Source organism: Callorhinchus milii, unplaced genomic scaffold (genome assembly GCF_018977255.1).
Source record: "Callorhinchus milii isolate IMCB2004 unplaced genomic scaffold, IMCB_Cmil_1.0 Scaffold21, whole genome shotgun sequence".
Taxonomy (NCBI): Eukaryota; Metazoa; Chordata; class Chondrichthyes; order Chimaeriformes; family Callorhinchidae; genus Callorhinchus; species Callorhinchus milii.
The window spans coordinates 7,508,219-7,652,397 of record NW_024704762.1 but is presented as its reverse complement, the minus strand read 5'-3'; the positions used below and the strand labels follow the sequence as shown (position 1 = coordinate 7,652,397).

The 144,179-nt window shown below is 46.7% G+C and overlaps 3 protein-coding genes across 6 annotated transcripts; all 3 read right to left on the bottom strand.

Annotated features, from left to right (window-relative positions):
- Positions 1-1,589: 1,589 nt before the first annotated feature.
- arhgef18b (rho/rac guanine nucleotide exchange factor (GEF) 18b) lies at positions 1,590-45,969 on the bottom strand. 3 transcript variants are annotated; one of them, XM_007898784.2, is made up of 33 exons: positions 45,860-45,969; positions 40,657-40,883; positions 35,253-35,389; positions 34,641-35,077; positions 32,684-32,864; positions 30,611-30,725; positions 29,835-29,892; positions 28,781-28,822; positions 28,468-28,503; positions 27,897-27,983; positions 27,083-27,185; positions 26,646-26,802; positions 14,378-14,442; positions 14,124-14,166; positions 13,625-13,760; positions 13,260-13,375; positions 12,599-12,739; positions 11,859-12,100; positions 11,517-11,642; positions 10,936-11,053; positions 10,197-10,451; positions 9,422-9,498; positions 8,850-9,028; positions 8,091-8,182; positions 7,392-7,571; positions 6,716-6,856; positions 6,122-6,255; positions 5,437-5,484; positions 4,772-4,819; positions 3,689-4,153; positions 2,599-2,998; positions 2,137-2,298; positions 1,590-1,804 (listed from the first exon to the last, which is right to left on the bottom strand). In XM_007898784.2, the coding sequence occupies exons 2-33, from the start codon at positions 40,730-40,732 to the stop codon at positions 1,665-1,667; spliced, it is 4,737 nt and encodes a 1,578-aa protein (XP_007896975.2). In that variant the 5' UTR covers positions 40,733-40,883; positions 45,860-45,969; the 3' UTR covers positions 1,590-1,664. The 3 variants fall into 3 exon arrangements, with proteins under 3 accessions (XP_007896975.2, XP_007896976.2, XP_007896977.2); XM_007898785.2 differs by lacking the exon at positions 28,468-28,503; XM_007898786.2 differs by lacking the exon at positions 40,657-40,883.
- Positions 45,970-52,796: 6,827 nt separating this feature from the next.
- LOC103181967 (insulin receptor) lies at positions 52,797-130,460 on the bottom strand. 2 transcript variants are annotated; one of them, XM_042342657.1, is made up of 22 exons: positions 130,267-130,460; positions 118,352-118,900; positions 78,522-78,843; positions 71,485-71,627; positions 70,267-70,411; positions 69,861-70,075; positions 68,001-68,127; positions 67,162-67,409; positions 66,332-66,499; positions 65,832-66,033; positions 64,941-64,976; positions 62,918-63,198; positions 62,319-62,458; positions 61,716-61,881; positions 61,282-61,378; positions 61,095-61,162; positions 60,447-60,676; positions 59,642-59,752; positions 58,892-59,051; positions 58,354-58,483; positions 57,863-57,997; positions 52,797-56,928 (listed from the first exon to the last, which is right to left on the bottom strand). In XM_042342657.1, the coding sequence occupies exons 1-22, from the start codon at positions 130,343-130,345 to the stop codon at positions 56,808-56,810; spliced, it is 3,873 nt and encodes a 1,290-aa protein (XP_042198591.1). In that variant the 5' UTR covers positions 130,346-130,460; the 3' UTR covers positions 52,797-56,807. The 2 variants fall into 2 exon arrangements, with proteins under 2 accessions (XP_042198591.1, XP_042198590.1); XM_042342656.1 differs by having other exon boundaries at positions 56,859-57,381.
- A 6,574-nt stretch (positions 130,461-137,034) lies between these two features.
- On the bottom strand, positions 137,035-143,261 carry use1 (unconventional SNARE in the ER 1 homolog (S. cerevisiae)). Its single transcript, XM_007898782.2, has 8 exons — positions 143,137-143,261; positions 141,631-141,680; positions 141,033-141,111; positions 140,684-140,836; positions 140,053-140,071; positions 139,744-139,774; positions 139,215-139,374; positions 137,035-138,341 (listed from the first exon to the last, which is right to left on the bottom strand). Exons 1-8 carry the CDS (start codon positions 143,236-143,238, stop codon positions 138,159-138,161), a joined length of 777 nt encoding a protein of 258 aa, XP_007896973.1. The 5' UTR covers positions 143,239-143,261; the 3' UTR covers positions 137,035-138,158.
- Positions 143,262-144,179: the final 918 nt, after the last annotated feature.

Genomic DNA, 144,179 nt, shown 5'->3' with positions numbered 1-144,179 from the left:
CTACAGAGTACAGGACAATGATACAACACTTAGTTTGGCTCGGAGTGGGTTAAATATTGGAGCTGTACAGAGAACGAGAGGGGCAGAAAGAAGGGAACAGAGGCTGGAGGAATGTCTTTCATATAGGATTATATACATATAGGATTGCCTCGGTGAGACGCCAGTCTGTGCAGCCAGAGAGAGATATAGACAGACATAGAAAGGACACAGAGACATACAGACCCATACACAACTAACACAGAGAGAGAGAGAGAGCACAGATAATGGATTCTCTACTTGAATCCCACAGATCAGAAAAATCATTAACTTTTCCTACAAAAGGACTCGCACGGAAAAGGGCTGAAGATGAACTGACATCACTTCTCTCGGACACAGTAGGAAGCCCTGAAACAAGACACCAACAGGGCAAGTAAAACGTTTACAGTGGAAGTCTCACTTTTCAGGTCACCCCACTAACTGTGGTCAACTTGGGAACATGGTCAGTTTATTATTGTTATTATTTTTTTGCAGTCATTTGCTTTTCAACATTATATTATTATTGCATTTTACAGTAACACAAAAACTCACTGGTGAGGTCAGACCACTGATGTGATCAAAATGCCTGTTGGTTTGCTGAGCTGATTGGTTAGTTTTCACTGTGGTTTTTCAGAACTCTTTCTCTCTCTCCGAACCCACAGCAATTTTACCCACTAATTGTGCCCTCACCGTGTGCACTACAGCACCATGACCTTCCCACCGCTATCCCCGAGTTCGGCCTTGCGATCGATCATCGCAAGCCATTTTGTAACATTAAGAGGAAAATCCGGGGCACTTTGGGTACAAATTTGAAAACTCCGCCACTCAAACACTGTTAAATATGTCATCCGGAAGGTAGGTCCCTTTCCCACACTGAGGGGGAGGGGGAAAAATCTCAAGACAGAATGCATTCCTTGGGATAATTATCACAAGAAATGTGTGGTCAGACAGCAGATTTCACCACTGAAAAATCATTCTGACAGGAATCCTTTCTGGGATTCCGGGAATGCAAAGGGACACTAACATACCTTAGGCTTTTCATCTCTCCCGGACTCTCACCCCCACCCCCAAAATACAGTATCAATGTCAAAAATAGAAATTCCAGCAAGGAATATGATTGGGACGTGGGTGGGGGTGAAAGAAAAAAAAATTAATAGAGGTTTCCTTCCCCTCGTACATTTCTTGACGTTCAAGACAACATCCCTGTGTGTGTGTGAGAGAGAATAAAGGACCCCTTCCCCAGATAATTACAACAGGTAGTGTGTACCTTTCCACACCCAGGTACGGGAGTGGAACTAAACACAAATCCCTTTCCTTTCACCGTGACTGAGAGCAGAGCCGGTGGTTTAAGCGGACATTCCGGATCCGAATCCGGGTCCGTGCAGGTGCAACCCGAGTTTACAACAAAAAGAAACACAAAGTTCTCCAGTGACGTTGGGTGCGGATTTCCCAAATTTCAAGTCCCTCCTGCACTCTCAAAGCCCCCTCCCTCTGCCATTAACTGTCAGATGGTCTCTTTTGTTAGACATAGCTCAGTGACTCTCTCCACCTTCTCCCTCCCTCGTGTTTGTTACGAGTATGTGTGTGTGTACGCGAGTCAGAGAGAGAGAAAGAGAAACAGAGAGATCGGCTCTTGATGGTCGCACTGCTCAGAAGAATATGACCTCGGAGTTGGGGTCGTCATGTGCGCTAGTCGGAGGCTGTGTCTGTGTGGAGCCCGTGCCCTGAGGCAGCATGGTTGGTCCTGGCTGCTGAGGCTCCTGCAGGCTGTCCGAAGGGAGAGGGGATTCTGCAAGAGAAAATGGATAGTTTGGTTAGTGCCCACCCTGTCATAGCAACATACACACACACACGCACGCACAAACAACAGGAGGCTATTTGCCCACTGACCTGTGCGGTGGTTGCTGCCACACTGGAATGCTCCACTCTAATTCCAATTTCCTTTGATATCTTGATACACATTTGGCTTCCTTCGATTGTAGTATTCTATCTCTCAGTAAAAAAATATCTTCTTCTTCCCCCCTCTCTTCCCCTCAAATATTTGTGTCTGGCAATTTATGTCTTGTTACTGCTCCCTCATTCCCTCCCTCACTCTGCCACTCACTCACTCTTTCTCGTTACCTTGATGGACGGGGAGGCTTTGGCTGCTGGGGATGAGCGGGCTGGATGACCTCCTGGCTCTCAGACCTCCCTCGTCCTTAGTGAACAGTTTGGAGGAGTGGCTGGTCCTCGCCTCACCCGAGCCTGCCCGGTACACACCCGTTTCTTTCATTCGGAAACTCTCTTCAAGAATGGAACAGAAAGAGAGAGACACAATGAGTGAGAGAGTCGAGTGAGTGGATTGAGAAAGAAGAGAGCAAGACAGAGAGAAAGAAGAAGAAAAAAAAGGCAGAGAAAATGTACACGAGAGATGAAGACCAAGCGAGACTGTACGTATGCGCTTTGTGTGTGTGTGTGTGTGTGCGCGAGTGGGTGACTGAGTGAATGTGTGAGTGGGTGAGAGAGTGAGTGGGTAGATGAGAGAATGAATGAGTGGGTGGGTGAGAGTGGGTGAGTGTGTGACAGTGACAGTGGCTGGGGCACCTGAGGCGGGCATGATGGAGACGGTGGGCAGCGTGGAGGTCGGCCGCTCCTTGCCCCGGCCGCTCTTGTCCTTGCCGCTCTTCATGGTGGCCAGCTTGGTGGGGATCTGTTGCTGGACGCCGCTCTGCTTGAGGATCTGGTTTGTGGTGCTGATCAGGTGGATGGGAACCTCTGTCTTCAGGGCCAGGGAGGAGCGGCCCTCTCCGGTGCGCACAAACTGGGAGCACGTGCTGTTCTCCCGCCGCAGCTGGGAGTCGGGGGGGTATTCGGGGGTCTCGAACCCAGCGCCGGGCAGACCCTGGTATTTCAGGCCGGGCTGGGCCGGGGGCTCACTGACCACTGGCATCGATGCCTCCATCCGGTCACTGTCCAGACTCTGGGAGTGAGTGAGGCCCGGTAGCTGAGGATCAACGAGAGAGAGAGAAAAAAGGTCAGAACAAGTGGAGAGGGCGGGAGGAGTGGAAGACAGGAGCGTACAGGAGACACAGAGAGAGAGAGGGGGAGGAGGAGAGAAGAGAGGTAATAATAATAATAATCCTTGCATTCGATATAGCGCTTTTCACGTCGGGAGGACGTCCCAAAGCGCTTCACAGAACACACTGTAAAGTGAATTGACTGTATATTTGTGGGCGAACGCGGCAGCCAATTGCGCACAGCAATGTCCCACAAACAGTCGTGGATTGAAAATGACCAATTTATTATTGTTTGTGGTTTTGGAGAGATTATTATTAGGCTCTGTGTGGAGTAAGGAACTTGCCCAAGGTTTCGCCCTCTGCCTGGGATTGAACTCAGGTCCCTCACTTGCAAAGCGAGTGCTATAACCACTGAACTGCAGGACTCCTGTACAAGAGGTAATGCTACAGGAGGTAATGAGAGAGAGAAAGAGAAATTGTAGCTGTGCTAAAGAGAACACAGACTGCAATAACCGGGACAGTGCGGGTCAATGTCGGGCCTCACGAGGAGGCATCCAGGCCCTAGATCTAATGCTTAGATTCGACCACTCTGCTCCAACAGAACAGCGGAACAGGTTTGAGGGGCTGAATGACCTACTCCTGTTCCTACGTGCCCACACCCGCCCGCCTCCACTCACCTGGCCAGGGTCGGAGGTCGACCCCAGGGAGCTCTGCTTCAGAAGTTTACGCTGCAGCTGGTCCAGCCTCTCCCGCTCCCTGTCCACGGCGCGCTGCGATTCCAGCAGCCTCTCCAGGTCCTGCTGGTAATCCATCCGCTGCCTATCCAGCTCCTGCCTGTCCTGCCCCAGCCGCTCCTTCTGCTGCTGGATGCTCTCCTCGCGTTCCTGCAGTCGGGCTTCCTGCGCGGAGAAGTCTCGGAGCTGCCTCTCGCGATCCCGCTCCCACCTGGCCTGCTCTTGCCGCACCTGGCTCTGGAGCTTGTGGATGCCGGCCAGCTCCTCCCGCTGCTTCTCGAAGCTCCTCTGCTTCTCCTGCTCCAGCAGCAGGTTCCCGCGGGAGCTCTGTAGGCGGTACTGCTTCTCCCGCTCCGTGTGAGCGCTCCGCTGCACCTCAATGTAGCTGTCCTGCTGGGCGACCAGCGTCTGGGGGAAGCGAGCGGAAACTGACTGCAACGTCCGGGGGAAATCACACCTCTTCCCGTTTACCCCTTCCACCACACCAATCCCCTCCCCATCCTATCACGTTTGGCCCACAAAATAGTGTCACTACACTCTACAGTGTATCCTGTGAAGCGCTTTGAGACGTCTCGAAGGCGTGATAAAGCGCTGTGTCAAATGCTGGATTATTATTATTATCATTCGGCAACGAGTGCAGTTGGGGGTATTTAATGAAAGAAGCGTTCTGGCACGCTACCCTACTCGAGGGGTGCTATATAAGCTTTTTTTCTTGGGGGGGTTGTGGTGGGGGGCAGTGTGGTATGACAGGCAGAAACCTGTCACCATGCTTAAGATTTTAATGTTAATCCAAGTTGTTGTTGATAGGGACATCCCACAACCCCCACTCCTCTCCAATTCTGTCCCGATTCCCACCCCCCCCACAACCCAGGCCTGCCCCCCTCCCACCCAGTTCGAGAGGCAGACTGCAGCTGGGCTTGGGGCTGGAGCGCGGTTACTGAGCTGCGGACAGACAGGAAACGGCAACAACAACTTGCATTGATATAAGTGCCATTCACACCGGCCAGTGCCCAGCAACGTGCTTACCCAGAGGCTGTACAGTAGGTGGGTCAGGGTCTGAACACTCTGTACCAGCTGTGGACACAAAAGCAGGAACATCAGACATGTTATTAAATAAAAGGGGTTGAGAATACAACACTGGCCAAACAGTCACTCCGCTAGTCCGCGACTGTGGGCAGAGATTTGCTTTCAGCCCGAGCGCAGAGACCAGACAAATCGTCTCTGTACTGGATAAAGTCTCATGGGAATCCTTTAACGTCCACCTGAACAGGCACAGACGGACTGGACTCTTCAGTTGAACGGCTCATCCAAAGCACATTCTTCTGAGAATGCAACAGGGTACTTCCCCCAACATCGGGCTCCAGCCTCAGTCTAGACAACTAGGTCAAAGTGTCTGGCCTTGAACCCACAACCGTCTGGCCCAAATGCGAGAGTGCTACCAGCCGAGATGAACGACCAGTACTTTTGCTGCGGTTTTCGGGGCAAATTTGGAACCACAAGGAACACTGAGCAAATTCAAGAGAGAAACGCTCTATCTAACTTAACCGAAGGATCTCGCTTATATCCACTTTACAGAAAAGCACATCTGTGTTGTATTCCAGGACTTTGTGCAACTTTTCAGAGTAAAACAGTGAACGGGGGGGGGGGGGAGGGTTTGAAAAAAAAAATCATTCGACACGAACGTTACATACCTCGGTGTCTGGCAGTAAACTGCTGCTGTAACCCCAGCTCAGCTCCCCCTGAAACATCAAGCATAACCCCTCAGACACCCACACATCCCTATTATACACAATAGCAGTGTTTCAACCCACCCCCACCCCACCAACCCCGATCACGCTTCGGAAATCACTTTGTTCTTAATTCTTAAAAGTTACCGCCTTTCCCTCTTTTCGATTTCATGATCCTCTCGCTGGTCTAGAAACCCCATCACAGCTTGGCCCATCCCTCCCTCCCTCTCATTCCACTACCCGCTGCCTCCACTCGGCTGGCTCTGGCTTTCTTCTTGTCTCTCGTTCACTCTGCCATCTGTGCCCGGGCTTTCAGCCACTGCGGGCCGAACCTTTGGCATTCTCTCCCCCCATCCCTCCACTTTGCCCCCTCCTTCCTCTCTTTTAGATCACGTCAGAAGACTTTACTCTTCGACCGTGTTTATGATTACCTCCTCCCTCCCCTGGCGTCAGGCTCCTGCGCTGTTAGGCGCTCCGAGATGCTGCCTAGTGTGACGGGTGCTATATAAACGCAAGCTGTTTTTTCCCTCTTCCTCCCCCCCCAACCTCTCCCAGTTATTTATAGAGCGACTTTCTTGGGGGGGTAGCTTCTCGGAGCTTTACGAAATGTAGAAGCTACACGACAGCGACTCGCTGACATGAGGATTACCGTACGCCCCGTCTCGCTCTCGCTCCAGGCCTCCTTTAGCTGTGGCTCGGAGCTGGCCCGGGAACCAGGCTTCTCTCTCAGCTTCAGCTCCCCGCCTGACAGTGGAATGTTTGTCTTCTTCTTTATGGAGCCATCTGGTGCGGGGAGGAGAAAAACAAATACACAAACACACACAATAAAACACAACAGGTGTCAAACTAATTATGAACCCAAGGCCGGGAATTCCTCATGATGTTTCTTAGCTTTAGGATAATCGTCTTTAAAACTGAAGGTCTTTTGAGAATTTATTTGGAAGCTTCCCCTACCCCACCCACCACCCCTTCCCCACCGCCAAACAGCACTGCAGGATCTTTAACATCCTGACCTGAATCACTGAACACGAAGCTCACACCAAAATCTATCAACCAGGTGGTCAGCACGTGTGAGTGGGAGCGTGAGCGTGCAGTAAGTGTGAGCCTGAGTGTGAGCGGGCGATGAGTACAAGTGTTAAGGTGCAATGAGCGCGAGTGTACTCTTGAGTGCAAGCCGGAGTGCGAGTGGGCAGTGAGTGCAAGTGTGAGCTGAGCGATGGTGGTCGAACGCAACGCCGCTCACTTTTCTTGGGGTTCGCTGAGCTGCTGTCGTAGCCCCCGAAGGTCTCAGCCCGGCGAGGGAGCCCCGTGGAGCACCCGCTGTCCTCCGCTCTCCAGCTCACCCCCTCCGGCAGAGATGCCACCAGAGTCTGCAAGGTTTCAACTGGAGAAAGGAGTAATCGGTCAGTCAGTCAGTGAGCATCAAGAGCGCAGTCAAAGAGGAAGGTGTTCAGTTGTGATCTAAAAGAGGGGAAGGAGGGGGCCAGGCGGAGGGATTGAGGGAGAGATTTCCAGAGCTTCGGGGCATAGTGGCTGAAAGCACGGCCGCCGATGTTGGGAGCGGAGGGGACGAGCAGGAGGACGGAGCCAGCCGAGCGGGTAGTGGTGTGGGGATATTTCAACCTCTCATTGGATGGACTGAGACCTCCCCCAGCCCCAGTAGCGTCCTGCACTGCAGTGCCAGCCTGGACTGTGAGCTCAGTGTCCCAACGTGGGGCTTGAACCCACACAACTTGGCTACTCAAGAGCCGAGCGAATTACTCACTGAGCCACAGGCTGACAGTAGTGTTAGCATTCAACTCGGGAAGTAATTTACCAGGAGAGAGACGCTCTGTGACAGTAGCAGCAGCAGTTTAGGAAACAATCAATCGCAACCGTTAATGAATTCACGGCCAGCTGCAGTCGTAGCTGTGACTCACTCTCTTTGACAGCGGCGCTCAGGATGGGTTCTCCCTGCTGACATTCCAAAGCGTCCGCCCGGAGCAGCAACCGAGACCGTCCCAGATCCTGGTACCCGTTCAGCTCGGCCATTTCACTGTAAATCTCCAGCTTCTCGTTCAGGCTGGTCTTGATCTGCTCATCCTTTGCATTCAGGCGCTCTGCGAGAGAGAGGGAGAGAGAGAGAGGAGGAAGGATTCAGAGGATGTTAAGCAGGTGCTCTCTCTCTCTCCCAAAGGTGTTGACTGAGTTGGGGAACCACCGGAAGCCTCAGTACTTTAGCCGAGTGGCTGTTTGTCATAGGTCAGCGCAAACAGACAGCCAGCCAGACAGGTATTAAGACTGTGAGGACAATGTTTAATATTCCTCTCCTCACCCGACATCAATCCCCTCCCCACCACACTCTCACACACACACACACACACACACACACAAACACAAAACCCCTGCTCCCAAACAAACAAACAAACTGTCCGACTCAACAACCTTCCTTACACAGGAATCGGTGGTAGGACAACCAGTATGTCTGTGTGTGTGTGTTTGGGGGGGGGGGAAAATAGTCCACTTCAGTTCCAAGTCAGACAAGGTTAATGACTCAGCTAAAAAGAATGATGATCTGGGAGTGAATGAATCGCTGTTTAATACAGAGTGCTGTACTGTGAGGGACCCTCCTCTCTCACCTTGAAACTCTTTTGATTTGGCTGCTCGAAACTCAGTCTGCCGTCTCTCCTCCTCCGGCTCACTGAGAGCGGCCACCTCCTCTAAGGGGTATCTGGGTGGATAGAGGGAGAATGAAGAGGAAGATAAGCAACTGCTGTCAAAATCCATCAGAGGATGGAGTGGGCCAGTCAATCACACTCATCCAGTCACATGCTAACCAGTCAAAGGCACAGCAACTGACCAGGTCTCACCGCCTTTGCGCAAAGCGTCTCGAAGTGCTTTACAAGTAACCGCTGTTAAGTGCAGTGATTTTATTTTATAGAGTGCTCCCGACCAAGCCAAACTGAGAGCTGAACTCACTTGTGAGAGTTTAGTAAGATCGACTTCAGACATCCTCTCTCTCACTCGTTCTCAAATCCCTTCGTGCCCTCACACCTCTCCGCCTACCCGCTTTCCTTACCCACCACTACCCCACCAGCTGTCTCCTATTCGGCCCTCGCCCCCTCCGCTCCACCATCGGCGGCCGTGCCTTTAGTCACTACGCCCCAAAGCTCTGGAACTCTCTCCCTCAACCCCTCCGCCTTGCCCCCTCCCTCCCCGCTTTCAAATCCCGACTAAAAGACCTTCCTTTGTGATCTTGCTTACAGTTCACCTCCCTCTCCCCGGTTTAGCTTCAGATTCCGCCACTGTCAAGTGCTCAGGGCGCTACCTCCACATGAAGCGTGCAAGTTGTTGTTATTGCTTAATTTATGGTGCCCAGGGGTTGGGCTAGGCATTACCTGTCTACTGCTTCCCGGATAATGGCCATCCAGGTATTCCGCTCCTCCTTGGAGTTTGTGTGGATTTCGTACATCTCAGGCCCCTCGTCGGAAGCGCTGATCAGAAACATTCCCTTCTCCTCGTTGGCTACTTTCCGGACGATCAACTTGTACAGCGAGATTCCCGCCGGCTTCTGGTCCTGAAACAGCAACAACAACAGCAGCATTTGATACAGTTTCGCCCACAAAATACAGTCAATTCACTTTACAGTGTATCCTGTGAAGCGCTTAGAGACCTTTCGAAGACGTGATAAGGCGCTATATCAAACACAGGGATTATTATTATCTTTTATTATCAAGAGGACACCTGCAGTTGATACAGCGCCTTATCACATCTTCGAGGCGTCTCAAAGCACTTCACAGAATATACCATAAAGTGAATTGACTGTATATGAGTGCCAGCCTAGACTATACGAGCTCAAAATCCCGATGTGGGGCTTGAACCCATAATCTTCTGACTCAAAGAGGAGATAGGGCTACCACCAAGAAGTGTCGCCACCTAGTGGTTAAACAGTAGATGGCTCCGCACTCACCACTGTAGCGAAGGAGTATTTCTGGTCCTTTTCTTGAAGTAAGACAATGACATCTGATAGAACGAGAGCCAGGATATCTGAGGAATTGATAGGAAATAAGAGGTTAAATAAAACGCCAGCCCTCAGGAACCCTCCGCTTCTTTTCATTTCTCTATTTCCTCAGCGCTATGTTTAACTCGATCGATGACAAGCTGTGCGGTTTTAGCCGGCTACAGACTCCAGCAGTTACCCCCAACGCACACTCTGGGGTCCCTACCCAAGCTCTCGCCAACCTGCGCCTGCCTGAAACTTTCCAGAATTAGGTAAGCAGGAATGCGTCCTTCCAGGGAGGGGGAGAGAGAGAGAGAGAGAGAGAGAAAACGTGCCTATTCTAATCCACATTCCACCTCTGGAATTTCCGTGTATAATAATAATCCTTGCATTTGATACAGCACCTTATCACGTCTTCGAGATGTCTCAAAGCGCTTCATGGAATACACTGTAAAGTGTCGTGAATGGAATATTTTGTGGGCGAAACCCTGCACCCAATTGCACGCAAAAAAGTGTCCCACAAACAGTCGTGGGTTGAAGTGACTAAATTATTATTATTATTTAGAGAGATTATTACCCCCGGAACAGTGTTTCACCAATCGACTAACAACCAGGTTCCTATTTACTGCTGGGTAAATAGAGACGTGCGGAGTAAGGAAACCTGCCCAATGTTTCGCAGACCCAGGTCCTCTCGCTTGAACTACAGGACTTCATGTGCAGACGCTATTGTATCAGGACCGTTTACCTTTGAGGCGCCCGGAGGCTGCTTTCCAGCACACGACGCCCTCGTGCAGGAGGCGGAGTTTGCCTCGCAACATGTCGTGACGCCGGAATATGGTGCCGTTCTTCAGTTTGGTGACGGACTTGATCTCCATCCTCCTCACGATCTCCTTCAGCCGCTGGCTCTTCTCGTACTCGTTCACCATCGTGTCCACGCAGGCCAGAGTCTCCTTTATCCTGCATAGCGCCAGCGTCAGCTCCGTGTGCTCCTCCGAGCCAGCTGTCCAGAGAGAGAGAGAGAAAAGAGAGGGAGTGAGACAGTGGGAGAGAGGAGAGAGAGTATGACATAGGGAGGAGGAGGGAGAGAAAGAGTGAGAGGGAGACAGAGGGGCAAAGAGAGAGAGAAAAAAAGACAGAGTGAGTGAGTGTGAGATAGAGGGGGAAAGAGTGAGAGAGGGAGGTTGGGGGAGAGGAGAGAGAGTGTGACACAGGAGAAAGAGAGGCAGACAGAGGGAGCGTGGGGTGGTGGGGGGGGTGTGTGGAGAGAGGAGAGGGAGGGGAAAAGAGAGTGAGAAAGAGGGGAGGTGGAAAAGAGAGCTTGCACCCGCAATCTTCTGATGCAGAGACAAGAGAGAGCAACAGACTGAGCCTGGCTGACAACAATATCGGGTTAGAGCAACCTCTTTAAGTGGGGCACGGTTGTGTGTGTTGGTGATGGCTGGGGTGTGCCAGGGGAGAGGGGGGTGGGGGAAGGGGAGAGGTACCTGTCGTGTTCAGGATGATACGCTCCACCAGGACGGGGTATTTGGTGATGCGCTGGGTGACCAGCAGCACACATTCCTGTACCCCCAGCCTCCGCACCACCGGGCAGTTACTCAGCTTCTGCAAACAGAAGTAACAACACGTTAGGATTAGTTCAGGGCCTTTCACGTCAGGATGACGACACCAGGACGGGAAAATAAGAACAACGGCACAGCACCTGCCCGGTTCAAAACATCTCCAATTCACAGCGAATTGCTGCAAGGTATGTCTATTTGTATTTATAGGCAAACAAGGCAACCAGTCCTTGAACCGGACAAGCGATTTATCCCTGGGATAGGGGGAAACTATTGACCAGGGCACCAGGGAAAAACTCCCTTCTCTTGTCCTACAGCGTAGCGGGATCTTTTAACAGACAGATAGCAACCAGAGTTGCCTGAAAGGGGATGGAGGGAGCCCTCAGCAGGTTAGGAATGTTATGCTGGAGTTCATCCTCTTCCTCCACACCCCAGGGTAACCTCAGTTATTCAGCCACAGTCGGCGTGTCTTCCCCCTTATTAGCCCTCCTCTCTCCACCATCACGTGCCTTTATGAGGGACTGGAANTTTTTGTTGCTCTGGAACTGCTCTTTGTAGTAGTTGGTGGCCTCGTTGTGGCGGCTGCAGAAGGTTCCATACTTGTCCCTCATTCTCTCGCCGCGCTCCCCTGAAAACTGAGAGCACACCAGCTATCAGCACAATGACCCTCGCGATCAATAAGGGTTGTCGTGCTGATTGCTGCACACGTACACAGGCACGCACATCCACATGGACCCACAGACCCACACGCAGACACACACGCAGACACACACACGGACACGCAGACACACACACGGACACGCAGACGGACACACCCAACCCAGACACAGACAGACATGACCTCTTCGTACCTGCTGCACCAGAAGGTCACCAATCCTGTGGATCAGGTAATTCCGGTCGCTCCCGTCTTCCAAGGAATCCCTGCGGCGCTCCCTGAGCTGGGAGAAGAACTCACTGTGGATTTTCAGGAGGTCGTCCAGACACGGGAAGATCCTGTCCACGTCCACCTGCAGCTCCTCCCGCAGCCCACGGCTGTACACCCCCACCATGATCTTCAGTGTCCTGATGTGGTGCATCTCCGTCTGCATCAGTTCTGCAATAACACAGAGACTCGGGCTCACAACCACAGACACCTCAACAGTCCCGCACACTGGGAACCAGTGTGGATATAATATTAAATTAATAATAATAATCTTTTTGATATAGCGCCTCATCACGTCTTCGAGACGTCCCAAAGCACTTCATAGGAATATACTATAAAGTGGTGACTGTATAATTTGCGGGTGAATACAGCAGCAAATAACCCACAACCAGTCATAATTGAGTGGTTTTTTTTTGGGGGGATGGGGGAGGAAGGGATTATTACCCCCGGAAAGAGATCCGCCATTCGACTAACAACTGGGTTCCTACTTACTGCTGGGTAAACAGAGGGGGTGTGTGTGGAGTAATGAAACTTGCCTAAGGTTTTGCAAACATGGAAGCGGTGTACATAGAAAGGTCATCAAGCAAACTGGTTGCAGCGTGAAGCAAAAAATGGTCAACTCCTGCGGGAGCCCCATCGTCAAGCCCACGAGGGAAGGATATTCCTTACCGTAAATAACGTCCTGCCGTTTGGTGGTTTCTTTGCTCTGGGTCTTGGCGTAGGCCGACTCCACAGCTAAGCTCCAGGACTCTGCCTCCATGTCCTGCCCGTCTGCCTCCAGCTCCCTCTTCAAAGGGGCAAACACCATGTCTGATCACAAGGCAGGGAGAGAAACAGCGTCAGTTTCAATTATTTCTCTTCTCCTCCCCTCTGCCCCCTCCCCAAGCACTGACCGAGCAGGTCAGGCTTTCACCCTATCTCCACGCCAATTTTTCCACCCTCGCGCCCCAATTTTGTCACAACAAAAATGACATTTGTATCGCACCTTTCTCGTCAGGAGGACGTCCCAAGGCGCTGAACAGTCAGGGATCTGCACCCGAGCCAGTGGTTGGGATCGGGGGGGGTGGAAGGCGGGGAGGGTAGGGGTAGGAGGGTGACAGAAGCCACGGTCGAAGAGGAGGGTATTGAGATGGATCTTGAAGGAGGCAAGGGAGGAGGCGAGGTGGAGGGAATGTGCGATGGAGTTCCAGAGGGTGGGCGGGGGGGGGCAGAGAGGCTGAAGGCCCGACCGCCAATGGTGGGTTCGACAACGGTTCGATTCTTAAACCCACGGCAGTAGTTTCGGCTGAGTTACTAGTTCAGGCCTTAAGAGTTCTCGGCAGCAACTCACCTTCCACGACGAGAGACTCCACAGATGGTTCCCGGGCTCCCAATGAGTCCTCGGGCCAGGGTTTGCTCCTCGGGACCCCATTCTCCACCTCCTGCTCCATCTCGGCCAGTGTCAGTCTGTGTCAGGGAACACACCGTGGATTAGCGAAGGGCGGAAAAGAGGGTCAGGAATGTTGAGGAGGGGTTAGAATACGGGTTGGGGGCGGAGGTGGGGGAGAAGGAGCAAAGGGTTCTGTGGACGAGAACGTGCGCAGGAACGCTGGGGTAGGAGGGTGACCGAAGGCACGGTCGAAGAGGAGGATCTTGAAACAGGCTCGAGGGGCTGAATGGCCCACCCCTGTTGCTACGTAGACTGTGAGCTCGTACCCGGAGACGCTGCTAGTGCTGCTCAGGGCTGGTTGGGAAGCTCCTCCGGGCAGGATTGTCATTCCGAGGCTCCGTACGGCTCCTGTGTTGCCGTCCGAGGACGGGTGGGCACTCCTCTGTGACTCCCTCAGAAAGGCTGGGATAGAGGGCACAGGATTAGCAGCTACTCTCTGCCTCACAGGTCTCTCTCTCCGCACGCACAGTATGTGTGTGTATGTGTAATAATAATCCTTACATTTGATATAGCGACTTATCACGTCTTCGAGACGTCTCAAAGCGCTTCACAGCGTGCGAGTGTTGTGTGCGCGAGTGCTTTGTGTGAGTCTCCACTCCCGGAGTCCGCATTTTCTCTTCCCCCACCCAAACCCAGGGATCTGTGGCCGCTATCTTTCCCCCCCCACCCCCTTCCCCTCCACCCTGGAGTCCACACGACACTAATAGGAAATCCTGCAACCCTTGCGATGATTCAACGCGCTGGAGGCAATGGAGCTGTGCTTACCGCTGGGGGGCCGCTGAGAGCTCGGGGAAGTCACTGGGTGCTTCTGTGGCAAAATGAGCAATAAACCGTTACACATTAACAGCAGCAGATTTGATCCTGAACACATAGGCTCGCGCGCACGCATACGGGCACACACACAGGCGCGCGCACGCGCACAGACAACAACAGCGTCTTTCACATCAGGAGGATGTCCCCCACAGGCACACAGACGGACAGACACAGGCAGACAGACACAGACAGACAGATGCACTAACCTTGTTCCTGCCAGGGCATTCAGTGAGCAGAGTCCTGCAATTTTTATGCACATTGACTGCACAATCTGCAAAGATACACCACACAGCCTTTTAGTGCAACCCGTCCTTCTCAACAAGATCCGCCCCAAACAGAATGGGCGTGAGGGGGAGGGGGAGGTGGAGGGGGGGGGAAGAGACGGGAGGAGCAAAGGCAATGGGGTCAGATGGTCTTTCCAAACGCAGATCAGAGGTCAAAACGACACAAAGCTACTAAATCCAGAGAGTTTCAAACAAACTAGGGATAAGCCACATCAAGAGTTATTTCTTCCAAAAACATGTTCGGGGGGTGGGGGAAAGGCTTTTTAACAGCCCCAGGGGTCACTTCCAGCTCGCAGGCCACAGTTCGCCCCCCCCTCTGGCTTATATGTTATAGTTGCTGTATTAAATGCAGTGATTTTGTTTAAAAAAAATCAGGGGCTGAAGTCCTGGTGGTACACCGCACCCAGGCTCGGAGATATGAGCCTGATACAGTGAGCTGGGCTGACACGAACTGTACTTACGAGGTTTAAGAGAAGGGAGGGGTGGTGGGAGGGATGGGAATGGAAGGAAAATGACCACAGTTACAAAGAATATTTAGAGCCTATTTAAGGTCACTCAATGTACAGCCGTCACTGAGAAAAAAAAAGTTACAGCTCGTAAAATTGCGGCTGGAAATAGCTTGAATTAATTCGAGGGCTGCCGAGTACTGGATGGCACCAGAAAAGAAACACAATAAAACTGGATGCGCAAATATTTGCCTTCGACAGTCACCATCATAACCTGATTCAATTCGCACACTTACTCACTCACTCCCACACACTCATAATAGCTGTTAATCTGCCGCCCCCACCCTTCCACCTCCCAGGATCGAAAGACTGAAAATTAACGGTGAACGGGTTGGTGGCAAAATACTTTTGCGTGGGTAAACTGAACTTTGGCTTCTACAGGCAGGGCGTTCTCCTGTTAAATACCTCCGAGCTTTGCTCAGAGGGTTTCCACGACACCAAACTCAAGCTGGTTTCAACAACTTCAACAACAATTTGCATTTATGTAGCGCACTTTACGCGGGGCAATGTCCCGGACCCCTGGGGAGAAGGATTCCAACCCCCACCCCCCTTTCTCTTTCGTTGTTCCGCTGATCACCGTCCCAAGTTATTCACACGCGCGCGAGGATGGAGAACTCGCTTCTTCCTCAAAATTCCCAGGAACTTTTTAAATTTACATTAAAAACCACAGCAACATCATGGCAGACAACGCAAGTCCCAACTTTTGCATATAATAATAATCCTTGCATTTGATATAGCGCTTTTCACGTCTTCTAGACGTCTCAAAGCACTATTATCAGGTGTGTGGAGTAAGGAAACTTGCCCAAGGTTTCGCCCTGCTGGAAATCGAACCCAGGTCTCTCGCTTGCAAAGCGAGTGCTCTAACCACTGAGCTGCAGGACTCCACATACGCCAAAAAAGCCAAATTTTGTTTTTAAAAATTAAATTCACATGAAAGCAATATTTCTCTATTAACTTTCACTGAAACAAACATATTTATTGGCGAAAATCTGTAAAATGGTCCTTTAACCCTAACTCAGTTCTGTTGGTTTTTCACTTGCTCCCAGGACGCTTTCATTAATTAGAATTTATTAATTATAATAATAAATCATTATAGATAGAATTATACATTATCTGAAAGCTACTGTTTCCATTACTTTGTGTGCCTTGATAAAAATGCAGCTTAAACAAAAATTGTATATTGTTATATTCAAATCAACATGTTTATATATGTAACTGAATTATATTTTCATTATCAATATAATTGTTTAATGATATAGTAAACACGATATACACTTAACAATATGACACAGATCTGACACCCGCTGCATCAAAAAGATTTCAAAGCATTTGACAGGCAACTAGAATTAAGTATAATGACCGTATATATATATTTTGTAGGCGAACACGACAGCCAATTTGAGCACAGCAACGACCCACAAACAGCCATGAATTGAGCAATTTTATCGGCCGGTAGAAATTCCCACCTCTTTTCAAATAGCGCCACAGGTTCATTAACCTTCTCCACCTGAACAGGCGGACGGGACTTTGTCTGTTTAACGCGTCACTGGAAAGAACGGCATCTCAAGACAATGCAGCCTCTCGCCAGATTGTAAGCCTAGGCTGTGAGCTTACTTAAAGTCCCAAAGACCTTGTGGCCCGTAGGCAAAGGGTGTTACTAACTGAGCCTTGCTAACATCTTCGCCCTGGAAACGTCAAGACTCCCAATCCCTGCGGCTAATTCCGACCCGGATTACATGCGAGCTCTTTATCCGGGCTCCATGTGGCCAGCACTGAACAGACGCTGGTGACGTTTCCCTTTGCGCTGTGTATTGTTCTCAGTCTGTAACCAGGCTGGGACTGCAGACGCATCTCCCGCCGGGGGTGCCAGCCTGGAGAAGTTGATTTAAATTAAGGATCAAGAGACCAGCACGTGATGGCACGTCTGTGTTTGGGACCTGCAGCTTCTCTCTGGACGGAGAGGAAGGGGACTGTACTCACCTGTCGGATCACTGTTTACACCACTGCAGCTGAGAGACGCCTGGAGTGGAACAGAACGGCCAGAGGAGGAGAAAGGAAGAAAGGAGGAGGGGGGGGAAGAGAGGGAAGGGGGCACAGAGCACATCGCTTGCAAGCGGCCGATTACAAACTGGCTGCAATCTCCCCAGATTCAAGGGGGACTCGTTTGGGTTGTGTGTATACGGTTGGGGGGCATTGTGCTCGTTACTTTAACACTGCAGCAAAACATCACAGAATCACAAACATTTGTAACCAGCAAATCCCAGATGGGTCCGTTTGACCCTCTGTAACGAACACCAATCTCAGGCCAGACTCCAGTTAATTCAGTGCTTATACGGCATTCCCAAGGGACTCGCCGGTTCCCGAATCCCGATGCGATTGATTCCCGCAACCTAGACACCACGGCTAGGCTGGCGAGTGAACTTACGTCTGAATGAGTTCCAGCATGTAATGAAAGAAATTCAGGAAATTGCAGGGCAAGGAACCATTTGCCGCCTGTAGGCAACTAGTCACAAGATTCAGTCCATTACCCAGAAATGTGTCCCTCCTCCTACCCTGAAGCCTGAGTAAACTGTGGGGAACGGCGCAGATATATTACTGGGAAAATTACCGACAGAGAATGCTGAAGTGACCCCAATTACGATGCTCGTTTCCCTTGAGAAATGCGAGTCCTGCAAACCATTCCCCTCCCACCACCTCATAACAATTCCCATGCAAAGAGGTCAGTGATTGAGGCTAGGTTTAATGGGCAGGATTGATTGATGGATGGGGTCTGGACAGAGACACAGGCGCAGTGAGAAAGGTCAAAATCTTTCAGCAGTCCTTCACGATCCTGTATTTATGAGATAAACACATAAAAGATCTCGGCGCTGAATTGATGCAAAACATCCCTCAGCTCCTGAAATTTCAGTCAAACTCACTGCAAGCATTGATCCTACAGAGCTTACAAATAAAAACTGTAAATCTAAAAAATAAATTGTATCTGACAGCACATCAAACTGCCTCAGAGTTACGTGAACTCTGTGCTTTCCATCCTCTTAACGAGTTACGACAACTTGCATTTATAAAGCGTTCCACATGCAGGGTAGCATCCCGGAGCACTTCAGTTACTTTAAAGTGTAGTGATTGTTAAGGAGTCTACAGCGGCTGATTGGCACCAGCAAAGCCTACCCCATCCCCCTACACCCACAGAGAAACATAAGCTCACAGACAAATTAAACATCGATTCTGCACGCTTCTGCTTGCAGCCGCAGTCCACAAATGAAGTCAACTTCGATAATACTGTGGTGGAGCAGAAAGGCAGCATTAGCGTTAATGGGGACGCTCATTGAATGAGGCAGTTGGCCTCAGTGTCAGTGCCATTGCACAATTTTGATCTGCACAATTTAGCTGCAAGTCAATTGCCGATCTCCCTTGTGGAACTGAAGCTGCTCCGAGCCAACGTCCAGTCGCATGTCGTTTATATTACGTCTTTCATTTGATGCAGCATCTCAACACTCTCGCGCGCCCTGGGGAGTCAGAAGGTTGTGGGTTCAAGCCTCTCGTCGGGACTTCAGACTCACAGTCTAGGCTGACACGCCAGTGTGGTGCTGCATTGTTGCAGGCACCGTCCTTCAGGTTAGACTTAAGTTAAACCAAGGTCCTGGCTGCAGGTGGACATTAAATTCTCCAAATAAAGGTACTGGCCTCTCGGGTATGTGAGAAGCCCCCAGGCCGTGTCTGTAAAGGGGTAAGGAGGCTGCATCACTGACCGCTTGCTGGGCCCTCAAAACATTTCCGCATAAATCCAGACGCGGGTGTGAAGGGCCTTGTCTGGGCATGTCCAACACAGATATTTTAGAGGAAGAAAGAGAGCGAGAGAGAGAGACACACACACACGTGTATATACATATATGTATATACATATAGCCTCTGGGTCAGAAGGTTGTGAATTTAAGTCACACTTCAGGCCTTGAAGCATATGGTTTAGGCAGAGGCTCCAGAGCAATCCCAGAGTTTGAGAGAGACACACACACACACACACACACACACACACACACAGAGCGAGCGAGAGCGCGCAAGGGTTCCACACCTCCACTAGTCCGGCTGAGATCAGCAGACTCTGGACTGGCTGGGTTTTGCACCAGAGACCTACGTGGCTCAGTTACTAACAGGATAAACTCAGCGAGCGAGCCAGCCAGAGGGAGGGATGGGAAACCTTTTTCTTTCCTCTCTCAGTGTTCAGGTGAGCCACACATCAGTGAGAGAGAGAGAGAGAGAGAGAGAGAGAGAGGGGTCGAAGAGACACAGACACACCCGAATAAAGAAAGATAAGTCTCTTTCCTCAGTTACTCAGTCTCATCTGAATAGCAACTCGAGCAATAATTCCCCCCCTTCCACCTTCTAACTATATTCTTCCTTACGACCTCTAACCCCCTCCCAAACCTTGACTAGTGTCCCTCCAACTCCGACCTGTAAACCCCGCACCCCCTCCCCCGTTCTCCCCCCAGATTCTGGCTGAGTAACTACGATCAACTGCAAAATTGTCTTACTGCAGAGATCCTGGATTTTATTCTGTCCCTAACGGCACCCCCCGCATTGCTCAGTGGGTTGCCATGGTTCCTGCTGTAATCGGTGACAGTCACTTCTCGGAAACCCAAGAATAAACCGCTGTGTGTGTGGAAATCCACATTAAGGTTAGGATTAATCTGAATGCAGAGCACATTTACTGCATAAGAACTCTTCCTGACAGGTGACCCTCCCCCCACCCCATAACAACACCGGCAAATCCAGTTTACAATAAATAAAGTCTGAGAGGTTACACCTTCAATACCATTGACACACAAATGCTTCTGGGGCTCTCTCCCTCTGTCTCTCCCTGCCCCTACATTCCTTCTATGCTTCTCTCTCCACATGCAGTCCTAGCACTTAGGGATATCCTAAGGATGTGAAAGGTGCTGTACAAATCAAATTTTTTGGTTGTTATGTGCATTCCCACTCCCTCCCCCTCTCACTCTGTCTCTCCGAGCCCTTATCCGATTCTCAATACAATTCTGCCAAACCGGATGTAAACATCATTAAGTTTGTCTAATGAAAAGCACAGCTTAAAAACAAACTGAAACTGAGCGATACACGAAAGCAATAATAAAACATTTATACTGTACAACACCTTTTGTGCTGAGGAATATCTCAGGTCACTTGACAAGAGTAGCAATGGACTCAGAGCCTGGGAAGGGGAAGACATGGATTGGACTGGGGAGCTTATCTTGAAAGATATTGACCAAGGGTTGAGTGGAGGAGACTATATTATATGTTTTACAGGTAGTTTTCACAGTGGGGAGAGAGAGAGAGACGACTGTAATGGAAAGAGAGAGAGAGAAACAGAAGAGATGGGGCGGGGAAACAGAGTCAACAAACCGGGAGGTGGGGGGTATAAAAAGAGACACATACTGGAGATGGAATGAGAGAACCTAAACAACAACAAATTGCATTTATAACTATCCACCGCAGCCTGAAAGCTTAGCTGGTAAGCAAGTGGGGACGTTCTGCATGTGGGTGGGGGGGGTGGGGGGGGGAATCTAGAAGAATTAGAAAGATGTTTATATATAAATCAATACCCGAGAAGGGGAAAGAAGAAACCAGCAAACAATTCTAGCGTTCTTATAGCAACTACTTTTATAGCAACTACTTTCTTTCACAGCTCTGAGTGCAACACTCTGTGGCCGGGGATACATTCCACAGCATAGTTTAACACTCCCCACCCCCACTCCCCACTCCCCTCTCTCTCTCTCTCCCCCTCCCCTCCCATTGTTCATTTCTCCTCCTGGAAAACAACCACCTGATAAACCAGAACAGAGAGAGGGAGAGAGATACAGAGAGAGACAGAGACAGAGGGACACACAGAGAGATAGAGAGACACAAAGAGAGATAGAGACACACAGAGAGACACACAGAGAGACAGAGAGACACACAGAGAGACAGCGAGACACACAGAGACAGAGAGACACACAGACAGACAGAGAGACACACAGAGACACAGACAGAGAGACACACAGAGAGACAGAGAGACACACAGAGAGACAGCGAGACACACAGAGACAGAGAGACACACAGACAGACAGAGAGACACACAGAGACACAGACAGAGAGACACACAGAGAGACAGAGAGAGACACAGAGAGAGAGAGAGACACACAGAGACAGAGAGACACACAGAGACACAGAGACACACAGAGAGACACACAGAGACACAGAGAGACACACAGACAGACAGAGAGACACACAGAGAGACAGACAGAGACACACACAGAGAGACACAGAGAGAGACAGAGAGAGACAGAGAGACAGAGAGAGACAGAGACATCTCCTACAAAAGCCTCTCACAGAGCAGAGGCCTAACTCCCTCTCAAACGCATCTCGAGTCTGTTCGTCGCCCTCCGGAGCCGTCGGCGGCCGCTTTCCCTTTACCTTTCCCGTCCCGTCCAGAAGCCTCGAGCGAGCGGCCTGTACCCCCGGCCCGGGGCCCGGGGCCCAGCTGGGACTGTCCCGGCCCTCCCTGTGCGGCCTGACCCTCGGGCTCAGGCGGCTCCCATTCCGCCAGAGTCCGCCACCCGCCCCGTGTGTGAGTGTGTGTGTGTCTGTGCGGCGCCTCTCTCCACCGCGCGGGGGCTGTTGGGAAGCAGATGCCCCCCACACGCGCGCACGCGCATGCGCACGCGCCGCGTTTTATAGCCCAAATTCCAACCCGACGAGCCCAAAAAGTAGCCCGATGTCCCATTAGCTCGCCCCCCCCCCCACCCCCACCCCCCCCCACACACACACACACACCCACACACACCAAAAACACAGCCCAAAGTCCAAACCGACTGGCCCAGAAAAGTAGCCCAAAGTCCAAACCAACTGGCCCAGAAAAGTAGCCCAAAGTCCAAACCAACTGGCCCAGAAAAGTAGCCCAAAGTCCAAACCAACTGGCCCAGAAAAGTAGTCCAAAGTCCAAACCAACTGGCCCAGAAAAGTAGCCCAAAGTCCAAACCAACTGGCCCAGAAAAGTAGCCCAAAGTCCAAACCGACTGGCCCAGAAAAGTAGTCCAAAGTCCAAACCAACTGGCCCAGAAAAGTAGTCCAAAGTCCAAACCAACTGGCCCAGAAAAGTAGCCCAAAGTCCAAACCAACTGGCCCAGAAAAGTAGCCCAAAGTCCAAACAAACTGGTCAGAAACGTAGCCCAAAGTCCCATTAGCTCGCCCCCCTCCCCCCCCACACCAAAACATAGCCCAAAGTCCAAACCGACCGACCAGCCCCAGAAATGTAGCCCAAAGTCCAAACCGACCGACCAGCCCCAGAAATGTAGCCCAAAGTCCAACCAGCTCGCCCCCAAAAAACTGGCCCAATTTTCTACAGCTAAGGGGTGAATCAGAAGTTTTTACTCTTAACGTGAATATATATAGTGTTGGTTTTGTATGGTCAGTCAATTTCACTTTACAGTATACCCTGTGAAGCGCTCCACGTACCGCAAAAAAACACGCACTCATTTGGGTGTGAAACACACCCAATCCGGCAACATTGTCTGGGAGTATTTACATAAAATCTGCGCAAGACAACATTCCACACACACACACACACACACAGCAGATTATTTAACGGGGAAGCTCTTATCATAGAATACTAGAATCTTGCAGCACAGAAGGAGGCCTTTCAGCCCATCGTGCCAGTGCCGGCTCTTTGAAAGTGCTACCAACTAGTCCCAAAACCCTCGCTTTTTCCTCATAGCCCTGCAATTTGTTTCTTTTCAAGTACCTATCCCATTCCCTTTTGAAACCTACTATTGAGTCCACTTCCACTACCCATTCAGGTAGTGCATTCCGGATCATAGCAACTCTTCCCCCCTCACCCCGCACTGGGTTCTTGCAAATTTGGCAGAATTTTCACCAGACCGAGCTCTGCTGATGGACAGAGGTAAATACCCTCTTCGTTCAAACTACACCCCACGCCCAATGCTCTCACTCTCCACAAAGGATGAAGGTGAACGAAAACATTACCACCCAAGTCCATCAGGGGGAGGCAAAGCCGTGCAAAGTCCATGTCTCTGCTGACATACACGCCAAGTACATGGTACAATCACGCCTGTACACACCCACTAGCACATGGGATAAGCATGTACGTACACACCAAGTACATGATAACAACATGCCTGTGCACACCTACTAGCACACGGTATCAATACGGCCGTACACGACTAACAGTACATGGTAACAGACACGCATACAGAGTGCATGATATAAACACGCCCAGACACACCCACTAGCACAAGGCATAAACACGTGTGCAGACGACAAGCAACAACAACAACTTGCATTTGTATAGTGCCCCTCACCCAGGGGAGCGTCCCAGAGCAGCAACCCATGTACAGATCAACAACAACAACAAGATTACATTTGTATAGTGCCTTTCACGTCGGGAGGACGTCCCAAGGCGCTGGACAGAGTACAGCATTTCAGACCCGAGCTGGGGTCAGGGGGAGAAGGGAGGGGAGGGGAAGGGGGGTGGCCGATGGCATGGTCGAAGAGGAGGGTCTTGAGGCGGGACTTGAAGGAGGCTGAGGAGGGGGCGAGGCGGAGCGACTGGGGGATGGAATTCCAGAGGTTGGGGGCAGAGTGGCTGAAGGCTCTCCCGCCAATGGTGGAGCGGGTGGGTCGGGGGACGTGAGCAAGCAGGCCAGAGCCAGCTGAGCGGAGGGATTGGGTGGGTTGATAGGGGGTTAGAAAGTTGCAGAGGTATGGTGGGGCGAGGCCATGGAGGGCTTTGTATGTGAGGACTAGGATCTTGAACTGGATCCTCTGAAGGATAGGGAGCCAGTGGAGTCGGGCGAGAGTGGGGGAGATGGGGTCACAGAGTTTGGAGCGGGAGAGGACACGGGCTGCAGAGCAGACACACAAGAGAACCTAATAAAGTTACAGCAGTGAACAAGGACAGACCCCAGGCTGATAAAGACCACCTGAGGCCAGCCTGAAGAGAAACACTGTACATTCACCTGAGATTTACAGCACACAGAGCTACACACACTGACACCCAGGGCCTTGGTTTCACCTTTGTCAATTGGATTTCTTTCCCCCCAAACAAGGTGTACTTTACGTTCATTAAAAAGTGCTCATTTTCGCACACTTATTGGATATTCAGAAGGTGATCTTGGTCATTTGAGGGTCAGGCATCAGGAGTGGGTGGGTGGGTGGGGTGGGGGGAAGAGGAAAGAAGCCTGGAAGTCCGATAGTGGAACCCAGAGGATTTCATTTCCCACCCCCCCCCCCCCCCCCCTCCCACGCCCGGCTCAGGGGGGTTTATCCTCCACAGAACAAAAGGAAACTTGACAAATAATAAATGTCACAAGAATCATTAATCTCACACTGGAAACCACTTAGCTTTAGACCACGGAGGGGCTTAGGGGCAGGCGGGCGGGGGGGTTGGGGGGGCTAGGGAAGGGACGGGGGAAAAATAAAAACGTAAATTGTAGCGTTTAGTGTTGTCGAAATCCCAAGCTCAGACCCCCACCTTTGGGGACCATACATCAGAGCCCGTTGTTTAATCGTGCGTCACATGCAAGAGGAGATTTAACTGTTTTTCCACAGAGCCATGATGATGGATTGCCCATGCCTGCCTTCTGTCTCTCACCGTTTTTTCTCTGAAGATTTTGAAGCGGTGGATAAACTGTTCTCTGGAGAAGTTACAGGTCTCGGGAATGGGGGTAGTGGTGGGGGGGAAGAGGGAGGGAGGGGAAAGCTATGAAATAGATTTCCTTTCCCCACTCCTTTCAAGTGGGGAAGCAGGTGCAGGGTGGGTGGGCGGAGGGGTCTACACGTAGATTTGAAGTGGACAGAGATTATTTCCGCTGAACTATGACTTAGTAACAAGGGTGCACAAACTAAGCTTTAGCACCAAGAGGAGAAAGGGTGTATGCGCGCATGTGTGTGGGTGTGTGTGGGGGGGGGATAAGATAAAGAGAGATTGGAAGGAAATGTTTTTGTACAGAGGGAATGATTTACTACACGGATCTGATAAACCCCAGTTCGGATTAGAGTTAAATGCATGGAGAAGTTACATCAGCGGGGAATGGGATTAAAGTGCGAGCAAGAAAGCACGATAGGAGGGAAGAGAGGATGGGAGTTAGAGAGCGCCAGTGGGTTGGCGGCGGTGGGGAGGGGGATGTGGTGGGGAAGTAAGAGTCTGCTTCTCTGTAAAAGGTCTCAGCTTCTATTTGATCATGATTTGTGACTTCTTGAGAAAAGCCTACTGCACTCTTTGCACACGAGCCTCAAGACTTGTCCAGTGAATGACCTGTCAGGGCTTTGGCTCGTACAGTTGAGGACTTGTCTACACTGCTGAGCCAGACAGGCTGGGCAACTGTTAACAAGGTCCTGGATGTACTGCGGAGCTGCCTGTTGAAGCCCAGGGAAGACACTACTTATCTTTACCCCCACCCAACACACACACACACCCCTTTCCTCTACCCCACACCCACCTAGAAGGAGAGAGGGGGAAAGAGAGCAGAGAGAGATCAAAAGAAGCATAGATGTAAACATTACCACAGCGTATAAAACTCCAGGTATTTCATTAACAGACAGAGACCTGGCTGCGCATTGTAAATAGCTCAAAATAACCTTGACAAATGAGCTCCCAAAGTAACGCTGATCGAGGCTGGTACAGGATGTGGTACCATCCCACACGACGCCCCCCCCACCAAACACCAGCAGGAAAGGGTATAACTGAGCACATGCGTGAGCGAGGAGGTGGTGGGGGGGTGAGGGGTGGTGCTGTATCGGGAGCCAGCTTGGAACGTACGTACAGTCGGTAACACAGCACATGTGTGGAGCGCACATGCAGGGAACGTGCGGGGACGGTGTGCTCCAGATGCGTGCTTGGATGCTCGGGGACGAGTGACAACCACAGGCCTGGGTCACAACAATCACTAATCATTCCGTTTGACTCTGCAGAAGCCAATACAAAGGGCCACTCGGCTAACCCGCGACCCCAGGCCTTTGCCCCCACCCCAGCCTAGACCTGACATAAGACTCTGCGTTCAGCCCAGAAGCCTTGAGGCATCAGTTCATTCAGCTCAAAGCTCCCTCCCTCCTTGCAACCCCTTTTGCCTTGCACAGCTTGGCGAGCACTTGCGCACGCACGCACACATACACACACACACGTGCACACGCATGCACAGGAACACGTGTGTAAAAGCAGCAAAAATGCAACTACGCTCCTTCAAGCGGGCTCAGAATTCTGTGGAGCGAGACCCTGACGGTTAAAGATCAAGTGACAAGGTTTTCCGATTATGCCAATGTCAAATACGTCACCCTGGGTTTCCCACTCTCAATCTGGATCCCGAGGTCAAAGAGATCCAACGGAAAAACTGAGGGGACGAGAGGAGACACTTAACCTCCTCGATCCAGTCAAGACATCGCAACTTATGGGGAAGGAAAATCCAGTTATTTATGAGCCTTTTTTTTCACTTCCAATGTATTTAACCCTCGTCACTTGAGATTTACGCTCTGAATTTGGTCAGATAAACCCAGCCAGGAGTGGTGATGCAAGTGGGGGGGGGGGATGGGGGAGTGGGAGGGGGAGGGGGTTAGAGACAGAGGTGGGTGGGGAAGGGGTTGTGTGGAGAGTGATGGTCAGTCTAAAGCGAGCGTGGAAGCCAAGTGACAGCGATACTCACTCACACACTGATAACCGTTTCTGCTGGTCAGGGGCTTTGAGCACACGGTGCAATTGGTTAAGCTGGAGAAAGTGCCTGGCATCAATTCGTGACCACTGTTAGATTTCCTCTTCTCTTTTGGACTCTCTTTCTCCCTTTCTCTGTCTTTGCTCTTACCCTGTAGAGAGGCAGAGGGAGAAAACAAAACAAAAACGTTGATTCGCGAAACACACGGTCACTCACTCCGCTTTACAGTGAATCCCGTGAAGCACTTTGTAACGTCCTCCTGAACGTGAACTACATTAAATGTAAGGATTATTATTGGTTTTATTATATTAAAATGGAACCCCCCCCCCGCCCGCCCCCGTTCGGGTTTGGGTGAGGAGGAGTCGGAAAACCACCAAATTTCAGACGGAGCAATGTTTCGGAGTATTTTTAATTTCACAACGTGTGCACACCTTATCTTTGAAGGAGCCCGTCATCCTGTTCTTGAGGGAACTCAAGGTCCTCTTCACTTTTGTCCCACGCTCAGGCCGCTCACTCTTGTTGCCCTCCTCCTTTCTGTAAAAAAAACAACAACATCAGAGTTTTAAACCCTCCACTGTCTGAGCGAGCGAAGTTTTAACTGCGTTTCCCTCCCTCATAAGTTGCGATGCCTTGACTGGACATCTTGGCTGAAGGGGAGACAGAGGATGTCAAACATCCCGCAGGGCCTCAGAACCACCGAAAACATCCAAATGGTCGTGTTGGGTGCAAACACTTGCTTTGTGCAAACAAGCAAATAACTGGAGGTTTGGACTTCAATAGAGGCTTATCTCTCAGTTAGCAGACTCGTCCCTGGCAGTGATATTTCCAGCCCACCCACGCCTCCCTGCCTGAAAGGACTGAAACCGTGATGATTTTAAAGCAGACGTGACATGTTTGGCAAAGGAGTGTCGTCAAGCCTTGGCTCTTGCCAAACACGTCACTTTGGAGCCAGTTAAGCTCCAAGGAGAAAGTGCTTACCTCCCCTCCCCACCTCACCCTCCCCTCAAAGGAGGGCACACAAACAGAGGTCTGAGTCTCTTTTGAACCAACCTGCGCCTAATACTTTTCCCGAAATTAGGCAAGCAGGAATGCGTCCCTCTGGGGAGAGAGAGTTTCAGCGAATTCCATTCCAACAATCTAGCTCTGGGTGTAGGTGGGACGCAGGGAAATTTGAGGTTGGTTTGGAGCCTCTTAAGCAACGGTGGTGGGTTTCCGGGTGTGTCAAGACGCCCGGCTGGTACTTACTCTGCCAAGAACTCCATCCAGGTCAGGTTGTGGGCGGAGGTGGGGCTCGGGCTCCCTTCTGGCAAGCAAGCTGCCGCCGCTCTCGCACTGCGGGGAAAGAGAAACAGTGTGAGAGAGAGGGAGAGAGAGAGCACGAGAGAGGGCAGAAAAAACAGAGACGGGCAGAGGCACGAAGAATCCAGCGGCTGAGCTGCGGTCAGACAGGAGACAGGTCACTGCGGGTGGGGGGGGGGGGGGGGGGCGGGAAGGAGAGAGAAGAGGGAAGCACGGTGGATGAAGTGATCCACGTTACCACGGAGAAGCACACAGGGACTCACTCTGCTGTGAGCCGGGTACAACGCCCGAGCCCTTGAAGGAGCCGTGTTAAAAAGCACCATTTTAAGAGACTGCACAGCGTTTTCAACTGAGGCGAGCGAGCAGGCAGAGAGATAATCAGCAGGGAGAGGGAGAACCAGAGAGCAAGCAAGCTGGGCGGGAGTGGGGGCAGGGGTTGGGGAGAAGGAGAGGAGACAGACTCAGAAAGCAGCTTGGGTGGGGGAAAGATGTAGACGGATTCATTGAACCTCCTCACCTGCTCTTCACTGGGCAAGGTGCTGGGCAGGGCTGGCTATGAAGACAAGAGACAGGGGAAAAGGTGGGTATCAAATTAGTGATGAATGTGTGTTTTATTGTTTGATAACAGGAGCTACCTGGGCAGGAAGGAATCTGTAGTTGTGAGGGGTTGGGGGCGGGGGGTTGGGGGTTAGGGTGAAGAGAAGAGAGGAGGGGTATAACGCATAGCGCCTTAGACATGGGTCATGGCATCATCCACCTCAGGGATCCTAAATGTTTTGTCTCTGGGAACCCATAAACCAAACGCTGGATGGAGTAAGATCAAGACTAACCCATGAAAGGCTTTCAATTCCTGCAGCACCTGCTGCACCAACCTGGAACACAAAGGGGAGAAGGTTACAGCCCAGACTAGCGCTCCATAACAACAGCAACTTGCATTTATACAGCGCCCCTCACCCAGGGTTGCGTCCCAGAGCGCTTGATAGTAGCGGAGCGCGACTCCGAGCTGGGGAAGGGGAGGGGTAGGTGACTGCGGGTCGGCCTCCAATCGACTTTAATAGTTGTGTGACTGAGGAGCATCGAGTGGAAGAGATGGAAAAGCTCTGTGTCCTCGAGAGGTTTGGTTCGGGAATTCGAGTTGATGAATTCAGAGTTGGGAAGGCGTGCCTGTGAGAGCTCGGGTTATGGAGGGAGGTGCACACAGAGGGAGGCAACCGGAGGAAGGAATTGGGATCGGGGTGAGGACCGGGAAGGACGGCTTCTTTCTGCGGTTGCAAATCACAGATCATTCCATCAGCATCAGTGTCAACCCGATTCCCAGAGACAAGGCGTTAAAACAGGGGACTTCATAGAGGGATTGAACAGGATTGTGAACATAAACCCAAATGAATACCTTAAAGATCTTTGACACATACAGGAAAGGTGCTGTGTAAATGTATATTTTATTATACGTTTAGATACGCCGAGGTATCAGGAGCAGCGGACACAGGTCTGGGATGTGAAGGCCAATTTCAGGAGACATTTCTTTACCCAGATGATGATGATGAATACAATACAAAATTATATTTGTACAGAGCCTTTCACATCGGAAGGACATCCCAAGGCCCTGGACGGTCATGGATTTGGACCCGCGCTAGGGTGGGGGGTGGGGGTCGGGTTCAAGGAGGGTGGAGGGCAGGAAGGGTAGGAGGGTAGCCGTAGGCACGGTCAAGGAGGAGGGTTTTGAGCCGGCCCTTGAAGGAGGCAAGGGAGGGAGCAAGGTAAGGTCGAACTGGCCGAAGATGTGAAACTTTGCTGGTGAAGTGAGGAATGGACAGAGCGAGTGGGTCAACGATCTGAACGCACGGAGCTAACTAACGGGCGTAACGGACTCCTGGAGCTACGTACAAATGGTTGGGCTCCAGGTTTTCCTTCTCAGCCCGGGGATCCTTGTCGATTCCAGAATCTGGGGAAGGACAAGAAGAGGAAAGGAAAAACACCGGGCGGCCACAGACTTTTGACGCGAGTTTTGCCGAGAAGCGAGTTTCTCTCTCCGAGACCCATCGGTTGTGGGCTGCCACAGGATAAACCGTCCGTCCGCACAACACAAAGTAACAGGTATATTTCACCAGTGGAACTCAGTGGTGGTGTAACCTCTGGATCGAGGAGAGGGTGGGGTGGGTTCTCAGCCTGGGTTAGGAGCTCAAGCCCTGGCACATTGAGAGCTTAAACCCCAGCACACACACACACGCACCCCCACCCACCACCGGCCCCTCGATCTAGAGATGACACCGCCACTGAGCTCCAGATAAAAAGAACAGAGGCACATGCACTTGACCCCCACACCATACACAAACACATACTCACACGCACAGGAACTCCCTCACTCCACCCTCCTTTCCACTGCCCCCCAGAGCTGAAGGATACCCAGGGTCTGTGAGCTCCGGGAGCGGAGACTGACCCCAGAGTTTGAGCGTGGAGTGAGACAGAAACCAGGTTCTGGGGAGATCAACAGTGTTACCTCATTGTGGGGATGGAAGGAGGTGGAAAAATACAACTCAAAGTAGAATCCACACTGAGACACACGCACCGGGAAGGAGCTTCAGGCCACCGCTTTCACAGCAGGATGAGGCCATTCGCTCACCCAGTCCAAACGGAGACACGGTCCGAGCACAAGCACTTACCTGTGGCCCCAACCTGCACACAGGCCACCTTCCGGGGGAAGCGTCCCTGGGCTGTCTTTGACCCGTTCGTAAAGACCGTCTCAGTCCGCAGGTGCATCGCGCCGTGTTCCTGATCCTAGTGGGAAGAGGCAGGTATACAGATCAGGCAGTGAGCGAGGGTACGGGGGTGGGAGGGGTGGGTGGGGGTGGGGTGAGCACACGCATCACAAAGTTATTGTCCCTTCCGTGTGCAGCACCTCATCGCAGTCAAGTGCACAGCCACGAGATCAATGACCTGTTTATCTGGGGTTGGGATTGTTGGTCAGGACACCACTGGGAAACTCCCGTTCCTCTCTTCCAATAGTATCACCGGATCTCTTAGCATCTGATGTGAATGACGTCACCTCTGACTACATGGTATTCCTCCAGCGCTGCGCTTGGGGCGTCAGCCTAGACTGACGGCTCAAGTCCCCTCGAGAGGGCTTGAACCCACAAACCCCGGACCCGCCATGCCCGCCCCCCTCCCCCACACACCCGGCAAGGAAACAAGCCACCGATAATTTTTGGGACCAGGCAGGAATATCGGCCAACACGCCGGGATAAAGTCCCAGCTCCTTTTCCAAATAACACCACAGGATCTTTAACGCCCGCCTGTACCCACGACGGGAGCCTCGGTTTAACATCACGGACAGCGTCAGCCAGATTTGTCCTTCTGTACCTGCTTTCTGGGGACGGGGCGGAGGGACGGAGGGGACGGAGGGGGGAATCAATGACAGGAGCATAGCATCAGAGGGTCTCCCCTTCCGTCCCCTAAAAGATTAAACATTTGCCGGGCAATATTTTCCAATCGAATCCCTTTTTTTTAAATAAAAAGAAACTTGTTTATACGTATATATATATATACATATACATATATATGTTTTAAAATATTAATGCTTTATACGGCGGCCACAAGCCCGTGACGCCCGATTGCGGCAATATTCAGCGCAAACCCCACAGGTCGTCAATTAGAACCTCTATCCAGGAGCTGAGCTCCAGCACAGGTGATAACATTGTAGCTCTGTCCGTCTGTCTGTCCGTCTGTCTGTCTCGCTCTCTCGCCCTCTCTCGCTCACTTATTCCAACCCACCAAGAGGTCACAACCATCTCATCCCCAACTGGACACATTGCCCTCCGGTGGTTGGGATCAGTATTTCCGCCTCGCCCCCCCCCCCCCCCCCACCCCCACCCCCCACCCGCCTCCCCCGCCACCACCCCCTCTTTTCGATCGTCACGACTGAAGAGCTTCCTCTTCGACCCTGCTCACGGTCACCTCCCACCGCCTCATCTCGTCGTCGAAACGTGCTGGACTAGCGCTTGGCCCGATTTATTCACGAGCGTGCGACTTGTTTTTTGGTGGGCAAACCCCCAGCGGAACAGTTTGCACACGTCCTCGCCCCACAAACGGGAAAGAGGTGAATGACTTTTTTTTCGCGTCAAAAAAAAATCTGGGGGATTGTCAACCTGGACACCGGGACAAAATCTCCGCCACTTTCAAAGAGGTACAGGCATCCGTTGCTGTCATACACTGTTCCTCAATCAAAGGAAATCAGGATACACCATCATTAGCTGTGCCTTCAGTTCCTACACCCCTGACCTCTGCAACTCCCCCTCTCTATCCCTCCGTCTCTTTCCGCTTTTAAGTTCTGCCTCGATTCCTATCGCTTCAAACGTGTCTATGGCCACCTCCCTCTTCCCCTCCTCTCCTGCTCACTCTAGCTCAGCGCCCAACCCCGCCCTAGTGAAAAAATACTCATTCGGTCACTCAATCCACGACTGTTTGTGTGACGCTGCTGTGCGGAATTGGCTGCCGCGTTTCGCCCCCAAAATATACGGTCAATCCACTTTGCAGTATAGTCCGTGAAGCGCTTTGGACGTCTCAACAATGCGATAAGGCGTTATATCAAATGCCAGGATTGTTATTATTGTTATTAATGAAGTGCTCTGAGACGTGACCTTACATGAAGGGTGCTATATAAACACAAGTTGTTGTATTTGTCTCTGAGGGGGAATGGGTGCTAGTCAGTGTCACAGGCCTGGGCTACTCCAGGTTACCTGCTCATCTTCCATCGACTCTGGAGGTGTCGTCGTCCCATCTCCGTCAGCCTCTCCCTCCGTCACTGGCCTGAACTCGGGGAAGGAAAAAGACCCCTGGTCTTGAGATAGGTTATCCTGTTCCTCGTCCTCCTGGTCCCCCTCACCATCGCTGTCTATACCCAGTACATCCAGGCTTAACCTGCACGGGAGACGCAAGAGCAACATTAACTTGTACATCAACAACTCAGAATAAAACTATAACAGTAACCCTCACGTTATTAGAGCTCCTACAACATCCAAATGCCAAAGCATTTTGTAGTAGTTCCCAGAGTGTGTAATAATAATAATAATAATAATTCTTGCATTTGATACAGCGTCTTATCATGTCGTTGAAACGTCTCAAAGGCCCTTCACAACGTAATTACTGATATTTTGTACATTGCAATGTCTCCCACCAAACAGCCACAAAGCAAATGATCAAATTTATCCAGAGGATTACCCAGGACACCAGGAGAAACTCCCTTCTCTTTCCCAATAGTTTCATTGAATCTTTAACATCCGCCCCTTGGTTTAGCTTCTGTTCCAAAGGATGGCATCCCGGGTTGGTTTCAAATGTGAGCTCAAAGTTCTAGCGTGGAACTTGAACCCACAACCTTCTGCACCTTAGAAAGTGAGCATACGGATATCTGTGACAGTAGGAGCGAGATTTGGCTGTTATTTGTGCCTTACATTGACTGTCCAACTGCCTGTAACTATTCGGTGACTGACTGTCTAACCGTAACTCTGCTCAATTACTGCCACTTGTTCCTGGAAGTCACTCTGATAAAACTAGTGGCATTTTTTTCCATCTGAGGTCCTCACCGCTAGGGAACAGAAGTCAGGAAGCAGTGGGCTGAGTTCTAACCAGGTTACCTCACACAAAGAGGAAACGAGTCTACCCAAAGAACCCAACTCTGATGGAAGATAATAATAATAATAATAATCCTTGCATTTGATACACTGTCTTATCATGTCTTCGAGACATCTCAAAGCGCTTCACAGAATATACTGTAAAGTAAATTGACTGTAAATTTTGTGGGTGAAACCTGGCAGCCAACTCAGCACAGCACTGTCCCACAAACAGCTGCAGATTGAGTGACCAATTTTTTTAATGAATTATTACCCCGCGGAAAAGCAGTCCGCCAATCGACTAACAACCAGGTTCCTACTTACTGCTAGGTAAACAGAGGTGTAATGAGTAAGGAAACTTGCCTAAGGTTATACCCCATCCAGGAATTGAACCCAAGGTCCTCTCGCTTGCAAGGCAAATCCTCTAACCACTACGCTATTGGACTCCACCAGATGCTTGAGGTCAGAGATACTCGAGAGAAACTTTCTACCCTGTAACTGAGCCTTCAGCGAGCCCTGTGGTCTGAGCCAGGACACGAGAGACTGGTCAGGTTATTATTAGTTGTTGGTTTGAGGTCTGGGGTGGGGGCAGGGTGGTAGAGATAGTACTTATGTAGGATTTTTTGCTGCACTGACACAGAGAACATCAGATCAGCATCGCACACCATCTACTTCCAGAGCAGAGGATACAATCCTGTCTAAGCAATTCTCCCAACTCACTCCTCGAGGAACAAGAGGAGGCCATTCAGCCCCTCGAGCTTGTTCCGCCATTCTATTAGATCATGGCTGATCTGTACCTCAACTCCAATTACCTGCCATTGTCCCATATCCTGTAGACAATTTCCTAACACTGGAAATCATCATTGTTGCTCTTCAGGAGGTTTTGGGCAGCTCGTTGATAATAAATAATAATAATCCTTGCATTTGACACAGCGTCTCATCACGTTGTTGGGACGTCTCAAAGTGCTTCACAGGATATACTGTAAAGTGGAGTGACTGTATTTTACTGGCGAAACGCGGCAGCCAATGTTACAGCGACCCGAACCTCCCTCCCAACCGGAATCACCCCTCGCCTATCTTTACTCACCGTCGTCTCATGCCCCCCATGGCCGAGGGAGATAAGGGCCCCTCCCAGCTGTAGCGTCTGGAGGTGGACATGGAGCGGATGAGGAGAGGCACAATGTCCTGGCTCTCGGCATCCAACTCGTTGTCCGTATCCCATGAGCTTCCGGGGCGCTCGTCGGCAGGGGGGTCAGTGTCATTACACCCGTCGGCATCTCGTTGTGGCCAAGAGTCATCTGCTTCCATGGTGACTGGCAAAGCACCGGGGTATGTGTGTGTATGTGTACCAGCTCGATCTGGTGGCCTGGAAGCGGTGATGTCTTCCGAACTGCTGGCTCCCTGGCTCTGGGGGTCCAGGGAGAAGCCAGACAAGCCCTGGATGGATGAGTCTAAGAAGGGGATGTCCTCCACACTGCTGCTCACGTCTGTCGCCGAGTCGTCACCGTCAAGAAAAGTGTCGTCCTGCGAAGAGGCGAGAGAGGTGATAACAATAATAATCCTTGCATTTGATGTAGCGCCTCGTCATGCCGTTGAGACGTCTCGAAGCGCTTCACAGGGTGTACTGTCAAGTGGGGTGACTGTGTGTTTTTTTTGGGGGACCGTCTCTCTCCGAGCGGTTTATTGAGCCGATACCTGCCTTGCCCTCCGCCATGTGACTGAAGTACATCTCCTCCACCCCGCTCAGGGAGTGCGAACGGGTTTCAGGATTCCCGCACTGGGTGGGGCTCGGCATCTCCGGCACTTGGGAAAACCCGCGAGGACATGGCTTACAATCTGCGGGAGAGAAAGGAGAGAGGGATGGAGGCGGCACAGCCTGGCGGTTTCCATGGGGTGGGGGCGCGCGTGTGTGTGTGTGTGTGTGTGTGTGTGAGATGATGGGATTGTGGATCCCATGTGTCTGTGTGAGGGTGGGGCAGGGTGGAGGTCATACGTGTTTATGCGCGTGTGAGTGTATATAAGGGTAGGAATTTGGTGTCGCGCATGTGTGTCAGTATGTATGTGTGTGAGGGTAGGAGAGGGGTCAAGTGCGTGTTACGTGCGTGTGAAAGGTGAGGGCAGCAGTCGTGTGTGTGAGCGTGTGTGTGTGTGTGAGTGTATGCTTGTGAGAGTGAGGGCAGGAGTTGTGTGTGTGTGTGTTTACTGTGCTCAGTGTCTGCCGTACATCACAGGAGCCTGGTGTAAACAGAGCCGCCGCACAGTGAATAACAGCAGCAGGAAGCTGTCCGGCTCACAGCTTCTGTTTAATACACAGCAACCGGCCTCCATGTTGATTAACTTTTATTGTCTTACTCTAAAGAAGTGCTTCCCTCTTAGTGAGTGCGGACAACATACAGCCTTGCCGCGTGAGACTTGCATACGTGCTAGCCCGGCATAGCCTGCATACATGCTAGCCCTGCTAGCCTTCGCACTGCACTTACACACCCCTTACTGAGATACAGTAATTGTGGCGTCCAGGATTTATGGGGGGAGGATGGGGGGGGGGAAGAGAAGCCCATTGTGTCTGTTTTGGTGCTCCCTTGCTCTCTCTCTCTCTCCCCCGCCAACCATTTACTCTAACCTCACGTCCCTACTCTTTCCCCTGAATCCTTTTATAACTTCATTCTTCGATTGTTTATTTAATGGCGTAATTGACTCGGCTTCAATAGCTACTTACAACGCTTTCCAAGTTCTAATAAATAACTCTCGTACAAAAGCACTTCTTGGGCTCACAGTCCCAGGCTGACGCTCAAGCACAATACAGTGGGGGGGGAGATAGAGAGAGAGAGAGAGAGAGATGGCCTTTGGATGAGACATTTAAACTGAGGTCCCATCTGCCTGCTCTTTATGTTGGACACTGAAGAGAGAAAGAGAGAGATAGAGTGAAGGGGTTACAACGCTATGTGGAGTCACAGCATCACAAAGGGCTCGGGCACGTTCAAAAGCATATCTCGTCTTCTATTAATAAGATCAGCTGGAGATGGATCTGATGGAAAATCTAAGTTTGTTTATGGTGAGATTTCACAGAGTCGAGGTTTGACAGAATCCATCCCCGGCTGAGAGAAACAGACCCTCTGCCGATCTCCTTATAATAGCAACCGGGAGATTTCAAAGCCTAGGAACAAGATACAATCCCAGCCCAGCCCAGCCCACCTCAACACCAGCCCAGCCCACCTCAACACCAGCCCAGCCCACCTCAACACCAGCCCAGCCCACCTCAACACCAGCCAGCCCACCTCAACACCAGCCCAGCCCACCTCAACACCAGCCCAGCCCACCTCAACACCAGCCCAGCCCACCTCAACACCAGCCCAGCCCACCTCAACACCAGCCCAGCCCAACCCAGCGATGAGATGTGGTAAACAGCCCCACACAGGATCGAGCACTGAGCGAGACCCGATTAGCTCAGTAACGATATTGGAGCGAAATTTGCCAGTGTTTCAAAACGACTGTTCCTTGGACTAATTATCACAGCATTGAGAGTCTCACCCTATGGTCTTGATGTCACAGTGAGCTGTCATATGGCTCAGTTGGTCCCACTTTGGCTTCTGAATCAGGAGATTGTGGGTTCGAGCCCCTACAAAGGGACGGAGCTCAAGCTTATAGTCTGACTGTCCTTGGAGTGTGACGTAATCATGACCCACAAAATCAAATGCATTGTCTCACTCACTTTCTCTCTGCACCTCACTCCTGGAGGAGAGAGGGAACGAGATGGATGGCAACGGATCATTATCTGCCATGAAAATGATTGCGCTCACACACTCACACACACTCGCACACACTCGCACACTCACCGATCCTCAAATACAGTTAAACACTTGCACTGAATACAACGAAGTTCTTCGGAATACAATTATCATCATTCTTCCACCTGTTTCAGTTGTTGGTCGGTGCACCGTGTGTAAAAAAGACACACATGAGGGTAACAGGATTTTGTGAACAAATCCAACTAACAGAAGAACAGGCCAAGGCATCAGGTGGATGCAGTTAACACACAGCAAAAGATGGCAATGTTACATCAAATCCACAAATACTTTGCTGATCATTTGTACATTGCAATTTGCGAACATATAGATCACCCCGGTTTTAGTTACTGTACCAGGAGAGGCCGGGATCTGAGCAAATGGATTTTGCAAGACGTTGAACATTGTTTGGGAGTTGAACAGGAACACTTTGTGGGTTATAATTAGAGGCTTGGCCTAGTGCTGTTTAATAGTTGTGTAAATAATTACATGAGAAACGCCAGGGAGGATTAACAGCCGTGAGGAACTTGGCGACTGCTTCGGTCTCTGTATTGTCAAAGTGACTGTATCAGTCGAGTAACTCATTGCCTTACCCTCTCCCCACCACCCACCCCCAAGCAAGAGAGAGAGAGAGAGAGAGGTGTAAGAGACGGAGATGGTGAGGTCAATCAGGAAGTGGTCCTATGGTGACGCTAAGCTTGGGCTTAGGAGGAAGAGGAGGCCTGTAAGAGGAAGGGTAGAGTGAGTGAGGTGAGAGGTCCTGTAGAGAGTAGGAGGAAGGGAAGAGCAAGGGAGCGAAGTTCTACTGCTTTGAGGTCCTGGAAAGATTGAGTTTGAGCTCGAGATGTTGATTTCAAAAGAGTTTTGATTTCAATTTGATTGAGGACACAGGGTGGCGAGTTTGAATTCAGCCAAGGCCGTGTGTGTGAGTGTGTGTCTGTCTGTCTGTCTGTCTGTCTCTCTTTCCTGTTCTCTCTCACTCACTCTCGGTTTGACTTTAAATCCAGTTCCTGTTGAACACGACTTTGAAGCACGACGTAGGTCCCTTGCTCACCATCAGACAAGAATTGGTCATTCGTCCCACCGATGTGCATGGGACATCCCTGGTGAAGGCCTCATTTCCCGATTTATCAGTCACTACACTTTAGCGCCAACTCATTACGTGAGACGCTGTGGCACATTTTAGAGTGATGCGGTCAGTCTCAAACACCAGGGCGATATTTTTATATCAACACGGAACAATTCTGTGACGTCTTCTCCCTCTCTCCCGAACTCTCTCCCCCAAAAGGCTACTGATGCTGGATCCATTCAGGTTTTCAAGATGGAGGTAGATAGATATTTGTTAGGTCAGGGTATTACCAGGTTATGACCCAACTGTGCAGCGCCTTGGGACGTCCTCCTGACGTGAAAGGCGCTCTATAAATGGAATCTTGTTGTTGTTGTTGTTGTAAGGGATATGGGGCAAGGAGGTGGGGTGTGGGTGCCTTTCACTTCTCGAGGACGTCCCAAGGTGTTGGACAGACAGGGATTTGGACCTGAGCTGGGGGTTGGTTTCGGGGAGGGCAGAGGGATGGGAAGGGTAACCAAAGTGCACACATCTCATTCAGTCTATGCAACTCTCCCCAGGCATTGCTCTGGTATATTAGGTTGGATTAGGACCTCAAGTCCTAGCCCTACCATAACCTCCTGCCACAGGTCTGCAGGGAGACACCATCTCCTTGTTAACAGCATCAAGCCAGCAACATAGGTCACCATCTCTCACCTCTCTCCCTCCACTGTCGTCCCTCACCCCTATCTCTCGCGAAAGGGAAAAGAGTACCTTCTGTTCTGGGTTAGAGGAGGAATTAATTAGGCTTCAGGTCCTGAAATAGTTTTATTCCGTTTAGATTTTTATTGAGGAGAAAAGAACAATGCCAAGAGAGAAACTCCAAACCCAGGCAAGGCCAGAGATAGAGACCCAGTATCTGACCTGGGAACAATCTGTGACTGACTGACACAGATATACAGCATACACAACACACAGTGCAGACACACAGCACACAGGCACATATACAGCATACACAGTCCACAGCACAACAACAACAACAAATTGCATTTGTATAGCGCCTTTCATGCCGGGAGGACCACCCAAGGCACAGACACACAGCAGGCACTCACAGATCGTGCTACCACCTTCCCAACCGACACTGACTGGCTCAAGGTCACACATACATAGTGGCCCCTTGAGTGAGAGACTTCCTCACCTCTCACTCACCTCATGAAGAAGGAAGAAAGGTTTCAGGAGATGAGGGATGAGGGGTGGAGGGAGGAGGAATGAGGAAACTGACAATAAATCAAACTCAATGGAAATTGAAGAATCACATCACGAGCAGGTGAGGGTTTGGGTATCTGCTGTTTGCCTATTAATGGTGTCAGCCTGGGTCAGCTACAGAGGAACATGGAAGGAGAGGCCATTCAGCTCCTCAAGCCTGTTCTACCATTCTATTAGATCGTGGCTGATCTGTACCACAACTCTAATTACCCGCCTTTGCCCCGCATTCCTTCATACCTTGACCTACCAAAAATCTATCCACCTGAGTCTTGAAAATGTGAATGGATCCAGCATCAACAGCCTTTTGGGGGAGAGAGTTTAAGATTCCCATTAGCTATAATAATCCTTAAACTCCTTGCACTTGAAATGGCAGCTTATCACGTCTTCGAGACGTCTCAAAGCGCTTCACAGAACGTACTGCAAAATGAATTGACCGCATATTTTGTGGGCGAAACACGGCAGCCAATTGCGCAACAGTAGCGTCCCACAAACAGCCGTGGATTGAGTGACCAAATTATTATTATCATTTTGAAGGAATTATTACTCCCGGAAAAGCTGGTGCACACTCGACCTGAGGTCCCAGGGTTATGAGTGCAAGCCCACCTCAGGATTGAGAATGCGAGGTACAGGTTGACCCTCCAGAGCAGGTAATTGGTATCATCATTATTATTAAATCCGCCTTTCTCGCTAGCAAGACAATAAGTCACCTATAAAACACATTTGTGTCTAATAGCACTGTGGACAATTTGCCAGCACAGCTGCCCCACCCAGGGCTATTTTCAAACATATTATTATAAGCCGGAGAAGCAGAAGAAGAAGAGAAAAAAAAATGAACAAACCTCTGTGTCCCCACCCGGCCCGCAGAAATAAAAATAATTAAATGAAACGCACACAGGCAAACTAAAACGCAGAGCATATTAAGGAAACATCGGAAACTTCGGGAGTAAGCAGAGAAAGAGAGGTGGGAGAATCTGGAAACTGGGTTAAGTTAAAAAGAGAACACAAGGTACCTCGTTTGAATGACCAACGTTTCGTCCAAAACTTGGGGAAGGAAGGCCAGGAGTTATTGAGGGGAGAGTCCGCCATTCAGAAGGAAACTTTAGGAATGCTTCAGTAGAAAGACAGGGCTGTGTTGCTGGAAGGGTTCGTGCGCTGAGAGTCGGTGAAGAATGAAACAGTCTGATCTTCAAACAGTGCCAGCGTCTCTCTCTCTCTCTCTTTCTCTCGCTCTGTTTCTCTGGAGTGGGGAGGGAGGGGAGAGAGAAGGGGTGGGTGTGGGGGGGGAATGCCGGTCACACTCTAACTGTTTGCCAGGAGTTCGAGTTCGAGCCAAGGAAATGCTGAGGTCTCAGGGAAACTGCTTGCACTTGTCTCAGCACAAGCCACCTGACTCTATGAGTGTGTGTCTGTGTCTGTCCGCAAATGTATGTGTATGCGGGAGTGTGTATTTTAAGTGTGCTTGCGGGTGCACCTGTGTGTGTAAGTAGGTGCATGTGTGTAAGTAGCATGTGTTTGTGTGTGCGTAACCCAGACATGGGTGTATGTTTGTACCTATGGATGTGCTCCACCGCTGTCAAGCGCTCTGAGACGCTACCCTGGGTGAGGGGCGCTCTATGAATGCCAGTTGTTGTTGTTGCCGTTGAGTGTGTGTGTTTATGCCTCAGTTTACCACCACATGGGGTGCACTTACCCCAAAGCCATAAAGAAATCTTGAATATACATCCTTCATCTTGAACAAATCTATATCCGAAATGCGAGTGTTGGCTGCAGTTACGCCTTGACTGACTAGATGTCACTAGAGGCCATTTTTAACCATTCAATCAGGGACCCCTGGTGACCTAACTGTGGTACTGCATCCATTCGCCTTTTCAGGGCAGGGCATTGGACTTATCTAAGAAGCACCTTGATATTATAATGGGAGGACAAATGGATCAAAGCTTTGTTTCCATGCCTTCAGTGACAAGACCTCCCATTCAATGTCTCTTAACTCTTTATCCTTTCGAAACACCACATGACATCTACCCAGTGATTCATATCATCTCACCCTGAAGTGTATGGTTAGCAACTGATTTCCACAAGATCGGTATCTTGCCCGTGATTAGATTGGAGTCCTGTATCTCAGTGGTTAGAGCACTCACTTTGCAAGCGAGAGACCTGAGTTCAATTCCAGGCAGAGGGCGAAACCTTGGGCAAGAGTCCTTACTCCACACAGAGCCTAATAATAATCCCTCCAAATTGGTCATTTTCAATCTACGACTGTTTGTGGGACATTGCTGTGCGCAATTGGCTGCCGCGTTCGCCCACAAATATACAGTCAATTCACTTTACAGTGTGTTCTGTGAAGCGCTTTGGGACGTCCTCCCGACGTGAAAAGCGCTACATCAAATGCAAGGATTATTATTATTATTATTATTGGAGGTCAATCTAACCAGAGGCAGCGAAGGACTGAGCAACAATCTGGAGAGGAGCTACTTTCAATCGAACCCACTCATCGTATGAACCACATTTCCAATCAGTGGGAAACATAAGAACATAAGAAGTTGCTAGGCAAAAGAAGACCCCATCTCGGGGCCAAATGCCTGACTGTTCAAGCGCTTTGGGAAGTCCTCCCAACGTGAAAGGCACTGTGTAAATGTAATTTTGGATTGTACTGTAAGGTCCATCCAGTTTGCCTACCACTACTACCAACACCAACAACAACAACTTTGACTTATATAGTGCCCTCCACTCCGGACGGCGTCTCAGAGCGCTGGTAGTTGCATGTCATGTCGTGTTCCAAACTACATACTGTATCCCGGGATATTAATCCACAGTGCAGCATATACCTTCATCCTATCCAACCTTCTCCTTTCCCTCCCCCTTCCCTTCCCCAAGAGAGACTCAATAATTCTGGTGATGAGAGAAGTCGGGGAGAGATTGGAGAAATTCTTGCTGTTTGGTTTTACCAGAAAAGAGAAGAATGAGAAGAGACCAGAGCAGAAGTGGAGCTTTGATGAGGTTAATGAGCAGAGAGTTTGATTCACTGACCTGGGAGTCAGTAACTAGAGAGCAAAAATATAAAATCACTACTCTACCTCAACCAAAAAAAAACCTCAAGAGAGAGAGAGAGAGAGAGAGGTTAAGAGAAATAAATAGCTATGATTCTAACGAGGGGATGAAACACAAACAGGATGAACACAGAGATGTGACCATTGATCACACAACTAGTGGCCAGCGAACACACAATCAGTGACAGGCATCTTTGGATCTCGAGCACAATTGCAGAAGTGGCCCTTGTGGGTAAGGGGCGGTCACCAGTGTCCCACATGAAGCTGTTGTGTTTCCCACAGAGCAATAGGTATAGAAGGTGCAGCAGCCAAAATAGACTCTTATTCACATAATTAACCCAGGTATCAACTTCTTCATTCGAGGGAGTTAAGAATATAACCATCCTGAGCGACTGTGTATTTTGTAGGTGGACGCGGCAGCACCAAAGCACAGCAATGTCCCGCGAACAACATCAACTTGCATTTATATAGCGCACCCCACCCCCCCCCCCCCTCCCTCCACTCGGGCAGGGGAAACATCTCAGAGCACTGAACGCACATGAAGTAATTGGCCAATGTTATCTGGGGGAAGAGTGAGTTGTGAAAAAGGTGAAAGATCAGAACATCAGAACACAAACATCAGAACATCACAAAATTCCACGGCGGCTGAAAGTGAACAAAATATCTCCGGCCTTCCTCCCCTCCTTTCCATCCATCCCCCATTTTATTTTGCTGCTGTTGAGATTGCTCTCACTGACAGCTCGAGTGATAGTGACGGAACCACAGGCTGAGTCATGGCATTTCCGCCAACGTTTCCTCCTCACACACTGATAAGTGCTTTGTGTGTTCTCTCTGAATCTCTCCCCCTCTCGTTCCTGCATCAGGGAAGGGGATTGGGATGGCTGGTGAGGTGTGGAATGAAGTGGGAGAAGAAATTACTCACACCGACCTTTCATTTCAAGGACATACCTAATGCAACACGAGGAAAGTCTTCTCTGTGTTGTCGCTCGCCTTGTAGTTCCTGTATCTAAAGAGTTTCAGGCCACACAGTTCCTGGTTCCCAGTGGGTATTGACTTCTGAGTGCAAAAGCTGCCCCGAATTCAGCAACTGGCAATCTGTCAGCCTAAAGAGGGGATTGTTGTGTGTCAGCCTGACTCAGTGTGTTAGCATTTTCGCCTCTGAGACTGAAGATTGCGGGTTCAAATGCCACATTATGACTTGGAATCACACAGTCTAAGCTGACGTTCCAATGCAGCGCTGGGGGTGGGTGTTGCATTGTCTGAGGTGCCGTCCTTCGGACGAGATGTTAAACCGAGGTCCCATCTGCCTGTTCGGGTGGATGTTTAAGATCCCACGGCGCTATTCGAAAAGAGAAGGGAGTTTCTCCCGATGTCCTGGCCAATGATACCCCCAGGTTTAATTGATCTTTCACCTCATGGCCAGGTGTGTGACAATTGTTGCCAAACACACTTACCCATAAAAAAACAGTCACTGCGCTTGACATTAATTTCTGTGAGATGGTTTCATGGGGGATGAGCTCAATCTCATTGATAAAGCACTGGTCTCCACCCAAATAATACTATTAATAATCTTTGCATTTGATATAGCGCTTTTCACGTCTTCTAGACCGTCTCAAAGCACTTCACATAATATGCTGTAAAGTGGATTGACCGTATATTTTGTGGGCGAAACATGGCAGCCAATTGTGCACAGCAGCGTCCCACAAACAGTCGTGGATTGAGTGAGCAATTTATAATTATTATTTGATGTTGGTGTGGTGATAGTGGGGTCAATCCCAGCTCTGGTCCTCCTTAATGTCCACACACACGCACCTCCCAAGGGCAGAGGGAGGCTTTGGATAGAAATCAGAAAGCAGGAACCCCCTTTAATCCAGTTGTAGTCATCACTGCTACTCCCATTGAACACAGAGTGGGGACAGATTCTGGGAGTTCCCCACCCTGCGTCCCTCAGTCTTACATTGGGGTCCTGTTTGCTTTGATTCTTAGGTGGAGAACTGGGCCCACAACTGACATGGTGATACCACAGGCATCAAACACTCACTGATGCAACACCGGTCTGATTTAAAACGTTTTAAAAAAATGCAACAAGCACCACAAAGTGATTTACAGCCAGTCAGTGTCGTGATAGCAAAGCAACGGTTACAAAACCGCTCAATTTCTGCAGATTTGGCTCTGCGGTTTAGCAACATTCATCTGAATAAAGGCCCACTCAGAAACATGTTATTCTACATATAATCCAGTCAACTAAACAATATAGAAACCACCTGAATCCCTCGATTAGACTCCATCTTGTAACTTTTGCCCAGCAGTGTCTCACAACAGTCATGGATTGAATGACCAAATTATTATTATTATTGTTTTTGAAGGGATTATTACCTCCGGAAAGCGATCCACCGATCGACTAACACCTGGGTTCTTACTTACTAATAGGTAAATACGATGCGTGTGGAGTAATTGCTTAAGCGCTCTGGGATGCTACCCAGAGTGAGTGGGGGGGGCTATATAAATGCAAGTTGTTGTTGTTGAGCAAGGAAACTTGCCTAAGGTTTCGTCCTGCCCAGGAATCGAATAGTTGTAATAATCCAACTACAGCCTAATCAAAGTCTTGTATAAATTGCACAGAAATTATACAACTCTCAGACAAGCCCGCACGCACACAGAGTGTGAGACATAACATTCACTGAAAAGATCGTCTCTCACTTTTCTGCTGATGTTAATTCATCTGCATCCAAAATCTCCCTCCCCTGTACGTCATTAGAAGCAAAAAAAAAGCTTTCACATTTGTAACTTTCTTTTTCTTTCAAAAAATAAGGCAGAAGAGTCCGCAAAAGATCAATCAGACCATCCTGCGGATGGTACTTTTTTTGTATAACGAGGGAAACAGACAAAGAGGTTCTGTCAACAAAGAAATGGAACCCTCGGAGAGAGAAAGAGAGAGATGAGAGCCAAAACCTGACAGAAGATGAAGCAAAACCGTAGGTAAACGAAACAGCCCCTTCCCCCTCCCCCTCCCGTCGTGGTCGAGATGAACCGTCTCAATCGCTCAAGAGACAAGTCTCGCAAATCAACGAGCTGAGCTCGACAAGTTTCAAGCCCATCGGCACAGAGAGAGAGAGAAAGAGAGAGAAAGATACCAGGTTCTTGATGGACCAAGTTTGCACTTTACCTTCCATCCTTCCCTACACCTCCCGAGCCAGACTGCAGTCACATCCCTCGAGCCTGACCCACCATTGCCAGGTGAATCAGTTGGCTTTTACGGTTTGAAACACAAACATTCGCTGCAGGAAGGGGCACTTCATGCCACGTGACCCGTGTGACAGCTACGAGGAAGCTGTGGTCGGAGGAGTGTTTGCATCACATTTCCACAGCTCGAGGGAGTCAAGTGTAAGCGCTGGCGGAGAATAACAAGAAGCTCGAGATCACTGCACATTGCTTCCTGCTGACTGGTTCAGGCTAACGGTCTGGGCTGCACTCACTCCCGACGTGACGGTGAGCAACATGCAATCCCACAAGTCGTTTGGTTCCTGTCTATCTGTCTCATCTCTCCTTCCCGTAGCTTAGTGGTTAGAGCACTCGTCTCGCAAGCGAGAGGACCTGGGGTTCGATTCCCAGGCGGGACAAAACATTAGGCAAGTTTCCTTACTCCTCACACCTCTGTTTACTTAGCAGCGAGTAGGAACCTGGTTGTTAGTCGAATGGCGGATCTCTTTTCCAGCAGCAATAATCCCTTCCCAAAAAAATAATAATAATTTGGTCACTCAACCCACGACTGTTTGTGAGACGCTGCTGTGCGCAATTGGCTGCCGCATTTCGCCCACAAAATATACAGTCGATTCACTTGACAGTATATTCTGTGAAGCGCTTTGAGACTTCTCGAAGACCTGATAAGGCACTATATCAAAATGGAAGGATTATTATTGTTATTATTATTATTCCACTTCTTCTCTACACTGCGTTTCAAGGACATTGACTACAGTACTTCCTTTGGATGAGAAGTTAAACCAAGGTCCTATCTATCTGTGCAGGTGGACGTTAAAGATCCCATTGAACCATTCGGAAAGAGAAAGGGGTTTTCTCTCTCCCGGGTGTCCTGGCCGACAATACCCCAAATAAAATTGGTCACTTGCTCCATGTCAAATACAGCAATTATTGCGAAGAGAATCTTAAAACACATTCTGGGTGAATGTTGCACCAAAAGGAGAGTTGCAGACAAATGTGTAGACTTACATCAATAAAATAGATAGAAACCAACAAAAGATTAAATAGATTAGATATTTTGAAAACAATTCACCTGAGGAATATGAGAGAAAGAAAGTCTGGATGATATTTTGGTGTCCGATAGATGAAGTGAGAGGATGTTCTTCAGCCCTTATCCACTCCGTAGTTGGTGTAAGAAATCCCAGCGAGTGCGTGAGGCCGAGCTGGTGTTGAGTTTTGCCTGTATTAGCAATTGGAGTCAATCCTGACGTAAATCTGGTTTGATTGTGGTGCTTGTCCCTTTGAACAGGACAAAATGAGTTTCTCAAGACTGTTTGTTCTATTTTTGAGCATTCCTCATAGTCTGTTCTCTCGCTCTCCGCCCCACCAGTCCCATCTAAAGCTCCTTCACTTTCGATCTCACTCAATGTTCTTCAAACAAATGCTTCCCCATCCAAGTTGAAGTCACTGCCCGTTTCTGCACTGAGCAACACACTTCTGCACTGTCCTTCAGATAATGATCCTGTGACAAAATTGGGAAACCAGAGTTTCTCCGAAGTGAAGGGAGTTTCTTGCTGTGTTGTGGCCAATAAACCCATTGATAAATTGTTGGTGGACGTTAGCTGTGCAAAAACTGGCTGCCCATTGCACTTGAGAGCAATGACTCACAAACCTCTTTTGAGACATTGTGAGACGTTATCAATTGCAAGGATTCTTCTTCTTGGTATTTTAGGGTCGAATTCAGAGCAGTTTAGCAGAGAATCCCACACTGACCCTATCCCAAACCTCACACAGGGATGCTCACACCAACCACACAGAGGAGGCTTCCATATAGTCTGTCTGGGATGCCAGGTGCAAGGGGTGGAAAGACCGCATATAACCCACAGCACCAACCAGCTGCTGGCTTTTCAGGTTGTATTTATATAGCGGCCTTACATTAATAATAATAATAATCCTTGCATTTGATATAGCGCTTTTCAGGTCGGGAGGACGTCCCAAAGCACTTCACAGAACACACTGTAAAGTGAATTGACTGCATATTTGTGGGCGAACGCGGCAGCCAATTGCGCACAGCAATGTCCCACAAACAGTCGTAGATTGAAAATGACCAATTTATTATTGTTTTTGGTTTTGGAGGGTTTATTATTAGGCTCTGTGTTGAGTAAGGAAACTTGCCCGAGGTTTCGCCCTCTGCCTGGAATTGAACTCGGGTCTCTCACTTGCAAAGTGAGTGCTCTAACCACTGAGCTACAGGACTCCACACTTCACATAGGATGCCATTTCAGAGGACTTCACAGTGTTGAGGTTGGACAGCAAACAAGGGAGAAGGGGTGGGTGATTGCACGTGTGGTCAACGAGGTAGGTTTTCAAGTGGGATTGGATGTTAAAAGATCTCCCACAGCGCAATTGGAAAGGAGAATGGAGTTTTTCTTGCTCTTCCTGTGTCCTGGCCAACAATTCCCCCTCCCCCCCCACCCAATAAAATTGGTCACTCACTCATACCACGACTGTTTGCGGCTCTTCGCTGTGCGCAAATCATGGTTACGTCCCAGTGCTCTTAAGGATGGCAGGTGCCCAGTGGTCCTGTGTTCCCACAGAGGAGTGATGAGCAGACGTGAAATAAGATTTATTGTAAACATAAACGTTTCAGGAATTGAAAGCAGAGGCACTCGCGGTGATAGTAATAAGGAGAGACTGTGATTCCCGGAGGGTCTGGCCCCCACCAGACTTTTCAAAGAAGGAAGGACAGCTGGGCTGGGGAAATCCATATTAAAAACACCGAAACAAAGCGTTCACTGAGGTTAGTCATAGCAATCACTTGCATTCGAGTCCCCACTGCTTGTCGTCCTATTGCTCCACCAAGGGGGAACTGAGGCTTCAATCATTCCACCCCTAATCTCTGGAACTCGCTGCCTCTGTTCAAGCACCCTGGAACACGACCCTTCGTGAGGGGCACTGTAACAACGCAACCTTTTGTGTTATCCCTCCGTCTCACCATCCCTCCCACCCATCTCTGAACTTCACGCAGAATAAGTATCTCCCAAGCACTTTCGCAAAAATCAGATGAATTCACAAGGAAGTGAATGTTGTGGCTAATTTATTAATAACAATAATAATCCTTGCATTCGATGTAGCGCCTTATCACGTCATTGAGACGTCTGAAAGCGCTTCACAGAATAGATTGTAAAGTGAATTGACTGTATATCTTGTGGGGGAAAAACGCAGCAGCCAATTGCTATTCATATATATATACACATATATATAATTCATATATAAAAATGTCACCTTGTGTTTACTTTCAGTTTAAAATTCAAGAGTGGCTCCAGATTAATATTGCTTTGGAAGTTTTGTGCTGAGGCAGAGGGAGAGGGGAGCACAGGGTAGTTGAGGGGGGAGAGGAGGGGGGCAGAGGGGACTGAAGAAGAGGAAGATGGAAACAGGTGGAGGTTCTGAGCCTTTCACCCCAAGATAACCCCCTCCCCCCCACCGTGAGACAGGAAATTGTCTTTTCTCTGGTCGTATGAGAACCAACCAACAGGAAGCTGATGTGAACATTTAGCTCCAACTCTCCTTTAAGAGCCTGGGGAGGTGGGGTGGGCAGCTTGACACTCCTCAGCGAAAGCTGTAGGTTAAAGGAACCCACGTCAGAGCCTGAAACTCCTATGTGACGTTGACCCAAGGCCAATCTGCCTGTTCGAGGACGGGTACCAAGATCCCGTGATGCTACTGGAAAGGAAAAGGTAGTTTTCTCCCTCGTGTTTTGGTCAACAATCCTGCCATTAATGACAGATTGTGGGACCTCGCAGGATGCAAATGGTTGCTGTATGTGCCTAAAGACAAGACAGTCACTAAACTAGATAGTAATTACCCGTGACACGCTTGTAGATATTTCACTGTCGTTCGTCAGTCATTTTACAGTGGACGATGGGGTTTCTCCCCATTCTGGGGTTATTGTAGCCAAGAGCCAGCGCCACAGTAAAAACGAAACTTCTGATAACTCATCACTTCAAAAGAAAGGAGTCAGTGATGAGTTATCTAGAGTGGTGAGTTCACCTCATGTATAAACACATAAATACTGTATGTAAATGCAGCCAGGATATTGACAGCACGGTGACTTAAGTGGTCGTGACAAGTTAAGCCAGGGTCGAGTTTTACTGTATTAACATGTCAGCCTTTTTTTTTGAAGACATGCCCTAGTTACTGATCACTACTTAAAGGAGAAAAGCAGCTTAATATCGAGGGAGATAGACACAACAAAACTTCCTCCTTTCAGTTTCCGTGCAACACATCGTCACACGTTGTCTCATGCTGGAGAGAAACGTAATAATACTAATCCTTGCGTTTGATATAACGCTTTATCACGTCGTTGAGACGTCACAAAGCTGTTATACAGTGTGTGTGGTCCCGCGTGCACTTAATGATCATAACAATAATCCTTGCATTTGATATCACGTTTTCGAGACGTCTCGAAGCTCTTCACAGGACACACCGTAAAGTGAATCGGCTGTATGTTTTGTGGGCGAAAGGCGGCAGCCAATCGTGCACAGCAGTGTCCCCCACCAACAGTCGTGGGTTGATTTTTTTTTAAGGGGCTATCACTTGATGATGATGATGATGATGAGGTGTGTGGAGAGCAGGCTGGTGTGCGTGCAGTCAATATGTACCCCACATTCACACACTGCCTTCTTGGTTATCGTCATTCATGCCAGACATAGGCAGGGAAGGGAATCCCTTTGAGAATCAAGTTTTGCATTTTTTTTCTTTTACTACAGTAACAACAAGCCAAGCACAGTATTAACAACCGACTCAAAATTTAGCATTTTATCCCCCCAAAAGATTAAATCTCCCGTTGACTTAAAAAACGCACTCTTCCCCCCTCCCACCACCCACCCACCAAAAAAAAAAGATTTTCCAGCCCTGATGTTCAGTCCGCAGCAACTGCTGTTAAGTCCAGGTTCAACAACTCCCCTTACGCTCCCAGTTTAAGATGTGTTTCAATCATTGGCGTGTGGGGCGAGGTGGGGAGGGGGAGAGGACTGGGGAGAGAGAGGTGGGCAGGATGAAGGGAGGGTATGGGTTTGGTTATGCAAGACAGTTGGAGCTACAGCAGAGTTGTCCGTCCTCGATCTCCACTTCCCACAGGCAATGCTTTGTTACCAAAAGTTCAGCATCACATCAACTTTCCAAAGCAGTCGGGAGATCTCACAGCTGGATATGAAGATGGGAGAAACCAAGGCCGGATGCAGTGGTAAAAAATCCTCAGCAAATCTTGTTCTGAACAGTCTCTGCCACACAAACCCCCATCTCCCCCACACTCACCATCCCACCCCCACCCACCCACCCAAAGATGGACATCGTTGAGTCTGTTCAGTGAGTCAATCCACCGCATTCTCTTGCAAAGAGCTTCCTTCTACCTGGCACACAAAGGGAATAGCTTTTCTTTCTTTTTTCTTTAATAGACATCTGGGTAATGTACATAGTTCCAGTTTTCCAAAATAAAAACAAAATGCACTGAATCTGGGAGGAGGGGAGGGTTAGGATTTCAGGAATACATTAATGTCTTTGTGTCGCCAGGTTAACACTTAACCAACAAGTAAGAAAACAGTTGACGCATCCGTGCCACAGAATACACAGCGTCTCCCTCTCACTCTCTGCGCCCCTTCGCCCTCCCCTCCACGCACGACCATACCTCATTATCCGCTCACAAAACACGCTATTCCATTTACATGAGACATATTTACATGCCGTAAGCCAACATAGTTTTTTTCTAACTCTTTTAAAATCAACACTCGTTTGTGGTTTTTTACACATTGACACAAACCTGCTCATCTTTTCAGATAAAAACAGAAATAGCTTTGAGGCGACTGCTTTGAACAGCAGTGAGTATTAATATGTACAGTTTAGTTTCCCCCTCCCTCCATCCTCTACCCCACCCACCCACCCACACAACCCAACCAATCGGTTTCAAAATGCAAAAATAAATTGTGCACAAAATTCTGTAGAGTTGATTTTCTCTTACACGAGAGATTGCAAATGGTTTGCAAAAAAGACAGCCGCAGTTACGCCAAGACTCACTGCAGATCCATCAGTTTCTGAATTGCATATATTACTTTGTTTAGAAAACACCAAGCTTTTCCCACTCCTCTGAAAAATAAAAATCATCACGGCTCTCCTAGTCTGTATAAGACACACACCCCTGACAATATAGCATTTCACCTACACCCATAACTCCAGGTAACGTCTAAGGAACTTGTTCAAGGGGTTGGGTAGGCCCAGAGCGAGGAATGGCTGAGTCCTGCTATCCTACACAAAATATTCACCTTTTCTGATTTCTACCATATGCGGACTGCTAAATGCTGTACAATCACCAAAATGCAGGGTCGGGGGTGGTGTGTTGGGGGTGGGGGGGTGGTGTAATAATAAGGAAGAAAGTCCTTGTGATCTGGACAAATATTCAACTTTCAACAGTTTATAAATAGTTCTTTCTATGAAATCCATTGAGGTGGTTCACAATATAGACATGTTACATTCACCTCTTTTTGACGTTTGAGCAGTGAAAAATCGAATGATAATGATGAGAGTTACGAGACTGCTGTTGTTCTGCTAACAGCACATTTTTAATCTCTTTTAACAGACTGAAAACTGGGTGCTTAGGATATCGGTGGTATTTTTGACTGGACTTTTGCCTGTTCCTGTACCATCACCTCCTAGGTTATTAATTCTATACGCTGTAGATTTCACCTCTCTCGGCCCTGGATGTTGATGATTTCTAAGTTTGTTTGCGGGTGACAGCTTGATTAATCAAATAATTCCTATCCAATGATCCACTGTTTTCTAAACCATATCACTAATAAAGGGAGGGACAGTGTGGGAGAAAGGGGACAGAGAAAGAGATAAAGGGGGAAGGGGACGGACATCCTGTTAAACCCAATTTCAACAGCGCTATATAAAAAAGACAAGTGGAGGATTCACAAGCTGTAAGTAACTGGGTGAGTTTCTTAACCAAACGTATCTGTCTATAAACTGAACAAGTCCCCGTGACTGGGAAAGTATAACTTGAGCAAGGGCGCACAGCAGCAACTCAAAAACCTAGCAGCTTTTGAAGAGGAACAAAGAAAGAGTTTGGGAGCAAGTCTCACATACACACAAACAGCCAATGCTGTAATATTTGGCCAGGTGTTTTCCTATTGTATTGTACGTGTGTGTGTTTGTGTGTAAATGTACACACAAACACAAAACACACACACAGTGTGCACCGACTGCCTGCTCACAAGAACGCTCCCCCTCCCTCAATTGAATTGTCAAGCCCACAGCACGGACTGAGGAGTAAGGAGTGACTGGAAGAGTGGTCCTTGCCAATACTACATTAGAACGAGACAAAAGGGTTCTTTTGTTGACCTCCAACGTTCCCGCTACTCTGTGGTCTTAACAGAGCCTTGTAATCACCAGGAGCAACTAAGTCAGCCATCCCAATCCCAATGTGTTCACAGTCCATTCAACTATTTCAGGATATGGAGAGGAAACAGCTTACATGTGGCTTACGTGAAAGAAGTTTTTAAGAAAAGCAAAAGAAAAAGTTTTGCAACTTCTCACTCTCTCGATTGGGAAACCGAGCAACTCTCCTTGGCCTCACTGCCGGCTTAATCTTCCGAGGCTTTAAGTAATTAAAGATCTTCCCCTCTATCTATATGGCCAAAGGCACCAAAATGGTTTGGGGGTGCACTGTAATGCTGAGTATAGTATTGGGGACAAACACCAAGTTCCCAGTCACTCCTCAAAGAGAATTGAAAATGTATGCGTTTGTTTTTTGTTAAAAAAAACGAAAACAGAATTAATTATCATAAGATGCGGCTGTTTACTAATCTGAAAGAAGCACTGAGGTAGACTGTGCCAGAAAAATTAATATCACTCCACCTCCATCGCCTTATTTATTTTTTTAAAAACTCATTGCCAACAATAATCTATCTTCCAATACGCTACTCGTTCCTGTGTTGACTGCAAATTGGGATTCTTTACAGTGATTTCTATAATATTAATAAAAATAAATAAAATATTAATTTCTTCAATATAAGAAAATCTTCAGAATTACAAAAAAAGTGTGAGATTTCTCTCTTGCCTGTAGTGTAGAGTGTCCATTTGCGTATTTAGAGTAAAGAACGTTCACTTGGCTTCTCGGTTTGTATAAAGAAGAATCTAGGCACCCTATTGTTAATTTTACACTATGTACAATAAAGCAAATCTGTTTAATAAGATTAACCTTTTCTCAGACAACATTAACCATGACCTCTATCAAGCACCCCTTTCTAAACAATTCTCCAGAAGGCAGCATAATGCATAAGTTCCTTGCCATTTCTCTCCACTGCTCTGTGCTCTCCTCTTCCCTTCCATCCTCAAGATCTAAACCGCAGCTCAGTTCCATGGGATCTCTCTTGCGCACACACACACACACACTCTGCTAAGCTTGGCACAAGCTAAATCAGTTCGTTGGAAAGCCTTTGCTTGGGCTGCACTCATTAGGACTGTTCTTACACACGATTTAGAATGAAATCTAATCGAACATCCCAAGCAAACCTGAATGCTTTCAGAGAGAAAATGAATCACAACCAAAATGGTTCAACAGAAGCTTTAGTGTCTGCGGGGAAAGGGGTTCGTAATCAAACATACAGGACATGTTCAGATCAGCCGGGGGTAGGCGGGGGGGGGGAGAAAGAGAGAGGAGATGAGCGGATATCGTCACAAAGTGCCTCAGAGTGAGAGAAACTTGGCCAAACCACTGAGCCGCACTTGTTAACCTGATAAAATCAACTTCCAATTCATCTGATAGCTGGGCACATTCTCACACCGCCAACCAATTCAGCCAAGCTGACACAGCACAGTGTGCAAAACACCCACCCTTCTGGCACTGTTCTTTCACAGAAGTGTGCCCAAGCCCCCAGGACTACCTCCGTTCTATGTTAGTGGCACAATAATGACACCCAGAGTGTGCTTGAATGAAGCGTGAGAGGGGGATTCATTCACATTACTACCAGTGGAGCTCAGTTATCAGATAAAGCACGATATTAATATGTATGAAATATGGCACCTGCATCTTTCTCGTCTACATTAAAAGCATCAACTTCTCCCTTCCTCCCATCCTATCCCTCCGAAGGTTGCTTGTATGCATCTCGCTCTAAAGCTGGGCTTTTTATTTTGCTTAGTAACATCTACACGGTCAAAGTGGCTTTTCTTCCTTATCAGCCTAACCCAGGAGAGTGAGTGTTCGAAGCAGTATTCTCCAATCTGTAGTCTCAAGCCCACCATTGGTTATCAACACCAGGCTGCAGCTCTGTGTAACTTAACATGGCAAGACGCATACAAATATTCAGTAAAAATCTCTCCTAAGGACTCTCAATAGTGATCAGAAGAGCCTCGGTAAGTATTGTATTGTACGCAACAGTTCTTATGTGTGTTTCCAAAGTTAACAACCTTATACACATGCACAAGGTTATAACCAATCTCTTCCTTCCCCTCTCCTCCCCTCCCCTCCCCTGTCAAGGATCATAAAACTCCCCAAGTTCTCTTTTTGCTGACAAGCCACAGACTTGCATTTCACAGCAATAGTTATCTTGACTTCCACTGGTTGGTTCATATCCTTTTCAGCATCTCTGCCTCTCCTCATCCCCCTCTATCTCCCATCACCGCCAAACCTAAGACAATAGGAAATCCGTTGACTGACTGGGACATACCAAAGCTTCTGCCTACGTTGCTTGTAGTTTGTTTTGCTGTTTAATCAAGAACTCTGGAATGAGGCCAAATGCTGTGAATCTTCTCGATTCCACCCTCTCTCTCCTCCCAATACCGCACCTCCACAGTCATAAAAAAAATTGAAACCTCACCAACCAAACTCCAACAAACTAACGCTTGACAACAACATATTCTTCCTCCACCTTAGCTACAATCCTCAACTTAACCGCGTTACAAACAAAGGTTTAAGACCCACTCGGATTGAGCCATTGGATGGATCGATGTTCTGCTCCTGCCTGAACCTATAAGTCACAAAATAACTTTTTGTTTAAACTATCAACCACCTTTACTCTCCGTTTTAAGTCACAGCTTTAAGAAGCACCTTTCTGACCCCAAAGGGCCACTAAAGAGCTTTTGCCTTTACCCAACCTTATCCTGTTTATTGATTTGTCCTTAACTGTTTCTCCTCCCGACAAATCATCTAAATCGAGAAAGACATTAGTTTCCTTTCTGTAATATGGCAGCCCGCTTATTATGAATAATAAATACAGCTTCTTTGGATGACTGGTTGGCCCTTAGGAACTGACTTCATTATTGCAAAGACCTTACGAGGAAGGGGGAAAAAAAAACATGAATTATTATGTACAAAAATATCGACGCACAGGAATTTTTTTCTTTTTAAAAAAAATCGGAACCCACAAAAAGAGAAAGCAGCAGCTTCTGGTCTGAGGAACTGTAATCCAACCTGTCTTTAAATGTCTCTCAGCCGTGATTTGTCTTTCTTTTTTTGTTGAAAAAAACAGGACATCAGTGTTTAAGCGTTGGTTGGAATTTGACAGAACATTCAGTTAACGTTGTGTGTGTGTGTGTGGCTTTTTTTCTGTCCTAAAAAAATTCCCACCATTTGTTTATAGAGTTCACGTATCAGGAGGAGGAACTCAACGTTAAGTTTAGGATTGCAGATGGTGTATTTTCCCCCCAAAATCTTTTAGCCTAAAACACTCCATTACATGAAAAGTCCCATTAGGTTGCTTCTCTCTCATCTCTGGGAACCACAGCTACAATAGCAGCCTTGGAAATGAGTCTCTGATTTACTTTGTACGCCTTGTACGTACGCCCATGTATATATTATGTATATATATATATTTATATATATTTATATGTGTGTGTGTTTTTTCTTTTCCTTGGTTTCTTCACAGTTTCGTACATGTACAACTAGCCACTTGGCGGAAAAAAATACGTTTGTCTTTCTTTCTTTTTTTCTTTCTTTCTTTCGTTTGCAAATACAAGGCCCTTGTTTCCCTTGTAAAGCAGCTACAGAGAGAGAGAAAAAGAAAAGAGTCCTGAGATTGTGAGGGCCTAACAAAACGAGAAATGAGAAACGTACGACAGGAGGTAGAAAGAAACCGCTATGAAGGACTTGATCTCGGCAAGGACAAGATGCGTCCGTTTTTCTTCCCACCGTTCATGTGCGTGTAGGGTATGTGTTCGTCGTAATTCCCTCGGAGGGCCGCGGTGGGCCCATTGTCCCGGCTGTGCCCGAGAGGGGCTTCAGTCTGTGAGTAAGAGGGGTCGAGGGGAATGCTTTCCATGTTCTCAAAATCCATGTCGTACTCCTCTGTGTCTGGAGGCTTGTTGCTCTCGCTGTAGAAGAAGGACAGGTCGCGGAAACTGGGGTGGAGATCGTCCTTAAGCATCTCGATGATGTCCACGAAGGCCGGCCGGGCTTTGGGGTTGTACTGCCAGCACATCTCCATCAGGCTGTGTCTGAGGCGAGACAGGGAAGGAGTTGAGTTTCCGCCAGGAATCATCGGGAGAAATTCGACTCAGCTAACGTTCGGCTGCCGTTTCACACTTGTATTCATGCAGTCCCTCCGCCTCGCCCCCTCCCTGGCCTCCTTCAAGACCTGTCCCAAGACCCTCCTCTTCGACTGTGCCTTCGATCACCCTCCTGCCCTCACCCTCCTGATCCCAACCACCAGCTCGAATGCGGATCCCTGACAGTGCCTTGGGACGTCCTCCTGGCGTGAAAGGCGCTATACAAATGTAATTTCTTCTGCAGCAATACAACAGTAGAGTGCGTTTGCATTCCCCCACCACCCACCACACACATCGTACCAACGTTGCATTCCCTATACCAGCCGCCTGTACGTGAGGTTGCCAATTTAGTGGCAATTTTGTGTTGTCAACCCCTTTGCCAACGGTGAATGTGGCTGCTAATACAGGGATGAAACAAAGCTGTACTTACAATCTTTCAGGACAGCTTTCCAGACGATCCAAAAACCCTCCTTCCATGACGAACTTCAGGACCTGTTCGTTGGACAGTCCCTGATATGGCTGTTCCGCTAACATACTGATCTCCCACAGAACAACTCCGAACGACCTGACAGCAGAAAGGAACAAGCAACAGGTAGACCGTCAAAACAGGTCGAAACATCTTGAGCGGTTTACCGTTTGCTTTGCTGACTCCACCGTAGGGTGAATTTGTCAAAGGACTTACCAATGGTGATGGGGGAATCAGTGACTGGGGAAGAAGAAAGAGGTGTGGAGAAGGGAGGAAGGGAGGATGGTGGGAGAGAGTGAGTGAGAGAGCAAAGGAGCAAGTGATGGAGGGAGGGGAAAGAGTTTGAATGTAGAGCTCAAATTTTTAAAGGTGGTTTTGAAGAGGGGAAGTGTGGCGTTGCAAAGAGAAGGGCTTCCGACCGACCGGGTTGCTTTGCAAATCTCAGACCGACTCACCAAACATCAGAGTACGTGGTGAACACTCCATCCTTCAGGGATTCTGGCGCCATCCATCGTACAGGGAGCAGCCCTTTGCCACCTTTACGATAGTAGTCGGTTTCGTATATGTCTCGTGTCATCCCAAAGTCTGGTTTGTTTTCGAAAAAAAAGGACATCCAACTGAGGACAGGACTCAACAACCGCACGCTACAGAAACGTGACACAGATTCAATTCACGTGGGGAAGTTGAATCGTTAGTGGTGGGTTATTAACAAATCCCACACGATTCACCCGACCACGAGCTCCATTAACTCCTCCCGTGGAAATAGGAAGGTGAAGGGGTGATATAAATGGAAGTTGCTGTTGTTGTTTATACGCAGCACGTTCTACGCTAAACGTTCCGTCAGGCACATTCAATCATAAAATGTATCAACCCACCTAGTCTGGTTTACCCACTCAATGATGACACTGTCTTTTCCTCTCCCCCACCCCCCACCCCCACCACTACCTCTCCCATCCTTACATTGTGCAAACCCATAACCCGGTGAATTCCTACCTCCGATCTTCACAGTGTAATCCTCGCCCACCATGCAGTTACGAGCCGCCAGGTCTCGGTGAACAAACTTCTTGGCGTTCAGGTAGGCCATTCCGTCTGCGATCTCGGCTGCCATCTGTACCATCTCTTTCAGGGTGGGCGGGGGGCGGCCCGGGTTATTCTGCAAAACAGCCAAACACTCCGTAAATTTTCTTTGAAGAGCAGGAAACGGGCCAGCCGGGCAGTCTGACCCAGGAGACGTTTTCCAACCTCAAATGTTCCCACCTTTCATCCAGACAAAAAAAAACAGCCAAGACTCCACTCCAGTTTGTTATCCACAAACAACCTGGATAGCAACAACACATTAACACTGTTAATTCTGGATGCGGACAGGATTGGAAATGACTGTGATAACTTCTCTCTCATTCATATATCCATAAATATAGGATTATCCTAATCTCGGGGGAATTTAGTGAGGGCGCTGGGAAACTGTACCCCATTAGAAGGAAGAATGGAGTAAAACACCTGGTGGAACGGCATAGAAACATGATGGGGAACTAGGGTAAAGGGAACTCGGGAGCATATATAGACTGGTAATGTGACCAGCTACAGATCTTAAAACCAAAAACAGATGTGTCGTGGAGTTAAGACCCGTAATAGCATCATCACGTCAGCGCCTGGCCCTCTGCCTGAGAAGCTGACGTCACTCGGGCGAGAGGACCTGGAGTCCCCGTCACAGCTGTAGGTTCGCCCCCAACCCCATCACCTTACCTCGGCATCAGGGCGGAGCGAACGCAAATAGCTCTTCAGATCCCCGTGTGTCATCAGCTCCATAACCACCAGCGTGGGCTGCCCTTTGGACACGACTCCAAGTAACCGCACCTGCAGCAAAAGAAATGCACCAAGGACACGTCAACAAAAACTTGTGTTTATATAAAGCTCTTCACTCAGCGCTGCCACTCAGAACACATAATGATAATAAAATTGTTGCATTTCATTTAGCGCCTTATCACGTCGTTCAGAAGTCTCAAAGCGCTTTCACAGAATATACTGTAAAGTGGCTTCACTGTTTTGTGGGTGAAACGCGGCAGCCAATTGCACCCGGCAGTGTTGCACAAACAGTTGTGGATTAAGCGACCAAATGTTTTTTTTGGGGGGAGGGATTATTACCGCCGGAAAGCGATCCGCCAATCAACTAACAACCGGGTTCCTACTTAATGCTAGGTAAACAGAGGCGTGTAACGTAAGAAAATTTTGCCCCAGCCGGGAATTGATCGCAGGTCCTCTCGCTTGCAAGGCGAGTGCGCGAAGCACTACACTGCAGGACTTCAAGTATCCTCCACTTGTTCCGAGTATTACTGCATAGCCAGACTGGGAGTGCTAAGGGCTACCTGACAGTGAATCTCCCCAGCAACATAGTGGAGTGCCAACCAGCTCAACGTCTGAAATGAGGCTTGAACCCACAATCCCACGACCGTCCATTTGCCTGAACCTTGATGTGACAGGAGCAAAAACAACCACACCGAAAGAAAGGGACCGATGGGGAGGGGGTGGGTGCGGGGCACGAGAGACGTACCACGTGGTGACAGGTAAACGCCTTCATGACAGATGCCTCGTTCAGGAACTCGATGCGTTCCCGCAGGCTGGCTGACTCGTTGACGGTTTTGACGGCCACGTGAGTGTCGGGCTCTCCCTTGACGATGTCTTTGGCGATTCCTTCGTAAACCATCCCGAAGGAACCCTGTCCCAGCTCCCGCAGCAGATCGACCTTCTCCCTCAGGACCTCCCACTCGTCTGGCACGTAGACTGAGGGAACAAAAGCAACGGTGGCTTTGAGGGAACACACAATACTACAACAGGTAGGAGATTAACACAAGTGTCGCCAAGCAAACAAGCCATGGAAATGGGTTATTGTACATAGGTAGTTTGGGACATATTCACGTCTACTAAGTAAGATGTGTAAACCGTGTGTTAAGTACTGTTATAAAGGAAATCACAGGAGCTCTTCATTAGGCACAACTCGTGATGAGGATTGGTTAAGCAATTAAGAGCAGCTATTATTCCTTCTGTACACAGGGTGCACAACACAGTGTGTTAACACGCAGTGCCAACTTCCATGCTGATATTTGTGATATTCAGCCCTGTTCGACTAGACTCTGTCCGACAATCCACTCTCCATCAGGGACATTAAACAACTCAGCGTTTTATCAGCACAAGCGCTTACCTTCACTGGCACTGATATACTCCGGGTTTGAAGAAGTGTAAAATATTCCTGTCGGCACCTCGGTTCGTCTGAAAGAGGAACGTACGGAAATGCCGCCAATTAGCAAAGTCTGTTAAGATATAACAGGTCACTGTGTACAGTGAGTACAACACAAAAGGGTTCGATGGGACATGTGATTGACCCTTACCTCTTCTTCACTACTAAGAAGACAACTGGAACCAAGACCATGAGCAAGATTGCAAAGATGACCGGACCAATTATCTTGTAAAGGTCACTCTCGCGATCTGTGTGAGAGGGAGATAAGCACAAGAATCAGAGATGAAGGTTTGAGAAGACACATCCACGTCTGATTCCCTGCAGTATAATAATAATAATCCTTGCTTTTGCTATCACGCCTAATCACGTCTTTGAGATGCCTCAAAGTGCCTCACAGGACATACTGTAAAGTGTAGTGACTGTGTGTTTTGTTGGGCTAAACGCAGCAGCCAATTGCACACAGCGACGTCCCACAAACAGGCGTGGACCGAGTACTGTTTTGGGTTTAGTTTCTCGATCTTCCTTAGCGTCTTTACACACATCTCGATCGGTTCAGTTATTTTTTTAATCTAAACACACACTTACTTAAGGATGCATCTTGAACAAAGAAGGAAATGGGCTCCGTCCACGAGCCATTGCCAGCCAGCGAGGTTGCCCGCACTTTGACTGTGTAGTTGCCGGGATGATGCACTTTGACCCTGCAGCCTTTCTCGCTCAGGAAACGCTTGCGGGACACACACTGCTGCATCTCCTGCAGCAACAAACAAGGGTGGATCAGGCCCCATTGTTACTGAACTCTGATCTTAACCCATCCTGATTTGTGCCCCACACAGCGGCTTCTCAGCAGAGTGAACAGCGCTCTCTCCAAGTCGCGCCAGGTCGAGAACACGTCAAGTTTATACAAACACTTTTTAGAACTACATCTGGCCCCGAGATGAATGTTCCTCCCCTCGCCTTAGCCGGTCCGCGAACAGAATTCCTTTTTAAAACAATTTTTTTTAATATCGTCCTACGCTTCTGAATGCACAGTTAATAATCCATCCTCGCTCTTTTTTTTGGAGGTGTTGGGGGTGGTCAGCCGGGTGTCTGACACACTTGCGGAAACCCATCATCATCGCTTAAGAGTCTCCAAAGGAAGCTGAGAATTCCATGCCTCCCAGCTTCGCAGCGGGAAGCGAGCACACTCACCTCGGTGTCTCCCAGACGCTTGTAGTGGACCTCGTACAGGACGATGAGGCCGTTTGGTGACTTGGGCTCTTCCCATCGTATATTGACCACTTTGTCAATGACCTCTTGGGTGACCCGACCCACGATGTCATCGGCCTTCTCTGTAAAAGGAAACAAACGCAGGCACGTGAATTCACTCAGAAGCATCCAATGAAAGCCAAGGGTCAACGTTCCCTGCGGGTATGCAAAGGAGCGTCCCAGAGCGCTTGACCGTGGTGGAGCTCGACGCCGAGCCGGGGCGGGAGGGGGTGACCGTAGGCACGATCGAATAGGAAGTTCTTCGGGCGCGACCCGAAGATGGGAAAGAAAGGAGCAAGGCGGAGGCATAGAGGAAGAGTGTTCCGGAGTTTCGTGGGCGTAATGGCTGAAAGCGTGGCCGCCAATGGTGAAATGGAGGGCACGGGGGGGGGGGGGGAACTTGCAGGAGGCCGGACGGAGCCAGTCGATCGGAGGCAGCGGGTTGAGGGGGTAAGCAGGTCGGAGAGGTAGGGAGGTGCCAGGGCATGAAGGGATTTGTAACATGAGCGATGGAATGTGAAACCCTCAGAACATCTCTCTACCTTCGGGCATGGTCCTCGCGCCCACGTAGGCGGCCACACTGCAGCCCACATTGTGCGCGTCGTGGTTGCAGGCGTGGATCTCGATCCGGTAGCCCGTGAAGTGCCGCAGGTTAGAGATCACCAGCGACTCCTTCATCCACACCTTCTCTGACATCTTGGGATAGTCCTCCTCCTCGTTGGGGGGCCGGGTGACCGAAGCGTTGCTCCCGGAGGGAGGTGTGGTGGACTCGGGCATCGTGCCATTGGAAAACGTTCCCAGTTCCCTGCGCTTCCGGGAAGGCCTGAAACACAGGAAGGGGGGGGGAGGTGGGAGACACCCTCTGTAAGGCAGTCAAGAGTGAACGTGCACAGCCAGAGCTGTGGAGAGAGAGAGAGAGAGAGAGAGAGATATTGGCTAACTCCGTGACACCGGAAATCAATGGGGTTTAGGGCCAGTTGGGTGGAAAAGTCAGGAATCATTAAGGTTTCTGCAGTGAACCCGTTTGTGTGAATTCAATGCTGGTTTCGTCTCCTGCAGTTAGCCCCAGCCTTGGTTCTTGCCAACCTGTGCCTAATACTTTCCAGAATTAGGTAAACAGGATGCATCCCTCCAGGGGGAAGAGAGAGTACGTGTTCCATTCCAACAATCTACCTCTGGGATTTCCATGTGTAGTTGGATGCACGGAATTCTCGGTTGGGTTTGGAATACTCTTAAGGGTTTCCATGTGGGTCAAGACACCCGGTTGACCAAAAAGAAAATCAGAGGGTGGCACACTGCAGCTATGCACACTGCAGTACACTGGCATACAGTATGCAATAGCCACACAGGTGTGGCACACACACAGCACCAGACAAGCTGTGCACACATAGCAATGCTACAACCTGCCTGGTATGCTCATATCAGCTCATCCACACGGATCGGATCACACGCGACAGTCTCATCCCAAGCCCCAGCTGCTATTTCACTTTGAATAAAAAGGTCCATTTGTAACTCTCGCTCGAAAGTGCTCCTGGGTTACGGCTAGGGTAAAGGTTACAGCATCAGTACATTTCTACTGAAGTGCTGCATCCCACTCTAAGGGGGAAAAGTGAGTTCGACCTTCACTCGACCATAACCGTGCGATTAAAACTGAGCTGATCGACGCAAACACATCACTGGGCATTGCAATGTGGAAGCAGAAAGTATTGATTCTTCCAAGAACAAATTGGATAGATTTCTATCAGGAAATAATATCTGGGATACGGTAGATAGTTTGGGACATGACATATAGCTGTGCATGCAACTGCCAGGATGGTGGTGGGCAAACTGGATGGACCTTGATCTTCGTTTCGCCCAAAATTCTTACGTCACTTAGCTCAAAGACCTCCCTTGGTACAGAATGGCACGAACAGGAAATCTTCAGGTGGAACTGCAAACTCTCGGCCAGTTGGGGTTTCGTCCCCGTTACCGCACGGACCAGAGAGGAACGAACGACCGTCACAGAACTTAACGAGCCCGGCGAATGACTTCCCCCCACCCACCCAGCACACAGACAAGAAACGTATCACAGAAATAACACTGGAAGCTGCAAACACAAACCAGTCCTGCACAGTGCACGGCAGAATTAAACAGCAAGTCTGAGAGGCTCCGCTTCATGCTTCCATTCGCTCTACGGGACAAACAATCTCACAGACTGGCAGTGGCTGTGGGAATGTGATACCTGGGAGAAGGCTCCCAAAATCCCATTTTTTTTTAAATTAAAAAATGCGTTTAGTTCTGGAATTAATGTTGGTGTGAGGCGACAGGTCAGCGCTGGAATTCCTTTAGCGTTTGTCATTACACAGAGGGTTAGAGTGCAAGCACACAATTAAAGGCCACCCCAACTGGGTGCAAGGTTTTTAATTAGCGATTTCACCCCCCCCCCACCCACTTTCTCTCCCCACCCTCCTCCCCTCTTGCTTTCAAATCAATCATTGAATGGCACCTGCGTCCTGGCACAGCTCCCCCCACCACCCCGGCCCCAGCGTGATTTCGGAAGCAGTAAGCGGGGAAATTTTCGCTTACCTACGGTCCTTAGAGTCATTATCTTGAGTTGGCGGTCTGCAAAGAGTAAAACAACCACTTTCAACGGGTTTTTAACAAGCTGGCTTTGGGGAGCTATTCCTTTGGCTTCAGGATTCAAGTATCTTGATTCTCTTTTGGTTTTTAAAAAGGGGGAATTGGTGCTTGGAAAAAGAGGGACATTGATAAGGCGTGGGATGGGGGTGGGGTGGGGGTGGGGCTGGGAATTGCGCAGGAGAAAGAGACTAGATTGACTGGTGATTTTTTTGCGAGAAAAATCGTTATCTCAGAACTCATGGGACACTATATCCTCGTTTCTGCGTCATGAATACTTTAGGACTATTTCAGCGCCTTGGGACGTCCTCCCGACACAAAAGGAGCTATTCATATGTAAGGATTATCATTATTATTAACAAAATATTGTTGGGCAGAGTCTAAAGCCGGTGAATATGCCGCTGTACTGTCCAGCGCCTTGGGACGTCCTCCCGACGTGAAAGGCGCTATACAAATGTAATTTTGTTGCTGTTGTTGTTGTTGTTGTTGTACTGTCTTATAAACACTAGATGGCAGCACTGATGCCACAGTGAAACCAACGGGAGCGCTCTCTTGTGGCCAAACGTAGGGACTGAAGCAGTAAAACCCTGATTTGTTTCGACAGTCGGGCGGGCGGGCGGGCGGGGGTGGAAAGAAAACTTCAGGAAAAGGCACCGAGACAAAAAAAAAAGGCTTCGTGGTGGGTGGAATTCTGCCTGTGGTGCGACTGACGTTCTGAATTTACAGCTTCCTAACAAACCTCCGTCGAAACAGGCCACTGTAGCCAGTCAGTCTGTGTGTTCCCGCAAGCAATTTGCAGCGTTTTGACAAACCCGCTCGCTCCCCCGTCTTATTTATTACCTTATCATAAAAACCTCGTTGTGCAGGTAGTTCTCGAACGTTTTCTGGAAGGCCGCCTCCTCGGCGTCCCTCTTGAGCTGGGACTCGGTTTTGGGGCAGGCACAGCACTCTTCAGAATCCTGGCCCAGGTCTGTCTGGTTCTGCTTGTGTGTGTCCTCCTGATCGTTCTGCGTGGTGGGGTTGCGGGACGGCAACTTGAGTCCTGCAACGGACAATATAATATATATAAATATATAATAATACCAATCCTTGCATTGGACACTGCCCCTTATCACGTCTTCGAGACGTCTCAAAGCGCTTCACAGGATACGCTGTAAAGTGAACTGACTGTATATTTTGTGGGCGAAACGCAGCAGCCAATTGGGCACAGCAGCGTCACACAAACAGTCGTGGATTGAGTTGTCGTTGTTTTGCTTCCGTTTTGATCGTGCTTACGCTCGGTCACCTCCCCCTCCCTCTCCCCCCCGGCTCTGCGGACACTGTGCTGACGCCCTCCTCACCTTTCTGACAATAGTCAAACTCAAAGAGCTCGCTGTCCTCTGGCTGCTGCTGCCAGAACACCAGGTAGTGAGTGATATTCCCGTTCCTGTCAGACGGAGGCTTCCACTTCAGGATAATCTGGGAAGAGGAGTTGGACACGGATATCGGATCCAGTGGAAACGACGGAACTGGGGAAAAAAAAGACACAAAGATAAGTGAGTTGTAGCGGTCAGGTGGGGTGGGGTAAAGAGACACAGAGAACGAGAGAGAGAGAGAGAGAGAGAGAGAGAGAGAGAAAAACCTCTCAATATTAAAGTGCTTTCCCCGATGACTTAGTGGATAAATCCCTGGCCCACCACAGCACTGAGCCACACCGAAAAGAAATTCCCAGGTTCAATCCCCAGTTATTGATCGAGGATAGAAACGGGGCTACAGTTAAGACTCTATCCTCATTAGATGGGAGTGGTGGAGGTGAGAGAGATAGAAGGAGGAAAAAAACTCAGCTAGAAGTTCCCGCTGCTGCATTATCGAGAGATAATAATAATAATCCTTGAATTTGATATAGTGCCTTATCACAGCGTTTCACGGACTATACTGGATTGACTGTGTATTTTGTGGGTGAAAATACGCGAAATACCAGTGGCTTACAGCAACCAGTTACAGACACCGACACACCACACATCGCTGTAGCGTGAGCAAGTGAGGAGACGGCCAGACAAGGCCTCCAATTCGCAATCTACCCCCAACCCCCTCCCTCACCTCACAAAGCAACGAATGGCCCTTCTGTTCCCTCCTTTTCCCCGAGACTTACCCCCCCACAACACTCCCCCTCCCCCAACACTTAGCTTACCCCCCGCCGTGGTGCGGATGTAGACGATATCGCTCTTGGCCCCGTGGTTTCGCTGCTCGTCGCTGATGGTGAGAAGTGTCTTCACGAAGATGGCGTACTGCGTCCAGGGCTTGAGGCCGCGGAGCAGGGTGCCCGGGTTACTCTGCTTCCCTTCCGTGACACGAGCAGGGGGCTCCACATCCACCACCGTCCAGCTGTTAGACCCACAGGCGTCCTGACCGTCAAACTCCGTTACATTCTGATAAGGGCTGTTTCGGGAAAGTCCGTAAAAGATTCAACCCAACCGGCAGCTTAGAGCAACCACAACCCATGTGCTACACAGCGCCTATAGCCTCGCCGTGCCTCACAGCTAATGGATAATAATAATCTGCGCATTTGATACAGAGCGTTATCACGTCGTCGAGACGTCTCAAAGAGCTTCACAGAATATACTGCAAAATGTAGTGACTGTGTGTTTTGTTGGCGAGTCTGGCAGCCGATTTGCGCACTCTAAGCATCCGTGAAGCAAGCAATTGATCTCTTTTCAGGGGGGTGGGTGGGGTGGGTGATTGTTGGTCAGGACACCGGGAGAAAGAGAGAAACTCCCTTCTTTTTTTGAACGGTGCCTTTAACGGGATCTTTAAAGTGAACTGACTACATACTTTGTGGGCGATTTAACATCTCATCCAAAGGGCGGCACCTCCAACGATGCAATATCCCCCCACCCCGCCCCAGCACTGCATTGGAGCGTCAGCTTAGACGATGTGATTCCAAGTCCCAATATGGGGGGGAGCTTGAACCCACAACCTCCTGACCCAGAGGTGAGACAGAGCGCTACCACTGCGCCAGGATAAACGTACGCTTCTCTGAAGAAAACCATGAAGCCCAGCAGGTCCCGGAAATCCTGGGGCCAGTACGGCTCCCACTTTAACATGATCTTATCCGTCCCTGTCTTATTGGTGACGAAGCTTAGGCGCTGGCTTTCACCTGGGAGTGGGAGAGAGAGAGAAAGAGAGAGAAGAGTTATATTTGATCTGTGTCTTCTTGTCAGGACCATTCGTCAGTCGGGACAATTAAAAAAAATAGTCCATCGTCCACCTCCACACCCCCCCACCCCACACACACACACACATAATAATCTTTGCATTTGATATGGCACCTTATCACGTCTTCGAGATATCCCAACGTGCTTCACAGAATATACTGTAAAGTGACTGTATGTTTTGTAGGCGAAACACAGCAGCCAATTGCGCACAGCAGCGTCCCACAAACAGACCAAATTATTATGTTTCGTAACACACAACACAGACAACACGCAGGCACTGTCTGTTTGTATTTCTGCCCAGACATGGGCTGATGCCCGGCGTTTTGAGCGAGATCAAGGTCACACACTCGGATGTATTTATTTATATACAGCCTGTGGTTTTCACAATATAATGCGCTTTTCCCCAGAATAAAATGTTCTTTAAATGACTCCCCTTTACACATTGTGGCAAGAGCTTTCAGCTGCTACTCCCCCAGGCTCCCCAAAACTCTCGCCCTGTGGCCACTCGCTTATCAAACCCCCCTCGTCAAAGCCCCTCTCATTGTTTGGCAATGTTAAATCGTCTTATAATAATAATCCTTGCATTTGAGATTTTCAAATCTTCGAGACGCTTCAAAGTGCTTCACAGAATAGCCATAGTCATGGATTGAAATGACCAATTTATTATTATTATTATTTTTTTGAAGGAATTAATACACTCAGAAAAGAGATCCGCCAATCTACTAACAGTCGGGTGCCTACCTACTGCTAGTTAAACAGAGGTGTGTGAAGTAAGGAAATTTGCCCGACATTTCGCCCTGCTGGGAATCGAACCCAGGTCTCTCCCTTGCGAGGCGAGTGCTCTAACCACTGAGCTACAGGACTCCACTTCTTCCTATCCTTCCTGCTCAAAGTGCAGCACGTGGAAAAGGAAACGTCAAAGTAAAAGGCAGTCAAGGGTCTAAGTGTAAGTGATTTTTCTTCTCTAGCCGCCAGATTTCATTCTTGAAGAGATGCTGATGGTGCTTAATGGAGTGCGACAGGCGTGTGTGTGCGCGGGGAGGCGGGAGGAGGGGAGGGGAGGGGGGGTTGGGAAAGTTAAACCCGACAGGTGAGAAGGGTTTAGAGGATTTAGCCGAAAGGTCAGAGCTGTTTGCACGCTAATGTTATCACAGATTTATCCGAGGTGCAAACACAGTTACAGACACTGACGTGTTGAGACTCTGCAGTGTATTCCTGCATTAGGTGTAATTGGGAGCAAGGCACAGAGCATCCTTTTCAGCCTTTGAAACATTTCTCCTGCACACTTCTCAATTTCAGGCCAGCTACACGTTTAACCCTATCCCTCCTAAATCTTCGACACTGGCAGAGCAGAGCCACAACCTGACAATTACAGGGAAACTCACATAAGTCGTATCAGTTGGGACCATAATATTTAATATGAGTTACGCAGTGATTAATATGACTATCGCATATGCATTTAAGTGGATTTAATAAGAAATTGAGCGGGACTTGGGGGGGGGAGGGGAGGTGAATGTGCAACTTAGGCAATTCTACGACTTATACAGACCAAACGTGTGCGAGTTTACCTTTACCATCCATTTATAAGCTCGCGGTTTTGTTAAAATGGATTTTAAAAAAAATCGGTTGCATTTGGCAATGATGCAAGATCAATCGGGGCGAAAGGTAGTCTTACAGGAAGCTTGGTCTCCGTTGGTTTTGAGGGCGATGTCAGATTTTTCCTCCCGGCCCTTGAGGCCCGTGATCGTCTCCATCTTGAAGATCTCGGTGAGGCAGAGCTTGGGGTTGTGATGGAAGAACATCTTTCCCCGGGAGATGGTCAGATTGTGTTTATTCCAATCCCACAGCTGCTGCAGGTTCTGATTGTCCAGCACGTAGAAGGAATACATCCTGGGAAACAACAAGCACAGTCACTACACCTTACAGTAAAATCCTGAGAAAATAATAATAATCCTTGTGTTTGATATAGCGCCTCATCACACCGTCGAGACGTCTCAAAGCGCTTTACAGAATATACTGTATTCTGAGACACGAGCCTGCGTGGAGGGCGCTATATAAGTGCAGGTTGTTGTTGTACTTACCCAAGCTCCAGTGTATCGCCTTTAATCAGAGTCAGGCTACGGAAGAAACTGAGAGACACCAGAGCATAGGATCTGCGGATCCTCAGATACCCGGTGATGACTTCAATCAGGCCCAGGTTGGCTTCCAGCTCCGCTGCGATGTTGGCTGATGAGGAACAAACACGGAAACTTACAGACTGAGCACAAGATGCTAAACCAGTGCCTCACCCTCTCACTCTCTACTATGTGGCACTAGTACAGCCCACAGCACAGCCCCACAGCATTCTCAGCTCTCATAAGTCTTCTTCCACCCCTAATGCCCAAACTTAATTAGAACAATCCTTGCATTTGATGGAGCGACTTATCACGCCTTCAAGACGTCTCAAAGCGCTTCACAGGATATACTGCAAAGTGAATTGACTGCATCTTTTGTGGGCAAAACGCGGCAGCCAATTGCACACAGCAGTGGTCCCACAGGTCCCACAAACAGTTGTGGATTAAGTACTTAACCAAGTCAACACCAGAGGGCGCTCGTTGACTAGAAAACCACCTCAATTGATCATTAATATTTCCAATTTGGTCATTAAACAATTACATTCATAAGTGGAAGCTTTAGTTCTTCTCCAGAACTTAAGTCTCCAAATGAAGAGTGAATTGGGCAAATTTAACCAAAATACTGCAGGGTTTGAACTTTTAAGACAATAGGCTAAGAGCAGAAGAAATTTGGGGGCCCAGAAGAGTTGACATTCAACAACAACAGCAACTCGCATTTATACAGCGCCCTTCACACGGGGCAGCGTCTCGGAGCACTTAACAGTGGCGGAGACTGATCCTAAACCGGAGGAGAGAGGAGGTAACTGTAAACACGGTCGAAGAGGAAGTTCTTCAGTCGTGATCTAAAAGGAAAGGTGAGGGGATTCAGGGAGAGAGTTCCAAAGCTTCAAGGCATAGTGGCTGAAAGCACAGCTGCCGATGGCGGAGCGGAGGGGGCGAGGGATGAGCAGGAGGCCGGAGCTGAGCAGGTAGTGGAGTGGGGGAGAGATAGCAGGTCGGAGAGGTAGGGAGGTGCCAGGGCGTGAAGTCATTTGTACACGAGTGTGAGGATCTTGAAATCGGAATACGATTCAGTATATAGTGGCAATATCTTATAATTTCCCGGGATCTCTCCTGATCATTAACCGAGCACTCTGAGATAAATAAGTGCTAAGTGCAAGTTGTTGTTGCGGCTGCTGCACTCACTTCCTCCGCGGATGTTGATGACCAGACTGCCTTTGATGACGGTGCAGCCTCGCAGTTCCTGTGCGGCTTTCACAGACTCGATGGCCTTGACGTTCACAGGACACACCTTGGGGCAGAGCCCACTGCACGGCATACACAGGAGGCTGCGGAGAGAAACAAGGTCACTGAACTGAACAGACCCAGGCCATGAGCGTCAACTGACTGCATATTTCACCCACAAAATATACAATCAATTCACTTTACAGTATATTCTCTGAAACCTTTGAGACGTCTAAGGCGCTACGTCAAATGCAAGGATTATTATTAACCGACTGTAAAGTTAAAGTGCGCACGGAATTGACAAGAATAAGCGTTTTCTTGGAATAAAAGTGTGTACAGACGGATATATCAGGCTGCTGCTTGTCAGTTTAATCACTGTGTTCTGTTGGTGTTTAGGTGCCAGTGTGATGACACTCAACGTCTGACTTCTGGTGCAGAAGGTTGTCGGTTCAAGACCCACATTGGGACTTTGAACTCACAAACTAGGGCGACACTGCAGCACAGTGCGAGATGGAACATCTGCGAATGAGACATTCAACCAAGGTCCCGTCTGTCTGACTGTTCAGGTGGATATTCCAAGATCTCATGACATTTTTAGAATGGAGAAGGGAGTATCTCCCCGTGTCCTGGCCAGTAATCCTCTAGATTAATCAACATTCAGTTCATGGTTGTTTGTGGGACTTTCCCGAGTGCAAAACAGGTTACCCCATTAGTTAACAAAAGCAGTCACTGCACAACAGTAACTGCTGATGAAGCACTGAGACCTTCTGTCTTCATAAAGGTAGAGGAAGAGAGTTCCAGAGCCATTTGCACTCATTGTTTCGCCCACAAAATACACAATCAATTTACTTGATAGTATATTCTGCGAAGCACTTTGAGACCTCTTGAAGACAAGGCATCTCAAAGCTGTTCCCGTCAGAGAAGCCCAGGTCAACTGGAAATCAATGACAGGTTTAAAGGGTGTGTACCAGACAAGTATTTATTTTGGTAAACTTGCAAACCAGCTTGCTCAACAGATCAGACGACTTAAGCAGTGCAGACTCCTGTCTGACATTCACGCAATAAGATTATATTGCCCTTTGCGAATACAAAGCAATGCATTCCAGTGGTAAGGAGATTGACAGTAGCGTCTCCATTCCACTGCTAGCAGTTATTAAGGAGATAACCCTAGTCACTCGACTCCACAACCTTAGCATCCTGCTCTCAACCACCCTTCCTGTTAACCCATTCCAGGTGTTGATCACCAGCTACCAGAGCAGATGAGGCAGATAAACCTGGAACCTTCCTGGTTTCCCACACACACGAAAAGGTTGTCTCCTCCCACACGCACCCAAAACCTGAATAAACCGTTGGAACCAGATTAATGGGCTAATCCTGTTAATGTGGAGTCCTGCAGCATATTGGTTAGAACACTCTTCTCGCAAGCGAGAGGACCTGGGTTCGATTCCCGGGCGGGGAGAAACCTTAGGCCAGTTTCCTCACTCCACACACGAGCAGTAAGTAGGGACTCGGTAGTTGGTCAATTGGCGGATTGCTTTTCAGGGGTAATAACCCCTTCAAGAAATAAATAAATAATAATTTGGTCACTCAATCCACGACTGTTTGTGAGCCACAGCTCTGCGCAATTAGCTGCCGCATTTCAACCACAAACTGTACAGTCAATTCAATGTGCAGTATATTCTGTGAAGCGCTTTGAGACGTCTCGAAGAAGTGACAAGGCAGTATATCAAATGCAAGGATTATTATTATTATTTGGTATATGAAACTTCTCAGAGTACTTTTGCTCTTAAGGGTAAGAACTTTTTTGAAAGAGTTAAAGACATGCTTTTGAAACTTTCTGGAACGTGTTAGATTTGATATTTCCGCCAGGGATACTTCATTGGTTGTAGTGAATGAATTCGGCACAGATGGGATAAGCTGTGATGAAGTGGTGACTCCCAGAATCCGGAAATAGGACCAACATCTGGGTCACTAAGACACTGTTGGCTTGTGCTGCTGCTCCTTGTGAATAATGAGCAGCACTGCTCAAGTCAACATGGTGAGGAGGGAGGGAGCGAGGGAGGGAGGGGTAGAAATCCGAACAGAATCAAAGGATTAGTGCAAGAAAATGTTAGTTTAGTCATCGTTTCATCCATAAAATATGCAGTCAATTCACTTGACAGTGTATCCTGTGAAGCGCTTTGAGACGTCTCGAAGACGTGATAAGGCTCTGTTTCAAAAGCAAGGATTATAATTATCGTTCACTCACTAACGTAAGTTTACCCAAGTTGACAGTGTCTCCCCTGTGAAACACTTTGGGACGTCCTCCCGAAGTAAAAGGGACCTTAGCAAATGTAAGGATTATCATCACCATGAATGGCTGCATTTAAAAAAAATCCTTCCTTTTCCTAATTTGTACTGAGCAGAGATTGATGGACGGCATCTGCTACCTTGCCCAATGCTTGTGCCCAAGAATCCCCCCCCCCACCTCACCCCCAACTCCTCTTCAGCGAGGGTCTCTAGATAGCAATAAAGACCAGGAAACACGCCTGAATTTACCCCTAAATCAAGACTCCACAGCTGCCCCAACGCAGCTCAGGTGACAGAGCACGAAACACGAGCGGAACCCGTGATCTATATGTTATTGCAATTTCTTCTCCCCGCCTCCTCCCAAAAACACACACACAAGAAATCTCCTCTTCACCATGGAGAGCAGAACATGATACCTGTCAGTATGGTATGAGTCAGACCAACAAGCTGTCACCCTTCTCCCTCCAACCCCCCCCAACCCCCACACCATTATTATTTGAGATGACTCAAAACCAATATAGATCTAGCTAGCAGGAGGGAGAACTGTAAAGGACCAAACAATGTTATCCCTTTCCTTCTCGAGGGAATCCAGGATACTCACACTTTGCCTGTTCACGCTGTCGCAAGTCAGGCCTCAAGCTTGGGCGATGTGAGCAGGTCCCTTTTCTCCAGCCAGGTCTGACCACCTGCCCGAACCTGGAGGCCTAACCCAGTGCTCTACCCACCTGAGCTGTGGCAATGAGTACTGGGGTCACAGCAGACTGCTAGCCTGTACTCATCTCAGCAGCCAGCTAGAGTGGGAGCCACCCAGCCAGTCATACCAGCATCTTGCACTCGAGTCAGTGCTTCTGGTCAGTCTCTAGGCATTTAATGCCTAGAATCCACAGCCAAATGAGTAAAGTGTTAACCCATTTCAAGTCATTCTGTTAGGAAATAAATAACTCGGGATACAATAGATAATTTGGGACACGACATGTGCATGCGACTGCCAGGAGGTGGAAGGTGAACTGGATGGACCTTGAGTCTTCTTTCATCTAGCAAATTCTTATGTTCTTATGTGTCTGTGCTGAACTCAACTGGGACAGCCGGGAAGGAAGCTATTTAACATCATTGTGATGAGGAGCAGGCAGAAAATCAGCTCAAATTCCCACAGATCGTCGCTGTCCTGTGACATCTGGAGGAAACTGCTTTTGTCTTAATGTTCGGAAAGGGCAGATCAACTTGCAATGACCCCCTCCCTCTCTCCCTCCCTCCCACCCTCTCTCCGTCAGGTGAATAGCTTGGCTGACACTCACGGTCCTTATCTCTCGAAACCCAACACAGTTTTGGAGACTGACCGAGTGGCCCTTGGAACCGAACCCAGCATAAGTCATCACCTTCAAGGGGAAGGAAGCTGATGCGGTGGTGGGGTGGAGGAGGAGGTTGAGTGGGGGGCGATGGAGGAAAGAGGGTTGAAGGAAAGTGGCCCAAAGTTTTGTAAAGTGCAAAGGACTAGAAGCAGGACTCAAAATCAAAAAAAAGAGTTCAAACAGAGCCAGTCCGGCCTCCCTGGTGGCAAAACACAATGGCATCATCTGCACTGAAGACCCTTCACCCCTTTTCTGCACAACACACAAAGAGAGGTTTTTTTTGCTGAACAAAGTCTGCTATTGTTTGGTCCTGGCGATGGGCTGACAGCCTCATCTCTGTGCCGCGGCACTAATTTGCCGTTTAGGAGTGAGTAATGGACAGCCACACACGTAGGGGCCTAGCTCTTTCATTTAGCACTTCACGTCGCACACCAATTTGTCAACAGCTATTGTCTGCCACAGGATACAGACATGAGCTCATCACTGTTTATCAAGGACTCTCACATGGTAGGGTGGGGGTGGGGGTGGTGGGAGAGAGGGAAATAAATGAATGCAACCGGTTTGCATCAGATTTTGTCAAACGTAAAGCACAGCATGTGATGTCTAAACCAGTCAGGAGCAGCTAAGATAATAATAATAATCCTCGTGTGTGATATAGCGCCTTGTCGCATCTCCGAGACATCTCAAGGCGCTTCTTCGTAGGATACACTGTAAAGTGAACTGACTGTGTGTTTTGTGGGCGAGACAAAAAGCTGCGCGGCTGATGTGCGAATTTCTTTTAAAAATTCAAGAAAAATTATCTTTTAAGCTATAATTTTAAAAAAATTGGGTTTACACCCTCCCCTACCCATCTCCACTCCATTAGCTATCTTTAAAGAAATCTGATAAAATATTGAACTATACTTTATTTGGGGTCAATTGTTTTGTTACATGTATTAACATTATGACTGGAATTCACTGGAATGTCTCACTAACTAACATTTCACCCACAAAATACAGTCAATTCACTTTATTGTATGTTTCCCATCCCCTTCTCTGTTGGTCCTTATAAACTGCTCACTTCCAACATCCCCCAGTTCTGATGAAAGGTCATTGACCTGAACTGTCACTTTCCTCTCTCCATAGATGCTGCCTGACCTGCTGAGTGTTCCCAGCGACTTCTGATTTCATTTCACTTTACCTGACAAGTGGAACCTTAATAGTAATAATAATAATGCTTGCATTTGATACAAACCCACATTTGTTTCGTCGAGATGTGGATTTGTAACAAATGCAAGGATTATTATTATTACTATTAAGGTTCCACTTGTCAGGTTCCACTTACTTGTGGACTGAAGGCAATTATGACCTATGATATAGCCCCTGCCCTTGCATATCCTTTATCTACACCCATCTCCCTCTCAAAAATAAGGTGAGCAAAGAGCTGCAAAGTGGATTAGATCTAAACACTGGTAATTATTGATAAGTGTTTCACACTGTGCATTGTGTGATTTGCATGATGCTACGAGCTGCCAAGGGGCACCAGTTGCAAGAGAATCCCTCTTTACAGCCACTTGATACCTTGGCTTTTGATTTTCTCATATTCCTCTGATTAAAGCCGCAGAAAAACAAGAGATTACAAAGGACAAAGTACGAGATCACCCTCAGGGATGCAAACAATACAATGAGAGGAAAAAAAAACGACTGCAATATTAATTAAACTACGGAACAATGCACTGTTCAAACACTTATCAGCAATTACCAGCATCGAGATCTAACCCACATTGCAGCTCTTCAACTCACCTGCCAGTCAGTCTCAGAGAGCTGTCCACCAATTAATTCTCCTAGTTGTGTTCTCAACACAACTTCCTTCTCGGTCACAATGCTCGATTGTTTTGGTGATTACATCAGCCACCCCTTTGTGTGCGCATGTGTGGGTGTCTGTGTGTTTGTATATGGCGTGTATGTGTGTGTGCGCGAGAGAGAAGAGATACATACGCACTTGCCCAAGGTTTTGCCAAGCACCTTGGGACGTCCTCCCGACGTGAAAGGCTCTCTATGAATGTAATTTTGTTGTTGTTGTTGTTTTCCTTAAATATCCTTCTCCCTTTCTCCCCACGTGATGATCTATGAAGACCATGCCCCCTGCTCCACCATCGGCGGGCGGGCCTTCAGTCTTTCTGCCCCCACCCTCTGGAACTCCATCCTGGAATCCCTTTCCCTTGCCCCCTCCCTTGCCTCCTTCAAGGCCCATCTCAAGACCTTCCTCTTGGACCTTGCCTTCAGTCATCCTCCCACCCCCACAGCCAACCCCCTTACCCTCCATCTCTCTTCATCCCAACCCCCAGCTCGGGTGCAAAGCCTTGACTGTCCAGGGCCTTGGGAAGTCCTCCCGACGTGATTTTGTAGTTGTTGTTGTTTTAATGCTGCGCATCCTGTGGCACTAACTTCATCCAGGAGAAACGCCCCAATATCAGGTGATGTTGGTAACAACCTTTTCCTGGGTTTTGTTGCCATTATTTTGACAGTGGCGATCGCCAAAATAACTGAGCACTCATAACGAACTCCTCCATATAGGAAAAAGTTTTTTCTAACCTCCCTTTTAACTCTTCCATCGAGAAATCTGAGCCATTGGAAATAACTTTTTTTTAGGCATTCTGCGCTGCATCACTCATGCAGCGTAGCACCAGTATTTGCCTCTAGAAACAATTACTTTCACGTCCATTCTGCAAAGCGCTTTCAGACTACTGCTATTTGTGAAAGGCTCCGAGTTATTATTAAAGTAACATTCACGTCGGGAGGACGTCCCAAGGCACTGTAAAAAGCACACAGAGTACAGAAAGTATAGAAAAAGGGCCCTATTGCACACTACTGACTTGAAACCTCCAGCGTGATTTCAAAAAACAGCATTGAGGAGTGAGTGCAGTGTATTATACCGCAGTAAACATTGGTTGGTGCCTAAGGCAACTGCGAGACTTAATGCCGTGTAAAAAGTAAAAGGTTCTGTCCATTGGGACCAACCTCAGTGAACGCCCCAGACATGGGACGCCAGGAATACCACCTTAGCCAACAAAGACCTATAACTCAGTGGTTAGAGCACTCGCCTCATGAGAGACCTGGTTCAATTCCTGGGGGGAAGGGCAGAGCAAAACCTTGGGCAAGTTTCCTTACTCCATATGTCTGATAATAATCCCTCAAGAAAAAACAAATAATAAAATTGATCACTTCAATCCATGACTGTTTGTGGGACATTGCTGTGTGCAATTTGCAGAGATGCTGGAATGCCCAACCACCAATGTTGGGGCGGGAAGTGTGGGAGTACCTGAAGCAGGCTGGTGTCTGCCGAGCGGAGGGAGCGGACAGACTGATATGGGCGCTTACCTGGTGGTGTTGACGATGTATCCTGAAGGGCAGTCGGGGATGCATTCCCCGTTGTGTATGACGTACTGAGTGCAGTCGCTCTCCCGGGAGTGGTTGCACTCGCTGTACAGCTGCTGACAGAAGGCGAAACTGATGCAGCGCCAGCCCTCGAAGCGGTAGGTGCCCATCGGGCAGTCTGGGACGCACTCTCCCTCGTGGTAATAACGGCGGCATGTCACGCACTTCCTGGCGTTCCTAGGCTCCAAGCAGCTCCCCAGACACTCGTCGTGGCAGCAACGGCCGTTGGGGGTACAGGCTCTGTGATGGCATTCTGACGGGCAAACTGTGCGTGGGGGGAGGGGGGGGAAGAAGAAAATAAAAATGTTTTAATTAATGAAAAACATCCCTTGCTATCCTCCCTCGAAGTTTCAAAAGCTAATTGCCGTCTCAAGTTGTCCCGGCTGACATCAACTACAAGTCGTGCCTGAAGATCTTCCTATTTGACCGTGTCTCCGGTCACCTCCCCCGCTCGCTCCCGGCTCGGGGTCGTGCTCCACCGCTGTCTAGCGCTCTGGGACGCTAATGCAAGCTGTTGTTGTAATACGCAAGAAATTGTTGTAGCAAGGGGATCTGAGGATCACGACTGTCGTATGCTAACACCCGTGAACGGGTCACACCGCCAGGGACAAGGTAAGAGAAAGAGATGTGAGCAGAGTGAGCACGTGGCAAATCAAAGGGTTCAGACCAAACAAAACACGTGTGTGTGTGTGTGTTCGCAGGAAGGTGTCACTTCCCCCACCAGTCGCTCAGCACAGACCATTACTGCTCTCCTAGTGACCATACTGCAAGCTTCCTTTCCCATCAATAACACCAGCAATGACGTGCGCAGTGCCTTACACTTTGGACTGAAGCAAAGTGAGACAGCAGACTCCGTCAGGGTACAGACTGCATTCTATTCTTGCTGGCAACATACTGCAGGGCGGACGTTGGGGGGGGAAAGAGGCCATCTCCGAGCGTATACACACACACACCCCCACCCCACACCCCCTCAGTTGATTTCAAACACACAATCAGAAAACATTGGCTTTTAATGCAGAGAGAGCAGGCTGACAAGACCGCTTTGTCTGCAAGAGCTGTGGAATCAGGGTTGCAAAACACACGGCTTTATAGTATGACTGGAATTATTTTGATTATCTTATGGCTTGGATCTCTTCCATCGCTGCCCGCCCGCTGCACAATATCTGATCCTATCTGCGGGGATCATCAGGCAGCAGCCCAAATACTAGTATCAAAGCAGAACAAAGCCTTTGTACCTTGAGAACACTCACCCACTCGCAGGAGTAGATAAGAGGCACTTCAACAATACTCTCTGCAATACTCAGTACTCTATAAGACGGATGCTATCCTGTGTGAAGGCGCTAGATAAATACAAATTGCTGTTGCTGCTGCATTAACACAATGCCCTGCGGACTACAGCTCTCCCCTCCCCCCACCCACCCACCCACCCACTTCAGCCACATCAGGTCACACATTGTGAGAAGAGAGAAAGAAAAGCTTCCACCACAAAACATCCAAGTACTTTATAAGCGCACTGTTTTTGTGGCCAGACACAACAGCGATTTTTCTCTCAATTGGGTCCTTCAAACAGCCACGAGACCAATTTATCGGAGGGGTTGGTAGCTTGGACACCAGGAGAAACTTCCTTCTCTTTTCCAATAGTGTTGCTGGATCAATAATGCCCACCCAAACAGGACCAGAGTTAAGGTGCACCTGTAACAATACCATGTCAGCCGAGACTGTGAGCTCAAGACCCCGACATGGGATTTGGGCGCAATTGGCTGCCGCGTTTCGTCCGCAAAACATAAGAGTCAATTCACTTTACAGCATACAATGTGAAGCGCTTTGAGGGTCCAGAAGACGTGATAAGGAGCTACATGAAATGCAGGGATTATTATTATTCGAACACCCACTCTTCTGTCCAGAGGCGAGAGTGCTACCGAATGAACCAAAGTGCTAAGAAATCTCAGGATGAATGTCAGTAAAGATATACATCCATTCTATAATAAGCAATAAAACATTTGGAGTTGAAGTACAGATCAGCCATGATGCAATAGAATGGCGGAACAGGCTTGAGGGGCTGAATAGCCTCCTCCTGTTCTTATGTCCCTATAAAAGTCACGCTTATTCTGTAAAGAGCTCGACGCAATCTCGAGCTATCTCCGTCAAAGTTATAAGCGTTGCGGTTTGACTCGGACCCCGCCTTGACTGTGACTCGAGAGGATGGCGGGGGTCATTGCTTGAGATGGCTGACATGAAACTGTGTGCCTTTGTCACAACTGTAATGATGCCTGGGGGTGCTCCGTGCTCCGATGCCCCGCACTTTATATACCGCACGGTACAGCTCCAACCCGAAGCCTAAGCTTCGTCCCCACAAGCTCATTAATCATTCACCAGAGACACGCTGGCAGAGCAACAGGGAGGAGACGACCGACCGGTCGAGCCGCAGAGCAGCCCTCGTTTCCCAACAGCTGAAGAAAATGTCGAAATCAAAGCTGATGCCAATCAATACGTCAACTGTACCCCTTCCAATCACGTCCTTTTGGTTCCGCTGCACGAGGCACGGCATTCGAGAGAGAGCCAGGGAGAGAGAGAGAGGGAGATGGAGAGGGAGAGAGCGCACTGTTGTCCCAATGCCCCCTGGCTTTCGGAGCCGTAATCACGTACAGTATTTATAACACGGAAGCCTGTTAAGTAAATAAGCGCTACAGGTTATTTCTGAAATTGGCTCTAGGTCGATTGCAAAGATGATAAATATAATAATTTATATAAGTATCCTAAATATATTTTAACTTCAAGGCACGCCTCAAGACCCTTCTTCACGACCGCGCCTTTAGTCACCCTCCTACCCCCACCCACCCTGCCCTCGAACCCCTCCTGATCCCATCCCCCTTGCTCAGGTCCAAACCCCTGACTGTCCAGCGACTTGGGACGTCCTCCCGACGTGAGAGGCGCTATACAAAATGAAATTTGTTGTTGATAATCCTTTCGTCTCAAAATGTTCCTCATTGATGGCGCTTTCGGTCAGGGTTCCCTTCCCAACCACCACCCCCTACAGCTCCCGTCCAGCACTGTGAAGCGCATCGAGACGTCCTTCCAACGTAAACGGCGTTAGAGTGTATAACTGTAAATTGCATTGCTTTTGATATAGCCCCTGAAATTGTCAAATATTTTGGAGCTCCACTGTCAAGTGTACTGACTGGCACATTTCTAGGCGAATGTGGTAGCCATAATGCGCAGAGCAAACTCCCACAAAGTGAGTGGAGCCGTGAGAGAAACTCTTCTCTTTTACACCACCATGGATTCCCAGAAGCAGAGAGCTTGACAAATGTACTGGAGTGATGGGACACACAGTGCAGGGATATAAATGTGAGATTTAAAGGATGTTGGTCAAAGTCAGTCAAAGGGATTCATTCATAGGTGTTTCAGGGCAGGTTTTCATGACATTTTGAAGGTAAACAACAGGGCCGAGGGGTTTAAACGTGTTCCAGATGGAAAGACCTTCCTCACACACCCACCCCACCTCCCCCACAACCTTCCCATTCCCATTCCCACCTCTCCCCCCACCGCCCCCCCTACCCCAACCCCATTACGGAACATTTCTCACTTTGCCATTTTCCCCAGGACAAGAGCCCACAATGACACAGAAAGAAACTCCCTTCTGTTTCCAATAGTGATAAATATTCATAAAATTATTACTAATAATCTTTGCATTTGATTCGTCTCAAAGCACTTGGCTGGATTTTACTGTGAACTGTAGTGACTGCGTTTTTGTAGGCGAACACGGCAGCCAATGTGCCAACAACAATGTCCCACAAACAACTGTAAACTAAATGGTCAATTTTAACTTGGGGGGTGTGTGTGTGTGTGTGTGTGTGTGTTGGGGAGGGGGGGGAATAGCACCACAAGAACCTTTCACGGGACCTCAGTGTCATCGAATGTTTAGGATGACGAACCCGGAGTGAAAGTGGGAAAAACTCCAGGTCTGAAAAGCCTTAGCGGAGAGAGAGGGAGGGAGGAAAAGGGGGGAAAAAAAGGTAAAAAAAAAAAAAAAACTCCAAAGACGTTTATTGCCAGGATTCAGTTTTGAGCAAGAGAAAAAGGGAGCGAGGGAGCAGTTGTGACGCCTGGGCTGATTTATTCCACCGATGGAATGATGGACGGACACACACTTGGGAGTCACTAGTGTCAGGAAAAAAAATCCACAATCATGTGACGCTGGGTCAGTCTGGCTGCAGGACAAACAACGTGGACCCTTTGCTGAGCCGCGGCGCCTGCTGATCTGCCTGTCCGCACATCAACGGATCGCTGTGTTCGAACGGCAAAGAAAGGGGTGGTGCAGTCTCGCACGCACCCTTTTGCTTCCATTCGAGGCTTTCCGTCTTGATTGTACCCCAGGGAAAGTGATTAAATGCCAGTTAGGCACTCCAATCCTAACTGATCCAGAACAGGAAACCAACTCAACAACAGAACCGCCCTCAACATTAACCAATGTGTTCACAGCCTGAGGTAGGAGCCCTCAAAGGGCTTCTCCTATCTCTGCACAAACCCACAAAGATTAACTCTTCAGTCGCCTGCCTGCCTCTTGCACGTTAAACGGATCATCGAACGCCAAGCAACGGATAAGCCGTTTAATGTGGACGGACACCGCGGCGCACAATTCCCGAGGAGTGCGCAGCTCAATCACTGCTGGCCGTTTCCCGTCAAGGCGAAAGGCTTTTGGTTTTAAAATAAACCAAACTTTTCTCTCTCTCTCGCTTTTCCCCTCTTTTGGTCCCCTGACTGGAGGACGAGGCAACCTGTTCCAGGGCCTCTGCCAATAACAGGATTGAGGCAGCCACTGGGCTGTGCATGGCCTGGGGTAACTCCTGCTTTGGCTATTTTTCTGTGTGTGTGTGTGTGTGTGTGTATGTGCGCCCGCGTGTGTGTGTGTGTGTGTGGTTGTGTGTGTGTGTGTGTGCGCGCTTGTGTGTGTGAGAGAGTGCACAACGTTTCTTTGCAAAGATGGAAAAAGTGCTCGATTTTGCCTCCACTCAACAATTATTTCCCTCTCTCTTTCTCCACACCAAACTGCTTCCCTGCTCCCCTTCACCCCCTCCCCACCAATAATAATAATAATCCTTGCATTTGATATAGAGCCTTATCTCGTCGTTGAGACGTCTCAAAGACCTTCACAGGATATACTGTCAAGCGGATTGACTGTGTGTTTTGCGGGCGAAACGAAGCTGCCAATTGCGCACAGCAGTGTCCCACAAACACTCGTGTCAATCAATACATAATAGCCCATAGTTATAGACCTCCGACCAGTACAGTAAGATCACAGGTGCAAACCCGTGCCTGTTCACGAGACAGGGCTTCTCCATGCCACGCTGCAGCATTTCTGCTCTAACTGCAGATGCCTCGCTCTCATTCTCAACAGCCATCCAATACCACACATGCTGTCTGTGAGAAATGCATTCCTAATAAAATGTCATTACAGGTGGCATGACTACTGTTGCTAAGTCACTTTGCAATAATAATATCTCGTATGGAACGAGGGCAAAATAAATCATCTGTTATGAAGTCACTCCTTATACTTGCAGACGTTGCTATGCGCAAATTGGCTGCCGCATTCACCTACAAAATACAGTCACTACACTTTAGGGTAAATCCTGCAAAGAGCTATGAGACGTCCTCCTGCCTTGAAAGGCGCTATATCAAATTAATTTATTATTATCCCCTTCAGCAGTTTTCCCGAGGTGAAAGACGTTATATAAATGCGTTTAGTTGTTGTTTTCAGTGCTCTGAGTAATCCTATGTGAAGGGTGCAATGTATGTGCAAGTTGCTCTCTCCTCTGCTCCTGAAGTCATTTGACTCTATGCTCTGATTGGGGAACAAGTTCCACGGATTACCGCTATATGTGGGTACCCACTGTACCAGCCCAAGCACTGAGCACCAGCCCCGGTGTCTGACTGCTGGGAGATCATAATTGGGAATCATCCACCTCAAAAGAAAGTAATGATGCTTATCCAATAACATCCTCCTCCCCCCTTTCCCCACGCAAAAGTGCGCAGACTTTGATTGAGGCCAGGAAGGGGCTCAGCTGTGACGGCAGGCAGTTCAACGTGACTGATGGCCTTTTTGGGTGAGTCTGGATCAATCCAGCAGTGTGAATCATCTCTTTCAGCAGCAGCAGCGAGAGAGAGAGAGAACGAGAGAGAGAGAGAGAAGTAGGGGGAAAAACACTGCACAAATCAAACCATTTTCCACAGCAGGAACATCTGAATGAGTAATAAAGCAACTCTAGCTTTGAAGACTCGATCAATGAGAGCTGGTGTGTCTGCTAAACACTGGATCCAATGAGCATGATTTCCCAACACTTTGCTCAAATTTAGTTCTGTGATTGCAGGTGGGGGAAACACAGCAGGCTCTGAGAGCAAGACACACAGCGCAAGCTTAGGTCACGTCCCCAGCTCGTGTATGTTCCCATCACATCAAGCAACACACAGCCTTCGGTCTCAGCGTGCTTCAGTCGATCACACTCTCTCTTGGGGGGGGCCACTAAGTTGTGGGTTCAAGCACCACGCTATGACCTGAACTCATAGGCGAGGCTCATACTCCAGTGCACGACTGGGGGAGCGCTGGAATGTCAAAAGTTGGCGTCCTTTGGATGAGTACACATCTGGCTGTTGGAAGGAGATCTTAAAGATCCCATTACACTATTGGAAAAGACCAGGGAGTTTCTCCTAGTGTCTTGGCCAACAATTCTCCAGATTATTTGGTTACTCGCCTCCTATTTGTGTTAGTGTGCTGGCACAAATAGCTTTCATTGTTTACCATCACAGTGCACCACAGTCACTGCACTCATGGCAATTAATGTAAAGCATTTGACATTCATTCCTTTCTCACATTAAGCGGCATTACATGACTCCAATAAACTGCTAACCACACTGAACCTAAGTGCTTCGGTCACTGGTTGCAGCTCCCGACCTTTTATAGCACGAAGCTGCGTTCGCTATCAAATAATTAAATAGACATTAACACGCGGATAGCATGGGTGTACTTTGGTTAAGAGGCACCTGGTTGGGGAGTTCCAGGGCAGTAATTCGACAAAGCGATTCAGAAGACGTCATTAACCACATGAGTGAAGTTCAAGCGGTTTATGAACGTTAGCAGAACGCAGATAAGGTTACCCACTTATAGCTCGTTGCCAGGTGTTTGGAGTTCTGTAGAATATGTCATGGCCTTTTTATTTAAAACGCTCATCACTGTTATCGAGAGGGGAACATTGAACGGCAGCGGGAGAGGTGAAATAAGTCATGCGATCGACTGTAGGATTGGAGGTTGCTGTGGCCTTGTTAGACTGGCATGTGCTGGGGAAATGTTTTGGGCATGGGGAAGGAAAAGAGACTGAAAGATTTGTAGCGGGTACCTATTAAGAGTTGCAATCAATCCATAAATTCTTACCAAGTCACAATACATGGAGAGGTTGACAGAACACCATAAAGCTGAACTCATGATTGTGGCCTTGAACACATGAATGACTTGTACAACTTTGGGGTTGTCTGAGAGGGGCATTCTAACAGTTACCACCTTCGTATCTCACCATCAAGCCTAGTTATAATAATAATAATACTTGCATTTGATATAGCGCCTTATCACGTCTTCGAGACATCCCAAAGCGCTTCACAGAATTATACTGTAAAGTGTAGTCACTGTATTTTGTGGGCAAAATGGTGGTTATGAAGAAAGTATTGAGAAATTCGGTCCCCTTTTCACTTGAAGCTGTGAACGTTTTTCGAGACATTTCATCACTTTGGTGCTGTATCAAATACAAGGATTTAATGAATTCTAGAACAAAGGATGTTAAAGAATATTTTTACTTTTTTTTAAAGGCCATGAAAGGGAATTTTTATTAAAAAATAATGCATCGCACACTAATTTACACAGCGAATTAGCTCCACTACACTGGCAAGCGCTCGGGGGGGTGGGGAGGTGGGGGTGGGCGGCTATATAAATGCAAGTTGTTGTTGTATGGAAATTTATGAATTTTATTTACAGATGTGCAAAGTTGTGGGACCTATTTGGGTAATAGGTACCCGCTACAAATCTTTCGCCCACAAAGTATATACAGTCAATTCACTTTCAAGTATATTCTGTGAAGCGCTGCGAGACATCCCAATGACGGGATACGGCGCTGTATCAGATGCAAGGGTTGTTCCTATTATTATACAATTGAAAAGACTGCTGAGGTAAATTCTGGTATAAACAATTTGCAGGAGCTGTATACATTTACCAAAATCCAAGCCTTAGCCACCACCCTTTCACTCACCCCCCACCCACCTACCACCCACCCTCGCCCATCATTGGGACTTCGAGCTTCAGCTTTTGAAAAGAAACACCTAGGGAAAGATTGTGAAAATATCAAGGTGATTTTATGCCAGTCAAGTTCAGCACCACTTACAAGTGCCAGCGCAAAAACAACAGCGTCCAACTCGCACTTGAACAGGTACTTTCAGTCGCTGTACAAACTGTTGCTCAAGTAATTTTACTCTTCTTTATAAAGTTATAAAACTTATGTTAACTTAAAAGTTATGTATGCGATGGCTTCTCTTGACGCACCAAGTGACGCGATAGTGCCACTATTTACACAGTCCTGATAAGGACTCTTGCGAAATGCTTCAGTGTTATGACAACATGCTTCGGAACAGCGCATTCTACTGGAAAACTTTGATGTCATGCTTTTCCACCTGCCTCGGCTGCCACGCTACCCACTCACCCTGGATGTTCTACACTGGTATAGCAGTACTCCACACACACACGCTAGGATCCCCAAGCCTTAGTTCAACAACCTGCTCCTAATACTCTACTCTAGAATTAGATAAGCAGGGTGTGTCTCTCGGTCTGGGGAAAAGAGAGTGTGCGTTCCATTCCACACAGGGGAATTTTGTTGTGTAGGTGGCATGAATGGAACTCTCAGTCTGGTCTGGATACTCTTAAGCACGATGAAGGGTTTCCAACAACGACAGAGCCCTTGGGATGCTACAAGGGGTTTCTGCAGGTGTCAAGCCACCCAGCCTGACCCCCCAAAAAATCAAAGAATGCCTTAGAATTAATTTGGCAAAAGTGACTGCTCTCATAGTTAAGGCACCGGAAACCGGTCACTTTCCATCATCGGCAACCACCCACCCACCCACACACACACACACACCAGACAGGCCACCTGGAGACATGCCTAGGGTAACTTGACTTATTTGTCAGTATGGCTCAGTTGCTGGTGCTCTCGTCTGTGACTCAGACGCTTGTATGTTCGAGCCCTACATTGGGACTTTGAGCTCACAGCCTTGTCAGAGGTATATACTTTCAAGAATCATTAAAACCAGGGTTCCCAGCTGCCTGTTCAGATGGATATTACAAAAATATTGACAGAAATTACATGTGGAAGTGCTTTGAGACGTCAGGTATTATAAAACGCAATAATTACACAAGAACCCCAGCCACGGTCCTGGTTCCATTTCACATGAGATTAGTCTGAAGCTGAAAAATGCAGACTTGAACGTACTTGTCCCAAGAGTAGATAAACACTCCATCGGCACTGCTGCTACTCTGACTTGTCCCAGGGCAGCAAACGTTCTACTGCATTGTTGTTACACAAACAACTTGCCCTTATATAGTGCCCTCCATGTAGGATGAATGTCTCAAGGCACTTCACAAAGATGATGAGAATCATGAGCAGGAAAGAAGAGGAAGTTTAAAAAGCACCAACTGGTCGGTCAAAGCCGTACATTTTTAAAGAAGGTTTTCAAGGCAGAAAACACTACACATTCCACAAAATACAGAGTTTTTACCAAACAGAATATCTTACATTGCAATTGCTGCCTCTGACTTATGGAACGGCAGCAATATCCTAGCTCCGGGAGATCCCTGAGCATATGAAGTTACTTTAAGAGGCGACTTAACAGCTTCTGCTCTACAGATAATTACAAGCCTCAATACTAACAAGAAGTTGTACAAAGGGCTTAAGCACTGCGGTTCACAATGCATCCTCAATATCATCACCGGCTTAACACTTCTATTGCGCCTTTCACACAGTGGAAAAAAATTGAAAGCAGAGAGGGGAGATTTAAAAAGAGAGAGTTCCAGAGAGGAAAGTGGGTGAAAGAAAGCAACCGCAGAGATCAGCAGGCCAACACCACAAGATAAATAGATAAATCTCCCAGAACTAGGAGGCAGCAATTTAAATGTAAGATATTCCCTGCCCCCGCCGCATCAGGCCAGCGATTGGAGCCACGTCTATTGCTCATTGTTTGCAGCCCTGACCTAGCAGCGAGCTGGAGGAACGGCAGAAGAGGAAAACAAACAGTAAATAATTTTAGAACCGTTGGGTGAGTAACTGGAAAAAAAAAGCAGGTGTGCATGCAACACAGAGCAGCAGCAACAGCAAAAGCTGTGAACAATCAGCCCCTCAGCTCTGCAGACATCAAGTGCAAATCCCTGCATCTGCGCAGCTCATCATTCACAGCCCCAACAGACATTTTTTAATCTATACCAGAACTCATTGTCGGCATTTACCTACAAATTCAGTCACAACATTGAATGGTAAATACTTTGAAATGTTGCAGGCATGATATCAAATGCAAGGATTATTATTAACGCCTTATTATTGTAAGCGCCTTGGGATGTCCTCCTGACGTGGACGATGCCATACGAATGAAATTTGTTGTTGGTGTTAACACGGGAAAAGAATGATACAAAAGATAAAGTTCATTTTGAATGTACCAATTGTATTCTGAATTGTAATCTCCAAAGTGTTTTGAGAATTATTATTGTCAGGACAGTAACTACAATCAAATGTAGTTTTGAGTGATCAGCATTTTATCCGCATTACCAAGGTCCCACAATCAGTCACAGTCAAAGGACTAATTTGTTGGCCAGGACACTGAGGGAAACTGCCTTTCTCTTTTCCACTAGTGTCACGGGATCTTTAGCATCTACCTCAACAGACAAGACCTGGGCTAAATAATAACAATAATCCTTGAGTTTGATATAGTACCTTACCACGTCCCAAAGGACTGCACTCCCAACGATTAAAGTGTACATCATTTTAAACATTAAAACGTGGTTAGAGACTCTCGCTGTGGGTAAAAGGTTGCAGTGCAACAACGCTGAAAGCTCGCAGATTTGAATCCTGCCTGTAGCGAGTTCGCTGATTTCAATCAGGCCAGGAGTCAGGAACACAACAAGCCTTGGCGTCCCCTGGTTTTTGGTGGGGGGTGGGGGAAACACAATAAAAGTTTCAGCTAGGGCCTCCACTCCTGAGCACTAACCTGCTGGAGGGCATGTAATAGTGGACATCAGGTGAACACATGACTCCATGCCATCTCCCTCGTGAACACTCACTGTTAAGCCTCGTGAATAATGCATGGAGAACACGACCAGTTAGCTCCAACACAGGTCACAGGGGTGATAACTTGTCTTTACAGGACCAAACATTGGAACGTTTTTAACGTGTGTGTGTGTGTGTGGTGTGTGTGTGTGGGGTGAAAGAAGAGAGCTAGAGGGGAAAAGGAAGAGGGGACACAATTTGTAACGCTATCCAGTACAGTACTCCCTAACATAATCGACAACAGATTGGCAACTGATGCCACATTCCTTCTGCCTATTTGTACTTCAACCAGCGAGACTTTTATCCCATCCGTCTGGACTGAATTGGAGCATAACCCCTTCTGCCAAATGCCTCAATTTCAAAGCTTAAAACCATCTCCTTGGGCCTCTTTAGGTTTTCCCAGACCGTGCGCGATTCCCGACGTAGAACGCACAGCTTCCCAGCCGCTGTGCATCTCGAACTCATCACAGCAAAGATCCCAGAGAGTAGTGGGGGCGTTGTAGGGTGAGAGGGGGTGGGGTGGGGGGTAACTAAAGCATTTACCCTAACATCTGTGAGTAAGCAGATGTAGAATCTGAATTTTACAGATTAAAATCACTCTGCTCTTTACAGGGCCCAGTTCTCTGAAATATGCATAAATAAGTTCCACTCCCATCCATATCTTCATATTTCCCTTTTTCACATATTTGTCTAATTTCTTTGTAAAAGCCTATATGGATTCTGCCTCAATGATTGGTTTTGGTATGGCCCTCCATGTCATAATAACACTCTGTGCAACAAACACATTCTAATGCTCACCCGTTGCTTTTTAGCAACAAAGGTTTCTTATGAGACCTGTAGCTCAGTGGTTAGAGCGCTCTCGCCTCACAAGCGAGAGATCTGGGTTCGATTCCCGACAGGGCAAAACCTTGGACAAGTTTCCTTACTCCACACACCTTATAATAATCCCTCAAGAAAATAAATAAATAAATTAGTCACTTCAATCCACCACTGTTTGTGGGACGCTGCTGTGCGCAATTGGCTGCCGCGTTTCGCCCACAAAACACAGTCAATTCACTTTACGGTATATTCTGTGAAGCGCTTTGAGACGTCTTGAAGACGTGATAAGGCGCTATATCAAATGCAAGGATTATTATTATTTAGCAGCAATCTTACATTCACGATCTCCAGTACCAAGTCACCAACCAACGGAAATAGTTGCCCCCATTTACCACTTCTAAACACTCTCAATTTTGACCGCCTCTATAATAATAACAATCCTTGCATTTGATAGAGCGTCTTATCCCGTCACTGCGACATCTCAAAGCGCTTCACAGAAAATACTGTAAAGTGAATTGACTGTATACTTTGTGGGCAAAACACGGCAGCCAATTATCAGGTCTCCTCTCCATCTTCTCTATTCTTGTTTGGAATAAAACACTCTCGAGTGTTCAGAGTTGAGAAGTGAAGCTCGCAAAATCAACAATCACGAGAGACGCAAGGTAGGGGATAGCATAGAGATCATAGTGGCACAATCACCCCTGCTCTTTGAAGGTTAAAGCAATGAAACACAAGGAACGTTTTTACTCCACATCACGTTGCTAAATTGGGAGTGCTTCATCCTCTCACTTCCCCCAAAAAACACAGTGGGAAAACTTTCTTGTCCCAAAATTAGAAGTCTTTCTCTTGTTCTCTCTCTCTCTCTCTCTCTCTCTTCCTCTCGAGCATAAAAAAATTCACACGAGATTTTAAAAAGTTGCACGACGTACAAGGGCCCTTTTCTCCAGATTGGATTCACCAGGTCAAACCACATGCCACAGGCCTAATGTAATTAGACTGGACTGAATTTGCAAAACAAATCTCCCCCAGGCTACACGAGTTTGTGTTGAATGGCAGTTTTCAAAGGAGCGCTGCTGTACTCCCTCCGCCACTCTGAACAGTGGGACCGGCAGCCCATCACCAAGGTAACACACAGGACATCCACGCTCGCATGCTCACAGCAGAGAAAACACTCTCTCACACAGCGATGCACACACAAAACACACGCACACCATACACACATACAAACACAGCCTCCAGGTCACACGTGAAATATAGTTTGATCCTGTACTTTGTTTCTGCGCTTCTGCCAAGACTGCGGCACTGACTTTTCACATCCAGCAACTCAAATCGTTCGTCAGAGACGATCCGAGAAGATCACATTCAGAAAGACTGCGTGAAACACACCGCCAATCCGGTAGCAAGCTTCCCCCCACCCGCCGCACCCCCTCCTTCTACTCTACTCGCCCCAATTTAGTTAGTTACACGAGGGCACAGATCTAGATGCGTGGCAGCTAGCTCTCACTCTCTCTCTCTGGTCATTCTCTGTGAGGACGGGGTCACAATCTCCCCTTAGAGCGAAAGACTCTCTTACTTACCACTGAAAACAACAATTTGCACTTATACACTTAAACTTATACACTCAGGGCAGCATCTCAGAGCGCTTGACCATGGCGGAGCCTGACCCCAAGCCACAAAATGGGGGGGGGGGTGTAAGGGGCCGACCGTAAACACTGTTGAAGAGGGGAAGGTCTTCAGGCGCGTTCTGAAGATGAGGAAGGATGGGGCAAGGTGGAGGGATTGAGGGAGAGAGTTCCAGAATTTCGGAGCGTAGTGGCTGAAAGCGTGGCTGCCGATGGTGGAATAAAGAGCATAACGTAAAAGCAGGTCAGAGCCAGTGGAGTGGAGGCGACAAGTAGTGGATTGGGGAGTAAGCAGTTTGGGAAGGTGGGAAGGCGCCAGGGATTGAAGGGATTTGAAGACGAGCATGAAAAGGTAAATGTGGGGTTCGCACACTAAAATAAAACTTAAGTGACAGCTAACCAGATTTACACTGAAACATGTTAAACACCACAAGGCAAGGAGAGACCAGCTGATGATTCTGTACTAGGTCATTAACTCCTCAACAAGTAAAACAATAATTTACACCAATTAGAAGTAATAAAGATGTGATTTGCAGTTGAAACAATCACCCCATCAACAAGTCACTATAGAATGGGGAAGGGGAAGAAAATAGGCCTCGGGTTTATGGTCTTGAGTGGAATTTGATCTTCCTGGTACTGCACTTGCTGATCTGAAGCAGAATACAGAAAGTATGCACACTGCACTAAAATACTTGTGTGCGTGTATAATCCTAACCAGTGTATGTTACCATATAAAATTGATTTGGAAAAAAAAATGCAGCATCAAATTTTTTCTTTAGGGTATTGAATTATTGGGAGATATACCGAGGCCATGGAGTGCGGGAGCAGAAATCAGCATGCCCCCGGTGAATGTGAAACACGCTGGTTTAATGATTATCTCTCTACGGATATTAATTCGGACGGTCAGCTTAGTAGCTCATCCAGTCAGACGATCAGACCCCTCACAGTGCTTAACTCTGTGTGTGTGGTGTGCGTGCGTGTGTGGAGTGGGGGCGGGGGGGGGGTAAAAGGCTACAGTAAAGGATAATTAAATAAGGGCATTCACTGTTTTTCAAGGGTTTGGAATTAAAGGGATAGGGACACCAACAACAACAAGAAATTACATTTGTATAGCGCCTTTCATATCAGGAGGACGTCCCAAGGCACTGGATGGACAATCGGGGATTTGAATAATCACAATACCAAAGGGTTCAGACTGCGCCTGCATTCATATCATCGCTTCAGTTATGAGAAGCTGCATTTTAATCCTGCCTGATGGCCACAATGCCTCAAAAGTCACAAATGGAACTTGAACCCAGAGGGAAGAGAGCTACAGTATTTGAACGTCTACTCTCACAAGCGAATTTCAGAAAGTACAGAATGCTTGCCATTCAACTGTTCTTGCCACACCCAAAACAGATATGTTTTTGACAGATTTTTGCAGCTAAAACACACTCTTCCGGTTCTTTTGCTCTTCGTTACACTTTTAAAAAAAAGTTTTGAAACCTTTTTTCAAACAATTAAAAGTTTTTATACTTTCTTTAAAAAAAATGTTCAGATGCCGGTCTACCTACAACTTTAACGAAAGTTTACAAGATGGCTATTTAGATTATCATATAATACACAAAGAAAATATGTGATGGCGGGGGGATAGAAGAGAAAGGAAGAGAGGAAATCGAAGTGGAAACAGACGTTTAATCCACTTTAAAAATATCACACTGCAGAATATTTATTGTAAAATCCCTCCGGGGAAAACCTTTCGACTTGCCAGCGTAAAAACAAAAGCAGTGAATTTCAAAAGCTGCAATTTCAACCTCCCCCTCCCAAACCAAGCCAGTTTTTTTTGCACAGACACACACACACACACACACACACATATACTCTAAAGGTCTCCTACTGTACTAACATTGCCCCTTTAAACAGCAACGCTGAACTCTGGAGACCAAGTGCAGTTGGAATGGCTAGCCAGCCTCCTTCACAGGCAAAGCGATTATTTTCCAGTAATATTTTAATGGGGCCATCACAATAATATTACAGTCTCCATGGGAATAGCAGTAAAACGGTGGCGAGATGAATGGCGTTTCCTGCCGATGAATCGGTAATGGGTCAGCTGATTCGTTTATCTTTGCTCTGACTTGCATTATGGCAACTTCCTCCCATTCATGGGCTGATGTAAGCGGGCTTTCATTGTCGCCTCTGTGAATGGGTTCCTAACGTGTGAATTAATCAAGTGCGGACGGGGAAGGGGGGAGTGCTTGCCGACGTGCTGAGAGCAGGGAAGTGCGCACGCAGCGAGGGTTGGTCATTGGAGGGCCTTGGGAATGATCCGCGCTCGGTTTCCCAGATTCATCCTCGGGACGTTAATAAAATGGATAAATTTAACACTTCCCTTGCTCCAGCCCATGCCAGTCAATGGCATTCCCGGAGGTATAGTTCAGTTCCCTTCACACCAACTCATATCCGATAGCATTATGAGATCTGTAATGTGACGTACGAAATATAGGGAAACAGGAACAAGAGGAGCTCACTGTTACGATGGCCATTTCCACCAGTTTATGAGATCTTGGCAGAACTTTTCATCCTGATTCCCCACCCTTTCAGATCCTTCTGCTACCCAAGTACTTGTCTGATTTTTTTTCTCTTTTGTTTCCAACGCATGAATAAATCTTACATAAAGTAAAACTGTATTCCGCACCCACCCACCCACTGTCCACCCAACCTTTGTTCTTCCGAAATGTTTTCATGTTGTCACGCAAAGCATTATCAAACAGGAAAAACGTCCATTCAATAGCACCTTCTCGCATAAAAACGTCTCAAAGCATTATTATGGTCAAGTGTAGTGACTGTTTTGTGGCAAGCAAATACATCAGCCATTTTGAGCCAGCCAAGTCCCATAAACAGCCACGAGGTGAATGGCCACTTTTATCTACAGCATGGTAGCTCAATAGGTGGCCCACTGGCCGGTTTCATCCCTCCCCACCCCCATTTCATCTGACCCACCTGCTTCCTCCATAACCCGTAAATGTTATGTTATATTTCTGGAAGGGAAATGCAAAAATATTGCTTCTCCGACCCCCGGGCATTTCTCAAATAAAGCATCCAGCCCTCAGCAGCCAAAAGGCTGTTTCCCCCCCGATCCAGAAAATCGTTGGCCAAGACACTGGTAAAATCTCCTTTAGCTTTTCAAATGGGAGTTTAAGGTTCACTTGAACATGCAGACGTGTCCTCAGTCGAAGTTTTCATCCCAAAGATATACACAAAATGTACAATAGTCAATTCACTTTACTATATATTCTGTGAAGCGCTTTGAGACATCGCGAAGACATGATAAGGTGTTCTATCAAATGCAAGGATTATTATTATTATTATAAAAGATATTAAAACATTAAAATGTTTAAAAACATTAAAACTTAAGTCAGGCAAAGGAAGAGAGAGTTCCGCAAGCTTCGAACAGGCAATTTTACAGAACTTATCCCATAGCTTCATCGAATGAAATGGATGGAAACTGCAAAATAAACAAGCTCCCATACGGGAGCTTTGAAATGTTTTTGTGTTTTTTAATAAATACTTTGTGGTTGCTATTGAAACACAGCCAGTTTAAAGGGCCATAAGTCTCTCCTGGTTACAGCAGCTTAGTTGTCCACAATCATAACAGCAACACGCACACGCATACACATTTCCTTTCACCACTCAAGTCCAGGTATTAAAGTTGGTGCCAGTCTCATGAGCAGCTGCGCGAGAATGCATGGGAACAGTGCAACTGCATCAGCTGATCATTTAATTCCTTTAAACTGGTCTTGCGACAGTACTGCAGACTTACTTTCCTTCTCACTGGGGTAGATTTACTATGTTACTACAGGTATCTGCAGGTTGACATGTTCCCTCCCCCTGTTCTTGTACAGCTTATCAGACAGTTGGCATCACAAGACTGTTTGAGAGTTTGCTGTGGAAAATGCGTTGGGAAAAATCGGTGTGTGACACAAGTGTAAGGGAGGGAGGGCAGTGTTAGTTTTGGCTTGGAATGGATAGAGCAATGGAAAATGGTTTGCTGATCAGAATGGCACTCACTCTTAGCAGCCTGGCTCAGTCGTCAGTGGAGTTCTCGTCTCTTTAGTTAAGAGGTCATTCGATTCTGGGTCAAAACCCACCTTGGACTTGAGATCACAGAATAATAATCTTTACATTTGATATAGTGCAATATCACGCCGTTGAGACGTCTCAAGGCGCTTCACAGAGTATACTTGGATTGACTGTACATTTTGTATGCTCCAGTTCAGTAACGTGAAGACCGATTCATTCTTCAGATGAGAGATTAAAATCAAAGCCTTGAAAATAAAATAAAATAAAATAAAATCATCTGCCCTTTCAAGTAGATTCTAAAGATCCCTTGATACTACTGTATTTGAAAAGAGAAAGGAGTTTCTCCCGACATCCAGGCCAACAATCCCGTCATTCACCTCATGGCATGGTTGCTTGTGGGACATTGCTGCGTGTAAAATTGGCTGTTACATTCACCCACAAAATACAGTATTACAAAATATACAGTCATTACATTTCATTGTAAATCATGTGCAGCTGACGTAAAAAGGCACTTTCCCAAATGCAAGATGTTGACCAATATTATTGCTATTTCTTCAAACTAGAGTGATGTGGAGTGCTGTAGTGTAATGGTTAGAGCACTCGCCTCGCAAGCGAGAGGACCTGGGTTCGATTTCTGGGCAAGGCGAAACCCTAGGAAAGTTTCCTTGCTCCACACGCCTCTATTTACCCGGCAGTTTAAGTAGGAACCTGGGTATTAGTCGATTGGCGGATCGCTTTCCGGAGGTAATAACCCTTTTCAAAAAAAAGAATTACTTGGTCACTCAAGTTACTTGGCCGACCCTAATGTGGGAAAGAAACTCGTACAGCATTACTTTTCCGACAGCGCTGGAGAAAGCTGTAAAGGTGATTATTATGATTGGCGGATTGCTTTCCGGGGTAATAATCACTTAAAAAAATAACTTGGTCACTCAATCCACGACTGTTTGTGGGACACTGCTGTGTGCAATTGGCTACTGCGTTTCGCTAACAAAATATACAGTCAATTCACTTTACAGTATATTCTGTTAAGCGCTTTGAAACGTCTCCACGACGTGATAAAACGCAATACCAGATAAAGGATAATCAGAAAGCATCTCTACGTGATCTTCAATTGTTTCAAACTCGCTGAACAAGTTCAACCAAAACAGGAAAATACAGGGACCATAAAGAGTTGTAAATTGTTCCGAAAGATTGTCAGGAGACAAGATGCTTTGCGTGCTCTGCCTAACCCAAGCAGAGACGGAAGGCTAACCTTTGCCTTTCGTGCCTCAATTACCCAGCCGATTGCCGGTCATTGCTCAATCCCATGTGAATCCAACACTTTTGATCCCAAATTTCCTGTAACAAAGCCTGAGCCCTGCTTACCTAGCAACCGTGGAGGAACTGTGTTTGGGGAAAAAAAAACATGCCCCGGTCCAACATGAGATCACATTTCCCAATATAAAAGCAAGCGACGCGCGCGGTGTAGTGTCTCCCAGCACTGGCCGGCCCTTCTGTGGGAAAGAAACTCGTACATCATGACATTTCCGACAGCGCTGGAGGAAGCTGTAAAGGTAACTATTGTGAAATTTGTTCGGCTCAGCGCCGGGACACCAAGCCCTTGTCAAAGCCCTGGCTGGGAACAGCGTTTGCTGAGGGTTTACATCGCACAGTCTATAATTAGACAGCAGAGTGGCAGGTGGCCCTTTCTCAGCACAGTGAAGGAGGCGGCCTCGCTTCCAGTAAAACAAAGCAGAAGAGGAAAACTTCCTCCAAACCGTCAAGGCAATGGCAGGATACACTGGGAGTCTTATTAAGAGTTCCTCCATCCTGCTCCATTCCGCAGATAAATGTGTTAAGTTTACAATAGCACGAAATGCATGATATGAAGTATATTGGGGTATGCACTTTGTTATTTCTCCCCTTCTCCAACGTTACAGTCAATTCACTTTACAGTGTGTCCCGTGAAGCGCTTTGAGACGTCTCGAAGACCGATAAGGCGCTATATCAAATGCAAGTTATTATTATTTGTTACAAGCAACTCCATTGATAAGACTAATAGAAAGAAAGGACTTGCATTTTTATACTACCTTAAGCCCTGCACAGGGAATTACCGTCAAGTGTAGTGACTGTATTTAACACCTCCATCCCAGATAACTCCCTCTTTCCCCCCAGCTCGGGTGTCCAGCCGGCATTGTCAAGCACTTTAAGACGTTCCCCTAGACATGAAAGGGGCAATATGGGTGCCCCAAGTTGTCTTGTCGATATTTGAACCAGCAAGGTCCTAAATAAAGCCATGAAGTGAATGGTCAATTAATCGGAAGGAGAAGACCTAACTCTTTGATTGCGCTTTCGATCATCTTTCCCTTCCTACCCCCTTAGCTCCCACTGCCAGCTGGGGTACCAAGCTAGTATTGTTGAGTGTCGTGGGGACATCTTCCCAACGTGAAAGGTGCTATATCAATGTAAATTTGTACAGGCTATTATTGAGCTTGACCACATGTTTTAAACGTTTTTGTGAACCTGCAATAACGATCAGCATCAGTTGATTAACATAGCGCGCAGCAGAATTAGCTCAAACAGGTTCCTGCATTCATTATAATTCTGTGCCAGGAGCAGGGAGGGAGGTGGGAAAGAGAATTAAAAACGTAACAAACTGACTTAGTGATGAGAAACACAAACAGGCAGAATATCAGGGAGAAACAGGCAAGTGTCGTAAATGTGAAATAGGCACAGAAACGTTGGGAATTCACAGCCGGTTCAGTCAGTCAGCATCTCAAGAGGAAAATAGGTCAACCGCTTTCATGTTCACCCGAAACTCTAACTCTTCCCTCTCTCAGATGTCGGACATCCAGATTTTTGAATGAGTTTGACATTGGACGCAGGGAAAGGTAATTAAATATGTACAACTAGGATTAGTTTCCCTTTCACATTCAGAAACTAACAACAACAATGCATCATCGCGTCCTATATAGCCATATATAAAGTCAGGTGCAATCAATTAAATTATATTGATATGGCAGGTACAGGGATATCAAGGCGGAAAGCAATTGACCTTTGACGTCAACTGAAGATCTGGTCTGCCGAATGCATTAAAACACAATCTACAATCACATAGTTATACCTCCAATCCAGGCTGAATGTTACTGATTAATACAACATGTTCTGGATCTAGTCCAAGGTTCAACACATCATGCAAAAATGGTTTTTCAAACAACTACAACTTGCAGGTCTCGCGTCAAAGAAATGTCTCGAAGCACTTCACAGAACGAGATTGATTAGAAGTGAACTGAATGTTGTCATGGAGGCATGCGCAGCTGCTAATTTGTGCCAGAGACCATCCTATAAACAATAGTTATCTTTCCACTTGATTATAGGCGCCTCATCACTTGATAGAAACGTCTCAGAAGTGTTTCACAGCATTTATGGTAGTGAAGTGACTGTATTTTGTAGGAGGATGCAGCAGTCAATTTGCGTGAAGTTTTGGTTCGGATGGGAGGGGGGGGGAGGGGGCGATAAATTCGGATTAGGGAGGAATGTGGTCCAGGATACAGTACACCTAATTAAATTATACCACACTTAAATTTACAGGGAAATCCAAATTACTTTCACATCTGGACAGATGATGTGAAAACATCAGTCAAAGTGAATGCCAGTTACCTGAATTTCTACATTAGTCTTGAACACGATGTCCAGGGGTGACACACAGGGAAAAAAATAACCTCGTCACAGAAACACTTTGTTTCATCATTGCAATCGTTAATAACAGGGACATTTTATTCTAACCTTTTACGGAAGGTTATGCTGGCACTCTCTCTCTCTCTCCCCCTCTCTCTCTGTGTAAAGACTGTAGCGTTACTATTTATTCAGAAGCCGGGGCCCAGACATTACCCCCCCCCTCCACCCGTCCCATTCTTTTAGCAATAAAATCTATCCGTGGTTTGAAATAATGGGCCTGCCAGTACATTAATAATAATAATAATAATCCTTGCATTTGATATAGCGCTTTTCACGTCGGGAGGACGTCCCAAAGCGCTTCACAGAACACACTGTAAAGTGAATTGACTGTATATTTGTGGGCGAACGCGGCAGCCAATTGCGCACAGCAATGTCCCACAAACAGTCGTAGATTGAAAATGACCAATTTATTATTGTTTGGGGTTTTGAAGGGATTATTATTAGGCTCTGTGTGGAGTAAGGAAACTTGCCCGAGGTTTCACCCTCTGCCTGGAATTGAACTCAGGTCTCTCGCTTGCAAAGCGAGTGCTCTAACCACTGAGCTACAGGACATTGTGGCTACTGGCGACTCTGGACACCTCTTCCTTCCCCCCTAAATCAGTTTTATTCCTAAAATGCAAACAGTTTACACAGCCTCCAGTACCAAGGCAGCAGGCTGTTGAATTGCACAGGATATTTTATAGCAACTTCCACATCGTGAGGATAATAATAATAATAATAATCCTTGCATTTGATATAGCGCCTTTCAATTCGTAAAGGAAGCCTCAAAAGAGCTTCTCGGGATTTACTGTAAAGTGTAGTGACTGTGTGTTTTGTAAGAGACGCCTTAGCCAATTTGCGCGCACTGAAGCTGATTCGTAGATTGAATATTGCGCACAGCCTTCCTCTCAGCCACGACAACAACTTGCATTTATAAAGAACCCCTCACGCAGCGTAGCGTCCCAGAGCGCTTGACAGTGGCAGAGCACGACACCGCCTCCAGTCCCCAAAAGACCGTCTACAATATTTTCCTCAAGGGTTAAAGCTTTGGGGTTACTGTGGCCCATTCAATGTTAAACATTAACAACAACGCAAACTACCTGCGCTCGTATAAACAACTTTTTTTTTCTAATTTTTTTTGTAATCGCAAGCGGCCCAACCCCTTTAAACTCTAACACCAGGTTGGGCGCAGCTGGATTTTACAATCAACTTCAGTTCCAAGAAAGCCGAGCTGTAGTAAAGCGAAAAGACCTCGTACAATTCCTCAGAATAGCCACATCAGGCATGAGAGGCCTGCTCCTGCGGTTGTGCTAGTGGGTTTCCCCTTGGCTCTAATCATTGACTGTTTTCCGCCTTTACGACTCGCTCCAAATTAAGCCAAAGAAAGGTCTCTGTAGCTATGGATTATAGCCTTTCTCAGCCTTGCTCCTCCCGACCACTTGCACTACTGCGTGCAATTGACTACCGGGTTTTGCCCACAAAATATACAGTCAATTCACTTTACACTGTATTCTGTGAAGCACTTTGGGACGTCTCCAAGACGTGATAAGGCGCTACATCACATACAAGGATTAATTAATTAACACCTTCCACCCTCATTTTCCTGCTTCATTCCCTGCTCCTTCAGCATCCTCAAATTCCCTTCCACTTCCAACAATCAAGTCTTGGTAAAATGGCTCAAAACCTCCAGCCTTTAAGTGAAAGATTTGTTGGCATTCAGGTTGCTGGTTTTGATTTTGAGGACATATTGTGACCCGTTACGATACAACACTGAAAAAGACTCACAAGAGTACCAGAGAGACACCCGGATGATCAAAAAAAAACACAGAGAGAGAGAGCAAAAAAGAGAGGTAGATTCCACTGAATGTTGTAGCAACTCTTCTGCTGAAGGCTGAGGTGAGTTCCAATTACGTGCTATGAGCTCTAGCTTTGCTGCAATAGACATTCTTCATACATGAGCTCAGACAAAGGTGCTGGTGCTACATATCTACAGTATATCAGCGCTTTTGGACGTCCTCCTGATGTGAAAGGCACAATACAAATGTAATTTGTGGTTGATTCTTGCAAGGCATTCTGATCAATTCTACAACTATCCTGCTGTCTGGATTAGTTTTCTCACATCCTCTTAACCACATTAAGTCACAGATGCTTACGTAGCATGACACAGAGAGATCTGCTCAAGCTAAGTACATCGAGCGCAAGAGAGAGGGAGGGAGACACACACACGCCCCTCCCTCATATCCATACTGTTCTCTTATCTGCAACAAAGCCATCCCCATTTCCTACTCATATTGAGCTTTCAATTGTATTTCGGGAGGAGAAAGCTCTCCATAACAGCAGCAATGTCAAAGAAAGTCATAACCTCAAACTTCATTCCATTTGCAGCCTTAGCTTTGCAAACCTCAGCAATTTAGAAATAAAAAAAAATCCTCGCTCACTGAACTGGAAACACAGCTTAAGAAAAAAAACGGTGAATGACGCATGTGACTGCATTCAGCAGTGTTTACAGGAAAATATTTTGCTTTCTAAACCAAACTTCAGGAGCAATTAAGATCAGTTTAAGATGGCTTAAGCAGAACAGAGGCCTGTGTTTACACATTTTGGATTACAGCAGAGTCATGCTGAGTCTCACTCAGCTTCAGTGCGAAAATAGTCTGTTTTGAAAACAAGTGGGGCTCGCTTCAATCTCAGTGTGGAAGAGTGTAAGCAGCAGCCTATGCTGCGTTAGGGCAGGGACGGGATCCAAACACAGGGATGGCGGGGGGGGTGAAGGGGAAATAAAACACGTCAGAGAGTTTAGAAGATACAATACACCCAGTTACATACATAGAGGGTTGGAGGACAGCAGGTGATTCGGATTAAGAAACACTGTCAGCACCAACTGGGAGATAGGGATGATGCTGCCAACTCTGTCGTACCAGATATCAGCCAGTATTATTTACCTTATTTTTTGTTTTTAAATTGCCATTTTCCTTTCCCCTCCTCCTGTCCTGAAGACCCTCTCTAATAATAATAATAATAATCCTTGCCTTTGATATAAGGCCTTATCAGGTCTTCGAGACGTCTCAAAGCGCTTCACAGAATATACGCGTAAAGTGAACTGACTGTATATTTTGCGGGCGAAACGCGGCAACCGACTGCGCACAGCAGTGTCCCACAAACAGTCGAAGATTGAGTGCTGATTTCTAGCCAGCAATTTGCATTTTGTACAAGACTTATCCAACTTGGGGGGGAAAAGTAAGAATAGTAAAGTTGCAATACAGTGCAACAATACACATTTACATTTCTAAGCACAAATCGGCTGCCGCATTTGCCTACAAATACACAGTCACTACAGTTGACAGCAATTACTTTGAGACACTGCTGTTGTAGACACTACACATAAGCAAGGAACTAGCACATCGACCTTGTTATGTGAACACAAGGCTGGCAGGTTAAAACTCCATGCTGCTCCTTTGTGGAATCCTCCACAGAGGACATGGCTTTGCCTTGAGATATTAGCAGAGGATTAAATTGGTGAATAAATCACTGAAATTTTGTTGAAATGAGAGAAAAACAAAGGTTCGAGGTTACCCGTAACATATCTGGCCCCAGGACAGAGGTTGCAACTCTACAATTCCTTCCTTCCTTCCTCCCCATTCACGTTAGAGATCACGTTAAGTGAACAACCCATGTGCAAAACTAGTCTCTTACGCCTCTTTTTCGTCTGATTTGCAAAACAGGCTACTTCCAATTTCTACGGGGGTTCCAGTTTACAAGCGATTGACCCGACTGAGTCTTTCCAGAGTTGCTGGGATATAATTGGAACGAACCCTGGATTCCTCGCACCAGAGAGCAGTCAGTGTGAGCAAGACACAGCAAACGGTTTGGCCGTTAATTAGAAAGAAAGACTTGCGTTCAAGTCAAAACATCTCAAAGCATCCATCTACAAAATACGCAGTCACTACACTTTACAGTAAATCCTGTTAAGTGCTTCGAGACGTCCTCCCGATGTGAATGGCGGTGTAAAATCGAGGATTATTATTCTAAAGCGCTTTACAGTAATCACGGTCAAGTGTAACCGTTTTCTGTGAGCAAAAAAGCAAGTGCTGAGAATAGCCATGGGGTGAACGGTTAACTTATCTGGAAGACTGTTGGCTGGGACAAAGAAAAATGTCATTTGCTTTTTCAACAACAAAAACAAGGGCGAAACCTTAGGCAAGTTTCCTTATTCCACACGCCTCTGTTTACCTAACAATAAGTATCAACCTGGTTGTTTGTCAAATGGCTGTTTGGCTTTCCGGGGGAAATAATCCCTTCAAAAAAATAAATACATTTTGGTCACTCAATTCACGACTGTTTGTGGAACTCTGCTGTGCGCAGTTGGCTGCAGTGTTTCGCCCACAAAATATACAATCAATTCACTTTACAGTATATTCTGTGAAGCGGTTTGAGATGTCTCAAAGATGTGATAAGGCACCATATCAAAATGCAAGGATTATTGTTACAACAGTGCGGCATCTTTAACGTTCCTGTGAACATAAGATGTCACGTCCAGCAATGCAGTGTCCCCCCCACCACCACCTGCGTACTGCACTGGAAAGTCAGCCTAGAATCTGAGATCAAATATGAGCTTGACCTGCCCACATCCTTGTGACCCAGAGGCAAGTGTGCTAATCTGACAACAGAAACGGAAACCGTTTATGGGGGATTCTGAGGGATTTTGTTTCTCCTGAACTAAAACATTGGGTACGAGGCTTTAAGCAGTTCCTTGTGAGCTGATACCCCAAAGAGAGGGGGGAGAGCACTGCCAATGAACGAGTTCCATGGTCACCTGCACAGAACAGTTCACGACGGGCTGCCAATTGCTGATCGAAAATAAAAGCAGACGTGCTCCGGGTAACCCAACCTACCGAACAGCCAACCCTGCTGCTCGCTTCAAGGCTCTGAAATTCCTGCGTGTCTGCATACCACAGGGCAGCAGTGCTCACAGGGTAACATACAGCTTCGTTTCCCTTTGCTCCCCACACAAACTGGTTTCAGGCCCGACATACCATTGTGTCAGCGCACTACAAATCCAAGTAAGGATAAAGCTGCAGCTCACAAGATCGGATTTTTGCCTGTGAAGGGTGAACGAGCGAGGTACTCGTTTTGGGGTGGGGCAAAAAGGACTTAACTTTGCCTTTTCCTTCCCTTCTTCAAAATGCATACAAGGCGATCATTTTCCTCGACTTCCTTGGGTGGGGGGGGGCAGTGGAAAAAAAGAGGAGTCCGGGCACATATGGTTGTGCAATTTTACAGCTGTTTAAAAAGGGAACCCATGTTCAGAATTGCTACGCAACGCTATAAAAAGTTACCTAAGGGAGTTGAGTGTAGCTTACTGCTTGCTTGCTTGCTTGCTGCGTGATTTCCATGTATGGAAAGAGGTGGCGAAGCAAAGGGGTGTTTGGAACAGAATTCCAGAGGACAGGGCAGTGCTGGGCTTTGGATGGTTGGGCGGAGGGAGTAGGACGCAAGCAGTAAAGCGGAGACTAAAGTGTTAAGAGCACAGGCTGGGAAATAACACAGGAGAACATTCCACAGTGAGAGGGTGGAACAAGACAGCAGAGGGATTTAAAAGAGATCCCCCCACCCCCCCAGCAACAGGGAGTTGGAAAGAGCTGGTGCAGGAGAGGGAGGCATGGCGTTCTGGATGGGTTGGAGTCCGCAAAGGGAAAGAGCCAGGGTGATAAGAGCATTTCGTCCGCAAAATTATACAGTCAATTCACTTTACAGTATATTCTGTGAAGCGTTTTGAGACGTCTCGAAGACGTGATTAGGCGGTATATCAGACGCACGGATTATTATTGCTGTTGTTGGCGAGACCGATCCTCGAGGTATCAAAGTCAAGACCTCCTCACTAAAGGCAAAACACTCGTTAATATTAAAGCCACACAAAAAAAAACTAGTTTCAAACAAGACAATCGAAGAGATTTTTTTAAAAATAAAAGGCACAAAGATTCAGCTTTCTACGCGTCACACTAAAGTCTTGTCGCTAAAAAAAAATCCTAATGTAAGTACAAAACATTTTGGCAATCCTACATTTTTAAAACACTATAAGAGCCAAGGAAACAAGGGGAAATCTCGCTCTCTATATTCAAAAACTTTTGCACCTATTCGAACTGGCTTTCTTCTTCACTGCCTATAAGTCCCCGGCCCCCCACCCCCCTTCACACAATAACTAAATTGTCATTAACCTAAAGATGTGCGTCTCCTCATAGTTGGGTGCAAGTCTCTGTCTGAACCTGCAGTCATTTGGTTAACATTAGTCTGGACTGAAAATCTGTTTCCATTCAGGGTTTTCTTGGACAAAAGCCTCGTAATTAGGTAAAAATCTGAACTTAATCTGAAGAACTACTGAGTTATTTTAAGCAGTCTGAGGGTGATTTGATTAGAATGTTGTATAGAGTTTCATCTCATTATAGAATTAGGCCCCGACCAACAAAAAGGCAAACTATTCTTTTCGAGATCGCAGCCTGTCAAATCCAGCCCGGGCGTTGCTTCATCAAAATCAACCCCGATCAACATAAAACCAGCAAACAAAACACTCAAATGTTCTAGCTATTATGCAAGTTAAAAAAAAAATGACTCCAGTGAAGTCCCATTCCAGTGTGGAATCTGCAGACAATTCACAATCTGGAGAGCATAAAGTTCAAGTATTTGACAAAAAGTCACGTTAAGTCCATTACCATTCCTTCTGAAGAGGAGGTCAACTAAAAGTCAGCTTCAAGGCATATCGCAGGCTGACCTGCCATCACAGACTCAGCCACCCACCCCGTAGAGGAATTTCCTCTTAACAGAGCTTCCACTGGTATTTTTAAAGATCTCAGGAGAAGGGGTTTCTCCTTGTGTTGTGGTCAACCAGAATAAAAACTGGTAATTCATCTTTTTGTGGAACCTCTCGCTGCGCAAACTGTGCTGCTGCTATTTGACAACAAAGGGACAAGTCACCACCCTCGACAACTATTGTAAAGCACTTTGAGATATTCAGGTGCTGTTAAGAAACTCTAGCGCTTCTTCTCAGGACCTTTAAATGATATGAGACACACTTCTTCTGGTTGCATTTCTAACGTTTCCCGACTTGTTGGAAGACATATTGCGTAATAAATAAACCTTTAAGCGCTAAAAAGTTTAACAGAGCAGCGAGGCGATCATTCCCATCGTGTTTGATTACGCTTCTCACAAAGCAGGGGATAAGATGAGCTCGTCTCCGCCAAGTTATAAACAGGTTTGAGGGCTCACAAAGCCGATGACGTCATGGTCAGCAGTATCCTAGTGCTGAGCCGATAATGTCATTAACTTGTTACTCCCCTGGCAGGAACTACACTAATGATATCAAAGCACCCTCCTTTCAAATCATCTCGGTTTTTGGATCGGACATCGACATCTCAATTAAAATAAAAGTGAGCTACAGTGGATTCCTGTAGCGCAGTGGTTAGAGCACTCGCCTCGCAAGCGAGAGACCTGGGTTTGATTTCCGGCAGGGCAAAACCTTTGGCAAGTTTCCTTATCCCACAAGCCTGATAATAATCCCTCAGGGAAAAAAATAAAATAAAAATAATAATTTGGTCACTCAATCCCCGACTGTTTGTGGGACACTGCTGTACGCAATTGGCTGCCGTGTTTCACCAACAAATATACAGTCAATTCATTTTACAGTCTCTTGTATGAAGCGCTTTGAGAAGACGTGAAAAGCGCTATATCAAAATGCAAGGATTATTATTGTATTATATTATATAAAACCCCAAAGGGTTAACACGTCCTTCAGAAGGTGCTGAAGACTTACAAAGTCATAGAGAAAACAAACTAGACACATGATCGAACAACAATAACAACTTGCAGGGCACTGTCTCGGAGCGCTTCACACGATCTACATTTATATTCTAGGCTAAAGCTTAAAAACGACCACGGTGTGTGCGTGTACACAAGATTGACGTTTGCTTTGCGAAAGCACAGGCGTTTTAAATGTTCAAATATTATTTTAAAAAAACCTTCCACTGTATCTTTCCTGATTAAAAGGAAGTAGCAAAGCTCCGAGCAATGCTGGGCAACATGAGTCGACCTAATTGACACACAACAGAGCTATGTTTAGCAACGCTGCGTTATTCAGTTCTACCTGTGAGGACTCGGCGTCTAAAAATAAAACGCAAGCCAGTGCAGCTGATTACTAGAAGTCCAATGTAAAATGAAAGCAAAAGAAACGATGCGATTAGGAGCGCTGATTGTTGAAACAATCAACAGCAATACGAAATAAATGGTTGACAACAACAAATTACACTTGTATAGTGCCCGTGACGTCGCAAAGATGTCCCAGGGCGCCTGGACAGTCGGGGGTTTTTGGACCTGAGTTGGGGTCAGGAAAAATGGAGGGTTGACCAAGGCACAGTCGAACAGGAAGGTCTTTAGATGGGACTTGAAGGAGGCAAGAGAGTTAACAACAAAATGGTGTGGGGCTGCTGCCCACTGAAGTTTCGCCAACCTGTTGCAAAGCATCGCCCTCCTCAGTTACAATATTCATTCATTCCCAACGCTCTCCTTTACAGCAAAGGCTGGCAAAAAAAAATACAGAGAGAGATCGAGAGAGAGAGAGAGAGAGAGAGCACAAGTTTAAGAAAATTATAAAAAGAATTAAAGGGGAGAGGGATTGTAAAAATATCCTTTTGACAGAGGGTGGCAGGGATGTGGAATTCCTGGCCACAAACCAAGGCTGAGGCAATCCATAAATTCTTTTAAAAAAAAAGGGAATTAGATAGATGGTTGAAGGGGAGGTGTATTAAAGGGTAAGGGAGGGACTGGGACAGTAATAATAATAATATTAATAATCCTTGCATTTGATGAAGCACCTCATCACATCTTCGAGACGTCTCAAAGCGCTTCACAGTAAAGTGAATTCACTATATTTTGTGGGCGAAACGCAGCAGCCAACTGCGCACAGCAAGCAGTGTCCCACAAACAGTCGATTGCAGTTGGCAGGCCAAAAACCACCAGAGATCATGAGGTGAACCAAATGGGCCCTGCAACATTCTATGACGTCGTGTGTGAACTCCGGTGATTTTCTGCTCATGTGTGTAAAAAGAAGATTCAGCCAAGCCAAAAGGTTGTATAAGATTGAAGGCCATTTGGTTGGTTTGGCTGCCAGCTGAACAAACTCGCTTTGTTTCGTGTCTGAAACAAATGCGTCGAAACAAAAAAAAAAACACTGAGGAAGGAGCATGCTCAGCTCCGCCAGCGAGGTAGACAATCTTGGAGAGAAATACGAGAACAGAGAGTTCCTGCAGAACTGGCTGCCGTTATGTGGAGTAATCTGAGCATCGGGCAGAGTGTCACATTACTTCATCGCATAGCCTCGCGGAGGATGAGGTGCCTCTGACATTCCAACACTGTGTGGACGTGCCCTGGTGGGACAGAGCCATTCAGAAACCAACATCACTACTTTACAACAGGCTCCGCTCCACATGGCAGGACTCCACCGGCTGCAAACCATACTTGGGAATATAGCTCCCAGTTTTCCATCAACCATACGGGGTGAGGGCTTGTAAAGAACGGTCGTGAATACGATGCAATGCAAGCTTAGTTATGCTAGATTTCTGTTGCATATTGTTCATTGTACTGGAATTAATTAAATACAGTGAAACACAGCATTTCGCCCATAAAAATAAACAAGCAATTTACTTTACAGTATATTCTGTGAAGCGCTTTGAGGTGTTTCAATGATGTGATATGACTCTATATCAAATACAGAGATTATTATCAGTATTAAATAAATAAACAAATAAACAAATAAATAAAACGTTTTGTGTGTCGGATTGTTTTGTGCTTAAAGCTGAGTAGCTTTAAACCTTTGATGACCGCAGACCATGTGAGCCCAATGTTACAGCCAGAAGAATGTTAGGACACCCCTCCCTCCCCCATTCCAAGAACACAGTTCAAATGCTGGCCTTCACAGTACGTGGAGATATTTTACATCCTGTAGAAATTACGGCATAGAGAGAGAGAGAAAAAAAACAAAAGCCTCTACAGAGAGAGAGAGGAAAGTGCCACTGAACACAGTCTTGGTTGGTGTAAGATGCGGAGACCGTGGATGGTAGTGAGACGGAAATTAAAAGCCGGGGCAAGTACAGCCGAAAAACAAGTGAAAGCAAACCAGGATTAAAGAGCAGAGAAAGATAACAAACTAATGCCCCTACAGCAAACGGTAAACATGCTAGGATTATCATATACAATTCTATAAGTATTATTGTATAATTATATAATTGGCTGCCACGTCTCACCCACAAACCATAGTCTATCCACTTTTAAGTTCATTTTATAGAAGGCGCTATATCAAATGCAAGGATTATTATTATCATCATCATCATCATCGTTACTGGAAAGGAGGCAGCTATTTGACTCAGTGCATCCATAGCAGACCACTAGAAGGCAGTTACCCTAATCCCAAGTCTTGTTTCCCCCTGTATCTTTTTTTTAAACTCACTCAATAGTCGAAGTACCATCCATTCCGTACATAACCTCTGAACAGCCCAAACCCGTGACAGCTCCCTGCCCCCCCCCCACCACCCCCACTCGCCTGACGACCTCCCACACTCGGGAGTGCTCGCTTCTCCGCACCGTGCCATTAACAAGCCGCTGAACATCCCAAAGGCTCCATTCATCCCGTTCCAAAAAGGGAACCAGCACAAAGAGAGGAAGCTCATTCAGTGAGCTTTTCCAAAATCAGTCTTTGTGAGGACTCGAAGGCAACGTGGCGCCAAATTTTCTCTCCCGATGCATTAGCTCCCTTTAATATCCCCCGGGACAACTGTTTAAAAAAACGCAGTAACGGCGCCCCAAAGTCATCTCGTTTCGCCCACAAAATATACAGTCAATTCACTTTACAGTATATTCTGTGAAGTGCTTTGAGATGTCTCGAAGACGTGATAAGGCTCTGTATCAAATGCAAGAATTATTATTATTATTATCATCTCAGGTACAGAGATTCATTTATAGCTCACTGCAAAGGATGAAACGAATAAAGAGTTGTTTTAGAAATACCACCGCAACCCGCAAAGTAGTTACCCAGAGCTTCAATAGGCAGCAAATTAAAGTTAAAACTTGGAAGCCACAAAACGTGCACATTTCGTTGCATTCTGGCATTGTCACTGTTGGTTGGAAATCAATGGGTAGAAGGATGTTAGTACCAGACTGTCAGAACAAACCAGATTCTATCAAAATCAGCTCGGAAATTACGGGCAATGTAAACACGCCACAGCAGCAATGAGAATAACTCCAAGACAATTATAAGTACACTCACAATTCCAAGGCTCTCAACTTTGGAATGGGATCAAAGACAGGCAATGAGCCCTGACACCAAGTCTTAAATCAATGAGTTATGGAGAGCGAGGCTGAAGGAGTCAGATCTATTCTCGTTGGAAGATGAAAGAAAGATTAAAGGCAGTTTTCTCTTGCAGTTTGAAGGCCATTGTAGAATTTATGGGATAGAGCCATTATAAAGTCACTTTGACAAATATCAGTATGGAGTCCCCTTAAAGGTGTACACACTGTCAGAGAAGATTAATAACTTTTGGGCCCTCCGCTATAGTTGGAAAATTTTGATATTTATTAGATCAAATGCAGTCAATGATTACAGAGTTGTAATGTTTACTTACAGCCAGATACACTTTATTCAGCACCCACTGATGCTTATTCCACATGAGAGCCATTAAAGTTACAAGACAGGTAACTAAGTTATCAAGGGTTAGAAGCCAGTGGGGGTGCGTGGGGGGAGGTTGAGAGAGAGCAGAGCTGGGACATTTTGGCTAAAGGCTTTAGAATATTATAATAATCCTTGCATTTGACATACTTTCAAGCCTCAAGTCAGTAAAATCCTCTTTGTGGTCACATTATCTTATTAACAGTGGAGCATTTGTAACACTGTGGAGCACCTGTCCATCACACTTAATTATTATGAGTTTGACATATGTTAGCATCATAAATCACCTGGTGTCCACTGACCAACTGGGAAGGTCAGAGGAGACTGCACCATTTTTCAATAAGGATGTCTTATTCCAAGGAGCCTACACCTTCTATTTTCTAAATAAAATACCCGGGATTATAATAATAATCCTTGTATTTGATATAGCGGTTTATCACATCTTCGAGATGTCTGAAAGCGCTTCGCAGAATATACCTTAAATTAAGATTATTAATAATAATAAATAATAGAAATTAAATGAAAACAGAAGTCGCTGGGAAGTCAGGCAGTATCTATAGAGAAAGGAAAGCAGGTTAACGTTTCTGGTCGATGACCTTTCGTCAGAACTTCTAGGGATTATTACTTGTTTTACTTCAGACTCAGGCCAAAAATTTTAAAGAAAAGCTTGTCCCACATTACAACAGCAACAACTTGCATTTATGTAGGGTCCTTCACGAGGGGTAGCGTGACAGGAGGACAACTCAATAAGAAAAATGTTTGGTATACACGGGTCAAAGAACGAGTTAACATTTGCTCCCAACAATTCTTTCACTCCAGAGATGGGCACTTTTCCCACTCTTAAATGTTGAAACAAACACATAATCCAGGCGTTATATACAGTACCGTGTGATCCACGTCACCCTATGCCATATGGGACAGACTGTATGTTCCTGTACTGGCAACAAATGGAAGGAAGCAGATGCCAAGCCTTTGACAGTGTCCTTAGTAACTGAGCCAACACGCATTCGAGAGTCAATGGAGCTCCAATGTACGACACTGCCGCACACAAGAAGATTGTGTGCGGTGCAGGTTCCTAAAGCCACTTCCAAACATCTTGTGCGTATAAAAAGCACAAAATATATCACGCGCATTTTTACTTTCGGCTCGTGAATAAGACCAGTGGACCAGAGTTTTATTGTCAGACAGTGAGTGTTTGTTCTTACCACCTTCCTCCAGCTTCTCCAGGTAGTCAGAGTGCACACTCACATCTTCAGCAACGCCCAATGAACACATTTTCTCCACAGTGACCCGCGTTTCTTTTTTGAATAATAAGATGGTTAATAATAATCCTTTCATTTGATACAGCACCTTATCACGTCTTCGAGACGTCTCAAAGCGCTTCACAGATTACACGGTAAAGGGAATTGACTGTGTATTTTGTGGGCGAAACTCGGCAGCCAATTGCGCATAACAGTATCCCACAAACAGTAGTTGATTGAGTGACCAAATTATTGCTTCAAATTCCACACAAGAGTAACTGAAGACCCAGGTGAGATTTTACCCCAGTGGTTCCTTGTCTTTAAACATGCCATTTTTATAGACAACTTCTGCTGAATAGTGGATAATCAGTGTTGATCCCCTAATGCTCTCAGTCCACCTCATCGAACAAAACCCCACGCTTTTCATCAAGTAACTGTTCTGACGTCATAACCTTTTATTTCAAAAAATAAATTAAAAGCAATAAACCACTGCAGCAGCTAATTGCTTTTATGCAAAAACCTCTTAGCAACAGTCTCCAAGTTATCGTTGCTGCTTTGCGCTCTTTGAACACGGCTTTTATCTATTATTTTAATGATTTGATAATGATTTCGCTGCTGTTCCTTTCAAATAGCATCTGTTGAATATGCACTTCATATACAGAAGCCCATATAAACAAGGGACCAACACAAGTAGCACAAAGCAAACGGCTTGAGGTGCACAATAAAAGCCAGGGGCAGGAGGTTTGAGATGCAGTTAGTAATAGAGAGGACAAAACGTGGGGCAACTCCAGAAAAACTAATTAGGATTTAAAGTGAATTCTATGCAATTGGATGCACATTGGGGAAATAACTTTTGAGCAGAAACTTGATACGATTGACGATTGTGATTGACACTGAAATGCAATAAGTATCTTCACAACAGAGATTAACTTGATAGAATGAATATCTACCAAAATGAGGGAGAGGCTGAGATTTAGGCAAGTGATTTTGAAACGTACGATTAACTTCTTGCTTATTGCAGTGACTTATCAATGAAGAGATGGGTTATGTGATGTCCCACCATTAAAAACTACATCCACACTAAAGTATTGGAATCATCTTTAGACAAGCAATTTCAGGAACCATCACATTTACTCAGAAATTGGTGAAGTTGAGATAAGAGAGGGGTGAGACAGAGTGTTAAGAGGTACAGGGTTCCAGAGGTTAGGGAGTAATAGCTGAAGGCTCAGCCACCGATAGTGGTACAAGGGGGCCTGGCGAGGATTGGGATGCGAAGTTTGGTCCAGATAAGAATGTGGGCAGCAGTTTTAGATCAGCTGGTTCTTGTGGATGGTGGAATAAGGAAGGCTGGACAGGAGTACATTAGAATAGTCTTCTCTACAGATTTGAGGTGCAAATCCCAATCGAAGACAGAAATTTTCTAAGTCAGCATTTGTTCCAACCTAAAAACACACGATTTGCCTTCAGAAAATTAGAAAGAATACAGAGTCAGGGCAGAAGGGTTTACAAGGCTCCGTTAACAGTTACAATAGCTTGGCGGGCACATGCAATGGAGACAGCATTTTCCCCCACGTCTTGGCTTCTCCTGGCGGAATAATGCATGCCAGATGCCATTGGATAGCCAATGATCTCTGTGGAGAGGCTGTTCCAGCTCTTCACAATCATTACCTCATTCCCTTCAAAAACAGGGGCTTTATGGATAACATTTGTGATCTACAATTGGACCCAACAGTAATTGATTCCCGAGTTTCCTTGTTTGTTTTTTCTATTGTTAATCTTAAACTTTTTGAGTTCAAAATAAGTCCCAAGGGCTCCCAAGGGCTCTCCTCAACATTTTTCAACCTAATGCTTTCGATACGTCTGAGGTAACCCTTCCAGCTAGAGAGTTGTTGGGAGTCTCCTGGTCAATGTAAAACAATTAGCACACTGAAACAGAAAGATGTGGGGTGGAGCGACAGAAATATGATACGCGGGGGTAGAAATGACATAAATAAGAATAAGAATCCTTGCATTTGACACAGGACCTTGTCATGTCTTCGAATCATCTCAAAGCGCTTCACAGAATATACTATAAAGTTAGTTGACTGTATATTTTGTGGGCAAAACGTAGCAGCCAATTGCGCACAGCAGTGTCCCGTAAACAGTCGTGGATTGAGTGACCACATTTTTTTTGCACTTTGTTTAACATAGGATGTGATGACCACAGCCATCTGGATTGCAACTGGAGATGGTCACAATTCATCACTCTAGTGAAAAAAGCATCATCTAATCTGATCTGGGACAGAGCTGAACTGGGACAGGGACTGCATAGTATTATACATAGCGAAGGCAGAGAAAGAAAAGGAGAAATGAGAGAGAGAGAGAGTCAAAAAAAGAGGAAGGGAAGAAAAAGGAGAAGTGGGAATGAGGAATAAATTGAAAAAACAGAAATTGTAGATCCCTGACATTTCAGCGCCTTGGGACGTCCTCCTGACGTGAAAGGCGCTATACAAAATAAATTTGTTATTGTTGAGAGAGTTGTAGAGGAGCGAATGTTGGAGAGGAGAGGAACAAAAAAGGAGAAAAAAAATTAAATAGGGTAAAAATAAAATATAGTAAGTCAATCCAGTATATTCTGTGAAGCGCTTTGAGACGTCTCAACAACGTGACAAGGTGCTATATCAAATGCAAGGATTATTATTATTGGAATTATAACCAATGGTCTCCCTCTTCCTCCTCAAGCAGGAGATACGGAATAACAAAAGAGTTTTAGAGGTGAGTGTGCAAGTAGGAATGACTGGCATCCTTCACCCCGTGACTTGAGCTCTCAAAGAGCAGCCGTTCTGGTTTCCCCCACTCCATCAAGTTAACTGGATTCAGGAAACATTTCTCAAAGAATACAAAATTAGATTATGGAATATATTCTACCTAATCTTTAAGAATAAAGTTTCATAAAACTCCAGGGGTAGATTACAAGAGAAAAATCAGCTAACATGAGGAATGTTTACTCAACAGTACACAGCACTTTCAAGAATCTGCTTCTCGTATCTTCCAAATGCCTCCAAACTTCAGAGATAGACGAGCTCAGAGCTGGTGCACTTTTGCAATCTCCTCTGCTGAACAGAAAATGCAAAAGAATGTAAACTTACAAGAGAGAAGAAAAGGCCAACTCACACGGGGTGACTCTGCGCAGTGCAGCTGTGAGGTAGTGGGGAGTGAGCAGGTTTTGTGTCAACTAAAAGCACAAGACTTCTCCTGAACAATAAACAAAAGCCAAATCATTTCCTATTCCAGTCCGATAACTTTAGAAGAGATAAAACTGAGCCACTTTCAGAAACAATAGGGATAAATTAGCGATGTTTCGTAATGCATCCAACGTGATCATGCAAGTACGGAATTCCACTAGTTTTACCCGAATGTCTTAATTTTAGTCCAACAAAATTTTACAAGCTTAAAACTCATGTTGAAGCACTAATTTAAGCAGATAATTTAAGAGTGACTCGGCTATTCTCTTACGTATTCCATCTGTTTTCAACCATTATATTTGTTACTGTTTGAGCAAAGCCCTTATCCTCTTCTTAATATAACAACCTGACTCACTGCGTGCTTCCTAATATTAAAAAAACCCTTATGATTCATAGAAAAATCATTTGGCATCTCACATCAGCTGACCAGTACCAGCACCCGGGTGGCTCAGTTACTCACTGAACAAACATGGTGACAAGCCACACATCATTGTATGCAAACTGCTCTTGCACAGCAAGTTCAACAACAACAACAACTTGGATTTATATAGCACCCTCCACGCCGGATGGCGCGTCAGAGTGCTTTACAATCACAGATCCCGGGACCGAGCCGGGGGGAGGGGGAGGCAGGTGACCAAAGGCGCAATCGAAAAGAAAGGTCTTCAGCAGAGACCTGAAAATTGGGAAGGGAGGGAGCGAGACGAAGAGAGTGAGGAAGAGAGATCCAGAGCCTCGGGGCATAGTGGCTGAAGGCACGGCCACCGAGGGTGGAGCGGAGGACTCGGGGGACGAGGAAGAGGCCAGACCCGGAAGAACGGAGGGAACGGGCACTGTTTTGAGGAGAGAGGAGGTCAGAGAGGTCGGGGGGTGCAGAGGAGTGCAGGGACTTGAGTACAAGGGTGAGGATCTTGAAATCATCCTCTCTGGGATAGGCAGCCAGTGCAGTCTGGCCAGGACTGGGGAGATCGGGGAGCGGAGTTTCGTGTGGGTGAGTTCACACGACATGAACTGCTTGCCTTATATGTACCATGCTTGTGTCTGCAGCACATTACTTGCAAGTGATATGGACAGCGCCACAACTACAAACCTCAACAGGCAACCTCTAAGTTACAGACCAACCACTTACCACTGCTTTCCTAACACTAAAGGTTTCATCATTAACTGGTCCATTTCACGAAAGCCACCATTGGGGGCTGGGGTGGTGGTGAAGGAAAATGGTTACGGGAAAGGCAACTGACACTCGTAAAGAGTCTGAATTACCAGCAATTGTGTCTTTATGGAAGAACAGGGCGAATGAGAAGGAATGGTGGACCACTTGCATTTTATTCACAAGGAATCCAAATACTTCACTTCTGAAACACGGCCCATTGTGGAAGTGGCGTCCTTCAATTTTACTCTTCAGAAGAGACCGGAATCACCTCAAGTGTGCGCATTTGACACCAGAATTGTGTGTATGTGTGTGGGGTTGGGGAGGGAGTGTTTTTCAATGTAATTAAAGAGCCCAGTAGGGTGAGTGTGACCACTCAACAATACACCATCAATAGTACCAACTTCCTCAATTCAACGGGAGTTAAGAAGTGTGGGAGAAATGGTTTGAGTAAATGTGCAATGGACATGTGGAACCGACTACCAGGTTGTGGAACAAGGAACTATGAACTGTTTAAAAAAAAGGAACTAGACATGTTCACAAAAATTAAAATGATTCAAGGGTTTACTTGATCGACTGATTGATGTGTTGGAGGAATCTTTTGGGAAGTTCTTTGAGGCAACTGTACGGACCTATAATAAGTCTCTAAACGCCTAAACATTTAACAACAACAACAAATTACATTTACACAGCGCCTTTCACATCAGGAGGATGTCCCAAGGTGCTGGACAGTAAGGGATCCGCACCTGAGCTGGTGGTTGGGATCAGGAGGGGTAGAGGGCGGGGAGGGGAAGGAGGGTGACCGAAGATGTGGGTCGAAGAGGAGGATCTTGAAGGAGACAAGCAGTAGCCTATAAAGCTGCAGATTCACATGGTGCTAACATTAAGCTGCAGTTTGCTGACGCACTCCTACCTCGCTGGCAGTGCTCGCTGGTCCAACACCTTTGGGTGAACTGATCGTTGAACACGGTTTGTGGGCAGCTGTACTTTCTCTGCAGGGCCCCCGGGCACACGTTCCCGCACTCTTGATCCACTTTATTCGACTTGATGTAGTTGTTTTCTACGGAATCCAGGATCTTGGACCAGTCCAGTGTGGAGAGATAGCAGAGCTCTGGGTTCTTTTCGATCCTCACCGCCCCTCGGGTGATATTGACCAGATTGTACAGGCCGATCTCTTTGAAGTGCAACATCTCAAAGATGACCAGGGCGTAGTTGAAGAACAGGCGAGTGCCGCGGATCACAGTCAAGTTGGGGAAGAGATCTTTCAAGCTCTCCAAGCCGTAGACGCGGAAGAGGAGCACGTAATCGGTGACCATCGTCAACTCGGGAAAGCTCAGGCCGCGGAAATCTTCTGTCTTCGTCTGGAACATCAGTAGGATCTGCAGGTAGCCCTCGATGACGGTGCAGTTTCTCAATCGGTGGAAAAGGGTTATGTTGTTTCGGATGTCAATACTTTGACAAACTGTGGAGGAGAGAAAAGCAAAAAGAAAATGAAGCGAACAATGGCAGAGACCAAAACAACAAGTCAAACAAATACTCGAGGAGTTGAGCAACCCTGCATCTGCAAACTATATTTACCGTATCTTTAGAAACACGTGCTAAAATTACAACAGAAAAGCTTTTACGCAATCAGACTGAAACACACACATACATTTCTCTCTTCCTCATTCCCCCCCACCCACCCACCCATCTTCTTCCTGACTTCCTGCAGGGCAAAAAGTTTCTGCTGTTTTTACTCAATCATTGAACCAGAGTCTCTGGGTCCTGCCTCTGTGCATTTTGTGATGAGACGGTGCACTTTAGGAGCACTGATGAACTCTGACAGAGCTGGTTTAACAGCTCAGGTCTTTGGGTTCACTCTGGAATGACACGCCTCTGACTGGTGAACCTTTTAAACATCAATAGGTATGATTTTCATTGAAAAAGTAAACAGGTTTTGCTGAAAGCATTTCTTTCCCTGTCCCTTCCTATCCCACAACTCACGGAGCAGGCTTTGGATTTGTGAAAAGTTGGGAGGAGGGTGGGGTGGAGAAAGGGGAAAACCAGATGCAGAAAGCATCCAGATGCTTTCTTAAACCATTAGCAATTTCTACTTCCATAATATTGATTTATGGAATGATACAACCCATACACAGGTGGTGATGCACTGCAGCTCTGCGAGACTTGACCTACTTTTCTCTTCATTTTCCACATCCGACAATTCATTGCTCCCCCAGGCCTGCGCTGCAGTCTCAGCCCAAGTTCACTTACAAAGTGCACAGTCACTACAATTGACAGTAAACCCTGTGAAGCCCTTTGAGAAGTAGTCAACGATGTGATAAGATGCTATTTCAAATGCCAAGATTATTATTACCGAGACCCGACGTGGGGGATTGAACGCCACCCAGCCTCCTGAACCAGATAGTCCTGCCAATTGAGCTAAACTGGGATAAAAGTTTGGATAAACTGCACCATAAAACTGCACCAAAGTCATTGCAAAAACACAGACTGGTGGCTTTCATGTTGGCATCACTGGTGTAAACGGTCCTTTATCCACGAAATGTGAGATGGCAAAAGGGGTCACCTTACAGTCAGTGCCGGATTTCAAATCCACATGTTTCTGCTCACATTTCAACACTCGTATTTTTCCTCCACAAGGTTACGCTAAAGCTACTGCTCTGTACCACAGCCTCGAAGCACAACGCAAAGTCTACCTGCAAAGCCAAAGCTTGAGGTTGCTTCTATTTTACGGTACACACCCCACTGGCTATCCTAGAGCCAAAACAGACACAAATAGCACACTGTGTTGTCATGCCATTTTATAAATGCCATCTCCTGCAGGGTCAGATGCACTTGCTGGGTAACAAACAGCCACGGGGTGTCGTTTATTTAACAGTGGCAGACCGCACCAAAGGGGCAAGTGGGGGAAAAGGAAAAAAAGCAGCACGGTTAACAGCACTTAACATTTGTGGTGCTTGAACAACAAGAGTGCGCATCAGTGTTGCCGTAGAAACGATCTGCTGTGCCCTGCACAGGTCTGCGCCAGTGGAGAGATGGACTTGCAGCGAGGGAGAAGACAATTAAGGGCATGTGGTGCTTGGTCAACAATCCCTCTCGTTTCTTGTGATAAGATAAACAGCTTTATTTGCATTTACTGTACATCCTGTTATGTAAGAGGGTTTTAGCATTCTGCTGGGTTTGTTTGTTCTTTCCCGCATGGCAAACAAGCTCTGCCAAAGAGTCACACGTCTGGTCACCAATGCTCAAACCTTCGTCAGTCACCGCACCAAGAGAAAAGAGAGGCAGCTCCCGTCGAAAACGAGTCTCATTTGAAAATCTCTTCATTGCAATGGAGTTCACATATCGCCACACCCGTAAAGCAAACAGAAGATTCCCAACACATTACCTCACCAGGGTGGATGATGGGATGATGGCCTGGTGTGGGGGGAGGGGGTGGGAGGTGAAATAGCATGAAGAGATTTGATCAGGAGGTCACGTCAGTGAATAATGCGAGATGTTGCCAATATCTCAGGAAGGTCGTGGGTTTGATCCTCCTTGGTCTCCACTGAGTTAGCTGATCTCAAAGCCAGCAGCATTATAATGGCCATAATTGCCTTTAGAAGCGTATGGGAGTATGTCAGAGGTCCTTCAGCTGATTGCTACAATGTCCATGTGTGTGTGTGTGTGCAGAGAGAGAGATAAAGTCTCTCTTACTCTCACACACACAGTGATGTGCCCCAATCGCTGAATAACCTGCCGGCCAATTTACTTTTTCGAATAAGACAGGCACTCCGATCGCACATCAGAAAGCTGGTGGCAACTGTAGAAATGAAGCCCCAAATTAGTGAGCATCTTTGGAAATAAGGTAGAATATCGCAGGGGGAGGAGAGAAGAAAAGATTTCCATTCCACTCTCAAGTGAACAGAAATTTTGATCTGAACACAATTCCGTTTCAATCATTCATATGATATTAGAAAAAAAAACATTTACGTGGAAGTCTGGCTGTTCAACACAACTGAAGACAGTGAAAAAAAGGAGTGAGACTAATTTTTTTTAATATAAAGAAAATGTATATTTCCGGGACTGAACCCAGATTGGTTCGATAAGGTTCCCGAATGGAGCAACAGCTTGTGGAAGGTTTCAGGACGTGGCTTAGCTAGAGTTTGGTAAAGCACTTGCAAGCTTTGTTTGCTTAAGAAATGAATCTCTATATTTGACTTTTTTAAAAAAAAGTCAAGCTTGAACATCCTGCAAATAAATTAACACTTACTTTTTTTTAAAAGTTTTACATGAATACTGTGTTGAGAAGTTGTTGAAATCTCTGAACACTTCTTTTTGGTTGCTTTAATAGTTTTCAATTCCACATTTGATTGTCTTGTCTGTCGCACTTAACATATTCCTTTCTCTCCCACTCCAACGCAATGAAATTGTTACAGTATATGCTGTGAAGCACTTTGAGACATCTCGATGACGTGATAAGGTACTATATCCAATACAAGGATATTATTATTAATATTATTATGATGAATACTGAAGCAAAGAACCCACTCCTGACACTGTCGAGGGCAACATGAGAAGCTTCCTTTTCAAGGAGGGGATTTAGTGAATCAAAGGAAAAATTTTGTACACAATAACCATACCAGGTTAACCACAGCAAATAAAGCTTGCGGGATGGGACGTTCATTAACTTGGTGGCCCAAGAACAAGACAGCAATCCCCTGGAACAGATGACAATGAGTCACATAATGTTTATAACATTTCTAATGAGGGAACAAGGTTCTGATGAAGAGGGCCCTTCCGGCTACATTTGAGCTCATCCTTTCCAAAATACCCGCCCGTCTTCCCATCACAGCATCAAGCGGTTTCTTAAAATCAATCTTTCTTGTAACCTCCACCACCCTTCCTGCTAACCTGTTCCAACTGTTGATTACCATCTGTAAAAACATAACGCTTCTCAATGTCTGCTCTAAACTTGCCCTTCACAACCTGACCCTGCACTCTCTTGTTCTGCTGGTTGGGTGTAGCTTAGTATATTGTTTTGAGTTCACTTTCCGTATCCCATTAACCATAATAATAATAATCCTTGCATTTGATATAGCGCCTGATCACGTCTTTGAGACGTCTCAAAGCCCTTCACGGAATATACTGTAAAGTGAATTGACTGTATATTTTATGGGCGAATCTTATAAAACCTCTATCAAAGTTCCCTCAGCCAGGTCTATTTCCAAGGCAAATTATTCACCTTTTATGCAGTCATTGAGTTTGTGGTTAAATTCAGTACAGTCTGTCTCTTAGTGCTCTTACCTCAAACACTGCCAATCAGCCAGGTAGCTCTCTGACAGACAGGCCTAGTCTTGTCACCTCTATTGTTAAACAGCAAACTTACAAATTAAAGTACACACAATTTTTTTTTAACATGGATTACATAAGATAATAGCCATATTAATAATGAAAGATTGAAACACGATCGTGGAAATCGGATTAAAGTCTAAAACCACAAGAGTATGTTTCTGTCTGCAGTACGTTTTTTTTTGATAGTGTGCCAACCGCATAGACCTTGCCTCCAAACTAGCTGTTATTCTATATATACTAAAGCTCTCATCTGTTCATTACAACAGCAGCTGCAGGCACATTAGCTTTTACCTGTAGCTGGATAAACAACGTGAAACCCTTCAATTTCCAAAAACACTGACTGGCTAAAACACGTTAGATAAACAGCCAGAAAGACAGATTCTCCTCCCCAAGTGCAAACTTTACAACTCAGTCAGTCAAGGCCTGTCAGTCAATGCATTTGTATAGCGCCCTTCACCCAGGGTAGCGTCTCGGAGCACTTGACAGTGGTGAATTCTGACCCCGAGCCAGGGGAGAGGGAGGGGGGGAGGTGACCGTAAGCAAGGTCAAAAAGGAAGGTCTTTAGGCAGGATTTATAAGTAGGGAGGTAGAGGGCAAGGTGGAGGGATTGAGAGAGTTTATCAATTGGGGGAAGAGAGAGAAAGCAAGGAATAGAAGAGACAACAGGCACAACCACACTGAATTTAACCCCAAACTGGATGGCTCTTGAGAACTTAATCTGAGGTCTCCCTATACACCCCGCTCCATGCAACGTACTAATTCTTTAGCAAATGATTGAGAATTTATTTACCTCTCCACTACCCCACCCGCCACCACCCTTTAAAGCCTATTGTTAACAGACTTTGAGACAACTGGAATGAGTGTCAGTGCTCCCTCCCTTTATAGCAATGTCTGCTTATAAATACGCAGTCACTACACGCAAGGTTAATTACCAGTAAAGCGCTTTGCAATGTTGCCACACCATGACTGTTTTTATTTTCTCACATCACAACGTATTTCAGGACAGGCTGACCGTCCTGTGAACTGTAAGGTAAACTGGGAACAGACATGGTAGCTAATTGGGGAGAGGAAAGTGTGTGCGTTAGGAGTGTGAACTTTGGACATTTAATCATTCCATTTCCTCAATCAACTCACTTATCTAAAGCATTCATCTTAAAAATTACGCTTCCGTTTGTCCACACAAAAATAAAACAACCATGTTTATTTGTATGGAACGCTTGTATAATCAAAACATTGCGTATTTATGAGCAGGAAGGGAGAACAGGCTGCAAATGACTATAACAAGTGTTTCCTTTTCATCATCAAGAAGGTTTATTGGATCTCGACTCTTTGATTATACAAAGAAGCAAAACAAAACAACAGCTCAGATCATAGTTTAGAGCGCAGGAGACGAGTCCGTGTATACAACGGGAAATGATGCAATGGTACAAAGGGACTTTTAACACAGCAACCATTACACATAGCCATTTAATACTGAGCTAACACCAGAGCATTGGTGGAGATTGCCTCTCATTATGCCTACACCTGCACCCTCTTCTTCTCTCCCAACAAACTCCCTTAGAAAGAAGCAACTATCGCTAACAGACAAAGCGACCACAAAGTGTAAATTTTAAAAAAAGGGCTTCGTCAACTTTCGGTTCCGAGGGTGGAAGGAGGTTGGAAACAACTGAATTGGGTTGAATTGTTCAATGGCTCCTCTCTCCGCCCCCCCCCCCCCCACCCGCCCCCCCACTCGCCACCCGAGCAAACGAAGAACTGAAATTCATTGAAACGTTTTCCACTTGATGCCAAGAGGATCAAGCATCAGAAATTCTGAACTGAAACGCCACAATTGGATCCCAACAATTGTAACCTGGCTAACCCACAGCCCGCCAGTCATGTACTTCAGTTAATTAAGCACATGCTGTACTCTAGTACAAAACCCACTGACATTTAGCCACCGACACCTTCCCTAGATTACGGAGGTGATTCCTTTCATTGGTATTACGAGTTCCACCTCTCAAAAACTACATGCTGAACTTAATTTATTTGCCTGATTAAAAAGATGTCAAACTCTGCTGGCACTTTATAGCTTCTCCTCTACCTCGTCTCCCAACAAGAAACAGCAGTTGAGTTTAAAGTAGCAACAACAACAAATTACATTTGTATAGCACCTTTCACGTCGGGAGGACGTCCCAAGGCACTAGACAGTTAGGGTCTTGGACCCAAGCCGGGGGTTGGGACCAGGAGCGGTGGAGGTTAGGGAGGGGAGGGTGCCCGAAGGCGCGCGCAATCGAAGAGGCGGGCCATGAGATGGGCCTTGAAGGAGGCAAGGGAGGAAGCCAGGTGAAGTGACTGTGGGATGGAGTTCCGAAGGGTGGAGGCAGACAGGCTGAAGGCCTGACCGCCGATGGTGGGATGGGCCAGGCAGGGGGACATGGAGCAGGACGGAATCCGCTGAGCAGATAAACTAAAGCAGACCGGACAGGAGAAAATCATTGGGCCCTTAGAGTATAGTATTACAGCAAAGAAATAGACCACTTAGCTCGTCGCGGCCGCACTGATGTTTTGCTGCAAAAGCCATTAATCGAATCCCACTCTCCTGCTCGCTCCCCCCACACCACTTAATATTCCTGACTCTTTCTTCAAGCATCTATCGAATTCCCATTTAAAAGCACTAACAGACTCCATGGTACGTGGCAGGGAATTCCACATTCCAATCACCCTCTGCGTAAAAAGTTTTCCAACCTCTCCATTGTGTGAACTTCTTAAGTACATTCCCTGCTTTCCCAGATCAGTGGAAATGATCGACTAATATTTACCCCATTGTGATCCATTTGGCCCATTCCAGAGAAAAGAACTTTTCTCCTGTGTTTTGCAAAATGGTTGCTTCACCACACAGCTATATGCCGTAATTCCCTCTCGAATTTGCTGACATAATCTACCTTCACTACATTTCTCTAAGGCTATGCATATTCCAAATCTCAGCACTGTACTAGGGCACCACTCTGCTGGAGGAGTGCTCGAGGAAATAGACAATGAATAAAAACAGCTGTTGGTTAAATGCCAGTGCACTGACTGGATGAAAACTATTAATCTAGCATTTTGATTCAATCAGACAATCACTGTCCATTAACAGAGTGACTGGTTAAACTCCGTAGGAAAAACACAGAGGCAAATTGGCAATGACCACAAGCACAGACAACAACAACATCATGGGAGCTTTTGCATGCCCAACAAAGCATGTCAAGCTTGCCTCAGTTGGTAATATTCACCTCCGAGTCGGAAAGTTGTGGGTTCAAGCATCACATTGAGACTTTGAGCTCACAGCTTAGGCTGACAGAAGCCATGCTGCAATAGAGGCACCATCCTTTCAGTGAAATATTAAACAGAGGTGCCATCGGGAGGGAGGAAGTGGTTTTGGCCAACAATCCTTCAGCTAATTGGTCATTCACTTCATGACCGTTTGTGGGACTTTGCAAATGGCTGCCACATTTGCTTCCAAATACAGTCACAACACTTGACAGTAATCAACTGTGAAGTGCTCCAGCGGTGAAGCTTGCAAAAGCATAGGAGACATGGACTGAATGACCTCCTTCTGTGCTGTAATTTCTATGATTCATGAGATATCCACAGCACGCAATGCTGTCCTGCTGATTTGATAATGCACAATTCTACATCTCCGCAAATGGTTACCACAGTGAGCTCCTGATTTCAACTGAGGCATCCATGGGACATATCAAGGCTGAGAGAGAATAGTCACTGAAAACGAGAGGAGGAGATGTTTATGCACCAATGGATCCAATGCAGGCAAGTTAATAATAATCCTTGCATTTGATACAGCACAGTATTGCACTGCATAAATATCTTAAAGTGCTTCCCCGAACTTTCTACAAAAAGTAGGACTCTATATTTTGTTGGCAAATGCGGCAGCCAATTTGCGCACACCAACATCCCACAGAATAGCCATTGAAGGATGACTACCTGGCAGATACAGTCTACACTAGGCAGAACACAGAAGTTGTCTAAAACAATAGGAAGACGAATTTTACTGTGCAAAAAAATAACTTTCAAAGGAGGAAGCCACTGCAAAATCAAGATGGCATTTTGAAAGTTCACATAGTAAGATTATTTATGGCCTTTGGATATCAGAGACTCAATTGAAATAATTTACACTCAAATGCCATTACCTTAAACCTGGGAAATATAAATTTAGTTGATAAAGAAAAGACCTGACAGACGGTGATAAATCTGTGCATGCCCCAGCAGATGTCTCTCGGGACAGGAACAAACATTCAACGTTTGTCTGCAATTCATTTCAACCAACCCAATTTTTGTTTCAACAATAAAAGCTTGGAAATGTTTACGGTGCAAAAGAGAGTATCTGGGAGTCTGGAGCTCATATCTCATTACTGTTTGAATACTAAATTTCCTTTCAGTGGTTAAGATACCTCACCTCCTCACCCCCTAAAAAAAGTGATAGGACTTCCTTTGCCAGGATTTTTTTTATATTGTGTATTATATATAATAATAATCCTTGCATTTGATATTGCACTTTTCATGTCTTCTAGATGTTTCAAAGCGCTTCGCAGAATATGCTGTACAGTGAATTGACCGTATATTTGTGGGCGAAACACTTGAAACATCAAGTGTAGTAACTGTTCTTTAAGGCAAATACCACAGCCACTAGGTGCATAGTTAAGTCCCATAAACAGCCAGAAGTTGAATAACAAATTTAGCCTGCAGGATTGTCATTCAATTTATGGCTGTTTTGTGGGACACTGCTTTGTGCAAAAATGGTTGCCGCATTCACCCACCAAACACACATCATGTAGTACATTATGTGAAGTGGTTTGAGGCGTCCGTCCGATATGAAAAGGACTGCACCAAATTTGAAGAATATTATTACTGTTGGCCAGTACCCCAGGAGAAACTCCCTTCTCTTGTTCAATAGTGTCATGGGACTCAGCAGTCTGGAAAAATTGGACCTGGGATTGTCTAAATCCTTCCACTCTATTTAAATACTGTAATTTATTTTCAAACATCCCTCTTATTTCCCCCCCATCCGCAGTTGATTATTCCAACACTTATCAGTCAAAGAAAATATTTTTCCCAATGTAAAATTCCTATTCATAAATTTTAAATTAGGTCCAATTTTCCTGGTTTAATGTGAAGTAATATTCCGGGTTTACCCAGTCCATATTGTTTAATGTTTCACAATCCTCAAGGAGGTTCCCTTGCCAACCGACTTGTTTCTGTACCGTGGAGATTAAGCTCTCCTCATCTTTTTCCTGTAGCAAAACCCCTCTAAAGCTAGTGAAGTTTGCCATTGCAAACACAGCCTGGCAAGCTTCCCACTGCTTTTCCAGCTAAGACCACCCTATCCATTAGGGCTTTGGCTTGCGGAGTTAGCAGCACAGGATCGACTCAATTCTGATATTCCATTGTGAGGCAATGGAGCCTGCTCAGCCCCAAGGCGACATCGCTTACCTCCTATAGAGGAGAGTAATCACATCATTCTCTTAACCACAAGTCGAAGGAATATAACCCAAATCCACCTTGTCTTTCATCATAACTAAGACTCCACATCCCCGGCATTAATCTAAACTATTTCACCACCATCCCCACTGCCAAAAATCAATCGCTTCCTCCAACGCTTCCTGCATCTCGGCAGCGTAACGAAAGGGCATTTTTTTTAAAATAAAAAGCCAAAAATAAACAAGCGGTACTCTTGCCCAAACTTATCGAAGTGCCACCGATTTAACTACCTCCAAAGCCTCAGCCAAACTGCAGGCGTCAAAGAGAACCTTTTAAGGCTGAACGAGCTCAGGAAAGGGACGATAACGGCAACTGGATTTGAAAGCAGCCGCAAGCGCGACCTTTCTGGACAAGTTGTGAATGAGNTTTTTTTCTCTCCTCCTTTACTACCAGTTTCCTTTTTTAAACAGTGGCATGGGTTATTGGACTAGTGACAGCGCATTCCCCATTGTTCTTAAAGAACTGTGGTTACATCCTGACTATAATTCACTGTTCCACAGGGACTAACGATAACGATCTTTCCCACAAGTATAATGCAGTTACGAGGTGCACAAAAAATGAATTGTACACAATACCACTATCAGCGCTGTCAGGACAGGTTGTTACCTTTGCTTTTTAAAAATAAAAATAAATATCCTTCGGGGCAAATTGTTTCCACAAACAACTGGTACCTATGTTTTACCTCACCTCCATTTTATGGGGGGAAGTGGGGGGGGCTTTTTTTAAAAAAAATACTGATGTTACAAAACAAAAGTCCAAATGCAACACATTTGCTGGGACGGACCTCGAAAACATTGTCAGGGTTAAAAAGATTAACCCACACAGACTGAACGACTAGATTAATATCAATTATTTGCGCTGTGAAGTGGCTTGCGGTCATTATACAATCACGCAGAAAACTTTTGACGCCAGCAATTCCACACCGCAGTAAATAACACTAATAATAATAAAGAGAAAAGGGATATTAAGGCATAAGCGGCAGGCTGCAAAACTTTCAAAGGGGACGGCGGGGGGAGGGGGGGGGGGACAAGAGTGGGAAACATTTACACTAAAAAAAACTTCACTCCAATGTGTACAAAACAAAACTTGAAATGTCAAAACACCTTCACCCTCCAGTTCCATTTGCGAAGAGATTGAGCAATTAAAATGAACACATAGACCTGTTCCCTTCCTCCACCACCAAACACCCACCCGCCAGAATAAAATAAAACACGCGGGTACATTACGTCTCCCGCGAAAGCTTCACTTATCCCCGCAATTTAGTGATTTTATTTGAATATCTGGATCGAATCGATCAGTCAATCAATCGATCGATCCCTTCACAGAAAGAATGAGGCACAGCAAAAAGCCAATGCGCACACTGTCGGGTGTGGGGGGAGCTTCAGCGATCCTCAAGACTTCAGCGTTTACCGAACTGAAGGGAATATGATCAATAATCGAATTAACAACAATAATTATAAGGAGAGCCCCGGCATTCGGTGCAGCGCCTTATCACGTCTTCGCGAAGTCTCAAAGCGCTTCCACGAACAGACTGTAAAGTGAATCGACCGCGTCTTATATTATATATAAACACACACACACACATATATATATATATATGAGCTTTATATGTATATATATATATATATATATATTAAATTAAACTGTGCTCCCGGGTGGGGAGGAGGAGAGTGAAGGGAGGGGTGGGCCTAGTGGCTGCTTCGAACCCCGGCTCTCGAGTTTGGCTCAGCCTTGAGCGACCCCCACCCCCCGGGTTTCTGGGTGCACGTTAGGCCTGTGGGTGGGTGGGTGTGTGGGCGTGAGGGAAGGGATCCTCTTTACAAGGCAAATAGGTGTGGGGGGGGGGGGGAGAGAGAGGGGGAAACCCCGCGGGGGTCTGGGGCCCAGATACCCCCTCACAGCCATTTTATTTACAAACTGTCCCCCCCCCCCCCCCCCAAACCGCACCGCACCGCACCCACCGCCATTAACAGTACTCACTCTTGGGTTCGGTCCGTCCCGCGTCCGCCAGGAGCAGGAGGAGGGTCAGCAAGCCCAGCGCCGCCGCTTTCATCCCCATCGTCCCGCGGCCGCTGCAAAATCGAGCCCCAGGCTCCGGGCCTAGGCCTGGCGAGTGAGTAGCCGACAGTCTGACACCCCCCAAACACACACACACACACACACAGAGAGAGAGAGAGAGAATTTCTCACACACACACACAGAAAAAGAGAAAGATATAGAGGGTATTTATATATATATATATATATATAAATAAAATATATATATATAATAATAAAAATCCACACACACACAAACACAGGCTACAAGACTCCTTCTCCTCCTCCTCCTCCTCCTTCTTCTTCTCCTTTTTTTTCCCCAAAAAAAAAAGTCCAGAATAAAATCTTCCCGGTGAATAAATCTTCCTCTCTCCCCCCCCCCCACCCCACCACCCACCCCCCACCCACTCCCCACCCCCAAAAAAAAAAGCCTTTTTTTTAATAAGTTAAAAGTCGTCGCTTTGCAGCAAAAGCGGTCAAAAGTGGAACGAGTCCTTCACGTTGTCCCATTTGAAAACATTTATAAAACACAAACCCCCACACACACACACACACACTACTACTACTACTACTACTTTTCTTCTTTTTCTTTTTCTCTTCTCTCCTCTTCTTCTCTCCTCTTCTCTGCACAAAAAAAAAGTTGTTTGGTTCGGTTGCTTTGTGGAGTTGTTGGGGGGTGAAGATTCAGTTGGAAGTTTTTTGTTGCCTTGTGTCAAGTGGTGAGAAATGGGGGGGGGTTTGGGGGGGGAGAAGGAATGCAGAAGGTTTCACTTGAGGGGGAAAAGTTTTTTCTTCTGAGAGGGAGAGGGAGGGAGAGAGAAAAAAAAGAGAAAGGTTCCTTTTTCCCCCACCAAAGAAAAAGTTGGCAAATTGCTTTGCAAATGTTCTTTTTGTTTGTTTGTTCTTTTCTTCTTCTCTTCTTCTTCTTCTTCTTCTTCTTCTTCTTCTTCTTCAGGTTTTCAGGTGAAAAAGTTGCAGCTTCTCTTCCATTCTTCGCTCAACTGCAAAGAATCCTTCATTTCATTTTCTTTATACCAATTTCTCTCTCTCTCTCTCTCTCTATTCCCCTCCTTCTCTTTCCCTTTCCCTCCCCAGACACACACACAAAAAAACCTCCCAACTCTTAGTCCTCCCCACTCTCTTATTGGCAGCACAAAAAGAGGAAGGATGAAATAAAAATGATACAATAAATAAAAACTTGTAAGTCACCCAACAAACCAGAGGCTGAACAGCAATATCCTCCTGACACAAACCCCCCACCCCCCCAAAAAAAAATATTGTTCCAGCTGATCTTCCTTTGAATTTTCCTTTCTTATTTTCCAAACAGGATTGATTCTCTTTGGCCTCCAGATGAGGGATATTCCTCCAATGTTTGTGTGTGTGTGTGTTTGAGATAGATAGAGAGACAGATAGATATTTATTCCAAAGTCCAACTCTCCTCCTCCTCCTCCTCCTCCTCTTGCTCTTTCTCCCCCCTAAGAGAGAGAGGAGAGGGAGGGGAGAGAGAGAGAGAGAGAGAGGGGTAAAAATAGTTGAACAAGTCTTTTTAAATTCTTCCCTTCTCCTTGACTTCTGATTAACTTCGAATATACGTTCAATGCAAATGGATCAGATGATGTCCCTCAAGGCAGCAAAGTGTTCAGCCACAGCCTTCCTTCCAACTGTAGTCTCTGCCTCTTTGGATTTCAATGCATTTTTCCAACTGATTCTCTCTCTTTCTGTTCCTCTCGAAATATATTTTCAGGTTCTTCTCCTCTTTCTTCAACCTCCTTCCTTCCTCAGCTTGGTCTCTCTCTCTGTCTCTGTCTGTCTCTTCTCTTCTCTTCTCTTTTTTGGGGGGAAGCCCCCCAAAAAAGGTGGTGTGGGGGGGGAGGAGGGGGGGGGGGGGTTGGAGGTGGAGGAGGCAAAGAGAGAGAGAGAAAAAAAATACAGCAATTTTTTTTCTTTGATTTTTTTTTCCCCCACCACCAAAAAAAATTAAATGAAGAAAGAGAGAAATATGGGTGGGGGGTGTGGAGGGTGGGCGGTGGGTGGGGGGTGGATTTAAATCAAGAAGAGCAATCCGTGGATCTGGAGAGAGAGCCTTGAACCATCACTGTGAAACTTCTTCTGATTGTAGCGAGTAAACAAGCGTCGCCAGACTGAGAGGGGGAGGCACGGGACACGGGGAAAACATGCACTGGCTCATCCAGCCTACATGGACTGGACTGGGACTGGGACTGGGAATGAGTGGGTGGGTGGGAGGGTAGGTGGGTGAGTGGATGTGTGTGTGTGTGTGTGTGTGTGTGAGTGAGTGGGTAGGTGGGTGGGTGGGTGAGTGAGTGAGTGAGTGGGTGGGTGTGTGGGTGGGTGAGTGGGTGGGTGGGTGGGTGGGTGGGTGAGTGAGTGAGTGGGTGGGTGGGTGAGTGAGTGAGTGAGTGAGTGAGTGAGAGGGTGGGTGGGTGAGTGAGTGAGTGAGAGGGTGGGTGGGTGAGTGAGTGGGTGGGTGGGTGAGTGAGTGAGTGAGTGAGCGAGCGAGTGAGTGAGTGAGTGGATGAGTGAGTGGGTGGGTGACCGTGAGTGAGTGGATGAGTGAGTGAGTGAGGGACAGAATGAGAGAGAGAATTTGATCTCCCTGCTTCGCCCCCACTGCCCTCCATCCTCCTGACCCCCCACCCCCACCACCGCCGCCCCCAGCTCAGGTTTGTCCAGCGCCTTGGGACGTCCTCCCGACGTGAAAGGTGCTATACAAATTGTAATTTTGTTGTCATCGTTGTTGCTGTAAACAAATAACACAGAGAATCATAGAAAAATTGACAGTATATACACACACACACACACATACATACAGAGGTCATCCAGTTAACCCGTACGCAAGCTTGCCTCGCTGGAGCTCTCCCCTCCAGTCAGACTAAAGCAGCAGGAAACTTGGCAGGCTGCGTTCCACCACGGCAAGCACAAGTTTATCGCTTGTGTCCAGAACTCATCGTTTCCATTTTTTTATTTATTCATTTTCAAAAATTGACTCCTTCATTCACAAGAAAACATTGGCATTTTTACAGCACCCATAACAGCGAAATATCTCGACTGGCTTCTCGGTAAATTAGGGTGGGTATTTCTTGAGAATCAACGGACTTATCCCCTCTCGGCTGTTGTTTTTCAAATGAAGCCTGGTTATCCTGACATATATTTAAAAACAATAATCCTTGGATCCGTTACAACGTCTTTCACATCAGGAGGACGTCTCAAAGCGCTTCACGGGATTTACTGTTAAGCGAAACGACTGTATGTATTTTGTAGGTGAGCGTAGCAGACAATTTGCAAACAGCAATGTCACATTTCTTCCAGTCTCTGTTTGCAGTTGGTTCCGTTATTTTATTTCATTTGCTGCTTTGTTTTTCTAAATTGCAGATGTCCCGACATGGAAGCCACTGCACTGCACGAATGTAATTTGTTGTTGTTGTAAATTTGAGTTCCTGACAGACATGCAAATATCACCGAACTTCGCAAGGTCTGTAATTACCTTAATGCTAATTATCATGTGAGCACAACGTGTCAGATTTTGTCATGCGCTTTGAGACATCCTCCTGACGTGAAAGGCACTATATAAATGTAAATCGTATTGTATGTCTTGCGTTTGTGTTATCTCCATATCACAGAGATACAAAGCTATTGTGGAAGGACCAACATCATCTCTCTACGTGGAGATATTTCACCAAACAAGACGTCCTTCACCTTCTGTTCCTACTATGTCCCCCCCACTCCTCCCCTCAGCCATGGCAGTCAGATTAACTCCTGCCTCTCCTGTACATTTGAGGTACACAACATCAGATATAATGCTAAATACAAAGGGACCTATTCCTATCCACGTTGGTTAATACACACAAGTGAACATTTTAACTATCCTTTTGAACAAAGCGTTTTTTGTTGTCCGCCCTTTTGCTGTGAGATTGCAGAGCTGGAAAGTGAGATACCTCTTGTCGAATGCCTCCTCATGTGATGTTCAACCACACATCTGTTATCATGGGGGTTTCTGGCTGATTGATGTTCCCCAGTGTAAAACACTAGGGCAAAAGCAGCCTGTTCAGGGGAGACTCCCTCAGAACAGTTGGGTGGTGTGGACACCAATGATAAGAGCTTTTTTGTGTGGATTGTAAAGAGGGCCGGCTTGATGGGCTGAATACCATTACAGCAACAAGTTGTTTCTTAGAATTATAGAAAGTTTACCACACATCAGGCTTTTCGTCTCATTGTATCTGTGCTGGTGTTGGCTCCCTGATTAGCGCTACCTACTCTCATCCCCCTTTCTCCTTAACTAAATGTAAGAATATGCTATGGATCCAACAGGAAGATGTTCCAAGAGCCCTTGGACATTAAACCATTGAGTAACACTAATGAAGATTAAGTCACATAACATTACAACAACAACAAGATTCCATTTATTGAGCGCCTTTCACGTCGGAAGGACGTCCCAAGGCGCTGTACAGTTGGGTCAGGACCCGACCAGGGGGGAAATGGTGAGGGGAGGGAAGGGAGGGAGCGAGGAGGGGGTAGAGAGTCGAGAGGGGAGCTGAAGGCACGGTCAAAGAGAACATTATATTCCAGCTTGAATTTTTAGTTTAAGATTGTGAATGTTTTGAGGACTTGCCACTGTCATTCAACTCATGGCTTTGTGGGACATTGCTGCGCGCAAATTGTCTACCTTGTTTGCCTACAGACACAATCAGTTGCAGTAAATCCTGTGAAGCGCTTTGAGAGGTTTCGATGACATAAGGCTCTATATCAAATGCAAAGGATTATACTATTACTCCCAAAATCACTTTTTCTCCCAGGATGTCTTAAAACATTACGCAAAGTCAGCTCATAAGCTGGTAGATAACAGTTTTGATGTTACTTTATCCAGAAAGGAGTAAAAAAATAAAGAAATGCAGGTCAGAATTATCACCCTCAGGAATAAGTCTGTACTGAACACCAGGGATGAAACTTGACACATCACTGTGAGGGTCTCTCGCTGACTGTGTCTGTGAATCTTCACGATCACTTCTCCTCTCTGCTCGATATTCTCCCAGAATAATATTCATTGCATTAGGTTGTGTTGGAGTGCTTCGCAAATTCACCGTAAAGTGTAGCAACTGTGTATTTTTATAGCTGTGTTTCTGACCCGAAAGAATGCTAATGGGAGGACAAGTTTTGTGGCGTGGGAGTTAAGAAATGTCGCCACCTCGTGGACTCTTAACTCGCCAAACCAATTCAACCCAGATTTGCATACTTCGGAACAGCTTGGGATCATAAGTCGGGAGATAGGTTCCCTTCAATCCCTTTGCTTCCTTTCTAGCAATCAGAAGCTGACAACCTTAAGGATGCCTTGGAAGTAGAGCAGGCTGTAGAGCTAAGAGCACTAGCCTCCCACACTCCGGGACAGAAACAGAAATTTTCTTAACATAATATCTATGTCCTCGGTACCTGTTTTCTTGTTGCTTTTTAAAAAATTATTAATCCCAATTTGAAGCTCTTTCCTGTATCCCTTAATATTTTTACTGCTCGCACGCTTTTCTGGCTCCCCTATTGAATGATGCTATTGATCCAATCTCAATGTCCAATCGTGGGAATGTATTCCAAATCCTAACAAAGCTTCTTGAGCAAAGAAACGCTTTCTAAACTCTCCTTTTTTTCTGTTGGGGATAATTAAGGGAATTTGGTTCGAAGCCAAGACCAGACAGATGGATAAAGACTCCTCTCTCACCACACCCCCTCTGTGAAAGTTTTAAGAGCCAAGGTGAAATTAGTTTGAGCAAGCCTCATCCATTGGTCATGAGCGAGAGGACAAATGGTCCATAACTCAGCATTAAATGGCACTAAATTGGCAGCCCCACTTACAGAGGCCACATAGATCACTGGGCAGGGAAATGAAAACATTGTTCTCAGATGATAAATACCGCAGAATGTACAAATTTAAAAAAAGCTTCATCATGTACAATTTGTATTGTGGTCACCCTCACCCCAATTGATTGAATCTCTGGAGAGAGGCAGGGAGAGAGGGAATAACTGTAGGAAATAAGATTCCAATTCCAAGAAGATAAATCCCTGGGAAATTTCTGCTGCACCCTAAAAATACGATTTAAAAATTCAAAGTTCTTAATTTAACATTAGAATCAAACGTTATTCCTATTTTAAAAGTGGAATAGCTTTACTTGTGTTAAGCGTTGACTGGCTTTATTCCTGGCGCTCCCAAAGCACTCCGCTCTTTCCCCGAGCTGGGGGTGGGAGACGAGGGGAGTGAGGAGAGGAAAAAGATCAATAGCACGGTCAAAGAGCTATATCTGAAGACGGACCTTGAATGAGGAGAGGGAGGGAACGAGTTGGAAGGATTGTCTGCGTGGAGGTCAAGAGAGTGGAGGGCAGAAAGGCTGATAGCAAACCAGTTCAAGTCCCCACTCAAATACAAAAAAGACTTAGATCCTGTTTAAATTAAAGTGTAAATATAACAAACGCTTGTGCAGGACCCAGGAGATAGGAATAGCGTTCAACCAATGCAGCTGTACAAGAATCATAATGTGGCTCATAATGGTACCTTAGATCAAAGCAGCAATATATACTGTTACAATAGTAATCCTTGCATTCGATAAAGCGCCTTATCATGTCGTCGTTGAGCAAGAGTACAACCGACTGACACTTAAATCTTTAAGTACCGTTTTTGTAAACTCTGCAGAAAGTTAAGGAAGCACGAAATACATTGATTTTTGAAACACTTTTATTTGTAGTGCCTCAACCATTTCCTGCTTATTGTACAAGTTCTCTAATGTGGCAATTTACCTTATTAAGACCATTATAGCATCCTGGGGTACAGATTCACCTTCTGTTAACTCACCCCGTGATCATTATTGATCGTTAGTCCAGACAAAGTGCTGCCAGGCTACAAGATGTAGTCGAGCCTGATCCTGTACTGACTGAATTCCACACTCACGTACCTTCCTGTGCAGCTTTGTGGTGGGGATGGAGATTAAAGAGTGATGCAGAGCAGAAACCCTGGCTGTTCCTTCCCACCTTCCTTCCCCAGTGGGTGCCAAAGCCAATTGTAAGTGCCCTGACCTGATTTCTACAGCTGTGACAGCTGAGATGAACAAACTCAGCACAGACCCAAGGATCAAATCTGGGAACGTTGAGGAATATATCATCAATTTAACACCAAACAGTGGATTTTGCTAATAGCCAATGGGACATGGGGCTGCTCTCTGCATTACCATTTGCTCTTTAGTAGCTCACACAGGGACCCTCTCCACAACTACCTATCCTCCTCTATCTTCTCAGACAATGGAGTCTGTGTTGTCTTAACAACCAGAGCTGTTACTTAAATTAAAGCAGATCTGATTAGCAAGCTCGAGCACTTCAGGACACCTTGTGTGCACAGGCACTCACAGCAGTCAATAAACCCGAACCCATATGGTGCAGTTATAAGAAACAACGTGTTCAATGAGATTACCACTGACTTTTTTTTTGTGTAGGGGGGAGTGGGGGGGAAGGAAGAGAGAAAATCTCTAGTAGGAGATAGTCTAACCAAATATTGGCATACGTAAGTCACTATGTTAACACAGCCGACCATCGTCTGAACTTCATTCTTCTCTCCTCGTTGAACACTCGCTGTTCGAGCAGGCAGCACAGTCAAACTCCTAGACATGAGCAGCTCATCAGAGGCTCGGCTCGGAACCTCAATCCATAGCAGTGATGCTACTTGGGGTTGATCTCGTTAATTCCAGTTTGGGGAGGGGGGCTGGGGACGGAAAGAGACGAGGGGGTTGCTGAAACCTCCAGTTTGGGATTAGTGCATGGAACAAACACTCCAGGTGTTGTTTGCGTTGGTCACCTCAGTTTGGGAAAGATTCGGATGAAGAGGATCATGCTGATGAAGATGAAACAGACAAACACGAGCATGAGCCAGAGCAGCCAGTTGACAGATTTCTTGGTGTGCTGCTCCAGGCGCTCTGACTCCACCTTCAGTTTCTCGAAATTCTGGTCGGCCATCCTCATCGACTGAGTCAGTGTCTGTGCACAGTGAAAAGAAAAGATTGCGGTGAGGCTTGCTGTCAGTTTGACATGAGTCTCACAGCTTCATCTTCACGCATTGAAGAACAAGTCAAACAAGGAGCTAGTTTAACGTGTAGTGATACAAAGGCAAACACAGAGGCTAATCTGCACCCACTCCGACCCCTGCACAGAGATGAATTAGTTCACTTTCTCGGTGTGGCCTTGGATGGCCAAATGGCCTCCTTCTGCGCTATAGATTTCAGTGCACAAAGTCATGGATGAGAAATTGGTGGAGATTCAAGAAGGAAATGGGGGAATACAAATATTAATGGATAATAATCCTTGCATTTGATATAGCGCCTTATCACGTTTTCAAGATGTCTCAAATCGCGTCACAGAATATACTATAAAGTCTAGTGACTGTGTATTTTGTGGGCAAAACGCAGCAGCCAATAAGGCAGGGAAATGAAATTGGTGAGGTTGTGGAGTCCTGTAGCTCAGTGGTTAGAGCACTCGCTTTGCAAGCGAGAGACCCGAGTTCAATTCCCGGCAGGTCAGGGCGAAACCTCGGGCAAGTTTCCTTACTCCACACAGAGCCTAATAATAATCCCTCCAAAACCAAAACAATAATAAATTGGTCATTTCCAATCTACGACTGTTTGTGGGACATTGCTGTGCGCAATTGGCCGCCGCGTTCGCCTACAAATATACAGTCAATTCACTTTACAGTGTGTTCTGTGAAGCGCTTTGGGACGTCCTCCCGACGTGAAAAGCGCTGTATCAAATGCCAGATTATTTGGTGGTCGTGTGTGTTGCCATGGAATGATCCGTGGTGGAGTGAGCTCGATGAACCAAATGGTTCTAAATTCCTATAGAGATCTCCTACTGTACCTGATTATCTTGCTTGATGACGTTCTGAGCGGCTAGCGTGTTGTTCTTCAGGTTGCGAGCGAGGCTGAGCATCTCCTCAGCAAGTCGTTCCTGCATGTTGTTGTGGTGATTGAGAACTGCGTCCATCTCGGCAGATGACTGTTTCTCATCTTCAGGACCCCTACAGGCAACCGGTAAACAAGCAACGTGAACTTACAAAATACAGTCAATTTAATTATATATAATCACAATATATTCTGTGAAGCCCTTTAAGACGTCTCAACGACGTGATAAGGTGCTATGTCAAGTGTAAGGATTATTAATATTACTACACAGTGGCTGTCACATAGGATGAGGTCGCAATGTGCTTCACAGGGACATGGTGAGTCACTGAGCAAGGTGAGAAGGAGACGTGGGAAGAAGGTGAATAAAACTACAGAGGCAGGTTTTTTTTAATTAAAGGAGGATTTTGAAAGCAAGGAGAGTTTGCACAAGGCAGAGGGGTTCCGTGAGTTCACACATGAAACTACCACAAAAAAACTTTGCTTACCTTCGATGTCTCAGGCCAGCGTTGGCAGAACCTAGAACAAGAATACAGTAGAAAATTGGACTCTTCTGCGATCCACAATTCAATTTGATCAACTCGTTTAATTTCATGATGATCGACTAATCTCGTTGGGTCCCTCCCGTGCAGTTCCCTCCCTTAGTGAAGGGCAACAGCAAATACTCAAGTCAGTGGGCCAGAGTGCCAATACCTGGTATTGAAAGGTGAATCTGTCAAATAGTTCACTCGAGACAAGAAAATCATGTTGGTCAAGAAGCAGATGAGAAAATGAATTAGTCTGTGATATTTACTTACCACTGGAAGTCGCTGATGGCTGAAAGAGAATTAATATGAAAATCAGAGAGGCCTTCCTTAATCTTTTTGCAGTCAGTTATTTTTCTCCCTTCCAGAGACCAAAATCCTCTCCGCCTGGAAAAAAACGTCTACTCAAAATGAGTGCATGAGTGGCCCAGGAACCTTTCCATCCCATCAGGCCACGACTCAGTCTATCCCCACCAATGCACATCTGGCACCACAGCTGGCATAAACACGCTCCCTACCTGTGACCCACAGTGTTGAGTTCTACCATCAAAAACATGTCAAGGCCCTTCACATATTCAGTTGCTTTGAATATAAGCAAACATAGCAGTTCCAACAACATTCTCCCTCTCCCTTCTCACCTCCCTCTCCCTACATGCAACATTGAGATGAATGAGTGATCAATTTGTATTTTGGGCAAAGTTGGGATGAGAAAGGAAATCATCCAAGGGCAGAAGGAGAAATTCTCTGCTCCGCTGGGTTACACAAACATTATTCATCTAGTAGAAAAGGACAGTAACTAAACGGGACATTAAAGAGTTAAAATAACTGCTTCACACGTGATCTGACTTGACACCAACAGGACTAGATTGGAAGAGACCTGTGCCTATTGAAGACAAAGACTTACCAAACTGAGCAGCTCACTCCTCATCTCGCCCGTATATCTGGCCTGCGTCTTCAGGTGGACTGTTTTTGTGGCCGATGTCCTTTCTTTCCCTGTGGTGGGTGTGCGCCCTGGAGCTAGGAACTGATTAGCCAGGGCCTTCTCTGCAGGATTTGGCTGAAAACGGGATAAAAAGTCGAAAATAAAATTACAATAACTATTCCGATCGTGCTCTGGTTACAATTTAAAATTTTAATTTTGCTTTCACCCCCCTCTCTCCCCAGAGACATTCACCAAGATGGAAAATTGTACCCCACAAGATACTGTTTAAGAAGAGCACCGAAACATTACAATGCAAAGGCATCCTTCTTACCAGCTTCTCAGCCTCCAATAGTCCTTTCATGAACTCCACCTTTCGGGTATACTCATTCAGCAACTCAGGGGCAGGTTTGCTGCTTGCAATAAACATAACAATTACCCTCACAAACCAATGCCATCTTAACACAAGAGTCAATTCAATCACTATTCTAAAAGAAGCAGAGACTTCTGAGTTTCCCCTCACTTCTGACCAAAGCATGTCATTGCCATGTCTCCGCCTCCCTACAACCTTTAACTACAGATGAGGAAATGAGGCTTGATGTTTAGCAAATTAACTCACTCAAACTCTCCGACTGTAGTATATTTGATGCAGCATGTGAAGCACATTTCATGGGTTAAGCACAACTTGGGCAAGACCAGTGTGTATTGAAAGTGCCTAATTACACTCATGTGTGCAAATAGTCACAAGAAGAAGGCATGGATGTTCTTGTAGAAGAGAGGCAGATACTTTTAGGAAGTGAAAGAAATGGGCAAAAAGATAAAAATCCAGTCTTGTGTGCAGGTTTCTCACTACAATAACTCCATGCCAATTGTTATAATACAGAAGACCCATTGTGAGGAGATAAATGAAACACTGTTCAAGAGATCATTACCTGATGTGTTTTTTTAGTTCAATCAGCATTTCCTGAAGGGCACCTACAAACTGCAGAAAAAGGACAGCAATTACTAGAACAAAACTCAAATTGCACTCAATATAAATAAAGCTGGCCTTTTTTTCAAAACAATCTTTATCAAGTTCCAAAATGATTGTTCCCTCTGTTAATTTCAGCAGAGGAACAAGATAATGCTCTAAAATACCACGATCATAATTTACTCCCTGTTGAAGTAGCCAATATTAGCCCTGCTCCATTGCCTCTACGATAGAACTTACTTGAAGCATGGCTCCTAGTTATAAATTGCACATTCGTGGTCAGACTCTGCAGGATCTAGGACACAGGTCCAGTCCCCGGAAATCTACAGGAATCAAATTCAGTGCCTATCTATTCAATTGATGCAGGAAACAGAGGTAAGAAAAATTCATTCTTCTCTCCCTTTCAGGAGAAGTCATTTTAATGTAATGTGAAATGACTGTATCGTGTAGGCGCACAACAGCCAATTTGTCACACAAACAGCTGTGAAGTGAATCACTGAATTCATGCACCGGGTAGTTCCGCAGACCACCATAGCAAAACTCCCATCACTTTTCAAATAGTGTGATGGGATCTTTAACGTCCACATTAACCATAGTTAATGAATAATAATAATAATAATAATTTGGTCACTCAATCCACGACTGTTTATGCGACACTGGTGCGCGCAACTGACTGCCGCGTTTCGCCCACAAAACACACAGTCGCTGCCCTTTGCCGCGTATCCCGTGAAGCGCTTTGAGGCGTCTCAAAGACGTGATAAGGCTCTGTGTCAAATGCAAGGAGTTCCTGTAGCTCAGTGGTAAGAGCACTCGCTTTGCAAGCGAGAGACCCGAGTTCAATTCCAGGCAGAGGGCGAAACCTTGGCCAAGTTCCTTACTCCACACAGAGCCTAATAATAAACCCTCCAAAACCAAAAACAATAATAAATTGGTCAATTTCAATCTACGACTGTTTGTGGGACATTGCTGTCCGCAATTGGCTGCCGCGTTCGCCCACAAATATACAGTCAATTCACTTTACAGTGTGTTCTGTGAAGCGCTTTGGGACGTCCTCCCGACGTGAAAAGCGCTATATCAAATGCAAGGATTATAAGGGTTATTATTGTACATTATAATACAGCTCTTGATTTATCGTGTGATTTATCCACACCTATAATTTTGCACCTCCCCTCACACACACACACACACACACACACCGAGGACCAGAATGGACTTAAAAGTTCTTCAGCTGAAAGGTTGTGGGTTCACACCGCCCGCGGGGCCACAGGGGTGGAACCCACAACCTCTGCAAACTCACGGGCGAGAGGGTCAGCGACCAAACCAAACCAAACCAAACCGACACCCAACCGAGTGCCACATCACATCGGCAGAAGGGGGGGGAGGGTCACAGGAGGAGAGGCCTCGCTGATGTGGCGCTGCCCACCCTTCCCCTCTCCACCCCCACCCGCGCACCCTTATCCCCGATCACCTTCTCCAGCCGCCAGTCCTTGTCGCTCCGTTTCTCCGCCGCCATAGCCTCGCAGGTCACCAGGAGCCGCAAGAAGTTCTTCTCCAGCCTGGAGGCCGCCATCTTGTTTGCCGACGTCACTTCCGCCGCCGAGTCGCGGCGTCTCCCAGTGACGGGCCTGACGCCGGGAGCAGCGCCACCAGCCGGCAGGGGCGGTAATAGCACCTCACTGCCAACCCAGGACCCTGTCCTGCTGGAAGGGTGTGATGTAAAGGCAAATTGTTGTGGCATTGGCAATCAATAACAATAATAATAATAATAATGTGGTCACTCAATCCACCACCGCCTGTGCGCCAGTGGCTATATATTAAAAAAAATACGCCGTTGATCCGCTTGAGACGTCTCGAAGACGCAATAAGGCGTTCTGATCAAATGCAACGATTATTATTAATATTGCTGTCCGGTGTACTGACTAATAATGCTATTATTATTATTATTATTATTATTATCATCATTCACTTGGTGACCTGCAAGTATACGGTGTATTTGCAGGCCAACAGGCGAACGATAATAATCTGTGCGTTTCGTACAGCGCCTTATCACATCTTCGAGACGTCTCAAAGCGCTTCGCAGAATACACTGTGAATCCTCTGCGTGTGCGTGTGTGCGTGTGTGCTGCTAAATTATAGGTGTGGATAAAATAAAAAACGAGAAAGGACTTTTTTTTCCATCTTTAACTAATGCACGTGAGGATTAAAACGGCATAGAAAAATTCACCACGGTTGAATGTTGTTTTTTATTTTTTACATAAAGTATCCATTTCCTGGTATTATTTTCACATTAATATTTGCAAGTGCTCCTCCACAGAAATCTGGAGTTACAGGCAATATGATTAATACAGATGGAAGACTCAAGTCATTGATGTGTCAAACCTTCATGCCCATGTATGGTTGACAAAGCGGGGAGAGGGAGAAATCTGGCTGGTGAACAGGGTTACATACAAAACAGGGTCCATCCGAGGACTAAAATTTTACCCAGTCTTAGCCCGTAAGATCACGTTGCCT

What these genes read in the sequence shown, in the direction of transcription:
- LOC103181967 (XM_042342656.1), bottom strand. Translation starts at nt 130,345, where the DNA reads ATGGGGATGAAAGCGGCGGCGCTGGGCTTGCTGACCCTCCTCCTGCTC. An exon ending in TACATCGTCAACACCACCAG is followed by an intron (nt 71,628 to 78,521) that starts GTAAGCGCCCAT and finishes TTCTCTCCGCAG; the next exon opens with CCTCCTGTGTATGCCGTGCA. An exon ending in ACCACGTACTCTGATGTTTG is followed by an intron (nt 57,998 to 58,353) that starts GTGAGTCGGTCT and finishes TTCTGCTGTCAG; the next exon opens with GTCGTTCGGAGTTGTTCTGT.
- use1 (XM_007898782.2), bottom strand. Translation starts at nt 143,238, where the DNA reads ATGGCGGCCTCCAGGCTGGAGAAGAACTTCTTGCGGCTCCTGGTGACC. An exon ending in TATTGGAGGCTGAGAAGCTG is followed by an intron (nt 140,837 to 141,032) that starts GTAAGAAGGATG and finishes TCCCGTTTTCAG; the next exon opens with CCAAATCCTGCAGAGAAGGC. An exon ending in TCATCAAGCAAGATAATCAG is followed by an intron (nt 138,342 to 139,214) that starts GTACAGTAGGAG and finishes CACTGTGCACAG; the next exon opens with ACACTGACTCAGTCGATGAG.